This window comes from Canis lupus, chromosome 23 (genome assembly GCF_048164855.1).
Source record: "Canis lupus baileyi chromosome 23, mCanLup2.hap1, whole genome shotgun sequence".
Lineage (NCBI taxonomy): Eukaryota > Metazoa > Chordata > Mammalia > Carnivora > Canidae > Canis > Canis lupus.
Window position 1 is genome coordinate 23,452,182 of NC_132860.1, and position 144,179 is coordinate 23,596,360.

Genomic DNA, 144,179 nt, shown 5'->3' on the forward strand with positions numbered 1-144,179 from the left:
GGGAAGGGTTGATTGTTTTTAAAACTTTGAGCTATTTCCCTAAGATTATCTTCATTAGGTAAAATGGGGAAATTAGGAAATTTGAAAATAAATTTGAAAAAAAGATTTGACTATATATTCTGGAAAAGGATATTATAGTACTGTTATATACTCCAAAATTTATCTGGATGTTTACAATAGATAATTGGAATAAGCTTAGACTTACCAGTAGATGCTTTATGCAGAATTCTGTTATATTATACGAACACCAAGGTTAATTAGAGAAACTTGCAAACATTAAATTATAGGGACCCGCCTGCCAGTCTCCTGATGTCTCTTTTCCTCAAGAATAATGAGCTACCACAGTCAGAGGCTGCAGCCTTTCAACAAAACTAATGAGAACTTAAAAACGGATTTAAAATAATATCAAGTATTAATATGGAGGTGGGGTTAATATTGTCCCTGGATGCAGCTCTTTATCCCTAAAGATCAAGGAGTATAGTGTTCCTTACTTGCCAGTAAATACTCGGATCACACACTCTCTGATTTGCTTAGTCCTTACTCCATAGATGATAGGATTGAGAGCTGGTGGAAGGACCACATAGATATTGGCAACAAGAATGTGGATATAAGGGGATATTTTTCGGCCAAATCGGTGAGTAAGGAAGGAGAAGAGAGAGGGTGTATAGAAAACAAACATGACTGCAGCATGAGAGGTACAAGTGCTCAGTGTCTTGTGACGGGCCTCTTGTGATTTGAGGCGGAATACGGCACACAGAATGTAGCCATAGGAGATTCCAACCAGTACCAGGACAAGAACGAGGAAAGAAGCAACAAAGAGACCATAGATAGCATTGATTTGAATGCTGGCACAAGCCAACTTGGCAATGCCCATGTGCTCACAGTAGGTGTGGGCAATAATGTGGGCATTGCAGAAGGGTAGACGGTAGATTAGATAGATCATGGGCAATGTGAGCACAACTGTACTCAGGACAACACCCACTCCAATTCCTGACAGCACTCGGACTGTCAGGATGGTTGTGTAGTGGAGGGGGACGCAGATAGCAACATAGCGGTCAAAGGCCATAGCCAGCAGAACAGCAGACTCCATTCCTGTGAAGGTGTGTATCAGAAACATCTGGGCCACGCAAGCTCCAAAGCCAATTTCATGAGCATTAAACCAAAAGATACCCAACATTCGTGGTACTGAGGTTGTGGAGAGGGCCAGGTCTATGGCTGATAGAATGACAAGGAAGAAGAACATTGGATCCCGGAGGGTTCTTTCTGTCCATATGACTATCAAGATTGTGACATTGCCTATGAGAGCAATAAAGTAAATACAACAGAAGGGCAATGAAATCCAGGCATGGGCAGTTGCAAGCCCTGGAATGCCTAAAAGAAAAAATGTGGGTGGATGAAACATGGTTGTATTTTGATGGGTCATTCTGGATTTGGCTGGAATAGGAGGAGATATGTATGGTCTGTTCCTAGAAGAAGAAGAAAAAAAAAAAAGCACAAGAAAACTCTCAAATTGTTAGTTTTTGTTTTCTTGCAGTGCAAGAGAAGGCAGTGATATTGTTTCTTACCCATTTTCTTAAACTGAATTTACCAAAAGGAAGATCCCTAATACTGGACACAATTAAATTCAAGGGATGTATCATTTATGATGATTACTAGCATAGTCAATGCTTAAAGATAATATGACATCTTATGCAGTTCTGAAGCAAAATATTTTATATTCTGGTACTTTATTTCATGAGTAAAGAATGGTATCTGGCTTAATACAAAATGTAATGACTTCCCAGATTGAGGATGTTGAGGACAAACAACAAATAAAAGCAAAGACAAAAATGTGTAGATACACACTTTATGTAAGTGGCCACACTTACATAAACAGATAAAAAAAAAGCTATACATATATAATGATACCTTACATGTCAAATGCCTTCAGTATGTTTTATTTAATACAACTTTTTACATGCATTCAAATATATAAAGTCACCATCCAAACCAACAGGTATTTCTCACTAAAGCATCCAGTAAACATTTGTAGATAAACACCATTAAACAAAGCTTAAATGGAGACAAGCACAGGCATTCGACAAGAACAACTTAGACCCCAGACATTTCTTACTAGAACAATGTGAATCCCTTTGTTGCTTAGATCATAGTAAATAAAGCATGAGGTAACAAAGATAACTTGAGCATAAGGCAACAAAGGTTTTGCCCTATTCTATACAAGGGGAACATCCAAGAGAAATAAGAGTCAGGTAAGTTGAAATAAAGGTGTTTGAGGGAAGAACTGATCATGGACATACCTCTCCCAGGTCAGGAATAATTAATACAGTTTTAACTTTACCCTGAGCAAATATCCAGGGGATTTTTACCCTATTCTGATAATATACGCTTAACAGAGAAAATCAGATGAAACCAGGAAAGAGGTGGGTGGATATTTGGGGGAAGCAGTAAGGCATGGGGTGGGGGGAAATAAAAGAGGGAAGAAACATGGGAGGCTAGATGGAAAATAGGAAAGAGTAAATGGAAGAAAGAGTAATAAAAATTTCAGTCCTTCTTTAAATTTACGGTAACTGGAGAAAATAAAAACCCCAAATTATGATAAATCTATCTTCTTGAAGATCCTTAGGAATACTGACAAACTGGCTAACTGAGGTCTTCTGACAGTAGTAAGAAGATGCTGAAGTCCCTCTTCCAAGACTCTTTGTTCCCTGCTGCCTCCTTTGGTGTTTGCTGTTTGAGCTTACTTTCAGCCACAGTCCTATTCTAACTTGGATTTTTCTCCTGCAAGAAGGGCCCTTATCTTTACTATCCTGCAGTTGTCAGAGAGAATAAGAATTACAAAGTAATTTGTAAACATGTCTCCATGTTTCCTATTACTGAGTACTGAGTGAATAATGTAGTAGAGGTCGTCATCCAAGACCTCACTCTTGGTCAGTAGCCTATAGAGCAGAGCCCTGGTAGATGCACAATATTCCTTTATAAAAATTAATTAAAATCTCCTCCTTACCTATGAGCAAAGAGATTCTGGCTAAGGCTCACTTAGATTCCTTGGTGAACATATAACCTATCGCCAGCAGGAATGAAAACTACAGTTCCTATTATGCCTATCAAATAGAGTTTGAACCTTCCTGCCTTTCGTCTCCTAAGGGACAGCTCTGAAAATAAACCCAAATCATTATCACCTTATGGCCATGGCTTTTAGAACCATGATCTCAAAGTCTCCTTGGTAAGGGCTGACATTATTCTCCAGGAAGCAGACTAAAGAGAAACACACAAAAAGACAGAGATACTATCAAAATATATACACATATACGTACACAAAATATACACACAATAAATACTGAGTATATTCAAGTGATTGTAAATTTGCAAGTAGTGTTTTTAAACATTACTCTTCTCTAAAATCAGGGCAAGATATTTCTGATGTCTATGCTTCCCCTTCAAACATGCTTATATTTGTGTAGAAAAAGAAAGTTCCTGATTTCCCAAGTTATTGAATTGTTAATATTATTCTTAAGAAGTTGTCTTGCTTTATTTACTGTTACTTCTATCTACACATGCAGGGGTCTTAGAAGGTCTAAGGTCTTAAAGTAGTTTCTGTCTCATAACATTTAAAATGCATCCTATCTCCAAATTATGATCACCCATCTACTTTACCACACCCTGTTTCTCTTTGCTGTTTCATATATAAACATGTTTCTGTGAATAAAATTCCCTCATTCTGTTTTCATAATAGCTGGACTATACTTGTTCTTTTCCTCCCATCCCTTCCTTCTGGTCTTCTTCCTTCCTTTCCCCTTCCTTCTTTCCTTTCTTTTTTTGGATTATAGCCACTGTAATGGTGTGAAGTCATCTCATTGTGATTTTTTTAAAATTTTTTATTGGTGTTCAATTTACTAACATACAGAATAACCCCCAGTGCCCGTCACCCATTCACTCCCACCCCCCGCCCTCCTCCCCTTCCACCACCCCTAGTTCGTTTCCCAGAGTTAGCAGTCTTTACGTTCTGTCTCCCTTTCTGATATTTCCCACACATTTCTTCTCCCTTCCCTTATATTCCCTTTCACTATTATTTATATTCCCCAAATGAATGAGAACATATAATGCTCATTGTGATTTTAATCAGAGATATTGAGCATCTTTTTTACATGTTAATTGGCCACTTGTAGATCTACTTGTAGAGAGGACTAATATAAGCAGGTACCTTAACAATATCATGTCTTCCAATCTGTGACCTGGGACATCTTCCTATTTATTGGTGTCTTTTTAAATTTCTCTCAGCAAAGTTTTCCAGATTTTAGTATGCAAACCTCTCACTTACTTGATTAAGTTTATTCCTAAATATTTTATTCTCCAAACTGTTACCACCATCTACTTTACCACACTATTTGGGTATTTTATTTTTCCATAAACTGCATTATATTCTAATTTCCTTTTTGGTATGTTATTTTTTAGTGTTTAAAAATGCAGTTGGGGGCACCAGGGTGGCTCAGTGGATGAGCATCTGCCTTTGACTCAGGTCTTGATCCTGGGTCCTGGGATCTTGCTTCTCCCTCTGCCTATGTCTCTGCCTCTCTGTGGTCTCTCATGAATAAATAAATAAAAATCCTTAAAAAAATGCAACTAAAATTTGATGGTGAGTTTGTATCCTGAATTTTTTGCTGAATTTGTTTGTTATTTCTAACTTTTTTTGGTGAAATGTTCAAGGTTTTTGCATAAAGTTCATGTCATGTGAGAACAGATACTTTTACACTTTCCTTTCCAATTTGGATGTCTTAATTCCTTTTCCAATTTTTTAAAAGTAGACTCTATGCAGGGCTTGAATTTACTACCCTAATTACTGTAGTTTAACTGAGCATTTTTAGATGATTCTATTTTATAACATATCAATGTACTTCTTTTCTTTTCTTTTCTTTTCTTTTTTTAACTTTTTCTGTTTTTAACTCTTTTTAGTTATTGCCCTAGACTTTGTAATTATACATTTACAACCAGTCCAAGTCTACTTTCAAATAACACATATACCACTTCACTATGCAAGCACCTTATAATAACAAGTAACCCTTAATACCTCTCTCCGTGCCTTGTATCACTGCTGGCATTCATTTGTTTACACATGTATATGGGTATGTATTTATCTAACAGGTGATACTTTGCTCAAAATAATTATCACAACTATGTGTAAATATAGTTGTCCCACAGTCGTTGGACATTGCTTGCATGTTTTCTTTCTTTTTCGTTCTTTCTTTCTTTCTTTCTTTCTTTCTTTTCTTTCTTTCTTCCTTTCTTTCTTCCTTCTTTCTTTCTTTCTTCTTTCATTTTGTCTCATTTCTTTTTGGTTCTTTCCCTTTTTTTGTTCTCATTCTTTCTGGTTTTGGATGTTTCTATTGAGGTATTCTCATGATTAGAGATTCTTTATTTAGCTTTGTCTAGTCTACTAATAATTGTTTTTCTTCATTCTCCTACTATTTTGAACTTTAGCATTTATTTTTGGTTCTTTCTTAGGATTTTCCATCTGTCTGCTTTCATGGCCCATTGTTCTTACATGTTGTGTGTTTTGTCCAATAGAGCCTCTAGTATATTAATAATAGTTTTTAAAATTCATGGTCTTGATAATTCCAACATCTCTGCCATACCTAAGTTTGGTTCTGACTTTGCTCTTTCTCTACAAACTGTGTTTTTTGACTTTTAGTATGTCTTGTAATTTCTTCTGATAGCAGGACTTGATGTCTTCAGTTAGAAAACTGCCATAAAGGGATGCCTGGATAGCTCAATAGTTGGGAGTCTGCCTTAGGCTCAGGGCGGGACTCCAGGTTAGGGGACTGAGTCCCACATTGGGCTCCCTATGAGAAGCCTACTTCTCCATCTTTCTGTATCCTGCCTCTCTCTGTGTGTATCTCATAAATAAATAAATAAATAAAATAAAATAACTAAATAAATAAATCTTTCAAAAGAAAGAAAGAAAGAAAAAGAAAACGCCTTTAGTAATGTGATAGTCGGATGTAGGGAGAGGGGAGATATCTGCTGATACATGATTAGGTCTCAGTTTTTTAGTAAACCTTTGCATCTCAATACTAAAATTTCTGTGTTATACTTAGTTTCTCCCTCATTCTCCTTAGGAAGAACCAGGTGTCTAGGCTGGACTGAAGATGGCTATTTTCCTTTTCCCACCTGGAAGGCGAGAACCAGCTAGAATATTGTGTTTCCCTTTGTCCAAGCAAGTTTAACCCTGATAAAATCCTAGCATGTTAGGGTTTGGTTAACTAGTTTTTCTTAAAGGCAGACCTTGTTAAGAACAGAATGCTCTAGTATATTCAAAATGGTTTGCTTTCCCCTCCCCCTGCTGGAAGCATGAGAGAATTTTTCTTTTGTGACACTGTGAGGACCTGCTGAGCTCCTGAAGTAGAACTCACAAAAGAGTAGGGACCCATCAATGACTGGCTTCCCCTGGAGTTATCTCTCAGGCTTGCCTATACTAAGTCTCCAGCCATTAGTCAATTATAGTTTATATTTTCTTATCCTGGCTGCTTCCCATGGAGATTCTGCTCTGGTGTATTAGGATTTTTCTGTCTTAACTTACTGGATTCTTTAATGTTGGGGGCAACAGTTTGCCCTGTAACCTTGCTTCTCTTATGGGTCTAATAAGAATTGCTGACTTTCCAATTAATTCAGCTTTTTACTTGTTAGGTCAAAGTGTGAACTTCAGCTTCTTACATATCAGACTGGAAAACTGAAGCCTGGACCCAGTTGTTTTTTGTTTGTTTGTTTGTTTGTTGGTTGGTTGGTTGGTTGGTTGGTTTTGTTTTGTTTTTTTAATTTTTTTTTATTGGAAAAACATTTTTATTGGAGTTCAATTTGCCAACATATAGCATAACACCCAGTGCTCATCCCACCAAGTGCCCCCCTCAGTGCCCATCACCCAGTCACCCCAAACCCCCACCCACCTCCCCTTCCACTACCCCTTGTTCATTTCCCAGAGTTAGGTGTCAGTGAGGGTGACAAAACATGAGAGACACCTAACTCTGGACCCAATTGTTTTAATCCACTCTACGACTCTTTGGTTTGACTGGGGATTTTAAAACAGTTACATTTAAAATAACTATTTATAATGAAGGATTTACTATTATCATTTTATTGTTTTCTGTATTTCTTATAACTTTTTTTGTCCCTTGTTTCTTCTCTTACTGCCTTCTTTTGTGTTTACTTAATTTATAATGACACTTTTTGATTCCTTGACATTTCCTTTTGTGTATATTTGACAAATATTTTCTTTGTGATTGCCAGAGGGATTACATGTAACATCCTAAAGTTATAATAATGTATTTTAAACTGATTACAACTAAACTTCGATCACATACAAAAATTCTACTCCTCCTTTTAGATCTCTACTGGCTACATTTTATTTTATTAATGTTACAAGGTACATCCTTATATATTGTGTACCCATTAACTTAGATTTATAATTATGTTTGTGCTTTTGGCTTTTATATCCTGTAAAAGAATAAAAGTGGAGTTTTGAACTAAAATTGTGATATATATATATTTTTTTAGATTTTGTATATTCATTTATTCATGAGAGACACACAGAGAGAGGCAGGGACATAGGTAGAGGGAGAAACAGGCTCCCTGTGGGGAATCTGATACAGAACTCTATCCCAGGACCCAGGGATCATGCCCTGAGCAGAAGACAGACGCTCAACCACTGAGCTACCCAGGCACCCTGATACTGGTTTTTATATCTCTATCTGTTTTATCTTTACTGAAGAACTTTCTATTTTTTGTTTGGTTGGAGTTATTCTCTAGCTTTCTTAAATTTCAAGAAAGGACTCCCTTTAGCACTCCTTGTAGGGTAAGGAATAATGAACTCTCTCAGCTTTTGTGTATCTGGGAATGTCCTAATTTTCTCCTCATTTTTAAGGGCAATTTTGCTAGATAAGGAATTCTTGATTACTTTTTCTAATAATTTAAATATACCATCTCCCTCTCTTTTTATTTATTTATTTATTCATAGAGACACAGAGAGAGACAGAGTGAGGCAGAGACACAGGCAGAGGGAGAAGCAGGCACCACACAGAGAGCCTAACGTGGGACTCCATCCCGGGTCTCCAGGATCACGCCCTGGGCTGCAGGTGGCGCTAAACCGCTGCGCCACCGGGGCTGCCCTCTCCCTCTCTTTTGAACTGCAAGGTATATGTTCCAAGTTGACATTGGAATGAAGATGATGTATGAAAGGAATAAGGGATGTGTTCTGTATCTTTTCAGTTCCCTTCAGGTCCTATTAAGTGGTTTATAAGTTATATCAAAATACTAAAAGATGACTACATCTGCAACTATAAACCTAAGACAGTGTACAGGTATACTACTATCCCTAAAATTAGGAAGATAACAGAAATTTTATGAAGAGTAAAAATACTCCACCTCTCCCAACAATTGCACGAGGACCTGTTTGTGTCAGATGTAATTTCTGCTTATCCTCTGAGATTAATGTGTTAAAACTGCTAAATATAGAAACTAGATGTTTAGGTTCCTTTTTGGTTCTGAATCAGTTTCTTTATGAGCTAATTAAGCTTGTGAAACAAGAGAAGGATGGAAAGAAACAGATAGTCTGGGTGATCTAAGGAAAACTTTTAAGGATATGGGATTTTCTTTACATCTTTTTACTTTCCAAATGTCTTAGATTCAAGAAAGAAGATATAATTTTTTGAAGTAGAGGGAATACATATTTTTCACTCTCTTAAGATGAAAGGAAGAAAAAGATAGATTCCAGGAAACAAAGATTTTTTAAGGATATCATAGACCATATTTCATATTGTATGAACCTATTGAAAGAACAAAAATAAGATTACCTTATGCTCTCCATACTCAACAACAGGTTTCATTGACAGGGACATGATATCACAAAGATTATACCATGTATTTGTTAAAAAAAATATGTTTTAGAAACCAGTGTGCATATTTTGAGTGTGTACACTTTCTATTTCTGCTCTTGCAGTGCTCTGTATTGTACCTGTAACTCCAACATGCACTTAGCACCTAAATGAGTGACAGCCCCTGCATTGGTCTAGATTATAACGTTTCCTGTTATGTGCTTACCCATGAATGTCTGGGGATACTTGTTTACCCATAGAATTTTATTTCACTTTTAATCTCTTGGTAACCTTTGAGTCCCAACTACACTAGATTTAATTCATTATATCATAATTCTACTCCTTAAAAAAAAAAGATTTTATTTATTTATTCATCAGAAACAGAGAGAGAGACAGAGACATAAGCAGAGGGAGAAGCAGGCTCCATGCAGGGAGCCTGATGTGGGACTCGATCCCAGGACTCCAGGATCAGCCCTGAGCTGAAGGTAGATGCTCACAATTGTACTTCTAATGAAAACTTGTTTATGCTTCTTTCCTTTTCCTTTGCTTATATGTGTGTGCATGTGAGTGTACATAGGTAGATATTCCATTATCTATTTCTATATCGAAATATCTATATTCAGATCCTATGGAACAAAGTCATATAATCATCACATTCCAGCATAAGTAGAAGGCTTTTCTTGACTCACTAAACTTAATTTGCTGTCATATCTGTATAACTCATCCTTATTTTTCCTTTGGGATAATTTTTTTGCCTTATAAATTACCTGTTTAAAATTAGAATGCAATTACTTGTTTAAAGCTAAATCATGAAAAAAGCCATATTTGTGTTCTTCAACTGTTTTTAACAATAATAAACCCAGATTCTAGTAAATGTAAAAGTCTAGAAAAAAAAGTGTTTTGGCATGATTTAGGAAAGCATATATAGAGGTAACAGTTTAAGGTCTTATTAGAACGTATGATATTGGGATCCCTGGGTGGCGCAGCGGTTTGGCGCCTGCCTTTGGCGCAGGCGTGCGATCCTGGGGACGCGCGATCGAATCCCACGTTGGGCTCCCTGTGCAGGGAGCCTGCTTCTCCCTCTCCCTCTGCCTCTCTCTCTCTCTCTCTGTGTGTGACTAACAAAAGTAAATAAATTAATTAATTAAAAAAAAGAACGTATGATATTTAAAAGGATTTGTTTGAGACATAAGGAAGGCAGATTCTCCTTCAAAACTGATGGCAGTACTATATACCTACTAAGTACTATCCTAATAGGAGATAGGAAAAGCAGAAAACTATTAACCAAGGGTTGCTCTACAGCTGAAGAATTTGTCTTGACTTAAAAAAGTAGTTCTTGGAGAGGCGGGGCAAGATGGGGGAGGAGTAGGGTCCCCAAGTCACCTGTCCCCACCAACTTACCTAGATAACTTTCAAATCATCCTGAAAGCCTATGAATTCGGTCTGAGATTTAAAGAGAGAACAGCTGGAATGCTACAGTGAGAAGAGTTCGGCTTCTATCAAGGTAGGAAGATGGAAAAAAGAAAGAAATAGATAAAAAAGCATCCAGGGGGGAGGGGCCACGAGGAGCCTGGCTAAGGCCACAGGGCGAGTGTCCCCAGGACAGGAGAGCCCATCCAAGAGAAACAAGAGCTTCACCAATCTTCCCAGACAGAGAGGCCCTTGCAGAAAGATGCGGCAGGATCCTAGGAGGCGGGGTGATGCTCCCAGGCACCCAGGGGCACGAACAGAGGAGGTGTGCCCCAGGGAGAGCGTGCCACACCCCTTGGCCGAGCTCCCTAAAGGGCTACAGCAGGCACAGGGCTGGACCGGGAGCAGCTAGAAGGCGGCTGCGTGGAGGTGGCTCTGCGGGTGAGGCTGCAGCGGGGGAGCGCGATTCCAGCCGTGCAGGCCCCAGAGCCCAGGGCGCAGGCCCCGGAACCCAGGGCGCTGGGGGACACCGCCCAGGATCCAGCACTCCCCCTGGGACAAGCGGGGGCCCGGAGGGCACCGGACAGCAAGGACACTCCTGCCCCCGTAGAGCTCTGAGCTGTGCAGATCGGTGCACCCCGTCCCCGGAGCGCCAGGCCCCTGCGGACTGAAAGCTGTGGTAGTTACTGCCAGAGCTGACTCTAGGGCTGGAGAGCTGGATGCCACCACTGTTGTTCCTCCTCCTGGTTTCACCTTGTACCTGGGACTGAGCAAGGGCCTCACAGGATAAACAGCTCCCACTGAGCCCTGCACCAGGCAGGGGGCTGGGCAGCTGTCCTAGGTGCACACACCTGAGAATCAGCACAGCAGACCCCTCCCACAGAAGACCAGCTAGAAGGACAGGGGAAAAGCAAGTTCTTGACCAAGCAGCACTGGAAAGTTCCAGGGGAAATCGAGGAATTTACAGTATATAGAATCAGAAGGTACTCCCCCTTGATTTTTGTTTTGTTTGTTCCCCACCCCGTTTTTTCTTTTTTTTTTTCTTTTTTCCTTTTTTTTCTCTTGTTTTCTCCTTTTTCCAGTACAACGTGTTTTTGGCCACTCTGCACTGAGCAAAATGACTAGAAGGAAAAACTCACCACAAAAGAAAGAATCAAAAACAGTCCTCCCTCCCACAGAGTTACAAAATTTGGATTACAATTTGGTGTCAGAAAGCCAATTCAGAAGCACTATTATAAAGCTACTGGTGGCTCTAGAAAAAAGCATAAAGGATTCAAGAGACTTCATGACTGCATAATTTAGATATAATAGGGCCGAAATTAAAAATCAATTAAATGAGATGCAATCCAAAACTGGAGGTCCTAACGACAAGGGGTAACGAGGTAGAAGAACGAGTAAGTGTTATAGAAGACAAGTTGATGGCAAGTTAGGAAACTGAGGAAAAAAGAGAAAAACGATTAAAAGATCATGAGGATTGGTTAAGGGAAATAAATGACAGCCTCAGAAGGAAAAATCTACGTTTAATTGGGGTTCCCCAGGGCGCCGAATGGGACAGGGGTCCATAAAGTGTATTTGAACCAATCAGAGCTGAGAACTTCCCTAACTTGGGAAGGGAAACAGGCATTCAAATCCAGGAGATAGAGAGATCCCCCCCTAAAATCAAGAAAAACTGCTCAACACCTCAACATTTAATAGTGAAACTTGCAAATTCCAAAGACAAAGAGAAGATCCTTAAAGCATCAAGAGACAAGAAATCTATAACCTTTATGAGAAGTATCAGAATAAAAGCAGACCTCTCCACAGACCTGGCAGTCCAGAAACAGTGGGCAAGATATATTCAGGGTCATAAATGAGAAGAACCTGCAGCCAAGAATACTTTATCCAGCAAGGCTCTAATTCATAATAGAAAAAAATAGAAGCCCACAGCAAATATCCTTCTCAATGGGGAAGCACTGGAGCCTTTCCCCTAAGATCAGGAGCAAGACAGGGATGTCCACTCTCACGACTGCTATTCAGTATAGTATTGGAAGTCCTAGCCTCAACAATCAGACAACAAAAAGACATTAAAGGCATTCAAATTGGCAAAGAAGAAGTCAAACTCTCCCTCTTTGCAGATGGCATGATACTGTACGTAGAAAACCCAAAAGACTCCACCCTAAGACTGCTAGAACTCATACAGCAATATGGCAGTGTGGCAGGATACAAAATCAATGCCCAGAAATTAGTGGCATTTCTATACACTAACAATGATACAGAAGAAAGAGAATTTAAGGAGTCAATCCCATTTACAATTGTACCCAAAAGCATAAGATATCTAGGAATACACCTAACCAAAGAGGTAAAGGATCTATACCCTAAAAACTATAGAACACTTCTTCTAAAAGAAATTGAGGAAGACACAAAGAGATGGAAAAATATTCCTTGCTCATGGATTGGAAGAATTAATACTGTGAAAAGGTCAATGTTACCCATGGCAATTTACACGTTTAATGCAATCCCTATCAAAATACCATGGACTTTCGTCAGAGAGTTGGAACAAATTATCTTAAGGTTTGTGTGGAATCAGAAAAGACCCCTAATAGCCAGGGGAATATTGAAAAAGAAAACTATAGCTGGGGGCATCACAATGCCAGGTTTCAGGTTATACTACAAAGCTGTGGTCATCAAGACAGTGTGGTACTGGCAGAAAAACAGACACATAGATCAATGGAACAGAATAGCGAATCCAGAAGTGGACCCTCAACTTTATGGTCAACTAATATTCAATAAAGGAGGAAAGACTATCCATTGGAAAAAAGTCTCTTCAATAAATGGTGCTGGGAAAATTGGACATCCACATGCAAAAGAATGAAACTAGACCATTCTCTTGCACCATACGAAAGATAAACTCAAAATGGATGAAAGATCTAAATGTGAGACAAGATTCCATCAAAATCCTAAAGGAGAACACAGGCAACACCCTTTTGGAACTTGGCCACAGCAACTTCTTGCAAGATACATCCATGAAGGCAAGAGAAACAAAAGCAAAAATGAATTATTGGGACTTCATCAAGATAAAAAGCTTCTGTCCACCAAAGGAAACAGTCAACAAAACTAAAAGACAACCTACAGAATGGGAGAAGATATTTGCAAATGACCTATCAGATAAAGGGCTAGTTTCCAAGATCTATAAAGAACTTATTAAACTCAACAGCAAAAGAAACAAAAAATCCAATCATGAAATTGGCAAACGACATGAACAGAAATCTCACAGAGGAAGACATAGTCATGGCCAACAAGCACATGAGAAAATGCTCTGCATCACTTGCCATCAGGGAAATACAAATCAAAACCACAATGAGATACCACCTCTCACCAGTGAGAATGGGGAAAATTAACAAGGCAGGAAACAGCAAATGTTGGAGAGGATGTGGAGAAAGGGAACCCTCTTACACTGTTTGTGGGAATGTGAACTGGTGCAGCCACTCTGGAAAACTGTGTGGAGGTTCCTCAAAGAGTTAAAAATAGACCTGCCCTACGACCCAGCAATTGCACTGCTGGGGATTTACCCCAAAGATACAGATGCAGTGAAACAGCAGGACACCTGCACCCCAATGTTTATAGCAGCAATGTCCACAATACCCAAACTGGAAGGAGTCTCGGTGTCCATCGAAAGATGAATGGATAAAGAAGATGTGGTTTATGTATACAATGGAATATTCCTCAGCCATTAGAAACGACAAATACCCACCATTTGCTTCAACATGGAGGAACCTGGAGGGTATTATGCTGAGTGAAATAAGTCAATCGGAAAAGGACAAATGTTATATGGTCTCATTCATTTGGGAATATAAAAATTAGTGAAAGGGAATAAAGGGAAAGAAGAGAAAATGAGTGGAAGTATTAGTGAGGGTGACAAAACATGAGAGACACCTAACTCCGGGAAATGAACAAGGGGTAGTGGAAGGGGAGGTGGGAGGGGGGTTGGGGTGACTGGGTGATGGGCACTGAGGGGGGCATTGGCGGGATGAGCACTGGGTGTTATGCTATATGTTGGCAAATTGAACTCCAATAAAAAAAAAAAAAATTTAAAGTCAGGTGCTTAACTGAGCCACCCAGGAGCCCTTATCTATCGAGATTTATGTTTCAGAGCTAGATTGACATTCTAGGGTTATGTTTACAGTTAATATTGCCATAGCTAATAACAAATCTCCATAAATTACAATGCACTAAAATATATGAATGATTTTCCTATTAATATAACATGAAAAAAACGATATGTAATTAGAAAATGTCCTAAAATGCTAGAAGCCTTATACACTAACTAGTATTTTGTAACTAAGATTAATGTTTTATTTTACAGAGAAATATGAAGATTTTTCAGATTATTGCAGTGGAAGTAGAATGGAAATTAAAATTTAATCCATACCTTTTAATTAGTTTAATATAAGAACTAGACTATGTCTACTAATGTGGCAGGACTGTGAAATAATCAGCAAGCAATAAAATAAATTTTAAAAATGCATAATTAGAAAGCAATAATAAATAATGTTTACTTTGTTTTGAATAATCTATGAACTATAATTGCTTTTTCTGTTTATTCAAGTCTGGCTCAAAACATAAATCATCTTAAGGCCAAGGAGGCTGCTGTTTTTGTCTTTTGATATTTTGTTTCTTTCAAAAATATTTGCAGAGGGGCAAGATTTCTACTTTACTCTGAAGTTGGAGGAAGCCCCTGCTGAACTCATGAATAGAAAACTTAATTTAAAACGTAATGGCATCATTTACCATATGAATTATTATAATTAAGCATGTTAAGTGGGCTATGGCTCTCATGTCTGTGTTCTGAATACTCAAATATGAATACTGAAGATATTGTTCTTCATTGAGCCAATAAAAGTATCATCAAAGGAAGCAAATGACTGAAAGGAACTATGGTCACTACAAATGTCAATGAAGCCAGAAATAGTCCTTTAAAAATCAGCTATGCGGGATCCCTGGGTGGCGCAGCGGTTTGGCGCCTGCCTTTGGCCCAGGGCACGATCCTGGAGACCCGGGATCGAATCCCACGTCGGGCTCCCGGTGCATGGAGCCTGCTTCTCCCTCTGCCTGTGTCTCTGCCTCTCTCTCTCTCTCTCTGTGTATGACTATCATAAATAAAATAAATAAATGAATAAATAAATAAATAAATAAATAAATAAATAAATAAAAATCAGCTATGCTGCCAGTGAATGCAGGAAGGGCAAAGCTTATGAGTCATTGACATAATCAAAGTAATACTTGAATGGGCTACTAATCAATTAAAAATACAAACTGAAATATTCCAGCGTTTTAATTCACATGGATATATTTAATTTAAAAGACCATATTTCATATGTAAAGAGATATGACATTTATATTTCCAAAAAAATGTTTTTCTACATTTTTAAAAAAGAAAATAAAAGTGATCTAAAATAAAATAATAAAAAAAAGTAGTTCTTTTCTTCATCCTTCTCAATTCCTGCTCATGCTCAACCACTTTATCCCAGGGCTTTTCTGCCATGGAGGTTTGACTGTCCTTTGGAACTGCAGGAAGAAGTATAAAGAAACCTACTTAGTCAGAAACTGATATCTCAAGCATCATGAGGTAAATTTAACAATCCAGTATATAAACTGTTATGCATGTTTGAGAATTTGGGTTTCTGGATCAAGAAATGAAGGAAATAATCTAACTCTGAAAAAAAATGACAATAAAAAGTAGTCAGTAGGGTTAATGTTAAGAAATACCATATCTTAACCAATGGATATCTGTTGGTTCAAAAGTACGTAATATATGCCATTCTTAAGTGAGACTTGATAGAAAGAAACAATAGGAAAAATGTGACATCATTGTTAAATTTTGTCAGATTAGTTACACATGCAGAGCAGCAAATGAAAGGATAAAGATACAGATTGAGATGATTTTACTTCAAAATCTGTGCCAAAGACTTCAATTTCATGTCCAGAAAGGGACAAAGACCATATATTTCTATTCCCCAAGAGAATGGCAGAGTGGATTGTAAGGGTCCTTTCAATAACTCCTTGATATTTTCACAAGGCCTCTGCTGATCACTTCCAGTTATGGAAAACTCATTGACCTGAGGGAAATACTGAATGAAAGCTCAAGAAAGAAATTCATTAACCTCACAGTAAACATTTGTTGAATTAAGTATCAGTCGGACTAAAGATGAAATCTTACTGCAAATGAAGAGATGAGGTGACATATAGACCCCAAAGATAATATGAGTATTATCTTCTAAACAGTCATTTAGTATGTTATTACTAAATTTAGTATTATGATCCTAGTGAATTTAAATACACCTACTTATGAATTTGAATTGTTTTTAGCAACAGATCATTAAGGATCTTCTTGAATCAGATTTCCATGTTTTCTGCATCTGGTTGTAATCATCTATCATAGCAACTTTATTTTTAAAAGTACTGATAAGCACAGGAAAAAAAGTCATGCCTCCTTTCAACACCTCTTCTGTCACCTTCTTATTGATGAGCATCCCAGGACTAGAGGACCTGCATATCTGGATTGGGATCCCCTTCTGCTCCATTTACATGGTGGCTGTGGTGGGGAACGAGACCATACTGGCCGTGGTGAGAGCAGAGTGAAGTCTCCATGAGCCTATGTTCTTCTTTCTCAGCATGCTCTCCATCACTGACCTGGTCTTCTCCTCATCCACGCTTCCCTGCATGCTCTGTGTCTTTTGGCTTGGAGCCCATGACATTGCCTTTGATGTTTTCCTGGCTCAAATGCTTTTTATTCACAGTTTTACTGCTATGGAATCGGGCTTTTTCCTGGCCATGGCCTTTGACTGTCATGTGGTTATTTGTCATCCACTGTGCCATACCACCATTCTCACCCATGCTCACATCACCATAATGGGCATTATTGTGGTGATTCGAGGTGTAGCCTTCTTTTCTCCACATCCCATCCTGCTCAAACAGCTGCCTTACTGCAGAACACGAATCATTGCCCACACTTACTATGAGTTCATGGCTATAGTGAAGCTGGTGTGTGTGGACATAGGGGCCACCAAGAGTTATAGCCTCAGTATGGCTTCTATCATTGGCTCATCTGATGCCATTCTCATTGCTATATCCTATGCCTTCATCCTCCGCTCTGTGTTCAGCCTGACATCCCGGGAAGCTGGCTTTAAGGCTTTGGGCACATGTGGGTCACATGTCTGTGTTATTCCTGTTCTATTCCACAGCTGGTTTTTCCATTTTCACTCACCATTTTGGGAAGAATGTGCCTGCACACATCCATATTTTCGTTGCAAACATATACCTTTTGGTGCCCCCTTTTCTCAACCCCATTGTGTATGGGGTAAGGGCCAAAAAGATGCGGGAATGTGTTCTTAGGACATTAAAGGTCAAAGTTGCTTGATTTTAGTTGGATTGGCAAAGTAAATGGAAATAAAATAGTTGATATAAGTAAAATAACTAGCTGCTCTTAATCCTGCAAGCTGAATTGCATTTACTGCCTGAAAGTTCTCTATTATTACTATATGTCTGTGAATTCCAAAAACTGTAATCCAACAAGTTATTTAGACTTATTCATTTATTAAATATTGAAGGACAAATTGTTAATCTTCTTCTAAGTGTGTTTTGGAGGATAATTACAAATAGTGAGTGAACAGCTGAAGAAGGAGAAAAAGATATATAGAGTAAACAAAATAAGATTTCTCTAGAGAACTAAATGATGGATGGTTTCCTATTCTTATTTATGGAACAGCTCAGGTACAACGGAAAGATGCTTCTGATGTTTCTCTTTGATAATATATATTTGTATGTAATGTTATAAAGAAAAAAAGCAATGAAAACTGATCTATCATCTATGTATTTATTTATCTATCTATCCAGTATCATCACTCATGTTTTTAGCATTAAGGTGGAATGTAACTAAAGGGCATTTACTGGTGGCTTTTTTATTATTGTGGTAAAATAACATAATAGGTATTATTTTAATCATTTTTAATTGTCCAGTCCAGTGGAATTAGTGCATTCACATTACTGTGCAATCATCACCACTATCCTTCTTCAGGGATTTTTTTTTAACTTCCCCATCTGAAATTCTACCCATTAACATTAACACCCCATTCCCCACATCCCATGGCAACTACCATTATATTTACTGTCTCTGTGAGTTTGGCTACTTTAGGTTCTTCATCTAAGTGGAATCATACAGTATTTGTCTTTTTGTCACTGGCTTATTTGACTCAGCATAAAATCTTCAAGATTTATTCGTGTAGAATGCATCAGAATTTCCTTCTTTTTTATGTTGAATAATATGTCTATATATATATATTATAGTGGACTATAGTTACATAGATAAAACAGATATAGATCTAGATATTGATTCCTATCTCTCATCTATCTATCTATCATCTATCTATCTTAGATTTTGTTTACCCATTTATCTGTGGATGGACATTTGGGTTGTTTCTACCTTTTGGCTATTGTGAATAATGCTACTGAATATAGTTGCATAAATATATGTTTGAGTTTCTGTTTTAATTTGAGTATATACCCAGAAGTGGAATTCCTGTATCGTATGATAATTCTGTGTTTTCATTCGTAAAGGATGACCATGCCTTCCTCCACAGGATCTACATCATTTTACATTCCCACTAGCAATGCACAAGGGCTCCAGTGTTTTAATATCCACACCAACAATTTTTCTTTTTTTCTATTTTTTAAAGGCATGAGTACCCTAATAAATTTGAAGTAATGTCTCATTGTGGGTTTGATTTGCAGTTCCTTAAAAATTAGTGATGTTGAACATCTTTTCATGTGTTTTTTTGCCACTTAAACACATTCTTTGGAAAAATCTTCATTCAAGGCATTTGCTCATTTTCTGATTCAGTCATTTTGTTGTTGTTGTCATTGCTGTTGTGTTTTAGTTCTTTATATATTCTGGCTATTAACTTCTTATCAGATACACGATTTGCAAATACCCTCTCCCATTCTGTGGGTTGCCTTTTCACTCTGTTGATAGTGTCTTTCAATACAAAAGAGTATTTTTTCTGCTCATTTTTTTAAATTAAAATTATGGTCAACATACAGTGTAATATCAGTTTCAGGTGTACAATATAGTGATTCAGTACTTACATATATCATTTGGAGCTCATCACAGCAAGTGTACTCCTTAACACCCATCACCTATTTTACCTATCACCCCACCCATCTCCCCTTTGGCAGTCACTAGTTTGTCCTCTGTATTTAAGTACAAAAGTTTTAATTTTGATAAAGTCCAGTTAATTTATTTTTACTTTTGTTGTCTATGTTTTGGTGTCATAGCCAAGAGGTTGTCAAATACAACGTCATAATGTTTTTCTCTTTTTTTCCTAGCAATTTGATAGTTTTACCTCTCCTATTTAGGACTTTGATCCATTTTTAGTAATTTTTTATATTCTAGGAGTCCAACATCATTCTATTGTATGTGGATCTATAGTTTTTTTATCACTGTTTGTTGAGAAAACAAACAAACAATTCTTTCCCCATTGAATGATCTTATAGAAATTATCTGACCCTATATGTGAGTTTATTTGGGAGCTCTCCTTTTTATTCTGTAGGTCATATGTCTATCTTTAGGCCATTATCATTTTGGTTTGATTACTTTAGCTTTGTAGTAAGTTATAAAATCAGGAAGTTTGAGACTTCAACTTTGTTCTTACTTTTCAAGATTTTTTTTCTTTTGGTTATTTTGGGTTCCTTAAGATTTTGTATGAATTTTACATTGGATTTTTCTGTTTCTGCAAAAATGTCATTGCAACTTTGGTAGAGATTGCATTGGATTTGTAGATCACTTTGGTAGTATTGACATATTAACAATATTATATCTACCAATCCATGGGTATGGAATAGTTTTCCATTTATTTGTGTCTTCGATGGTATCTTTCAACAATGTTTTCTAGTTTTTAATGTACAAGTAAATATCTGTCTCTCTCTTCAATTTATTCCTATTTTATTCTTTTTGATACTATTGTAAATGGAATTGTTTATATAATTTCCTTTTCAGATTGCTCAAATCTGCAATTTTTGATTTCTGCATGTTGATTTTGAATCCTGCAATTTTTCTAATTTCTTTATCAGTTCTAGTAGATGTGTGTGTGTGCATGTGTGTGTGTGTGTATGTATGATCTTTGTGGTTTTCTTCTTATAAGATCAAATCATCTACAAACAAAGCTAATATTATATCTTCCTTCCTAACTTGGATGCATTTTATTTCTTTTTCTTATCTATTTGTTTTGACTAGGACTTCTAGTACTAAGTTGAATACAAGGGACAGAAGAGAGGATTCTTGTCTTGTTCCTGATCATGGAGAAAAAAAAAATGTTCAGTATTTCATCATTGAGTACAATGTTAGCACAAGGGCTTTTCATATATGGCCTTTATTATGTTGGGTTCAAGGTTGTTGGTTGTTTTTTATTTTTTCTAAAAAAAATATTTCTAATATTTAAAAACAGTTAACAAGGAAATACTGTCATTATTTTAAATTGACCAATTACCAAAGCCATATAGTATTATGAAATGTATTTGTATTAGTCAGAATCTAACTAGGAAACTAAAAGCTCTTGAATATTGAAAGTTTACTCTACAAGGTATCTTTAATACTGATAATTATATAAATTATAGAACTTTTGAGAAGTGAATTATTTGAAAATAAAGTCTCCCAGAAATTAAGAACTATAGGTATTCATTGGGGTGTGTGGGTGGCTCAGTTGGTTAAACCTCCAATCTTGATCTCAGCTCAGGTCTTGATCTCAGGGTGATGAGTTCCAGCTCTGTGTTGGACTCCCATGCTAAGTGTGGGGCCTACTAAAAAAACATAAAAATTGAAAAAAAAAAAAAAAAGGACTATGGAAAGTCATACCAACTCTAGGTCAGTGAAACAGAGAGAGGAACCAGCAGCTCAATCATAGCTCAAAGATATGAGTCTCTTAGTGGAAGCTGAAACCATAGAAAGATCTGGAGCCCTGGAGCAGACAGATGCAGTTGAAGATAGTGAGAAATAGGGAGAAATAAAACTGGCTTTCTTTCCTTTTCCTTAATATTTTCTTGCCAGTGCCTCCACTGAACAAACCCAGCATAAATATAGGTGATTTGTGATCCTGGGAAATATAGCCTATAATGTTCATCATCACTCCTGAAATACAGAAATAGGAGAGTAGGATGAGGAAGGACATATCTATAAGGAAAACATACCCACTATTTGCATAATATCCCAACCAAAATGCAAATAATGGTTTTTTTTTTTTTTTGTATATGGGGATAATTAATATCCCACAATTGATCAAACAAGTAAAGTTCAGGGGGATTCACAAACAGCAACATGACCAGAAAATATCCTGGAGCTTCAGTTGTTTTTCAGAACTAAGTAAGATTCAAGTAAGTTACTTAAAAATATCTGGAGTCATGTGGGGATATTAATATGCATGCCCTAATTAATTCATAAACGTGTCTTTCTGGTATCCCCCACTCCTAGCTCTCATCATATAAATTGTAAGAAGGCATTAATTCACAGCACCTGTGTGTGCTTAAGCCCAAGAGGTGTGATGAGTCAAGTATCTCCAGATCTGGCATCCAGAGGCCATCTCCTATTGGTTTCTAAGCTAAAAGCGTAGGTGGTGAAGACACTAGTGACAAAGGATTGATTTCCTTCAAGAGACAAAATTATGCCTGGAGAGACTGGGAGAGATTGCTGAAATTGCTTACAATTAGATAGCATTCTCATGAGTGGTGATAGGCAAGTTATTCTTTACAAGCCTCTGGTCCCCCAGGATAAGAGGTATAATGGCTCTTGTAGTTATAGCCAATATTAAGCTGACCTTCAGGGTGAGCAATGAGACCATCTCATTGTAGAGGTAAGATAATTAGGTTATATCCTGCAAAATTGTAGTTGAGTTGGGATGGGAAAATTCAGTGCTTCTGTGAGAAGTGAATGATGGAGCCTAGCATGGCATCCTAGATCCAGTCTTAAGTAGTTATGGCTCTCTGGAAGGTGGTTAAACTTCTTGACAGAAAAGTAAGGTATATGAAGATGAACTCAATCTTTAAGCTGAGAGGTAAGCTTTGTTCAGAATTTTTGTTAATCTACTCCTAGGATTTAATCCTGAACTGCATTGGTCAAAATCTTTAAAAAAAAATCATACTTATTCTATTCAGAGTGAAAGGATACCTCATGCTATATAAGCTTACCATGTACCAATATTTGAACCAAAATAATGATTTATCAATTCAAAATTTAGTATTGTTAGGATACCTTTCCAAAATAATTTTTCACAAATTCTAAGGCATGCTTTTTGGCAAGCTGACATGTGGAAGCCAAGAGTTGCATTTAAAAGTTGGCTTCAGGAATCAGACCTGTAAACACAGGCAACAAACCATTGCTAGAGGGAAGGGCGGTGGGAGATGGACAAAATAAGTGAAGAGGAATGGGAGGTAGAGGCTTCCAGTGAGGGAATGAATAAATCGCAGGAATAAAAGGCACAGCATAGGGCATATAGGGAAAAAAAGTTTACTCTGGAAACAAAAGTCAGTATGAAGTGTGTTGTGTGATTGAAGAATGTATTATGCACCTTCTGGAAAAATTCGATGATCTTTTACAAGAAAAACACAAATATCTGGTAATTTGAATACTCATATTTTCCAGATTTGGTCATTTTCTCTATGTTCTTTGCTAAGAATTTTCTTATCATTCAATTGAACTGATTTTATAAAGATAAGTGTCCTTCATTTATTAGCTCGATGACTCACCTTTAAAAATATATCAGTTTGGTTCATACCTATCAATTCTGCCTTTTTAGCTAATTTCCCCAATTGTTATTTAGTATTTTCCAAGTCATCTTTCCTTTATACCTATAAGCCCTATCATTAGGAAGGACAGAAAGAAGAGGGTCTAAAATATCACAAATCACTGATCTCATTCATGACAGTGGTAGTTACACTTTTTTGCTTGTCTCAAATAGTAGAAAATTATATTTTTATACTCAGCAATAAATTTACTACTTCTGTAATACTATAATACTACTGAAATGCATCTGGCTAACTTAGCAACACTTTCTGAAAAAAGGCAAAGAGATTGATAGATGATAGATAGATAGATAGATAGATAGTAGATAGATGATAGATAAATGATAAATGCTTTTCTACTAGTATTTCTTACATGAAAAAGTATAGTCCCATATATTTGATGCATTTCAAGATTATACTACTGAAGAAATAGTTCAATAGCCAACATCTCTCCCACCCATAATGAAAAAATTGGTATTCATATATTTACAATTTTTGTGATTTTTTAAAAATTTGGACAGGGTCATGGAATATCTACTGTTAAATTACAACAGGACCAGTCTTCGCCCTACCACCTTCCTACTACTTGGCATTCCAGGATTGGAGGCTGTCCACACATGGATTTCTGTCCCTTTTTGCCTCGTCTACTTAGTATCACTGATGGGAAATATTGCTCTTCTATTAATTGTCAAGACAGACCACAAACTGCATGAACCTATGTACCTCTTTCTATGCATGTTGTCAGTAGCTGATTTGATGCTTACTTCTTCTACACTTCCCAAGATACTCAGCCTCTTCTGGTTCAATTACAGAGAGATCTACTTTGAAGCCTGCCTCCTTCAAATGTACCTCATTCATTCTTTGTCTACTATGGAATCTGGATTTATTTTGGCCATGGCTTTTGACCGCTACATAGCCATCTGTCACCCATTAAGACATTCCACTATCCTAACACCTGCAGTGATTGTAGGTTTGGGTTTGGGCATTGTTTTCAGAGGAGCTATACTCCTCAGTCCACACCCCTTTTTACTGCGGTGGCTTTCCTATTGCAGAACTAATGTCATCTCCCATACCTACTGTGAGTTTATGGCCCTAATAAAACTGGTTTGCACTGAGACCAAGATTCGTAGAGCCTACAGCCTAATTGTGGCATTCCTTACAGGGGGGTTGGATTTCATATTGATCATCTGTTCCTATGTCCTTATTCTTTTCACTGTCTTTAATCTCCCATCCAAAGCTGCCCGCCTCAAGACCTTAAGTACATGTGTCTCCCATGTATGGGTCATCTTAGTGTTTTATACACCAGCCTTCTTCTCTTTTCTCACTCATAGGTTTGGTCACCACATTGCTCCACATATTCATATTTTTGTAGCCAATATATATCTTCTTATTCCACCTATGATGAACCCTATTATTTATGGTGTGAAGACAAAAAGAATCAGGGAGAGATTTTTTAAATTCTTAACAATCAAATGTGTTTGAAAGCATATCGTGTTTCTTTTAAGATTGCCCTTTGTTTTCTTTCAAAAGTTTGACACTTTACTGAAGAATATCTTCTTTTCATTCTATTTCAAATTTGCTGAGCTTCTTGTATATGAGGATTAAAGTTTTTTCTTCAATTTTTGAAAATTTTCAGCCATTATTTCTTTAAATGTTATTTCTGTTTCTATTCTGATTCTAGGATTTCCTTTCTAAGTATGTTGGTATTTTTGTTAGTATCCTGCAGATCTTTGAGACTCTTTATTTCTCTGTACTATTTTTTTTTTTTTTTTTTGCTTCTTTAGCTGGATAGTCTCAATTGGCCTCTTTTTAAGTTTGCTTATTTGTTTTTTCCTATAAGTCTAAACATGCTTTCAAATACCTGTAGTGAATTTTACATTTTGTTTATTATACTTTTCCATTATATTTGGTTCTTTTAAAATAATTCCTATGTCTTTATATTCTCTATTTGGTGACACATAATTCTCAAACTTTCTTTTTCTTCTTTAGACTTGCTTTCTTTTAGTTCTTAGAACTTATTTATAATAGCTGATATCAAGCCTTTAATTAGCAACCAAGATTTTTATTTTGAGTGCTTGTTTTTGTTTGTTTGTTTGTTTTAAACCTTGTGCATGTGCTATGCACTCAGGTATGAGGCTTTCTAGATTCCTAGGAATATTTTGGAACTTTTCAAATCCTCCTATGGACATCTCATTCTGTTTTTTGTTTGTTTGTTTAAGTTTTATAGTCAGTTTTTTGTTAGCCCACTCAGTAAGTTTGCCTTAAGATACTCTAATGTTAAAGAATTGCCACTACAAATGCCTTTTTCTCAGAGGGTGATTTCTGAGTCATGTCAAATAAATAAATAGACAAACAAAGGAAACCAAGCCTTTTAATGGGGCATTTTAGTGAGCTTCCAGTTGTGTCAAATAGTGACAGTTTATTTTGGTGGTGAATTTTGGACTGCCATCCCAATTTTATTTCTTTCCTTGGATGCTTAAATGTTGGTTTTCAATGATATAGAATGTATTTGTAAGGACTTTTAATGCCTATGTCTATTAATTCTAGTATCTGTATCATTTCTGGGTCAGTTTCAATTGATTCATTGTTCTCACTCATTATGAACTTTGTTTTTCTACTTCTTTTCATGACTGATAAATTGGAACAGATACCAGGCATTATATATTTTACCATGTTGGATGCTAAAAATTTTTTTGTATTTCTGTTTTAAAGCTTCATTCTGAGACTTGATTAGATTGAAAAATTGGTCGATCTTGTCAACTGTTGTTATTAGGCTGCACTATGTGAAAGCAGAGCATCTAGTACTCATTTTGCCCCACTCTCTGGTCTCCCTATATCTTTCTATGTCTACTGTGATATTGTTATATAGAGACTATAGATATAGATTTCACAATAAATTATGAAAAATCCCAGTATGGCTTCTCAAAAAGGGTTGGCTTCAAGTATTGGCCCAATTTTTTGCGTGTGGTTCTTCCTCCAGTTTTGGGTAGACTGATTCACACATGTTTTGGGTAGAGTAGCTCAAACTAATCTGAACTAATTAGTTGCTGCACATTTTTTTTCATGTGGAAAGATGCCTATCCCCCCCATCTTTTACCCCAAACTCAGTGGAAAATCCTGACAGAGGCTTTCTGGCAGATACTACAGACACACAGTGGAGTGAAAAGAAGAGGAAGGGAAAATATTATTACTTGGTTTAGGGATGTAGGACCAGGGGCAACATGACACCAATGTCTGCCCTGTCTGTATTCTGAACCCACTGACAATTGAGGCATTTTAAAGCAAATACTTTGTTTTAAATATACCTTTATTAAAAGCAGAGCTGCTTTTGGAGGATATTGCTTTCATCTGCATGAACTTTGCCTCTATTTTTATTTGTAAGAAAATCTAGACATAATTACCCAATCATTCACAGTCAGGGCTTTATTGCTATCCATCTTTGCACAGGTGTTTACCCATATCAAATTTAGGGCACAGAAGAGCTAAGCAGAACTGGAGCCCCCTGAGGGCTGCTGGCTCTAGGGTATAAGGGAAGATTTCCCTTTTCAATGAGGGAAATTTTTTATTTTATTTTATTTTATTTTATTTTATTTTATTTTATTTTATTTTATTTTATTTTATTGTATTGTATTTTATTGTATTTTATTGTATTTTATTGTATTTTATTTATTTTATTTTAATTGGAGTTCAATATGCCAACATATAGACATGAGGAGAAGAAAATCTATGTACCATTTATTATCATGGCTGCAACTCCCATCATCATTAATCACTACTGCTTATTAATGTGATTCTATGTTATTCATTCTATTTAACACTACAGCTATATTAATTTATTCAAGCTTCATATAGACATTATGATATATGTACTACTAGGTCCATATTTTAAACTGTAGGAAATTTGAGCTTGTAAAGACTAAATTATTGAAAATGGTTGTACAGTCAGTAGATGGCAAAGCCAACCCTGAAACCAGGTCTTCTACAGCATAAGGTTCATCAGTTTTACCTAAAGATGCTCCTGCTGGCCTTAACAATAAAAGGAGGTTCGTCCATTGATAAATCTTAGCCACTTAGTTCCCCAGGTTTACAGAAGAAGATTAAAAACCTTACATTCAGAGTATTCTAGATTATTTAGTAATCAAGAGATACAGAAATATATGTATGCATATATTACTATCTATATATTAATGTATATATATCTCTATTTATTTAAATCTTTTTAAAAAAGAAGAAAAGGGATAGGATATAGAATTCCTGATATTTCACACATTTGTTTTATAATTTGACTATCTATGGAATAGATACTAGTATCAAATATCCTGATATTAATAAGAAATAGATATTAATATCAATATCTTGACATTAATAAGACTATGCTTTACTTGCAGTTTATGTATCAAGTAAGGGCCTTTTACATTACACTGAGAAAAAGGTCTTTGAGAAAGGAAACTCAGATCCTGGGATAAAATATGTTATATAGCATTATACATTTTTTCCTCTTTCATTCAAGTTGACATATTAAATCTCCCAATTATAAATGTGTTCTTTGAGACATCTTCAGTTACTTTTGTTTGAATTAGACAAATCATTTATCCTATAAGCTTTAGTGAAGATATCATAAGCAACATAAACATATGCAAAATTAGTGGTGCAGTTGACGGTCTAGGGAAGTCTGTAATAGCAGATTGGACAGAGAAGACTAATGACAGGAGAAGTAGTAGAAAGGGGGACAAAATGACTCATTGAATGGTCTATTTTGACTTATGTCTGGGGTAATAATTGCTCCTTCATGGTCATCAATGATTGTCAGTACTAATTTAAAAGATTCTTTCCAAAGCTATCAATTAATCACAATAGGGAATTTAATTACACTGCTTGACATTGTTACTTAGTTCTTCATGTCCATTTGGAAATGGAAATCTCAAGCTTACATTTGAAAGGCAATATTAGAAAAAAACAGCAACAATAATAAATATAAAATGACATTTTGTCAAATAGTAAATAGGGAATTCTATTTTATATATTACTAATTTTAATATCACAGAACCCCAGAAAAATAGATATCATCCTCCTTTTTAAGATAAGGAAATAACATCAACTAAGCTGATATAACTTGGGCAATATCTGGGAGAAATATGAAATTTTAGGGAATATCTGGATAAATATGATCATTTCAAGCTATCTCTGAGGCAGGTACTGCATGGGTAATACTTTATTGGCACGACACCAAAACATACTGACTTAGAACTCTACTGTTCAGAAATGTGGGGCTATAGAAAGTTGAATCAACCTAATGTTGTAAAGATTATTTTCCCTATACAATCTATACTGTTTAGTCCAACAAAAGTACAGTTAAACAATCACCATTATGACCCTAATACCCACAGACTCTTTAATTCTTAGTTCCTGAGGCTAGTCCTTTGGTGACCAAAACTCTTGAAGACTGTCATCTGTCTCCTCTAGAGGAACAAAGAGATATTCTCACTTGTGATCATTGACAGCCAACTCCATGAAGCATTAATTTTCCATAACCCTCCTGAAAACCCCATGAGTACCAGAACAAGAAGTAGGAGGCAGCCAGTTTGTCTTATAGCCATCTGAAAGCCCAGTACAACACAGTCAAAGACCAGCCAGATGAAGAAATAAGAGGAGTACCTAAGATAGGCATTTCTACTCAAGAGAAAAACCGAAGAGTAATTAAAAACATTAAACAGCTTATATGGCAAGTTTAGTGAGCAGCAAATGGACTCCAACCTAGGAAAGAAACAAGGTCAGAAAGGTCTTCTGCTGGGCCAGTCTTTATGTCAAAAGTTAAATTGTAGGGGCATCTAGAGGGTCTCCAAAATAGGCTAAGGTAAGTAAAAGAAAAGCACTTAGGGAATTTAAAATGGAGGCTATTTATCTAAAAGAACAGAATTATTTGAACATAATATTTTATGGACCTACTGGTGCAGCTGAACAAAATATTTTGAAGATGTAAAAAGAAATTTAAGACCAAAATTAATGACAAACCAAATAAACTCTAAAATAGTGCTCATTTAGCTGCCACTCTAGTGATGTGTCTGAGAGGTATGGCTGGATGCTTTGTTTGAACTTCATAAAGTGAGATTAATATAAAGATCAAGTAAAGCCAAAAATTAAGGTTTGGTTTTTAAAACTAAAAATCAGCATGTTATTAAATTGGTTTTATATGATATAGGTCATCTCACTTTATTCACAATTTCCATATGACAGTGACTGGATACTTTTTCTCATAATGCAATTGAAATATTTTTTTGAAAATTCAAACAACATTGAAAAGGCAAAAGGAAAACATTTGTCTAGAAGCGTAAACACAGGGATGCCTAGGTGGCATAACTGGTTAAGCATCTGACTCTTGGTTTTGGCTTGAGACATGATCTCAGGCTTGTGAGATCAAACCCCACTTCAGTCTCCTCACTCAGCAGAGAGTCTGTTTAAGTCTCTCCCTCTACCCTTCCCCCCCTAAAATACATAAATAGATCTTTAAAAAAAGTGTAAATCCAGTATAATGACAATAAAGACAATGGACATTTTGTTAGTATTCCTTTCATGGAACTCTGTGGTTTGCAGTCTACATAAATATTATAATTTTCCATAATGTGCACAGTATACATTTTTGCTCTAGAAATTACCTTTTATTTTCTACCACCATTCCCTATATAGTCTCAAAGTCTCTCTCAAGTTAGGTAGTGTGACCAAATTGTCAATCCTGTTATACCTTTTACCATTCTTATTTGTAGTTTAAAGAAATATTAGGAAAAAAAGAAATATGAAAATCAAGAGAATGTAGGTGGTTTTAAAAATTGCTGAAAATGGAATACATATTTTACATGATATTCTACACTTTCTGACTCTGAGTGACTTAAGAATAATGCCACTGTCAATATCTAATCCTTTCTGATTTCCACAAAATATTTGTTAGTATAGATATATTGGACCTTATTAAACTCATTCTCTGTTGTTAGGCATTCAATTTCTAAAGAAAAAATTCATTTATTAACTATCTAGTTATGTAAATTTTATTTTTTAGAAGACATTTAGTTTAGAAGCAAAATTGAGAGGAAGGTACAGAGAATTCCTATATACTCTCTGACCCCACATACACATAGCATACCCTACTATCAACATCCCTCATAAGGGGATGCATTTGTTACAGTCAGTTAACTTACATTGGCACTTGATTATTGCTCAAAGTCCACAGTTTGCATTAGGGTTAATCCTTGATATTGTACATTCTCTGTGTGGTGACAAACGTATCATGACATGTGGCGTGTATCCATTGTTATAGTATCATACAGAACAATTTCACTGCAATAAAAGCTTCTGTCCTCTCCATATTCTTCCTTCCCATCCCCCAGCTGCTAAAACTGTCTCCCTAGTTTTACATTTTCCAGAGTGTCATAGAATTGGGATCATATAATATGTAGCCTTGGCTTCTTTCATTTAATAATATGCACTTAAGGTTCCTCCATGTTTTTTTCATGGCTTGACTTGTTATTTATTTTTAGTGCTGAATAATATTCTACCTGAGTGTACCACAGACTTTTTTTTTTTTTTTTTTTGTATAACAGACTATTTATTCATTCACCTACTAAAGAAGATCTTGGTTACCTCCATGTTTTGGCAATTAAGAATAAAGTTGTTATAAACATTCATGTGCAGATTTTTGTGTGGGCTTAAGTTTTCAACTCCTTTGGGTAAATACTAAGGATAGCAATTGCTGACTCATATGGTAAGAGTATGTTTAGTTTTGTAAGAAACCACCAAACTTCTTCCAAAGTGAGTGTACAATTTTGCATTTCCACAAACTACAAATAAGAGTTCCTATTCTTCTACAACCTCATCAACATTTGGTATTGTCATTGTGTCTTGAATCTTCCCAATTACAGCAGGTATGTTACGCTATATCATTGCTGGTTGAATTTGCAATTCCCTAATAGATGATGTTGAGCATCTTTTCATATGCTCTTTGCCATCTATATAGCTTCTGGTGAGATGTCTGTTCAAATTGGGTTGATCATTTTCTTCTTGTTGAGTTTCAAGAATTCCTTATATATTTTGTGTAACAATCTTTTACCAGATATGTCTTTGCAAATATTTTCTCCCACTTTGTGACTAGTCATCTTATTCTCTTGACTGTCCTTCACATAACAAAAGTTTTAAATTTTAATTGGAGTCTAATAATCAATTATTATTTCATGTGTGGTGCCTTTGGTGTTGTAAAAACTGATCCCCCAATCCAAGGTCATCTGCATGTTCTCCTATGTTATCTTTCAAGAGTTTTCTAGTTTTGCATTTTACTTTTAAGTCTGATTCATTTAGAACTAATTTTTGTGAATGGTTGTAATATCTGTGTCTAGAATTACTTATGGCAGGAATTCAATTTACATTTAAGTTTATGTCACTAAATTTTGCTATGCTAACTACTATTGTACATAGTTTCTGCTTCTATTTATTTTATTATTTTATTTTTTAAAGATTTTATTCTTTTTTAAAATTTTTTATTGGAGTTCAATTTGCCAACATATAGCATAACACCCAGTGCTCATCCCACCAAGTGCCCCCCTCAGTGCCCATTACCCAGTCACCCCAACCCCCCACCCACCTCCCTTTCCACTACCCCTTGTTCGTTTCCCAGAGTTAGGTGTCTCATGTTTTGTCACCCTCACTGATATTTTCACTCATTTTATTCTTAAGTAACTTCTACACCCAACATGGGACCTGAACCCACAACCCCAACATCGATAGTCAGATACTCAACTGACTCAACTAGCCAGGCTCCCTTATTCCTTCTTTTAAAGTCATGTTTATTAAAATATAATTTATGAAGTGTAAATTCTATCCTTTTTAGTGGGTAGTTCTATGAGTTTTATTTATTTATTTTTTATAGTAGTCTCCATGCCCAATGTGGGGCTTCAGCTCATGACCCTGAGATCCAGAATCACATGCTCTACCAACTAAGCTAGCCAGTGCCCCTCTGCTTCTATTTGTGTGCGAATTCTGAATCATTATATTACTTGTTTTACTTATATTACTTGTATTATACTACATTTCAGTTCAAAGTTATATGCATATTGAATATTCTTTAATAAAATGAACCATTTTTTAAAAAATGTGTAGTCCATAAGAATTGCTGTCTTTTGAATTACTTGCAGATACCCTTTCACTAACTTTTCTGTTTGTTTGAATTGTTTTGTCTTCCTTGATCCATATTTCTTTGTACTTTGGGGAGTTTACCATTTTTGTGCAAGGTATTTTTTCTTCTAATCTCATTTTTTAAAAATTGTGATTGTGGTTTTTTTTGTAATGATTGTTAAAAATAATTTCTTAATAGTCAGGTAATTCTGTATTTTCATTTGATAATTCCTGCTTTAATTTTTTTATAACTAGCTAGCACGATAAGAAGATATGCATATATATATGTATAAAGAAGAGAGAATATAGATTATGATATATGAAATTAAATTCTATAATATAATGTAAGATATTGTATATACTAAACCATTTTGTTGTTTTTTATACATTTAAGTTTTCAGTATAATTTAGCTGAACCTTATTTTTCATATATATTTTGCATATAAGTAACCTGTTTTACTGGCACCAGTAGTTGCATAAAATGGATTTACCCTACAGATTTAGAAAACTATATTAGACATATGAAAAATTCCAATGTATATTGGGGTTTATCAATGGGGCTCTTTATATTTTATTATTGTTGGTAGCAGTGGTCTTATTTAAGTGAGCAAAGCCTATTTCAAGATAATAAGATATTTCTGTTTTCTTCTAAAAGCAATATTTTTTTATTTTTTTATTTTTAAGATTTTATTTATTTATTCATGAGAGACACACAAACACAGAGAGAGGCAGAGGCACAGGAAGAGGGAGAAGCAGGCTCCATCAAGGGACTCGATCCCAGGTCTCCAGGATCATGCCCTGGGCACTTGGTGGGATGAGCACTGGGTGTTATGCTATATGTTGGCAAATTGAACTCCAATAAAAAAATTTAAACCATTGAGCCACCCGGGCTGCCCTAAAAGCAATATTTTCTAATTCACTAATTGTACAAACTATATAAAGTTGATTTTTGGGGGGAAGAGGGTGTAATATAGGGTGGACATACACATTTCCTTGATATGCCTACCTAATAATCTAATATTCTTTGTTAGAAACTCCATTCTATCCACACATTGTTATAGATCATATGTGGGTTTCTTTTTTCCCAGTTTTTTCTTTGTTGAGGTACAATACAGATAACAAAAGATTTACCATCATAACCATTTTTAGGTGTACAGTTCAGTGGAATTAATACATTCACATTGTTTGCTGCTATCAACACCATCCATTCCATGCCTCTTCATTCTGTAAAACTGAAATTCTATGCCTATGAAATAGTAATTCTTCACTTCTTCCTTCACCCAGCTCCTAGCAACAAACAAATATATTTTCTCTTATGTTCTCTGTGCCTTTGGTTTCTTATTTAGTAAATCATTGCTAAATTCAATGTCATAAGGCTTTTTCCTGATATTTTCTCCTAAGAGTTTAGGTCTTTGATCTATTTTGAATTAACTTTCATTTATGGTGTTAAGTAAGAATACAACTTCATTCTTTTGCATGTAGATATCCAATATTCCCAGCACCATTTGTTGAAAAGACTGTCCTTTCTTCATTGAATAATGTTAGCACTATTCTGTGGTTGTGAACAAATGTGAAACATATACTTTAGGGTTGTGAACTAATAGTAAATATACATATGTATATACCTGCCTCCAGTTTCTGACTCAGGGCTCCTAAAACTGTTGTAAATTTCTAAGTGATTTGAGCATTAGGAACATCTTTTATTCTAATGAGATGACTCAGTGTGGGCTCCTGGATCGGCGCTGGTCACCAGAAAGACCAAACCATAATTAGAAGCTCGAAAGTTTCATCCCTAACCCCCTGCCATTACTCCAGATAGAGGAAAGGGGCTGGAAATGGACTTAGTCGTTGATCATGCCTAAATGACAAAGTCTACATAAAAATCCCAATTGTATTGGGTTGAGAGCTTCCGGGTTGGTGAAAACATCATCCACCTACCAGGAGGGTGATGCACTTCAACTGCACAGGGACAAAAGCTTTTATGCTCAGGACCTTCCTTGACCTTGTCTTATTATCTCTTCATCTAGCTGTTCATCTATATCCTTTATCATACCTTTTAATAAACTAGTAAACGTAGGTAAGTGTGTCTCTGACTTCTGTGACCCATACTAGCAAATTAATCAAAAGTGAGGAGGACAATATAGCAACCTCTGACTTAGAGCTGATAAATCAGAAGCACAGATGACAGCCTGGATTTGTGACTGGCATCCGAAGTGAGAGCACTGTTGTGAGACTGAGCCTTAACGTGTGGGATGTGATGCTATCTCTAGGTGGATAGTGTCAGAATTGAGTTATATATAGGACACCCAGATGGTGGTGCAGAATTGCTAGGTGGGGGAAACCACCCTCACATCTGGTATCAGAAGTGTTGTGAGTAAGGTAGTGGTGTAAGAGTAAATGAGAAATACAAGAGAAAGGACTGAGTTTTTCCTAACACAAAGGTTAAATCCCATTTGTTCATAGTGTATACTCCTTCTAATATGCTGTTGAAGTTAGTTTGCTGGTATATTAATAAGGATTTGTGCATCAGTGTTCATAATGAATATCATCTATAGTTTCCTTTTCTTTTATCTTCTGGAACACCACATATGACTTTGTTTTATCCTTATTCTGTTTCACTGATCTATTTTTCTATCCCTGAACTGATCCACACTGTCTTAATTATCTTAGCTTTTAATTGTTCTACTATCTTGTATTGAATGCCTTCTAGGAAACTCAAGGGGGGAAATCAAATCTTTTGCCTTTAGTGTGATGCTTATTCTAAGGTTACTTATTTATGTTTTGAATATATTTTCTTGGATAGAGGACATTTCATTGTATAGTCAATTTCTGGGCTATACTAAGACTTTTTATCTTTAGTAATGAATGGCTATTGAATTTCAATAAATGCTTTTTCTGCATATATTAATATAATCATATGTTTCCCTTTCTGTTATATGCATTAATATGAGATTATCAAATATTAAGTCAAACTTGCATTTCTTGACAATATTTTGATTATCATTAATGTTGAGAAGTCTTCTGTGAAGAATAATTTATATTTACATGTTTATTTGGGTAATCTGTCTTTTTATTCTATCTGCTTTTAAGATCTCTAGGAGTTCAGAACTCTTGACTTTTTTTATTTTTATTTTTTATTTATATTTTTTTAATAATAAATTTATTTTTTATTGGTGTTCAATTTGCCAACATACAGAATAACACCCAGTACTTCTTGACTTTTTTTAAGAAGTTATTTATATTGAGATACAGTTGATGTATGACATTGTATAAGTTTAAGTTGTACTGTTGTTAATTTGGCACATTTATATATTTATATATTACAGTGTTAATCATACTGCAATATGTTAGCATTAGCTAACATCTTTAATCATATCTTTTTTTAATATTTTTGTGTCTTAGTACCATTTTTTTTGAAGGTAGGAACACTTAAAATATAATCTCTTAGCTACTTTGAAGTTTATAATATAGCATCTTTGTCTATAATCATTATGCTATGCATTAGATCTCCAGACATATTACTGGTTGCAACTTTCCATTGACTTTTTGTTAATTTTTAGAAGCATCACTCAAATCAAATTTGATTATCAACTGACATCATGTGATAGAGTAATTGTGAGAATAATTGTGTACTCCCTCTGGTATCATTTATACTTCTCTGAAGGTAAAGAAACATGTGTTGCAGGGTTTGAGCCCCTGGGACTGCCCCAGTAGAGCTATAAAATCTGAAATTAGCCTTCCATATGGGAATAATTCAAATCTCTGAGTTCCTGGCTTTGACTCAATACAACACAATTAATCTGGAGGGATAGACAACTCATCTATGTTTACTCAAGCTTAAGAAGTGAGAGAGGCAGTTATGAGGAGATTGTAATATATTAGTATGAGGAAGACCTTTCTGGAGCTGAAGAACAAATACTCAAAACTACTTTGGACTCCTGAGACTCAACTGGGCCAAAAATAAACTGAGAGCATAAAAACAGGGTGGTCCCTCTGAAGATAAGTTAGAAACTTCTCTGGATTGCCTCGTAGTTGACAGGTACATCAGTGAAGCCCCATCATAAAGAACTACCCACTTAGAAGGTTAGATGAAGATGCTCTTGAAGTTTTCCTCAACCATCCTTTAGAAATTCTGGTTCACAAGTCAACTGGTACCAACTTTGGAAAAGGAAGTGTATCCAGGTATATTCTCTGGGCTTAGGAATAATTTAGTAAGAAATAACATACTAACCATTAGTTTCAGTGTGAATTGATTTCACAGTGAACATCTGGCATTAACAGATATTGTAATAGAAAGTTTAATATTATTTTATGGATTTTATATAAGCCATATTAGTCAATCTATAAACCACAGTTATAAAACAAAGAAATAAGAATTTATGTCTTTATTGTCTCTGTTTATGCTGTGAGGTTCATTTATGATAAAATTGGTGAAAACCTTTATCATGAGCTTTCCCTTTGTTTTTATTGCATATTGTACTGGAACAAAGGTGAAGTATTGTTTTTTTTTTTCTTTTATAAGATTTCATTTATTTATTCATGAGAGACACAGAGAGAGGCAGAGGGAGAGGCAGGCTTCCTGCGGGGAGTCCTATGTGGGACTCAATCCCAGGATCATGACCTGAGTCAAAGGCAGATGCTCAACCACTGAACCACACCCAGGCGCCCCAAGATGAAGTTTTGAAATGAAACTAGAGTGTGTTTTCCCTGATAATATGCTAATTGTGTGACTTTGGAGGAATAGTTAGCTTATGTAAAGTATAAGTTTCTTCTTTCAGGGGGATCCCTGGGTGGCTCGACGGTTTAGCTCCTGCCTTTGGCCCAGGGCGCGATCCTGGAGTCCCGGGATCGTGTCCCGCGTCAGGCTCCCTGTGTGGAGCCTGCTTCTCCCTCTGCCTGTGTCTCTGCCTCTCTCTCTCTATCTATCATGAATAAATAAATAAAATCTTTAAAAAAAAGTTTCTTCTTTCATAAATTGAGAGTAATATCAGCATCACTAGATTTTATACAAATCAGGAATTGGAGCACTAGAAATGACATTTGCATTTTGTGTGGTAACATGTTACGGTACAAGAAGGTAGCCACTGTTACTACTTTCAAATGTTGATGTTGTTTGATTGATTTAGAGCTCATCAGTCCTTCTTTCCCAAGTGTATTCTGATTTCTTTGGTGTGGTAAGAAGCTCGTGTACCTTAATTAGCACTTCAGTATAAATTTGATAAGGAGAAAGATTTAATAACTTAATGAATAATGTATAAAATTGTGGAATCACTATGTTGCCTACTTGAAACTAATAAAAAATTGTATATCAACTACACTTCAATAATACTAAAAAGAGGCTGTGTTCTTTAGCAAGTAACTTCCTCTCCCTGGGAATTGTTTTAAACAAAATTTAATGGTCATCCTTTTGGGGAAATTATATATGCATATTATATATGTATATTGTATATATAATTCAATATATGTGTAATATGAATTACCATGAAAACATGGACAATCTATCTAAGTCACATTTCCCCAGGAATCCTAGAAAATCCAGGAAACGTACTTTTTTGGGTATGTCAATGACTTTGTTGCTGCTTTTAAAGCTATTATACATTTAAGTGCTCAGATGCTGGTTCTTTTATTGCCAAAAACTCCTCAGGGCAGCAAATTTCAAAGGTATTGTCATTCAAAGCATTGTTAAGTTTGGAAAGCTTATTATTCCTTCAGGTCTTGCTTTCAAAAATCTCTATTTAGAATTGACCTCAGGCAAAACGTTTCCAAGACCATAATTATTTTGGAGAGGTACTTTTTACTGAGGACAATGTTATAGGTTCCCTCCATTGGCTTGTTAATGTGAGGAATCTGATTTATTTATCAAAACTTTGGTTCAGCCTGGTATCACAGACAGAAAGAGAATACTTAGCATTAGGCAGAGTACTGTAGAGCTCTAGCTAGTTCTTAGTGAGATTAATAACTTGCAGTGAGTAATGCAATACTTGTAATTTCAGAGAAGCTCATCAAGGAGGACTAAAAATTTGAATAAATTTGCACAGTTGTATTTTTTCACTAAGTAATTCTACCGTATATTTATCCGAGCGTATGTGCATTTGACTGCTCCAGGGACAAAGGAGGGAAAGAAAGCAAGAATATATCTTCAGGTAGCCAGAATCACCACCATGGTTGACTTTAACTCCACTACATTCACCAATCCTAGTACCTTCTTCCTGATGGGCATACCCGGTCTAGAAGACTTGCACATTTGGATATCCATCCCTTTTTGCTCAATGTATATTGTTGCTCTCCTAGGAAACATATTCATCCTTTTCATCATCAAAACTGAGACTGCCCTCCATGAACCCATGTTCTATTTTCTTTCCATGTTAGCCATCACAGACCTCACCTTGTCAACCTCCACTCTTCCCAAGATGTTGGGTATATTCTGGTTCAGTGATCATGAAATCAGCTTCCATGCCTGCCTCACTCAGATGTTTTTCATCCATGCTTTTTCTGGGGTGGAGTCAGGGCTTCTTGTGGCCATGGCACTTGACCGGTATGTGGCAATCTGCAACCCACTGAGACACTCATCCATTCTTACAAATTCTGTGGTGGCTCATGTTGGCATGGTGGCACTTCTACGTGGATTAGTACTAATGACACCACATCCCTTCCTGGTGAGGAGATGGCCATATTGCCAGTCCAATGTAGTTCCCCACACATACTGTGAGCACATGGCTGTGGTGAAATTGGCTTGTGCTGACATTTCCATCAATAGTCTTTATAGTTTGGCTGTCATCATCTTAATTGTTGGGACTGATGTGACATGTATCTCTCTGTCCTATGTACAAATACTTCGTACTGTATTTAATCTCCCTTCTAATGATGCCAGGTTGAAAACTCTCAGCACTTGTGGGTCTCATGTATGTGTCATCCTCACCTTCTACATCCCTGCTCTTTTCTCCTTCCTCACCCACCGTTTTAGTAAGCATATACCACTGCACACCCACACCCTGCTGGCCAACATGTACTTGTTGGTACCTCCTATGCTGAACCCTATCATCTATGGAGTAAGGACCAGACACATCCGAGAATGTGTTCTACAATTATTTATGACTAAAATCAACTGAGAATTCTGGGTCCTACTTTTCTACTTATTCTCATCTTCCTATAATTCTTTGGTACAAATTTTTTTTTGGATTCTATTCTAGCTTCAGTAAGACCAAGTATTAGAATCTTAATTCTTCCACTTACTCTTCTGTAAATGGAAGTTATAGTTAATATATAGAGAATGAATATGGAATGTAAAGTGAGTCATTCCCATTGCTAGTGCAAACATTGTGTATCTTTCAAACTTGTGGAACTTTCAATCAGAACTCTTATTCCTGAAATGAGCAAATAAAATAAAATGATGACTCATTTTGCATTATCTATCCACTCCTTATCTAGCAAGCATCTGTAATGTGCCTAGCATTTATATGGGCATAGAAAACATGACAGTAAACAAAAGAAGCAGAATTACTTCCCTTAGTGGAATTTATAACCAATAAAGAAAGGTGCTAAATGAAAGCAATTAATGTATACTCACTATAGCCTTTTCTAATACTGTTTAATATCATAAATTTTAGTCAGTTTTTTTAGTTGTATCCCACACTTTTTGATTGCTGATTTTCTATTTGTATTATTGGATACTAAAATAAGAATCTGAAATTCTCCAAATATAATAGTATGTTTGACTATATGTTCTTTCATTCCATCAGTTTCTCTTCATGTAATTTGAAGCTCTACACTTAAGTGCGTATGCACTTAGTATGGTTATGTCTTCTTGGAAGATTCTTTTTTCTTTATATAATACCCATCTTTATCTTTGACAATATTTCTTATTCTGATTTCTACTTTGTCTTATATTAATATAGTTGCTTCAGCCTCTTTTAAAAACTGTCTGCATGGAATATATTTCCCATCTTTTTAACTTACATATGTATTTATATTTAAAGTATGTTTGTGTACACAAATATAGTTTGGATTTTGTTCTTTTATTTTATTTCTATCTCTATCTTAAATTGGTGTGTTTAGACCATTTTCATTTAATGAAACTGGTGATATGGTTGATTTAAGTTTACCATTTTGATGTGTATTTCCTGTTTGTTATTCATCTTCATCCCCTTCCACCACTGCCTACTTTTGGATTTGAATAGTTTTAGTATTGAGTTTTAATTTATCTATTGGTTTCTGGCTATAATTATTATATTTTTTTTAGGGATTGCTCCAGAACACAGTTTTCCAGTTTGAGCACGATTACTATTTTCAGCCAGATAATACTTTGATGCGAAGGTTGTCCTGTGTACTGCAGGATGTTTAGCAGTTTTTATGGTCTGTGGCTGCTAGATACTAGTAACAACCAATAGGGCCTCTGGAAATTGTCAAATGTATTATTGAGAGCAAAAATAACTGAAAACTACCCATCTACAGATTGCAGTATACATACCTAACCTTTCACAATTGACTTCAAGTTAATATTTACCACTTCAAGTGAAATCTAAATGAACCCTACCGTTACAGGATCCTGTACTTCCTTACATGCTGCAGTTGTCATATATACTCCACATGTCTGAAAACCCCACAAGGGCTATTTAAAAGTTATTTTAAACAACTGAAGCAAATGTGTTTTATATTTAGCCAAATTATTATAAATTCTGTTGCTCTTCCTTTACTACTGGTCTAATTTTCTCACTTGTATAATTTCCTTTCAAATGGATCTCATTTTAGGTTTTCATTTTAAGAATGTCTGCTGCTGATGGATTCTCTCAGATTTCCCTCATCTAGCAAAGCCTTTATTTCATCTATATTCCTGAAAAATATTTTTTCTGTATATAGAATTCTGGGGTAACTGATTTTTTAGAAAGTAAATTTCAGCATTTTAAAAATACCTTTCTACTGTTTTCTGATGTTTCAGCTTCTTTTGAGGAATTACAGTCATTCAAATTATTATTCATCTATATATAATATGACATATATTTCTGACTCTGCAATAAATTTTCATTATCTTTGGTTTTTATCAATTCCATGTTTTTTTCTATATGTATGATTTTCATCAAATTTACTTGTTTTGGGAGTCTTAAAATCTGTAAATTTATGTCTTTAACAAGTTTGAAAATGATTTCCCATTGTTTCATTAAATATATTTCTCTGTCCAATATTTTTTTTCTTTTCCCTCTGGGTTCCCAGTGACATGAATATTAGAGATTTTTAAATGTGCTCCACATCCCTGATGCTCTGTTCATGATTTTATTTTTTTCTCTATTCTTCAGATTGAATCATTTTTTCCTAATCTGTTTTCAAGTTTATGCTTTCCTCATCTTCATTCTGCTATTGGGTTCATCTGATGAATTTCAGATGTTAAGACTTTTACTTGTAAAATCATGGCTTTGTTATTTTTTAATACTTTCTATTTTCTCTGCTGAGGCCCTCTCTTTTCCATATTTTAACAGTGTTTACTTTTAAGTCAGAATTTATAGTTGTAATGACTGCTTTAGAGTCTTTGTATAATAATTCTAACACTGAGTGATATTGAGATTGGGATCTGTGGATTATTCTTTCCCTTGATAGTCACATGTTTTCTGGTTTTTCATATGTTTAACAATTTTTGAAAAATTTTATTCTGGACATTTTGAATATGGATCTTTTAAAACTCTTTATAGGGAGTTGATTTTGTTTTCCTTCATTTTGTTTTGCTTTACCAGGAAATCAATTTGGTTATATTCAGGCTACAAGTCCACTTTGCCTCCTGTGGTGGTTCTAATAAGTGCCTTTTGTCTGTCCAATATTTGTGTTACTCATCCTGAGTTTTGGAGATGGTTTATACTGTAGTTCAGTTCTCAGTGCCTTCATGTGTTCTGTTGTGTCTGTCCTATGCATGTGCAGTTCAGGAGTAAGCTCATGGTTTGTGTCAGTTCATATACAGAATTTAAAGAGCTACTTATCCATTTCTCTTCTCTCCAGGATTCTTTTAATATTCTGCAGTTATAAAGGGACACCTCTCACATTTCCATGATCAAAAAGGCAGCATTTCTGAAAGAGTTGTAGCTGCATGTATCACCCTGCCGTCAAAACACATACTGCCCTTGGAGAAAGAAGAAAGGAAAGAGGGAAGGAAGAAAGGAAAAAAGGAAGAAAGGAAGAGAGGGAGGGAAGAAGGAAGAAAGGAAGGAAGAGGGAGAGAGACAAAGAGATAGAAAGAAAGAAGAAAGAGGGAAGATAATGGTAGGAATTTCACATACATTCTCCAGTATCAGCCTTATCTTTTTTCTTTCCTTTCCCCTCTCTTCCTTCTCTCCTCCCTCTTTCCCTCCCTCCCTTCCTTTCCTCTGTTCCTCCCTCCTCCTTTTTTTTTTTTGCTTTGCTTTTTTTTAAGATTTTATTTTATTTATTCATGAGAGACACACACACAGAGAGAGAGAGAGAGAGGCAGAGACACAGGCACAGGAAGAAGCAGGCTCCATGCAGGGAGCCCAATGTGGGACTCAATCCCGGGACTCCAGGATCACCACCTGAGCCAAAGACAGACACTTAACCGCTGAGCCACCCAGGCGTTCCTTTTCCTGCTTTCCTTATTTTTCTTTCCTTCCTTCCTTCCTTCCTTCCTTCCTTCCTTCCTTCCTTCCTTCCTTCTTACTGGCCAGAAAGGTAAACCTTTTCTTGGAGTTTCAGCTGATTGTAGTTTTCTATGAAAGGGATACAACTTTCAGTTGGGTCCAGTAGAAAAACAAAGAATAAATCAGGAGGATCCTCCTCTTTCTCTTCAGCCCACAGACACCTTGATCCTCTGACCAGAAAACAATGAGGTTTATTTTGTAATTTTGTTCCCTGTAAAACCTGCTATGTCTCTGTGGGATGCTTGTTTTCTAATCAGTGGAGGAAACAAATATAGAGAAAATGTTCTTGAGAACCTATATGCTATAAGCTACTTCTTCAAAATTTGACTTCAATTTTAACTTGATTGATTTGCTAACTTTATAGAATTCTATGGTAACTGTTTTATAATTTGTCCAGATTTTAGTTTTAATCTGTTGGAGAAGCTGGCTATGGTGGACTTGTTGCATTTTAGTAAAACTAGACTCTGTTTATAATATAAAGTTTTAAGTATAAATATAGTAGAACAATTGAAGAGAAATGCTGTGGAAAAAATAAAGGAGAATGAAGAGATGTTGTGTATGCAGTGGAAGATATATTTCTATTTAGTGTTGTCAGAAAAGTATCATTTAATAGATAGTACATGAGAAAGTATTTGGAGACAACAGATTTAACAAGACAAACTCTAAGAGTACTTTAAGGAGAAGAAATAGAAAAAAGCATTGCATTTTGCACTGTCCTTCAAATCTGAAAGAAATGAGAAAGCCAATATAGCTTCAGAGTAAGAAGGAAAATGTAAAGGAGAGAATAGTAGAAGAAATAGTTCAAGGATATCTCAACCCCACATGTAGAACACCCAGGTAATGCTAATGTATTTGGCTTATGTTATGAGTAAGAATGGCAGTCATTGGGGATATGTTTTAACAACCTTATTGATGTCTGACATATAGTAAATATAGTTAAAATATACAATTTAAGGTATGTTTTCATATGTATTCAACTGTGAAAGAATTGCCAAGATAATAAACATATCTTTTATTACTTTAAATTTCCTCATGTGCCTATGAAATACATACTTATTGTCTTCTCCTGAAGTCCATCCTGTTTTCCCAAATAATGACAGCTTGTGTCTATAGATTAGGTTGGGGCTTTTGTTTTTGTTTTAATTTTATATAGATGTAATTATACACTATGCCTCTTTTCTTCTGGTATATTCTTTTTTCACTAAACACATTATTTTAATATTTATCCTCATGTGATATATATCATCAGCTTATTCCCTTATAATGCTGAGGGTATAATATTATGTAGATAAGCCTGAGTTTGTCCATAAAGTCATTATTGATAAATATGTGAGTTGATTCCAGCTTTTGGGTATTGTGAATGAAGTAGCTCTGAGTATTTGTGTATAAAACTTTCTGTGAATATATGCCTACAATTTTCATAGGTAAAATTATTTAGCGGTAATAAGCAATTACAACAATGTTGCAGGATACAAGGTTAATATGCAAAAGTCAGTTACTTTCCAGACTTCCAGGGAAGATGGTGGAGTAGGAGGACCCTAAGCTCACTCATCCAAGATTCAACTAGAAAACACTCACATCAGTGTAAATAAGCCATAAAATGACCTGAAAACTGCCAGAAGAAACTCCACAACTACACGTAGAGAAGAGGTCTAGACACACCTCAGAGGGTAGACAGTGTAGAAATGAAATCAGAAACTAAACAGACTTGTGGGACTGTCCACAACAAGGGTAGATGCTGTAGGCCTGGAGGAGAGGAAAGCAGACAGTCACACCAGGGAGCCCACATGGGGAAGATGAATCACCATAAGAGTACCAGAACACCAGCTTCTTACAACTAGCAGGACTTAAACCATGAATTTTTTTTAAAAAAATCAGTGTGCTAAGTTCTGGGAGAGACTGGAGGATGAGAAGACACTGAGTCCTTGCCCTTAAAGAGACAGCATAACAAACAGCCCAAGGAGATACAGCATAGAAGCAACAGTTTGAAAGGTGCTTGGAGCATACAGGAGAGTTATTTACTAATCTCAGAATGTGTCCTAGAGGGACAGAAATCACTGGGGAAGTCCTCCAGGAACAGAGGAACTGCCAGAAGCCATTTCCCCTCTCAGGGTAAACACATGGTAACCTGTGGACTCCTTACCTAACTTGCTAGCACTGCTGTGTCCCCCCACTCCATGCTGTATTTCCACCCTCTGGACAGCCTCCTTCAATCTGGGTGGTATAGGTGCCCCACTGTATTGTACTTGAACAGATCTTCCTTTTCCAATACTCTCTTGGCAAGAGGCTATAGAAAGAGATACCACAGGACAGGCAGTGCATGCAGCCACTACAGTGTCAGCACCAGTCCAAAGTCAGTCCTGTTCTGGAAAGTGGGAAAGATAACCATACGCACTAGTTAGATAGAGATCCAGCAGTGGGCTGGAAGAAGACAACTGATCTGATTGCAAGCCCCACCCACCAAAAAAAGGTTCTCAGGGGACAACACAAGGAAAGCACCCTTCAGTTTTATGCAACTAGTCTGAGTCAACCAAGCCCAAGATATCCTAATACTGGCCCAGTAACACCACAGGAACCAAACACTGCCCACAAAAGGCCATTGCAGATGACTGGACTAAAGGAAAAAGTGGCTCAGCCACAAGAGCAGGGCATACACATCACACATAAAAGATACCCTTGAAGTGCCAGGTTCCAGTGAACAGAGGCACTGCATGGTAGGGCACTACAGGACCTCTTCATCATAAGGCAATTACTTTCAAGTGCAGGAGATACAACTGTCTTTCCTAACACAGAGAAACAGACACTGAGTTAAACAAAATGAAGAGACATAGAAATATATATCAAATGAAAGAACAGGACAAAATCACAGCAAGACACTTAAGCAAGATGTAGATAAGTAGTATACCTAATAGAAAATTAATTAATTAATTAATTTTATTTATTTATTTTTTAAATGTTTCCTTTATTTATTCATGAGAGACACAAAGAGAGAGGCAGAGACATGGGCAGAGAGAGACATAAGCAGAGTCCTGCAGGACTCAATCCCAGTATCTCAACCTGGGCCAAAGGCAGATGCTCAACCACTGAGCCACTCAGGTGCCCCTGATAAAGAATTTAAAGTCATAAAAAAAAAAAAAAAAAGAATTTAAAGTCATGATCATAAAGATACTGGACTTGAGAAAAGAATAGAGGACATCAGCAAAACCCTTAACAATGAGATAAAAAAAGAACCAATCAGAGATGAAGAATTCAAGAAGTGAAATTTAAAGCACACCAGATGGAGTAAACAAACTAAACAAAGCAAGAACAAATCAGTGACTTGGAGGACAGAGAAATGGAATTAATCAAGCTGAGCAGGTGAAAGGAAAAAAAATTGCAAAAGGAGAAAAGACTTAGGGAACTCAGAGGCACTATAAAGCATAATAATATTTACATTATATGAATTCTAGAAGGAGAAGAGGAAGAAAAAAGGAATTGGAAAATTTGTTTGAAGAAATAATAGCTGAACACATCCTGAATCTGGGGAAGGAAACAGAAATCCATATCCAGGAGGCACAGAGATCACCAAATAAAATCAACCCAAAAAGGTCCACACCAAGACACATAGCAATTAAAGATGGCAAAAAGTAGTGACAAAGAGACAATTTAAAAAGCAGCAAGAGAAAAGAAAGCAGTTATATATAAGGGAAACCCCATTAGGCTCTTAGCTAATTTTTCAGCAGAAATTTTGCAGTCCAGAGAGAGTGGCATAATATATTCAAAGTGCTGAAAAGAAAAAAAAAATCTATGGCCAAGAATACTCTATCTCGCAAAGGTTTCATGCAGAATAGAAGAAGGGATAATAGTTTCCCAGACAAACAAAAGTTAAAGGAATTCATGATGACTAAATGAGCCCTACAAGAAATGTTACAGGGGACTCTTTGAGTGGGAAAACTGTAAGTGAGAGTAAGGAAAGTAGAAAGCACAAAAGCAATAAAAATAAGTATATTCGTAAAAATCAGTCAATGTATTCACAGACTAAAAAGATATAAAGTATGACACTATATGCCTAAAATGTATGGAGGAGAGGAATAAGAATGGGTTGAAACTAGAGCTACCATCAACTTAATATAGACTGCTATATACAGAATATGGTATATACAAACCAAGTGGTACCAACAAATAAAAAACCAATAATAGATATACAAAAAATAAAGAGAAAGGAATCTAAACATATCACTAAAGAAAGCCAATTTATTGTGAGAGAAGACAACAAGGGAAGAAAGGAACAGAGAAGAACTAAAAAAAAAAAACAAAACAACAGGAAATATGTCAAATAAAAACATACCTATCAATAATTACTTTGAGTATAAATGAGCTAAACACTCCAATTAAAGGACATAAGGTGGTGGAATGGATAAAAAAAAAAAGTCCAAAACCCATCCATATGCTACCTATAAGGGACTCATTTCAGACCTGAAGACACATGCAGATTGAAAGTGAAAGGATAGAAAAGCATTTATCATTCAAATGAATATGAAAATAAAAGCCAGAGCAGCAATAACTTATCTCAGAAAAAAAAAAAAAGAGACTCTAAAACAAAGATTGTAACAAGATACAAAGAGGGACACTATGCAATTATTCATGGGACTATCCAACAAGGAGATATAATAATTGTAAATATTTAAGTACCCAATATAGGAGCATTCAAATACTTAAAGAAGTTAAAAACAAATATAAGGGATATAATTGATAGCAACACAATAATAATAGGGCACTTTAACATCCCATATACATCCATGGACAGATCATCTAAATAGAAAACCAACAAGGAAACAGTGGTTTTGAATGTCACACTGAACCAGATAGATTTAACAGATACATTCAAAATATCCTGTGCTAAAATAACAGAATACACATTCTTTTCAAGCACACATGGAATATTCTCCAGAATAGATTATATATTAGGCAACAGCACAAGCCTCAACAAATCTAAGAATATTGATCATACCATGCACCTTTTCTGAGCACAATGTTATGAAACTGGAATTCAACCACCAGAAAAAAATTTGGAAAGATCACAAATACATGGAGGTTAAACAACATGCTACTAAACAAAGAATGGGTGATTGAAGAAATCAAAGAGGAAATCAAAAAGTACATTGAAACAAACAAAAATGAAAACACAACTATCCAAAATCTTTGGGATTCAGCAAAAGCAGTTCTAAGAGGGATGTTTAGAGCAATACAGGCTTACATAAGAAGCAAGAAAAATCTTACATAAGCAATCTAACCTTACACCAGTAGGAGCTAGAAAAAGAAGAAAAAGTAAAACGCAAAGCCAGCAAAAGGATGGAAATGATAAAGATTAGAGTAGAAATAAGTAACATAGAAACTAAAAACAAAACAAAATAAAACAATAGAACAGGTCAATGAAACCAGGAGTTATTTCTTTGAGAAGATCAACAAAAGTTATAAATCTCTAGCCAGACTTATTTTTAAAAAGAGAGAGAAAAGAATCAAATAAACAAAATTACAAATTAAAGAGGTGAAATAACAACCAACATCATAGAATACAAATGATTGTAAAAGAATATTATGAAAAACTATATGCCAACCAATTAGACAACCAAGAAGAAATGGATAAATTCCTAGAAATATATTACCTACAAAAACTGAAGTAGGAAGAAATAGAAAATTTGAATAGACTGATTACCAGTAACAAGCTTGAATAATAAAAAAAAATTCCCAACAAATAAAAGTCCAGGACCAAATGGCTTCTCAGGAAAATTCTCCTAATCACTTACAGAATAATTAACACCTATTCTCAACTATTCCAAAAAATTCGAAGAACTTCCAAATTCAATCTATGAGGTTGATATCACCATGATACCAGAATCAGATAAAGACATCACAAGAAAGATAACTACAAGCTAATATCTCTGATGAACATAGATGCAAAAATTCTCAATAAAATATTAGCAAACTGAAAGTAACAACATTACAAAAATAAATCATCCATCATGATCCAGTGGGATTTATCCCCAGGATGCAAGAATAGTTCAATGTTCACAAATCAGTCAATGTGATATGTTACATCAATAAGAGAAAGGACAAAAACCATATGATCATTTCAGTAGATGCAGAAAAAGCTTTTGACGGAGTACAACATTCATTCACAATAAAAACCCTCAAAAAAGTAAGTTTGGAGGAAACTTACCTCAACATAATAAAGGCCTTATATGGAAAACCCATATCCAGCATTATACTCAATAAGAGACTTCCCCCTAATATCAAGAACAAGGCAAGGATGTCCACTATCACCACTTTCATTCAATATAGTACTGGAAGTCCTGGCCACAACAATCAGATAACATAAAAGAATGAAAGGCATCCAAATTGGTAATAAAGAACTCAACTTTTCGGGATCCCTGGGTGGCGCAGCGGTTTAGCGCCTGCCTTTGGCCCAGGGCACGATCCTGGAGACCCGGGATTGAATCCCACATCAGGCTCCCGGTGCATGGAGCCTGCTTCTCCCTCTGCCTGTGTCTCTGCCTCTCTCTCCTCTCTCTCTCTCTCTGTGACTATCATAAAAAAATAAAAATTAAAAAAAAATTTAAATATTAAAAAAAAAGAACTCAACTTTTCACTATTTGCAGATGACGTGATACTCTTAGAGGAAAATCTAAAGACTCCACACACACACACACACAAAATAATAACCTGCTAGAACTGATAAATGAATTCTAAAATTGTAGGTTAAAATATCAACGGACAGAAATCCATTGCATTTCTACACACCAAGAATGAAGCATCAGAAAGAGAAATTAAGAATGCAATCCCATTTATAATTCCACCAAAAACAATAAAATACGTAGAAATAAACATAATCAAGTAGGTGAAAATTCTATACTCTGAAAACCGTAAAACACCAATGAAAGAAATTGAAGATGATGCAAATAAATGGAAAATTAACTATGCTTATGATTGGAAGAACAAATATTCTTAAAATGTCCACAATACCCAAAGCAATCTACAGATTTTATGCAATCCCTATCAAAATACCAACATTTTTCAAAGAACCAGAACAAATAATTTTAAAATTTATGTGGAACTACAAAAGACCCTCAATAGCCAAGACAATCCTGTAAAAGAAAAATACAGCTGGAGATATCATAATTCTAGATTTCATATTAAACTACAAACTGTAATACTCAAAACAGTGTGGAATTATCAGAAAAATAGACACATAGATCATCAGAAGCCCAGAAACAAACCAGTGATTAATTGGTCAATTAATCTTCAATATGGGAGGGAAAAATATATGATGGGGAAAAAATATTTTCAATAAATGGTGTTGGGAAAATTGGACAGCTACATGCAAAGGAATGAAACTGGATTACTTTATTACACCATAAACAAAAATGAATTCAAAATGCATTAAAGACCTAAACCATAAAATTCCTAGAAGAGAGCACAGGCAATAATTTCTCTGACATCAGCAATAGCAATGTTTTTATAAATTTGTCTCCTGAGCCAAAGAGGATAAAAGCAAAAATAAACCATTGGGACTATATCAAAATCAGAAGCAAAGGAAAACAATCAACAAAACTGAAAGACAACCTGCTGAATGGGAGAAGATATTTGCAAATGACATAGGTGACAAAGTATCTGTATCAAGAGTTTATAAAGAACTTATACAATTCAACACCCAAAAAACAAATAATCCAATTAAAAATGGGCAGAGGACATGAATAGACAATTTTCCAGAGAAGACATACAGATGGGCAACAGACACTTGGAAATATGTTCATCATGACTTGTAAAAGGAAAATGTACATCAAAACTATGATGAGATATCACCCCACACCTGTCAGAATGGCTAAAATCAACAACACAAGAAACAACAGGTATTGGTGGGGATGTAGAGAAAAAGGGACACTAGTACATTATTGGTGGGAATGCAAACTGTTGCGTTTGCCACAAACTGTGGCAACTATGGAAAACAGTATGGAGGTTCCTCAGAAAGTTAAAAATAGTACTAAAAATATCCAGTGGTAGCACTGCAAAGAATACAAAACACTAATCGAAAGAATATATTCATCTTTAGGTTTATTGCAGGATTATTTGCAATAGCCAAATTATGAAACCAGCCAAACTATCTATAGATGAATGGATAAAGATGCAGTATATATACAATCACATATCATTCAGCCATAAAAAATGAGATTTTGCTATTTGCTACACATGGATAGAGATAGAGAGTATAATGTTAAGTAAGTCAGAGAAAGACAAATACCACTCATATGTGGAATTTAAGAAATGAAACAAGCAAACAAAGGGTGGAAATGAGAAAGAGAAACAAACCAAGAAATACACTCATAACTGTAGAGAACAAATAGATGGTTACCAGAGGGGAAGTGGGTGGACTGATGGATAAAATAGGTGATGGGGATTAAGGAGTGCACTTATCATGATGAGCACTGAGTGATGTATAGAATTGTTGAATCACCAAATTTTTACACCTATAACTAATATAATACTATATGTTGACAATACTTGAATTAAAAATAAAACCTCTAAAAATGTCAATTACTTTCCTAAATACAAACAATGAAAAAGTGGAATTTAAAATTAAAAACATAATACAATTTACATTAGCAAGTAAAAAATGCTTAGGTATAAATTTTAAAACACGTGTACAATATCTATATGAGAAAAACTGTAAAACTCTGTAAAGAGAAGGATTAAAGAAATAAAAAGAGGAGTAGTACATGTTCACAGTAGGATGACAATATTGTCAAGATGTTAGATCTTCCCAACTTGATGTATAGATTTATTATAATCCCAGTCAAAATCTCAGGAAGTTACTTGTGAATATTGGAAAATTGATTACAGTTTATATGAAGAGGAAAAAGATGTCCAGAATAGCCAATGCAACATTGAAGGAAAAGAACGAAGTTGGAGAAGTTATACTACCTGACCTAAAGACTTAGTATAAATCTATATAATTAAGACAATGTGATACAGACAAGAGAATAAACAGATCAGTGGAACAGAATAGAGAGCTCAGGAATAGGTCCCTCAAAATAGAGTCAACACATATTAAAGTCATCATAATATTTTTGGACTTCATAATAGTGTGTTGTATGTCACTGAGACTTTAATTACTTTAATTACATTTCCTGATTATTAATGGCACTGAGATGTTTTATGCAGTGATTTTCAATCTGTATATATTTTTCATTTTATTTTTTTTTATTTTTATATTAAAAAAGTTTGTCCACTAATATTGAATGGTTAGTTTTTTTTAATCTAATTTTATTTTATTTTTTAAAAAGATTTATTTATTTGAGAGAGAGAGAGAGAGAGAGAGAGAGAGAGACTGAGAAAGAGGGTGCAAAAGCGGGGGGAGGGGGGGGCAGCAGAGGGAGAGGGAGAAGAAGACTTCCCGCTTAGCAGGGAGCCAGATGCAGGCCTCTATCCCAGGACCCTGGCATCATGACCTGAGCTGTAGACAGACACTTACTGGCTGAACCATCCAGGTGCCCATCTTTTTATCTAATTTTAAAACTACCTTGTGTATACTAAATGCAAGTGCACTATCATATAATTAATTTGCTAGATTTTCTTGAACTCTGCAACTTGTGTTTTTATTCTCTTAATTAAACTTTGGAAGAACAGAAGCTCTTAAATTTTTATGAAATGCAGCTCAATAATTTAAAAATATATCTGATTATTAATCTTTAATATAATGTCTCCTAGAAGATTTTTAATTTTAGGTTTTACGTTTAGATTTATGATCCATACTTATTTTTGCATAGGATGGAAGGTATAGATTGAGGGGCATACTTTTGCATATGATCACCCAATTGTTCCAAAATCTATCCATTCTATATTGAATTACCTTAGCATTTTGTTGAAAATCAATTAAGACTATATGTGTGGATCTATTTTAGGCTTCCTATACTAGTTTGTTGATTAATTTGCATTTCTTTATGCCACTACTTTATGCATACTGTCTTTATTAAATCCTCCAACTTTGTTAACATTTTTTCAAAGTTGTTTGGTTAGTTACTTTACATTTCCACATATATTTTTGAAACAGTTTTTCAATTTCTACAAGAGAAAGCCTGCTGGAAATTAAATTGGAATATGATTAAATCTAAATATCAACTTGGAGAGAATAGAAATATTCACAATACCGAGGCTTGGATACATGACAATTGTGTATATATCTCCTTTTATATATGTTCTCACCATTGTTTTTTGTTTTCTTTCTGCAAGTCTTACTTTTTAAAAAAATAAAATGTGTCCCTAAATATTCTATCTTGAGGCTATTGCAAATAATATTTTTATATATTTTTCTAACAGAATGTCATTAGAATAAGAAATTTAAATGTTTGTTTAGTAATCTGGTATCCTCTAAACCCACAGATTAGTTCTAGCAGCTTTTAGTATGTTATGTAAGATTTTTCTACATGGAAAAACCATATCAATAGTAAATTTCCTTCTAATATCAATGATTTTTATTTCCTTTTACTGACCTTACTACATTGGCTGGACAAAAGCAAGTAGACATTTTAAGAACAGAGAGGCTTGAATATTTTTGATAATAGAGAGAAAATAGTCTTTCTTCATTATGATGTAATCTACCAATTTCCAGAGGTTTTCCTTATCCTACTGGTGAGTTTCCTTCTCTTTCTCATTTTCTGAAATTTTTATCAGGAATTCATGATGGATTTTGTCAAATTTTTTTCTGCATTTATTAACATCGTATATAATTACCTTTGTTTGAAAATATGTTGAAAAGCATTAATTTATTTTTCAAATTAAAATTTCCCCTGCATTTATTAGGTAAGTGCTACTTGGCCATAATATAGGATTATGTTATTTATCATTAAACTCAATTTACATAATTCTTAATACTTTTTGCAACTGAGTTTATGAAGAAATTTGATAAATAATTTTGTTTTCATGAATGCTTTCCTCTGGTTTTGTAGAGTTGGCAACATAGAATGAGTTTAACTCTTTCAGAGACTCAGTTGAGTGATAAATAGCATGCAGACTGCCATAACCCTCTGAGTGAAATTAAGAAATATCACCTAGATAAAAGTAATATTGGCAGATAAATAGGTAATTGAAGAACAGATTCCAAATTATTGGTGCATCAATATTTTGAAAAACTGAAGGATTTTATGCCACCAGAATCTTTTTTTTAATCAAATCTGTACATAAATTTCACTGCTGGCATATTTACACACATTTGAGAATTTTGTTACATTCTTTACAAAGCCCCACAGTCTTCTTTCACCTTAAATGAGAAAAAGCAGTATGTAATCTATTGAAAAAAGTGCAAATTACATAAAGGCATGATGAAGTGTGAATTTAGGAGACACTAATAAAGACTGAAGTGATGCCAAAGTGGCCCTTACATGATTCCAGTTTGGGGCACCTTGAGAGATATACAGGTTGAAGGTCAGCCTAAAAGAATTTATTGATTTTTGAATACATTTGGGTCACTCTTTCTTTACAAATATTTTCACAACTCGGTTCCGAATTTGCTTTGTCCTGACCCCATAAATGACTGGGTTTAAACAAGGGGGAACAACCACGTACAGATTGGCCAAGAGGATGTGAATGTAGCGAGGAATATTTCTGCCAAATCGGTGTGTCATAAAAGAGAAAAATGCTGGTGTGTAGAAGGCTAGGATGACACAGACATGTGAACCACATGTACTAAGTGCTTTGAGTCTGGCATCCCTCGAAGGAAGACAGAAAACAGCTCGTAGGATCTGAACATAGGAAAGGGCAATAAGGATCAAGTCAAAAATCAGGGCAGCAATGGTAAATAAACCATAGATGATGTTGACCCTTATATTAGCACAGGCAAGACGGGCGATTCCCATGTGTTCACAGTAAGTGTGAGGAATAATGTAGTGTCCACAAAAGGGCAATCGTTTGAGAAGAGGGCAGAAGGGGATGACAAGGAGGACTGGCCTCCCCACTACAAAGGAGGCCATGATGGCTACCACTCTGTTGGTGAGAATAGTGGTGTATCTCAGTGGATAACAGATAGCAACAAAGCGGTCAATTGCCATGGCCAGCAGTACGACAGATTCCATACCAGTATAGGTATGGATAAAGAACATCTGAATGAGGCAGCCTTCAAATCTTATCTCCCTGAAGTTGAGCCAGAATATAGCTAGCATCTTGGGAATGGTAGAAGTGGAGAGGCCTAGGTCAATAAAGGAGAGGAGAGCCAGAAAATAGAACATGGGTTGATGAAGACTCTGATCAGTCTTAATCACAAACAGGATTGTGACATTCCCCACAAGTGCTATCAGATAAACAACAAAGAAAGGGAAAGCAATCCAGATATGGAAAGCTTCCAAACCAGGTATACCCAACAGAAGGAAGGCAGAGGGATATGAGGCACTGTCATTGACAGAAGACATCCTGCTGAGAACTCTTGGAAAATACTCTATGGTCTTCTTCAGTATTTCTGGGGAGACACAAGGGAATATATATGGTGATTATAAATATATAATGGTACACCAACTAGACACTTACAAATATAATGGGAAAGAATGTAAGGATAATTGACCTTTAAATTTAAATTATTGACTATTCCATGTAATATTCCATGGAGACTGTGAAAGTTAAAAATAGTCTTTTCTGGTGGTAGTGTGTTGTAGTGATCCATGATCATCTTTAGCTCATTCTTTTGTGAAAATCTCATCTGTATTTACTATTATCAACTGAAAACACTTCCAGTAACCAAAATTTGTATTACATTTTCAAATCAACTTGGTGACTTAGTTGAGTGGATATGTAAGAGAAAACTCTACAAAAATGTTATGGAAAAAAAGAATGAGGAATTGGAATGAGAAGAACTTTTGATATGATGATCAAGAAAATATCTACTTACAAGGCTTATTTGTCTATCATAGTGCCCTCTTTGTTAGGTGTTACCTTTCCCTTTACTTGCCTTAATAAGACTGTATTTAGATTTATATTTTCACAAAACTGTGCATTTAGGCTGTAAAGAACTTATTAGTAGTGTTTTCTACCTTTACTATCAAAAATTCACCACATAATACAAAAAGAGAGATAATTGTAGTACATGTAAAAAATATTCATTAAATTCAGAATCTAGATGTGATATTTTAAAAATAAGAAACTTTTAGCAAAGTAGGAGAAAAATAAAATGTGTTCAATTTAGTGAAAGGAATATGAAAAACCCATATAGTGAGTGGTGAAACACAGAAAGGTTTGTTTCTGGGGTTGAGAATAAAAGCAAGCATATCACTACCATCAATTATATTTAATATTTTACTGGAGGTTCCAACAAAGTCAATATATCAAGAAAAAGTAAATAAGAAGACATTAAAATTGGAATGAAGGAAGTAAACTTTCTTATTCATAAGTGATATGAACACTTACATAAAAATCAATAAATTTAGGGATGCCTGGGTGGCTCAGCGGTTGAGTGTCTTGCCTTTGGCTCAGGGTGTGGCCCCAGAGACCCAGGATCGAGTCCCACATTAGGCTCCCCTCAAGGAGCCTGCTTCTTCCTCAGCCTGTGTCTCTGACTCTCTGTGTCTCTCATAAATAAATAAATAAAAATTTTTAAAAATCAATAATTTAGAACTAATTATTTAGCTTACCAATTAATCAGATACAAGAATCAATACTTTTCTGTATACTTCCAGCATACAATTAGAAAGTAAAATTTTAAATTAAAATTTTGTGAAAATTCACATACCATTTATAATGTCATCAAAAGCATGGAATACTTAACAATAAGCACTTAAAATTTTAAAAGACATTTTAAAACATACAACATGTCCATGGTCTGGAAAACTGAAATATGATAAGATGTCAGTTCTTCCTAAGTTGATCAATAACTTTAAAACAGCTTCAATTAATACCAAGAAATTTAAGCTTTTTCTAAAATAATTATAAGAATATCCTAAATTCTTTGGAAAATAATAACAAGACAGAGGTACTTATAATAGACTTCAGACTTTAAGAAGTTCAAGGAAGTGTGCTAATTGCACAAAGATGGACAAATAGATAAATACAGCATAACAGAAAGAACAGAATAGACATATTTTCCATCATCAGGTAAATTTTATAAAGTGAGCAATGTAGTAATTCAGTGTAGATAGGAGAGTTGTTTCTACCAACAATAATGGTGCAACTAAATATACTTATGGAAAACAAAAAAGAATCTTGATTCTAGCTTCACAACAAAATCAAATATTAATTACATTTCTAAAATAGACATAGATGTTGAAATTAAAAAAAAGCAACTCAAATTCTAACATGTATGAAGTCAAAGGAAGGAGAATATCTTTGCAACCCAATGGAAAGTGATGGTTTCTTAGAACACAAAAAGCAATACCATAAAAATATAGCCTCTTAAATGCTATTAAATTTTAAAACTTACTCTTAAGAACATGAATTTAGAGGTCAAAGCCAGGGAGAAATCAGTCACAACCTCTTATTTCTGTAAAAGGATTTGTGTTAAGAGCATATGACAGTGCTTACAGCTAGCAAATAACGAACAAAAACTGAACTCCTAGGAGCCTTCTCAAGATGAGTGAATGTATGTGTCCACACAAAGACTTGTACAAGAATCTTCGTAGCATCAATAGTGAACAGACAAATAAATTTTGAAATACTTATACAATGAAATTCTACTCAGCAATAAAAATGAATTGACTATATGTGTGTTAATGTAGATGAATCTATATCATTATAGTGAAATATCAACTGCTACTAATTACTAAAGAGTACTAATTAAATAACTTCATTTATATGAAGATCTAGACCATACAAAGAAAATGGGAACTGCAGCACATGGCTGTCTCAGTCGGTAGAGCTTGTGACTCCTGATCTCATGGTTGTGAGTTCAAGCACCAACTTGGGTGTAGAGACTACTTAAAATTAAATATTTAACAAAAAATGGATACTGAAAATATCTATTTAGTGGTAGCCCAGAGTTTGAAAGGGGTCACAGACAGACTGGGAAGGAACACAAAAGGACTTTTTGAGATGATAGAAAAATTTATATCTTTATAGAGGTATAGGATTTATAGATACATACACTTTCCAAAACTGTACAGATATTTTTATATTTAAACAAAATGCAAATTTTACTTAAAAAAAATCAAATCCAAGGCTGGAGAAAATAGAATGTTTACAGTTGTTGACACTGAATACTGAGAACATTATGCATCTCTGCTTAGTTTGTAAATGTTTGAAATGCTCCATTGAAATGGTATAATATATAAATGTAGTTGAAATAAGTGTCATCTTTAATGTTTTATAAAGTACAGTATCATTTGCTTTAATAAAATATTCAGTTTGAGAGCTTATTTTAAACACAGAATTATTTACCCCCCTAAAAATTCCCAAAATTTAAAATATTTCAAAATCCCACTCAAGGAGCATACAAAAATTATTGTTTCAAATGGCATTTAGCTTTTATTCCTGATATTTTCCGTTTTATTCACACTCATCAGCTTTTAAGTCAAATGCTAACTGTGGTATTTTCTTTATGATTATGTGCAACAAGTTCACTAACCAAAATCACTCTGAATAATGACAAATTTGAGGGGGAAGTACACAACCACATAGTATGCTAGCAGTGTATCCTAGGATGTGTTTTACTCTTCTCTCTGAGCTTTCTTAAATTTAGCATTTGTTTTGCAGTTAGTAGGGTATTTTTATGTTCTATTGAAATTTCCCAAACATCCTCAACATCTTCAACCAAATTTCAAATTACTCCATTATTAAAATTCATAATTTATTTTAGGAATCCAGAGGCATAATCAACTGAGAATGTACCAATTGAGATGGTCTTTGAAATATATTTTTTCTCTAGTTCAGGTACATACATAGATAATTTAGATACATACATAGATATTATTCTCCTTTATTTGACTGACTTTATGCTACCAAAAGGTCAAGCAAAGAAAAAAATATTTACCAAACACCAATACTCAATGCTTTATAAATATTCTCACTCAAATTTCAAAATGTCTCTCTGAAGTAGCTGTTATCATATCAGATTTATAGGCAAACAAAGCTAAAGTGAAAAGAGTCCAAGGTGTTTGTCTTACATAACTCACAAACATTTGTTGTATGATTAGAAATTGAATTATGTGTCTGTCTCCCTATTGTTAAATTTACCCTGGGCAAATTTAATACCACTGCTAAGGTAAATATAGAAGTAGGGATTAATTATAAATTAAAAATAAAAACTTCTATTCAGAATTATAGAAATAATTTTATAATTATTAAATATTCATGTTTTTTTTCTTCCTGTCTCATTTCCTGTAGTGTTTAGCAGTCAGATCCTAAAATAAAAACAATATATGTGTTCTTCAAGTATAAGAAGAAAGAGGTTGACAGTTTAGACCACAAATTATATGATCTAGAATTGGTGGGGGTCTAGAGTGATCCCAGGGCCAGGTAGAGGTGAGATTAGAAGGAAAGAAAAGTCTGAGGATTTCAGTGGTTCTTAGCAACTAAAGCAATGGAAATATGTTGAGTTTTGGGGGAGTACACAAAGGAAAAGTTAGTGAATTTCAGGGAGCTATTTTTACCTAGGAAAAATTGTTGTAATTAAAACATAGAAGTTTTGTCAAGAATGACTTGACAAAGTCATTCTTTGTCAAGAATGACTTGACATTCTCTAGGACCATTTCATCTTCATTTGCTGTTGTGTTGATGATACCATCTGATAAGTACATCCCAGTTGAAACACAGGCATTACAGGCATGTAAAAGGAAATTTCAATGGTTTGAAGTTTAATTAAAGAGAATCATAAATGTGAGGTTCATGGTGAAAGATTCTCTGTTAACAAAGTCAGTCTTCTCCTTAGTATCTATGATTTTGCCACCATTAGGGATTAGTAACTTATTTCAATATTTTCATTACATTCATTTCAGCATAATTCAGGGTTAAAAATATTTGACACCAACAATACATCATTAGATTATTGAGACTAGGTAGGCTTAATGCCAAAATTTCTCCACAGAGTACTTCCGGCATTCACTGTCTATTTATAGACATTTGCCTGACAGATGAACCAGTGTGTCCCATGCCTACCCTTTCTCAAAAGTTGTAAAGGTGTGGATTTATTTGAAAGTCTCATGATTTACATTGTTTCAGACCCTGACCAGCAGATAGAGCCTCTTACTAGACTGTTTTTGCCAACTGATGTACGCTCAGTGTCAAATTCATCTTTCTGTCCCTATCAGAACCCATCTTTCTATTGTGACTAATTAAGAATCAGTTAGGTTGGTGTTCAGTGACGCTCTCTTTTAACCCAGGTAAACATAGCTTTATGTCTTCCTTCACTCTCTCACATACTAATAACCTTTAGAAAGTCATTCCTTGAGCTTTATTTTACTTATCTGTAGAGGTTGAGATAATCATTGTATAAACTTCAAATAGATCTAGTGCTAATACAATAAGAGGCTGTATATATGGTGCCTAACAAAATGTCTTGATGCTATGACCTTAGCACCATTAGGTAGAATAATTTGTCATTGTTATCCATAGATGTGATTCTTGATGTTAATATTTGATTTTCTAAAAACAACACAAAGTGAAAAAAAAAACACTATTAGCTTACTAATACTTTAAACATAGTCCATAGAAAGGACCGTGAGAACTGAGTCCTCACCATTCAAGCTAAATCAAAAATTAAAAACTTAATCTAATTAGATTAGGAGATATGTTTTAAAGCATCTTCATAATATTCCAGGCAAGCATTGCTCATTTAGTTAGGGGACAAATGGTAAGACTTTTAAGACTCCTCTATCGAATTCCATTAAACTTTCTTCCTGAGATAAATATGCAAATTACTTTAATTTCATTCTGAAACACAGAATACATAGGTTGGATTTGATTCAACTGGAACAAAACAGGACTCTATCTCAAATTCTTCGTTTTTTATCACTCAAACTGAAAAACACTCTCATCTTTACAAAATCTAAACACTGGTTAACTCACAGGTAGAATGAATTTTGCAGCTCAGAGCGCAAAGGTCATCATCCTCACTACCACTTTTGTTTCCATGGTTCTGGCCTCTGATCACTCACCCAGGCTAACATCTGTAGGGAAGTGCTCCTTCCTGTGTGCTCCTTCTCTGTGGGGTAGCTGAAAAAAAAAGGACTTCCATCTGTGATATATCTGTAAGTGGCACTACTTGATGCAACTTTCCAAAACTCTCCTCAGTGTTCACTATGCTGAGCTGCCCCGCCCATCTCAACTTTTTCATGGGAGACCTCCCATAAGTATGAAAATATAACTTGGGCGACGTTCTCAGGGAAAATGTTATGCCTTCTTCTGCAGTGTCAGTCTGGCCTTTCTGCCCAGAATTCCTCAAGAAGACTTTATGCAGAGGATGTAGCTCCCGTGGGAAGGACATCATTGGTAAATCCCTTCAGGGACTGAGTATCTGGGGAGCTTGAGTCAAGCTTTCTGAAGCATCTGGGTTCATACCTGCTTCCAGGGAACTGAGAATTCTTTTTGTATTTGTCTCTTAGGCATGCTAATTTTTATGTCGTTCATTTTCATGTCCATCTTTTATATCTATTAATTTTCTCTATTTTAATGATAGTATATTCATATTCAAAGTATATATATATACACTATATATGTCATCTTTCATTCTCATTTCTGAATATTCATGCTCACTGTGTTATATAATTCCATTTTAAGCTACATAATAATATGTTGACACCTACATGTTTTCTTAACCTTTGAGCACCTATTTCACAGTCTGTTTCTATATTAAATTATAGCAAAGCAGGTAAGGGAAGTGTGCTGAAACTAAATAACTCATTTAAAATCCTGTTACATAATAGTTGTAAAAATTACTTAACTTCTGGACCTCCACTTAACTCATTATAAAATGTGAACTACCCAAGAACCAAATGTAGTTCCTAGAACATTATAAAGGGTCAAGAAATATTAGATGCCATTATTAGTAGCCATATTACCTCTTGCTTCATAGAGTTCAATGATTCTTAAGTCATAAGAGATTGTGAAGTGCATCTTCCCATCAATACCTTATATAAAGAGTTCATTTTTCTTACTAATAGTATCTTATCTCTACTTACATGTAAAATTTACTTACTTGTTTTTGTCCATAGTCTTTTTTATATGCTCATGTTGTGTGTGTAGTTTACTCATCTGAGAAATGAGTTTCTATTTCAACTTTGAAAATAGTACTTACTCTAAAATAATGTTAATATGTAATATTATTATTGCTTCAGTTCCCTCAACTATAGGAAGGGAAAAAAATAGAAATTACTTATTGTAGTTGTAAGAGTTTAAAGAATTAACACAAAGTCTTGAAAGCAGTGGCTGGCTCATAATATATGTCTATTTTTGTTATTATTTTTAAATTTTTATCAACTTCATGGAATTTTTTCATGTAAATGCTATTTTATTTATCACAATTTCTGGCATTTGTGATATGTGGTTGAAACTATGCTTATATTAAGTATTTATTATTGTTTCTTTTGGCTGACACTTTCTAAGATGAATGAAAGACTTTATACATCTGCACATAGGATACCATCTTCCCCAAACATTGTACTGTGGCAATTTTGGGAGTAGAGAATAAGTTCCATTTTCTCATACTCAAGCCTCTTAACTCTTAACTCTGAAGTCCAAACTTCATAGTTTATATGTTAAAATTCTAGTTACTTTTTCTCTTATCTGCCTAGTTCTGACCTCATAAATTACAGGGTTGAGAGCAGGTGGGATGATGACATAAAAGTTGGCAAGAAGAATGTGGATGTATTGAGGAACATTTTGGCCAAATCGGTGGGTCATGAAGGAGAAAAATGCTGGAGTGTAGAAAGCCAACATTACATACACATGGGAGCTACAAGTGCTGAGTGCCTTCATTTGGACATCCCTGGAAGGGAGACAAAAGACAGCATGGAGGGTATAGACATAGGAGATGATAATGGCTATGATGTCAAACACCAAAATAGAGATAGCACATAAGCCATAGATGATGTTTACCTTTATGCTGGCACAGGACAGGCGGGCAATGCCCATGTGCTCACAGTAAGTGTGGGAGATGATTTGGTGTCCACAGAAAGGTAATCTTAAGATGAGCAGAACAAAGGGTATTGCTAGGGATAGCTAGGGATCTCAGAAGGATGATCAATGCTATAATGGATACCACATTGTTTGTCAACACCAGTGTGTACCGAAGAGGGTTAAAGATAGCCACGTAATGATCATAAGCGATGGCCACGAGCACAGCTGACTCCATACCAGTACATAAGTGGATGAAGAACATCTGAATGAGGCAGCCCTCAAAAGTGATTTCTCTCAAGTTGAACCAGAAAATGCCAACCATCTTGGGGATGGTGGATGTGGATAGGCCCATGTAAACAGAGGAGAGAATGGCCAAAAAGTAGAACATAGGATGATGGAGACTATGATCAGTCTGAATCACAAAAAGAATTGTAAGATTTCCCAATAAGGCTGTCAGTTATATAACACAAAATGGAAAACCAATCCACATATGCATGTCTTCCAGCCCTGGAATTCCCAGCAAGAGAAAGAAATTGGGATGGAATTGTGTGTCATTAGAAGGCACCATGCTTCTGTAGAACTTGTACAGCTGCATAGACTAGATGTCTCCCAATGTTATTGATTTCCTACACAATGATACAAAGTATGTTTGAGGTTTTCTAATATCCCTGACCATCATGACATAACTGTGTGATTTTTTTTGAAAACTGAAGTACATGCTATTATTATTTTATTTCAACCAAGTTTTCAGATTTATTAGATTTGTTTTCATTCATTTCTATAACATAATTAAACTTTCATCAAGGACCAATAGAATATCATGCAAAGGGCTAGATATTTGGTGTACAGATTATACATCGTTACTCTTCTTTAAAGCCGTTCTAGCTTAGGAATTAAAATAATAATAAAATGTATGGTTTCTCTGGGATTTTAATGAGTACATTTTCCTTTTTTATCCCAAGCAACACCATCTCATAGTCAATTGTTATAGCCTGTGGAAGTAAAATTTACACAAAAACCTTTAAATGTGTGAAACCTAATGGAAAAAGCAGCTAGGTCAATTCTTATACTTCTTTCTTCAGAAACATTACAATTAAGGAAGACTGTATTAAATGCAGGAAATCCAACTCATAGTGTTTATAATACATACAATTGAGATGACTTCACCATTAGATTTTATAGTTGATTGTTGAAAATAGCAGAAGAGATAACGATGAAACCATAAGAGCAATTTGGTCAAAGCAGCAGTAACAATCAAAGGTTGACTTTGCATTACCATGTAAAGAAATTAAATTTGAATATTTTATGTAGTGTGAACTTTTCCTTATGAAGCTGTGGTAGGAGATATTTTTAATACCTGTGTAGAAACATTCAAAACAATAATAACAAAATAGTGCCAAGCTGCATTAAAATAAATTTAGGGATCCCTGGGTGGCGCAGCGGTTTGGCGCCTGCCTTTGGCCCAGGGCGCGATCCTGGAGACCCGGGATCGAATCCCACGTCGGGCTCCGGGTGCATGGAGCCTGCTTCTCCCTCTGCCTGTGTCTCTGCCTCTCTCTGTCTCTCTCTCTGTGACTATCATAAATAAATAAAAAATAGAATAAAATAAAATAAATTTAGTATCTACGTGTCATTAGCATTGTTTCTATTTCACATCATAAAAAGGTGTGACTTGAATTTCTGACTGGCTTCAATAGCTGTTCATGGCCACACATCTTTTGCTATTTTTCCTACAGTTACATCCTCAGTCTGTTTGCATATATAGATACCCTATCTTTCAATTATTGAACTCCAAGTCGTACAGCCAGATCACACCTCACATTTTCCCCTCCCTCTTACAGATCTTTATTATCACCTCTGTTCCTGGTCATATCAAATTCTGTAGCCCGTGGTTCATTCTTTTTCTTCACAATTATGTATTTCCTGACAGTTTCACTTCTTCAACCCTCCAGATCAGATCCTTTCCCATCTCTCTGCACTTTTCTTTCTTTTGCTGCTATCTCTTCATTCAGTTGTGAAACCAACTGCCCCAAATTTAACCCTGACTTCTGCAACCACTTCCTTTCCAAGTGCTCTGGTTGCTGGAGCTAAACCTTGTTTTCAACACAGTGTCTAATGAAGTTTTTAATGTATTCACCTTTCTAGATCTTCACCAGCCTGTGTTAATAAACACAGCTTTGTGTCAACTTGTATACATTATTTAAGAATCCAGAAAGGGGGATGCCTGGGTGGCTCAGCAGTTGAACATCTGCCTTTGGTTCAGGGTGTGATCCCAGGTCTGGGGATCAAGTCCCATATCAGACTTCCTGGGAGGAGCCAGCTTCTCCCTCTGTCTCTCTACCTCTCTCTGTCTCTCACGAATTAAAAAAAAAAAAAAAATCCAGAATCCAGAAAGGTAGTAATTATTGACACACTTATAATGAAGAGGAGAGAAGGGCTCTGATGAATCACAAAACCACTTAGTAACCCACGCCAAAAACATCAGAATTAGGGTTTGGGATTCAAAGACCATACTAGTGACAATACGTCATGCTGCTTCCTAAGTACTTAACAAACTTAGTCCAAGGGCTATTTAAGAAATAATAATGTCATCGGAGTAGTATTTATAAATTTAAATTAGAGAGAGTTGATATGATAGAATTTTTCATACAGGAGAGGGAAAGTCTAGATATTAAAGGCGCATAGCTGAGATGGGCACACTAACAGAATTTTCTGGATTACATGACAACATGGTCACTTTTCACTATTTCCTTCATTATTTTTTCCTCCTTCTTTATGCCCACACTCTACTTCATTTCTCTGTGTCAGATTCCAACCATCTTTCAAAAATACCTGTTATATTTCATTACTGTTTAACATTATCATTTTTCTCATATTTTCTAGCAAATATTTACCTTACTGTATCCTAAGAAATTGAAAGAAGTGACTTCACAGATTTACGAGCACCTCATGTTTGGCTTCATTTTTGCCAGGTGGTTATATGTGTGACAATTGACTTGCTCTTCAAGGTTATCCCAAGTTAATGCAAGCAAGAAGTAATCAAAGCTCTGCATGAGTTCCTATAAATACACACTGAGAGAGGGTTTACACAGCAGTGATTTCTAATCCTGACTTTTCATAATAGCCTGTGGATTATTAGACACAAAAACAGATTCTAAGTTCTGACCCTGAAAATTCTGAGATATTAGGTATGGGACAGTACCTTATGATTTCTATAAATCTCCTCAAGTTAATCTGATTTAACTTATTCGACATTTGGAAACTGCTGAAGGATAAGATAATATAGATAAGCAATTATATATGAATTAGAATGTGTTTTAAAAATATAAGGGTGAATTTAATAAAACAGTGTGAATTACAATATCTTGTAGCCCTGATTTTACATGTCTTTTTCTCTCCTTTAAATCCTCAAAACAAAAGATGGGCACTGATTCCATTGTGTACTATGATATTCTCAGGTTTTGTAGTGCTCTATCCCTTCCTCAACTAGAGTTAATTGTGAGAGAACTTTGCTTTACTGAAGTTGTAACTTTCAAGCACTTTTTGAAAAGTATATATTAGGAGCTCTCAAAAGAATTATGTCAAAGAAGAATGACTAGTATGTGGTAAATATAATAATAATAATAATAACAATAACAACATTAGGTAGCTACTAAAGATTTTCTCGGGGTTTTACTGTGTTGATGTTCTCCTTTTAGAGGCGAATAGAGAAGAAAAAGATAAATAGAATTGATGCAGACAAGACATTTTCTGTCTTTTGGAGTTTCTAGAGGTTCAGAGATTCTTAGAACCCTACTTATTCATCAACTCTCATTCAGAAGACTTCCATGAATTTCGCAATTTTTTTTTTTTAATTTTATGATAGTCACAGAGAGAGAGAGAGAGGCAGAGACATAGGCAGAGGGAGAAGCAGGCTCTATGCACCGGGAGCCCGACGTGGGATTCGATCCCGGGTCTCCAGGATCGCGCCCTGGGCCAAAGGCAGGCGCCAAACCACTGTGCCACCCAGGGATCCCAAATTTCGCAATTATTATGCAAAACTATGGTTACCATGGAAAGGAATATTTTATTTTGTTGATCCTATTCATAGGAAGAATAGTAAGTTAGGTGGTCAGATCTTTTTCAGTTAACTGGATTATGACCGTTTTGGTGACAAGGAGAAAAAATAATAAATTTACATAGAAAAGACAGTGATTGGTAGCAATGATACATACTCAAGGGCAATAATTTGGAGTCAGAAATATAGAAAGGGCTTTATGGGATTGCAGTTTGGGCCCACGTAACCAAAACTGACTTTATGATTATGATATGTAATAATGGAAAAAGTTCAGGATTTGGAGCTAAAAAATTTTGTTTAAATCATAGCTCTGTTTCTTTCAAGCTATCAATATTCTGTAGCCCTATTTCTTTAAAAAATATAGTCTCCACATATTGTAATGAAATGATACATATCTTGCAAATTTAATTCATGAATTATAAACAAATATGATAACATATTAGGAAGCCAACATAAATTAGGAAATTTTAATAATATAATTGCTAGATTATTTGAGTCTTTGTACTTGGTGTATATTGTCATATTGTTACCTTTCAATAAGGAAAAATTTTAAAGCAGCTTATAGAAATGAAATTTAGACAGACTATTGCTTAATGATCCTGGTATATATGGATTTAGATATGTTTGGAAAATTTTGGAATTGGTTTTGTAAATGATGAGTCAAGCCTTTAAAAAAACTGTTTTTTTGTTTTTGTTTTTGTTTGTTTTTGTTTTTTTGTTTTGTTTTGTTTTTTGTAATAGCTTTGAAAATATAAGGATTCTAGATCTGGTATTTTTTTCTGCCAGTTATATGAAGGCATGAATTGTGAAATATTTATCTTGAGAACTGAATGGAGAACAGAGGGGTATACAAAGTTGGGTAAAGTTCAGCAAGATAGATATAAAATGGTGACAGCTAAGAGAAGGCAAGAGAGACAAGATTGAAGGTAAAGGTACAACCATAGGAAGCAAAGGAAAAAGTAAATTGAATGACAAAGACTTAAGAAAGAACACAGAAAGCAAGTCAAAAAGGTATTTGCATAAGCATTCACACACAGGCACATACCATTTATCCAAATATTTAAGAATGAGATTTATAAAGTCTTCATCATAGTACAAACCTGAGTTTGCATAAATTATTATCTTGTTACACTCTGGGCTCATTGATACGTTCTATATTCAGTGAGCTTTCCTTTTTTTCTCCATTTCCGAAATCTGTTTTATCTCTTCAATCTACATCTCAATGAAATGACCACAATAAAATGGCTTCTTTTTGCTACTTTGTTTGAAAACAAAAAATGTTCCTGTCTTAGTGGATCCTTCTTGAACCCAAGGCCAAATTCATCAGCATAGCTTCTAACTTTCTTGATGAGCTAGTTCACCCACCTGCCCCAGAATGTTTCCATTTCCATCTGCTCTGACTGAAATGGAAGACTTATACTATAAACACTGACCTTAAAATGGAGTGTCTCTGAAGAAAACAGAGTTGTCTAGAGGCACTGAGCTACATGCTTCATAAATATGAAGCAAAGCATCATTGGTAATGAAAGAAAGGAAGGAAGGAAAGGAAGGAAGGAAGGAGGAAGGAAGGAAGGAAGGAAGGAAGGAAGGAAGGAAGGAAGGGAAAAAGAGAAAGAAGAAAAAGAAAGAAAGAAAGAAAGAAAGAGAAAGAAAGAAAGAGAAAAAAGAGATAAAGAGGAAAGAAGAAAGAAAGAAAGAAAGAAAGAAAGAAAGAAAGAAAGAAAGAAAGAAGAAAGAAAAAGCAAAAGAAAGAAAGAAAGAAAGAGAAAGAAAAAGAAAGAAAGAAAGAGAAAGAAAGAAGAAAGAAAGAAAGAAAGAAAGAAAGAAGAAAGAAAGAAAGAAAGAAAGAAAGAAAGAAAGAAAGAAAGAAAAGAAAGAAAGAAAGAAAGAAAAGAAAGAAAGAAAAGAAAAAAAAGTCCTGATTCTGGATGCTATTTCCCAAGCTTGGGATAACTTGTGATAAATTGGCTTATCTCTAGGCATGGGAGGCTATAAGGAGGGCTTACATCCCATTCTTTCTCCTCAAGATTCCTCTAGTTCTAGATTCCTCTCATGGGCTCCATGTACAAGTCCAGGTCACAGAAAATCTGGGGTGATTTTATGTAAGGGATTGGCAAGTCATTCTGGCTCTTTTTTTCATTACCATATTGTTTACATTACTGTTATCTCATCAATTTCTCCAAAACTTACCTACCTCCTCACTTTCATTCCCATCCTAAACACAATTCAACCTTAAATACTATCATGAAAAAATTGAAGTCCAGCTAGTATCCGTCATTCTATGGAGTATTCATTAGAACTATGATGGGAGAGAAAATATAATAAATCAAAGACCAGTTGTTTTGAGCACAAATCTCTGCTTCTTGGTTCTTATTAATAGTAAAATATGACAGAGTTAATATACTGGTAAAAGGAGATCTAGGGGAAGAAGTGTGAGATATTGAAAATTGGTTCAATGGATGGACTTTGAGGCAGACTATGTGAGTTAGAATCCCATCTTCCCTACTTAATGGACATATGAGTTTGGGAAAGAAATTTAAACTCTTTGTCTCCATTTCCATCTCTATAATGAGCAGGATAATACCTAGTACAAAACATTATTGTGAAGAATTTAAAAAGTTAATACTTGTATAACACTTAAAGCATTTCCTGATATATAGTACATAATTTGTAATGGTTTGTTGATAATAATCTAAACTACTTAACTAATACTCAGTATTCCCAGGTTAGGATATTTTGTGGAAATTCATACTGATGGAGTTGCCATAGAGATGTGTCCTAGAGTCACTTTTGGGGTTTTAGGGAAGTTAATAAATATGATATCATCTTCCTTCCAAGATTTATTTCCAATAAAGTACAAAACATATGAGTAAAACAAATAGCTTTAGAACAACAGCATTATTACTGAGTAAAATCTCTGTAGTATTTCTTGGTTTAGTTGTGCATCCAAACTGGTCAATTGGGCTTCCTAACAATCTTTTCCCTTTCAAGCCCCTAAATTTAACCTACCTCAAAAGCTCAGGTTTTTGGTTGGAGGCGCAGAGGCTTGTCAGGAAAGTTATGTAATTCCTGAATTTTGGAAAGTGATACTGGGATCTGCAATGTCAGCACTGTCATGTGACAATTAAATCTCTGAGTTTCTAGAATTCTCTATTCAGTGTATTCACTTTTTTTGTTTATTCTTTTGTCAGTTATTTTCTTTGATACTTTCACCAGTATATTAAAATTGTGGATACTTCATAGAACATACCCTGTTTCTGTCTCCTAGGTATATAAGATAATTTCTGGATAACTGATTTTCTATCTGCTTTTTAAAAAGTGTATTTATAACACTTGTAGATTACAGAAAAATGAAAATATAGGACAAAGAGCTTTCATATAAACACATACATAATTTCCCCTACTAGTAACATTTATTATAATTGATAAAACAATATTAACTACAGTTCATATTTTATTAACATTCATATTCAGATTTCTATAGTCATACTTTATGTTCTTCTCTAATGGGATCCCACCCAGGACACCAAATTACATTTACTAGTTTTATCTAGTAGGTCTCTTAGTTTCTCTTGACTGTGACAGTTACTCCAGCTTTTCTTAGTTTTGACGGCTTCACAATTTTTAGAAGAACTAGTAAGGTTTTGGAGGTGCCTGGGTGGCTCAGCAATTGAGCCTCTGACTTTTGGTTTCCATTCGGGTTCATGATCCCATAGGTGGTGGGCTTCCCAGCTTAGCCTGGACCCCTGCTTGAAGATTCTTTCCCACTGCCCTTCCTATCGCTGGGACCCATGCGCATATGCATGTGCACACTCGTGCTCAAGTACATAAATTCCTTTCTTCTTTTTAAGATTTTATTTATTTATGAAAGACAGAAAGAGGCAGAGACATAGGCAGAGAGCAGACTCCCTGCAAGGAGCCTGATGCGAGACTCCCTGGGATCAGGAGAGGACCCAGTCCCAAGACCCTGGGATCAAGACCTGAGCCAAAGGCAAATGCTCAACCACTGAGCCACCTAGGCACCCCTCTTTTTTATAAAGAAGTACTCGTCAGGTTTTTGTAAAATATCCCTAAATTGAAATTAGGCTGATTATTTCCCCCATGATTAGACCAGAGTTATGTGACTGGGGAAGATCAATGAAGTAAAATACTATTTATGTTAAACCACGTCAAGGATACATACTATCAACACGGTTTATCACTGTTGATATTGAGCTTCATCACCTTGCTGAGGTCATGTTTGTCAGATTCTCTTTCTCTTCCATTTCCAAGTTTTCTCTTTAGAAGTAAGTTACAAAGTGTATGCCACAAATTAAACAGGGAATAGTTATGCTCCACCTCTTGAACATGAGGCATCCTCATATATTGCTTGGATTTTTTTTTTTTTGCATGAGAGATAATCTATTCCACCTTTTGTTTATATATTCGCTCATTTATTTTTATCAGTATGGCCTCAAATATTTATTTTGTACTTTATGTCGTAATCCAGTTCTACTTTATTTTGTCACATTGATCAGCTTTGGCTATTGGGAGCTCTTTCAGTTAGCTCCTGTGTCCCTTTGATTTATACCCATAAATGTGTGTTCTTTTTTGGTAGGGGAGGGTCACTTCCTTATTTACCGAGACCATAGGATGCTACAGTCATATCCATACATCACCTGTCCAATCTTAGAAAATCTTAGAATGTGGTATTTCTCCAAGGATTACTGATACTTTTAATTGGATAATAGTATTAGAAACAAAGTTTGGGGTGTTGGATGTATTTGCTCCTGGGATGTCATTGGTTTAGACCATCTCAGCTGGCAGTGAAATACATATGTGTATGCCAACCTGTTTGCATATACACGTATCTGTGAACACATAACATCTATTTATCTATCATCTTTCTATCATCTGTCATCTACCTAGAACTAAACATAGTGATGTCTCTAATCTGTTACATGAATTATTCTAATATCCTTTCATGTTTCTCTATAAACTCATAAACTACAAAAATGAGAAACATAGTCCTCACTACATGCCATACATTTAAAAAATTATTCAATATGCGTATGTAGATGCAGTAGAATTGTTAACCTATAACTCCTTGGGAAAAAAAATTATCCAGTAGAGTACAGTGCTTTATGTGTAGTTCTTTTTGCCTACTCCACTCATTTCCAGAGTTACTTAGGTTAACACGTTTTCTTCATCCACTTTAGTGAGGTTTTTTTTTTCCCTACATTTTGAATGCATAGTATTTCTCATACTGAGTATTTCATCATGGAATTCCCTGAACTTCTCGATGATTTTTTAAAATTTGCAGACATTAAGATCATCTTTTGGGATTATAATTCTAAGGGTTTTGCCAAATGTATTATCAAACATCCACAATTACAGTATCATATAGAATAGTTTCACCAACCTAAAAATTTCCATGTGCTTCACATATTCAACATCTCCTTGGTCCTTCTTCTCCTGGCAACCCTGGATATTTTTGCAGTCTGTATAATTTTGCTTTTCCTCGAATGTAATTTCACTAGAATCACAATGTGATTCTTCATAGTGTGAAGCCCTGTCAGATTGGTTTCATTGACTTCAGAATATGCATTTAAGATTTATCTGTGTCTTTTCATGGCTCAGCATCTTATTTCTTATTAATGCTGGATATATCCATTGTTTTAGTTATACTGTATATACCATAGTTTGGATATTCATTTACCTATTGAGGTCATTTTGGTTGCTTCCAGTTCTTTATGAATAAAGTTGCTGTAAGTATCCATGTGCAGGTTTATGCATGGACATAGTTTAGAAACCCACTGGGTAAATTCTTTAGAATGTAACTATTGGATCATATGGTAAGACTGTATTTAGCTTTGTAAGAAACTTCCAAATTTTTTTCTAAAATGACTGCCATTTTGCATTTCCACCAAAAATGAATGAAAATTTCTATTATTTTCTTTGCTTGCTCACCTACCTATGGTATTGCTTTATTTATTTATTTTTAACTTTAACCATTTTTAGACGTGTGAAGTGGAATCATATTTCATTTTTTAATTTGTAATTCCTTGATGGAAAAATATACTGAGCATTTTTTCATGTCTTTCTTTTCAGTCTGTATATTGTCTTTAGGAGGTGTCTGGACAAATTTTTAGCTCAATTTTTAATTGGGTATTATTTTTTAAAGTTACATGTTTTATTTTTTAAATCAAATTGAGGAAGTTCTTTATTCCTTGTTACCGTGTGTTGTTATAAATGTTTTTTTGTCATTTTTTTTTTAAAAATATTTTTCTTCAACTATTGATATGATTAATATGATTTTTCTTCTTTAGGTTGATGTTCTAGGTTACATTGTTTGTTTTTTAAACATGGAGTCAGTCTTATATACCAAGAATAAATACCATTTAGTCAATGTTGTATAGTTATTCTGTAAATTGTTAGTTTTAATTTACTAATATTTCATTGAGGATTTTTGCATCTGTTCATGAGATGTAATTTTGAGACATGGCCTATATATATATGTTTGGGGGTTTTTTGTTTTGTTTTGTTTTGTTTTTTGGACATCTTAACTGACTCTGGTGTTCAGGTGTGTCCAGCTTCATAAAATTACTGAGTATTTTTTGTGCTTCTGTGATCTGGAAGTGATTTTAGAGAATTGACATCATTTCTTTCCTTAATGTTTGGTAGAATTCATCAGTGAAACCCTCAGAACCTTATTTTTTTAAGATTATTATTTAGTGATACAATTTTTAAATAAATATATTTAGTATTCAGAACTATAAATTTTCTTCTGTGGGCTTTATATCATTTATAAATATTCAGTTGACCATTGAACAACATGAGTTTAAACTGTGTGGATCCACTTAAATACAGTGCAGTACTATGATAAGTTCTTTATTATAAGAATACAGTATATAATACATATAACTTACAAAATATGTATTATTTGACAGTTTATATTATCAGTTAAACTTCAAGTCAACAGTAGGCTATTAGTAGTTAAGTTTGGGGGGTGTCAAAAGTTGTAAGTGGATTTTTGACTGTGTGGGGGTGGGAGGAGAGTGCTCCAATTCTTGTGTTGTTTGGGATCAAGAATCCAACAACACAGCGGTTAGAGGTGCTGACCCTATATGTATGACTTAAAGATATTTTCAATGCTCTTGCTGCTAAACCCTGCTTAGCTTTTAGTTGTAGTGCATAGAATTTACATTAAAAAAAAAAGTTAGGAGATGGTTGGAGACAATGAACATTATCACTATAAAAAACATGCTTAGAACATGAATATAAGGTAGCCATTAACATTTTAATAGAGAACATCATTACTTACAGATTAGCATATGAGAATCTTATCAATCAGAACAAATGGAAATATGTAGGAACTTTCCCTTAAAAGGTAAAATGCTGAATTTAGTTTTTTTGATAACACCTGCTGTTAATCCTGTGTGACTTTGGAGGTAGGGGGTTCCATATTGGATGGAGATTTAAAATCAACTTATAAAAATAAATAATTTATAAATATAAAAATATCAATCTTTATTTTGTGTATTTTATTATTAAATATTATTAAATTTGAGGTGTCCTTAAAGTAAGACACAACATCCGAATTAGGGAAAACACTGGAAAGAATGCTGTTGATATTCTTTTGACAAAAGCTCAGAATGTACATCTTTCTGTCTCTGAGAGAAAAGAGCATTTAATGTGCTCAAAGTGCTCACAGGAAATAAACTCTTCAGGTTCTAAATATCATATTTAGATATCCCTTGTGTCACTTTCCATTAACTCCTTTCAGAAAGTGTTTACTGAAATCTCTAGTCCATGCCCCTTACTGAAAGAATCTTCCAGACTTCCAAACCCTGAAGATACATGTTCTGGTTCAGTCACTTTGCAGAGTTGTACTGTCATTTTTGTACCATCAGATGGTGAACATGCCATCAGGAAATTAGTTCCTGGCGTCCTGAGCTGTCACTTTTGTGTTCTATTTCATGATTTTTTTTTTATGTGCCCAGCAGTTTCTGCTGACAACAAATTCAGGAAGAATAATAAAAAGATCTTTGATGCCCAGGAGTCATGGAGGAAATATGTCCCTATAAGATTACACAAAATGCTTGTAAGAATAACTAGCAAATTCTTGAAAACGTAGGGTACTTTGAAAACTTATTTTCCACCTCAACTTGTGAGATTCATCTACTTTGCAAAGCATCAACTTCCAAAGGATGCATATATGTTGCAGTCTACAAAGAAAGAGGGCTTTGGAAAGGCAGAACTGATGCTATAGATAAAAGGTTGCCTAAATACACTTACCGCACACATAAACACATACATACACACTTTACAACATACCACACACTCTCCCAAGGAAACAATCTGATTAATCATGACTCAAAACCACTGTTAGAATTCCATACATTCAAGCTTCTCTTAAAAATAAGATTTTCATTCTTTAACACAAGTATTATTTTCAGGTATGTTAACTTCATGCTTCTCCTGAAAAGGAGGTGGTGGCACATAGTGCCTACAGGTTTTATGAATAATAAAAAAAAAAAAGGTTGCTAAAATGAAAGGTAAAAACTGGAGACTTTTTTTTTTTAACTGCACTATATATCCCAGTATTGTCTTCAGTTAAATCAGACACGTTTAAATTTTTAACTGAGAAATCTATGAAGATCTTTCTAATTTTACATTCAAATTTAGTTCTTTCTTTCAGAGAAAGCAAGACAATTGACATAAACTAATTGTGCTAGCTGGAATATTATCCTATTTTCAAACACAGAGAAATTGAGACTCACAAAATCTCCATGTTTAAAAGGGAAAGGGCTCTCAGTGGGATGTTTCCCCTACTGTAATGGAACCCTATATTCAGAAGAATAAGCACTCAACACCAATACAGAGAGGAAACATTAAGATTTAAAAACATAAATCATTCTCCAGAGTTTGTACCTTTAGTAGTTGTAAGATCTCTTGATATGAGGAACATTTAAAAAGATAATCAACCTAGCATTAGGGTCAAAATTAACTTCTTTCAGCTACATCCATACCCTCAAGAACTAAGAAAATAAGAGACTCTACTTTGAGGTGAAAGTATGGATTACACGCTCACGAATCTGCTTTGTCCTCACACCATAGATAATAGGATTGAGGGCAGGTGGGAAGACCACATAGAGATTGGCAACCAGGATGTGGACATAACGGGGAATTTTTTTGCCAAATCGGTGGGTGAGGAAGGAGAAGAGAGAAGGTGTATAGAAAACACACATGACCCCAACATGTGACCCACATGTGCTCAAAGCTTTGTGACGAGCATCTTGAGATGGGAGGCGGAAAACTGCTCGAAGGATGTAGGCATAAGAGATTCCAACTAGCGCCACATCCAAAATAAGAAAAGAGGCCACAAAGAGTCCATAAATGGCATTAACTCTAATGTTGGCACAGGCCAACTTGGCAATGCCCATGTGCTCACAGTAGGAATGGGCAATAATTCGTGTCTCACAGAAGGGCAGACGATGGGTTAGGTAGAGAATGGGCAACATGAGCAGGACAGGGCGCATTATAATACCCACCCCAATGCCTGCTAGCACTCGGGGTGTCAGGATGGTTGTGTAGAGGAGTGGTACACAGATAGCCACATAGCGGTCAAAAGCCATAGCCAGCAGAACGGCAGACTCCATTCCTGTAAAAGTGTGTATCAGGAACATCTGAGCCACACATGTTCCAAAACCAATTTCATGTGCATCAAACCAGAAGATACCCAACATTCGGGGCACTGAGGATGTGGAAAGGGCCAAATCTATGGCTGATAAGATGGCCAGAAAGTAGAACATAGGATCCCGCAGAGCACGATCAGACCAGATGATCAGCAAAATTGTAGCATTGCCCAACAGAGCCATTAAGTAAATGGAGCAAAAAGGCAGGGAGATCCAGCCATGGGAACCCTCAAGTCCTGGAATGCCTATAAGATAAAAGGTTTCTGGGTGGAAAGTGGAAGTATTTGTGTGGAACATCTTGCCACTGATGAGAAGAGAAACGGTTGACTATCTCTAGAAGGAAAAATAAGAGCTATAAATGCATATCTCAAAACTTTCCAGTAGAGTTAATTTTTATCTGTAGTTTTATTATTATAAAATCTAATACTAAAACTTGAGTTCAGAGTAATATGTAGGCAAAGACTGAGCCCCCTTCAAATGGAAGGAATATTAACTTTATGAAAGGTATCCCTCTCAAATTTTGGACGATAATATCTTATATCGATTTGCTGAAACTCCATATAAAACCTGGAATGAATTTTAAAAACATAAAAGGGCTTATATTTACACTGAGAAATCAATCTTCTTTGGAAACAAAATACACTTTACCTAAACACATCAACACAAAACCACAGAACAACTGAAAAAAACACTTGCACACAGAATATGACAACATAATAAGAATATAAGTGTATCTAGACCTATAGAATGATAGAAAAAACAGCAGGACTTCTTAAACCAGTTTGAACAGCATCAGTTATTAATCCAAAATGAAGAACTGTGCTTCATTAATGCATCCCTCCATATTTACTCATATGCTCCCATAGACATTCTGGGCTATATCTCAGATATAGTAAAGTTGCACAAAGATGAATAGACACATTGTACTGTACCTCAGATATGAAAAGAGCCACACAAAGATAGGAGGGCAATGCAGATGGAAATCACCTCCAAGAGAGAAATGCATCCCTTTCCTCTACTGTTCTCGTGGGAATTAATTTAATAAAGAATCCCAGTTTCTGTCAGTTGCCAAATTCTCAAAAATTCCTCAAGATACCCAACAATTCTCCCCACCCTTGTATGTGTGTGAGGGAGAGGTTTGGTTGAAGAATAGTGAAAAGGTGTATTCAAAGGAGAAGCTTTGAGAGAAGTAAAGATTTGTTTCCAATGACAATGATGGTGGTCAACACCAGGCTTAAGAAACCCGTGCTCCTGATTCACTACACTGTAGTTATGATTTCTTCTTCCCTCTCTCCTTCCTTCCCTCCCTTCCTTTCTTTCCTTCCTTGCCTTACTTCCTTCTTTCTTTCTCTCTTTCTTTCTTTCCTTCTTTCTTTCTTTAGGAAAAAAAACCAAGCAGAGATAAGATAGTACTATAGAAAAAAGAAGGAAAGGATAAAGAACTATAGGGCTAGAGGGAGTAAAAAAAGAAGTAAAAAGGAAAGAAAAACAGAAGGAAGATAGGGAGGAAGATCATCTCAGCTCTAATTGACTCCTGAGAAAAGTGACAAAGACCAAATTTGAAGAAATATGTTATTAATGACATTTTAAAAATAGAGGCTCTCCAGCTAGTTTTAAGTCCTGCAAGACTGTACATAATGTTGTTGTTCATCTGCAGGCTGCTTTTTTCTCTGCTTCCCTCTTCGTAATCAATTTTATAAACCTACACTTAACTCTGGGCCTCTGATGAGCATATTTTTAAATTATTATTATGAAAGATCATACCCTAATGCACAATTATCACTGAGAATTGAGCTCATTTATAGCACAAATTCAAGTTCTTTCTACAGAGGGTTATTTTAAAAATTTAAGTTGTCTCAGTATAATCTAGTAAGGACCTCTTTCAATCTGGTAATCTTTCTACAGTAATGAGATACAATATATCAGCTTAATAAATTCAGTGGTAGCCTGTTCCTTAACTATTAGACAAGACTCTGATCATTATTCATTTCCATCAGGCATTTAATAAGAAACTCACCTCCAGCAGGACTAGAGCTAGAGAGCTCTGGTATATCTACTAAGGGGAATAAGGCTTTATACTACCCATATTTAGGGTCCTTGGTGGCCTGAAAACAAACCCAACTCAAATTCCCTGCATGAATCAGAACTAATCACCTGAAAGTCTCCTGAGGAAGATCTCATTCTCTGCACCTGGGATAAAGGGACTGATGCAGACATCTCCCTCATTCCTCTCCACCTAACACATCTTGTCAATAGACAAGAAGTCAGAGACACAAAACTAATGCTACCAAATGTATTCATATGAAATATGAAATGGGGGTTCCTGGATGGCTCGGTCGGTTAAAGTTTGACTGGCTCAGGTCATGATCCTGGGGTCCTGGGACCTAGACCCGAGTTGGGGTCCCTACATTCCAGGGAGTCGGCCTCTCCCTCTCCCCCTGTCTCTCCCCCCACTCGTTGTTTATGCTCTCTCTCTGGCTTGCCCTCTCTTTCCCTCTCAAGTAAATAAATAAAAGCTTAAAAAAAGAGAGAGAAAGATGTAATGAATAGAATCTCCTACTGAAAAAAAAAAAAAAAAAAGAATCTCCTACTGTGTAAATTTTGCAACCTGATTTTTATTAGCTATTATAGAAATGCAGATTTAGAACATTAATGAACAATACATTTATCTCCCCTCCCCACACCCATTTCTTAGCAGTCTCTATAATTTATTAATATATCATAGTTATCAAATAAGACAAAATTTCTTGTTTCTTTTCTTTGTAGTGCTGGTCTTACTGGCTTTAACTAAAAGTCAATAAATTAATTTAACAGAAAAATAAAATAACATAAAATGTATTTGAAAAGACAAAATATGTGGAAGCCAAAGAAAGGATAGATGTTACCCTAATATTACAAGATACAAGTCAAAATGTATTTTTCAACATAATGAATAAAAGATAAAAGTGAAATGACATTACTTAGTCATAGAAAAATATAAAAACACCACTTACCAAAGTTTCTATTAGAATGGTGATGCAGTAGGAAAATCATTGACTTGGAGATGATATACCTATTATATATATATATATATATATATATATATATATATATATATATATATTAAGCCCTTATATTAATAACACATTAAAATAGTGTATTGGAATTACTATAAGTCTACAGAGAAATGACAACTGAATATAAAATTATAAGAGCAAAAACTTATTCTGGCACTTTAAAGGAAAATGAAAATAAGGATTTACCCCAAAGATTCAGATGCAATTAAACGCCGGGACACCTGCACCCCGATGTTTATAGCAGCAATGTCCACAATAGCCAAATGGTGGAAGGAGCCTCGGTGTCCATCGAAAGATCAATGGATAAAGAAGATGTGGTTTATGTATACAATGGAATATTACTCAGCCATTAGAAATGAGAAATACCTACTATTTGCTTCAACGTGGATGGAACTGGAGGGTATTATGCTGAGTGAAGTAAGTCAATCGGAGAAGGACAAACATTGTATGTTCTCATTCATTTGGGGAATATAAATAATAGTGAAAGGGAATATAAGGGAAGGGAGAAGAAATGGGTAGGAAATATCAGAAAGGGAGACAGAACATAAAGACTCCTAACTCTGGGAAATGAACTAGGGGTGGTGGAAGGGGAGGAGGGCAGAGGGGTGGGGGTGAATGGGTGATGGGCACTGAGGGGGGGCACTTGACGGGATGAGCATTTGGTGTTATTCTGTATGTTGGTAAATTGAACACCAATAAAAAATAAATTTAATAATTCCAAATTATTAAAAAATTTAAAAAAAGAAAATTTTTTCATCACTTTTACTTATCAGAAAAATGTGAATTCAAAGTACAGTGTGACACCCTGCAACCTCTCCAGTATGGCCGAAATTAAGACTGCTAATTCTAAGTATTCTTCATAATAAGGAGCTTCTATGGACCACTTTGGAAAATGGAAGTGTCTATGTATTCTAAATATTCCCTATGTACCAGCAATTACTACTAGGTAAATGTTCAAAGCAAATAAATGATTGTGTTCACCAAAATACATATACAAAAATATTCATAGGAGTGTATTCAGAATAGTGAAAAAAATCAAACAAGTCAAATTATTCAACAATAGTAGACTACATTATTGGGTTTATTCATTAAAGAAAATACTATCTATGAAGAAATAAAACAACACATAAATAAAACAATAAGAAGCAAACAAATGGAAAAAAAGAAACACAACTGAACTATTGTTATATGCAAAATGGATTAATCTAACAGAAATCTTTTTTTTTTTTTTTTCTAACAGAAATCTTGTAAAGATAAAACCAGACACGTCAAGTTGTGCTCTTAAGATTTTTACACTTGATTGTTTTTATGTGGAATTTTGGGGACAAGAAACAGGAACAAAAAAACAAAAAACAAAAACAAAACAAAAAACCAAGCATTCTATACGCATGGATTAAAAGATAAATATAAGGGGTTCCTGGGTGGTTCAGTCGGTTGAGCATCCAACTCTTGATTTAGGCTCAGGTCATGATTTCAGGGTGGTGAGATTAAGCCCCACATTGGGTTCTGTGCTGGGTGTGGAGTCTAGTTGAGATTCTCTCTCTCCCTCTGCCCCTCCCCCTGCTGTGCTCTCTCACTCTTCTCACAATAAGTAGATAACATCTTTAAAAATATATTTTAAAAACAAGAAAAAATAAGAAGGAATGAAATGAGTATTAAACATTTCTGTCAAGCACACTTAAAATTACTTAGTATAACAAGGCAAGTATCTCTGCTCAGAAGTTCCATCTCATATACATTAGGTGTTATTCCTTTTTAATCCTTTATCTTTGCAATAATATTTTCTTCACCCGGTCATAGATCTGCTTGGTCCTGACTCCATATATGACAGGGTTGAGCATTGGTGGCACTATGACATAGAGATTGGCCAGGAGTATGTGGATATAGCGGGGAACATTTCGGCCAAAGCGATGTGTCATAAAGGAAAAGAGGGCTGGTGTATAGAAGGCAAGAATTACACAAACATGAGAACCGCATGTGCTGAGGGATTTGAGTCGGGCTTCACGAGAAGGAAGACGGAAAACAGCTCGCAGTATCTGAACATAAGAAAGGACAATGCCTATGATGTCAAATACTAGATTACAAATTGCACATAAGCCATAAATAATATTGATCTTGATGCTGGCACAAGAGAGACGAGCAAGACCCATATGTTCACAATAGGTATGGGCAATGACACGATTCCCACAGAAGGGCAATCGCAAAATCAGAAACACAAATGGAATCACAGAAATAAATGCCCTCACTAACACACCAACACCAATCACAGAAACAACCCTGTTGGTGAGGATGGTGCTATATCGAAGTGGGTTGCAGATGGCCACGTAGCGGTCATAAGCCATTGCCAACAGGACAGCTGACTCCATACCAGTGAAGTTGTGGATAAAAAACATCTGAGTGAGACAAGCATCAAAGAGTATCTCCCTGAGACTAAACCAGAAGATTCCAAGCATCTTGGGGATGGTAGTTGTGGACAGACCCAAATCAATAGTAGCCAACATGGCTAGGAAGTAGAACATTGGTTGGTGTAGGCTGCTCTCAGCCTGGATGACAAACAGAATAGTGAGGTTTCCTAGAAGTGCAATCATGTACACAGCACAAAAGGGAAAGCCAATCCACATGTGGACTGTTTCCAGTCCTGGGATACCCAGCAACAAGAATGAAGAGGGATGAAACTGGGTGTCATTGGGAAGGGGCATCCTGCTTGGTAATGCAAATGTCCATATTCTTACAGATGTGTGTTCACCAATCTGCAGGACACTGGGTAAAACTCTGCAACGTTTTAAACCTAGAGAAAAACAAAAACATCATACAATTGTATACATTCTCTTCGTCAGTTAATTCACACAATCAGAAATACACAAGTAGAAATCCATATAGAGCAATATGAAGAAGTGAATTCTCAGCAAGAAGCCCTTGGAAGAAGTACGCAGTGGATTGCAATAAAACATTTTACATAATATATTCATCTTTGTTAGCACCTTTCTTTTCTTTAATTTATAGTGGTCTCACCACTGGTAACATGCTAAGATTTTGCCTTAATACCTATTTCATTAATTACCTTCTATCATCATCAATATAATTTACTTTCCATTTTTGGCATATATATGGGGATATGCCAGTATCTGTAAATAGTTATTTCTATTAGTTCCATTTGGTTATATGGTAACATATAGGTGTGACTTTATAAGGTGGTTAACTAACACAGAATCATTAAAATGTAGTCTAAACTATTAAAAACAAGTCGATGGGATTAAAATCAATCCATTTGTTAATATTCATTCATTATTATTACAAAATAAGAAGTAATTGTGGTTAAAACAGCAGTAATTGCCATTCATTAAGGTATTGCCTATTTCCAAGTTGCCAAACCTGTGCCATTATCAGCTCTAAGCTTTATAAACATATGTAGAGAAACATGGTTACCATATTTTTATATATGTATCTGAACCTAAAATAGTTCAAAACAATTGTCAAATGCTTGAAGTGCTTATAGTTACAGAAGTGCAGAGAGTAGAGAAGAAACAATTTAATCAAAATGGAAAGAGAATGGATAGTAAGGAAAAGTCATGCCTCAGTCATGTCAGACACACAGGTTTCCTTTGTCCACTCACAGTTACACAATCTCTTTTTAAACTCATATGCATTGGAATAAGAGATATCAGTGTCTTCATTATAAATTTTAATAGTTTAAGATACATGACAAATATCTTGAAGAAAAGACTAGATGGCATATTCTGAGTGAGCTGAATGGATCATTTTCAAAGTTACTCAAACGGTTCTTACATATTTTCATATACCTTATTTATTGCAATTGTTAGGGTATTTTCAAAGCATTTGATCATTCATTACATTTAATTGTTTTGTAGTGAAAAGTGTCTTTTTATCATTTTGTATCATTGGAGGATTCCAGAGGAGCAGTACTAAGGATGATCACAGTTTCAGTAAGACAATCAGGGTATTTACCAGACATGGTTATATGGAAAGCAAAGCCAAGAGTGCCATGCCCATGATAAATGAGTAATAGAAGGCATAGTACACTATGGGTAAAGAAAGCTGGAACTCTAGAAAGAAATGGTAGACATTTGAAAAGAAAGGAAGCAAAAAACAATAGATCTTATTTGTAGGAGACACTGTGAAATGACCATAAGAATAAAATCTTTCTTCTATTGTGTTCTGGGCAGATGATGGAATAATGAATACTCTAAAAAGGTGTGATGTGAACAACGCAAGTATAAAAAGTATGATTCAATTATGAGGGCTTAATTTTCTGTGATTTATCAATGCCAGTAAAGTGCCAATGGCAGATTATCTTATTAATTTTTTTGTATTCCTCAAGAACATCTCTGAAGCTCAGGAATGTACGCAGCAGTCTCAGAAAGCTATAAAAACCATGCTTTCCTTTTTTCATCATACCCATACATAATAGATTCTCAGTAAATAAGAAAAGTACTTTACTTTTAGGTACAGAGGTCATCATTAAAGGAAAAAAAGAAGTTCCATTTCTGTTTTGTTGTTGTTAATAGAGAGGTAGATAATATGTTCTTTGTTAAAAAATAAAATAGTGGAGAGAAATAAATTAGTGTTTCTTAACTCAGATAATTATATCTTACAATGAGGCCTCAGTAGCTAGTGAAGCAGAGAGGCAGTGTTATGAGTAGCCAAGTAGAAATAGTTGGGAGACAGAGAGAACAATGAGATTTGGTAGTTGTCTGTCTTATGTTATTACCAATTAGTGAACTGGCTAGATCGAAACTCGGATTAACTTTGTATGGTGATGGATACTAACCAGTCTTATTGAGGGGATCATTTAGCAATTATACATCATATTGTACACCTGAAACTAATATAATGTTCTATGTTAATTATATCTAAATTCTTTTTAAAAAATTAAAAAGAAAAAATCTGAAAAGCATCTTCTTCCCCTTTCATATATTAAAAAAACTAAAAAGTCCACAACGGATTCTACTTTTCCGATATCTTTAAAATCAGTACATTTGTCTCCATCTTAATGGGATCATTTTGGGAATTTATCACAACACAGTACTTTACAGTGCCTAAAAGTATGAGCTCCTCAGTCTGACCAATTGTGTCGAAACCCAGCTTCATAACTTATTCACTCTGTAATCAAAGGAAAGTAACAAGTACTTTTCATCTATAAAATAGAGGTAATAAAAATAAAAACCTTAAGTACGTTGTTAGTTTTAAACTGATAATTTCTTAAAACACTCTGAGCCATGTTCCAAAGATACTAGTTGTTTATCCTTCCTTAGATATCAGACAGACTGATTTTTCCAAAATGCACATTGAATGGAATCAGGCTAAAATCCAAATGCTTTCACCAGGACTAGATGGTTTTTCCTAACATGATCCTACTCCTTCTCTAAGCATCAGTCTTAATCTTTCCACCCAACTTATCCCACATCTCTTCTCTTCCTTTCCTATCCCCCTTTCATTCCCTTCAGCCGTCACTGTGAAGTAAGAATGCCCTGTGAGCTGGGATATGGGAAACTCACCACGCCGAGGACCAGGATGCAATCCTGTCTCTGTTTTATCTCAAACTGCTCAGTCTTTATGAGGATGCTGCTCTTTGCCGGGAGGGGGGGGGGGGCAGTTTTCAATAGAAAATCCCCTAGAGCCAATTTTGTAAAAAACATAAGGTCTTTGAGGATTCTAGTGTCTAATTCTGATTCAAAAAGAGAACCATTAGGGGTCCCTGATTTCTAAGGAAATAAAGGCAGAAGAGTGAGATTTAGGTCAGCAAAATGACAGAATAGGAAGACTCAGCACTCCCCCCAATACAAAAACACAGATTTAACAAGCATTAATGAATGAAAAGACCTTTATGAGAGGACCAGAATTTGGATGAGAGATTACAGGACCCTGGCCGGGCATACAAGAAAAGACAAACTGAAAAGGAAAAGAAGAAAAGTTTCACTTTACCCACATCCCCTTTTCCCCAACCTAGTACTGTTCTGTCCCAAGGGAAATTCCCTCAGCGCATGAGTTCTCTCATGGAAGAAAGAAAGGGCAAGCTGGCCCTGAGACGTGCGTGTTTGTGCGTGTGTGTGTATATGTAAATGTGTGTGTAGACACATATATGTATTCATACAAACATAGTCAGTTCTCATTATTTTCAATAGCTTTGTTCTATAAAGTCACCTTGAACACTGAATTAGACAATTTGGTGCCATTGCTCTTAAAGGAAATCCAGAGTAAGTTTCCCAAGCCTCTTGTCACAACATTTTTGTCAATCAATCAATACATAACCTTTTTTTATGTGTTTCTGTGAAAAGATAGCTCCTTTCATACATAGTTATTATCATAGTTTAATCATAGTTCTTGATTAATCATAGTTCATAGTTAATCACAGTTCATAATTAACTATAGTTCACAGTAAATCGTAGCTCATCATAGTTCATAATTAATTGTGCAGCCTTTACATGATCAAAAACCAAAAAAAAAAAAAAAAAAAAAAAACAGAAGCTCTGGAGTCCACTTGTGTTTCATTCACCAACATCTTTGTACAAGGGAGTCTCATCAGTGTTGAAACTTGTTTTCTACATAATCCTTTTCCGGAACACTTAATAAGCATTTTAAAAACTTTTCTAATTAGCAGAACCTGCCTAGACTCTAAGTTTAATATTGTATATGATTTGTTGCCTTTTGAAATGTGCTGGCCAGTCGGCATTAGCCTAGAAGAGCTTGATTTTTTTTTTCTGACTCTGGGTAACGTAAATGTAAATATCTTTGACTTTGCCACAATGTTGTCCACTATACTTTTTGTGGAGGCCGAGGAAATTAAGGCCATTCCACCTTAAATTCAGGTTAGCACAAGTACAGCCATCTCAGGCCCCTGTGAATAAGAGCTGAATTTTACATTACTTCAGTTACAGGGAAAAAACAGTTTACAGCTTAACGCCCTAGAAAGCCTCATATTAGAATAAGAACAGAGCTCAAGCCAGTGGCAGGAAGCCCCAAATTAGAATGAGAACAGAGCTCAATGCCAGTGGCAGAAAGTCCCATATCAGAATGAGAACAGAGCTTAATGCCCTTGAAAGTCCCATATCAAAAAAAAAAAAAAGAAAAAAAAAAAAAAGAAAGTCCCATATCAGAATGTAAACAGAATTTGAGAAATTCCTCCCCCCTTCTGGAGGTCCCTTAGACCAGCCCATAAAACTAAGCTGGAACCTACCTCGGGGTCCAAGTCCCTGCTCTGCTGTGTCAGGTACACTTGGACCCAAGCTCGAGCTTGTAAATAAACCCTCATGCGCTTGCATCGATGTGGGCTCCTTGGTGGTTTCTGGGATTCACAATCTTGGGCACAACACTTTTATTAGTTGTCATCTCATGAATCCATAAATTTAGCCTCTTTTTAATCTTTTCCATATTCCTATCACATGCTACCAATGTTACTTTAGTACTTTCCAGAGTGAGTTCATATACAGATAGATGAATTTCCCCTTCCTTTGAATGGTTATATCATATTTTTGATTCATTAACTTTGAACTCACAAGCAACAGTGCTACAACTCACACCTGAATGAAGTTTATCCAACATGGTTATTTTCTCCATAAAGAACAGTGCGACCTTCCTGCACTTAGGAACACTAGGAAAATATTATTGTATTCTGGTGCACTCCACAAATAAGTAACAAGGTATTTACTTATTCTAGTGCACTTTAGCACTAAACTGGAGCTCCATGTTAAACAGTGGAATCAACAAAAAGCACAAAAATAAGAAAAACCTGGCATTAAACTGAGTGTAAAAACAGTTGTTTATAGCTGAAATAAGAAGTCAGAACATCACTTTGTTCAGCCTCAGCTAAGAATGTGATTGTCAGGCAACTCAAATTTTTCTCAGCTCTTTGCATGTCTGCAAATGACAGCTAAAGTGCCATGAGAGGGGTGCCTGGGTGACTCAGTTGGTTAAGCATGTACTTTTGACTTTGGTCATCATCTCAGGGTCCTGGGATCAAGCCCCTCCTTGGGCTCCCTCCTCAATGGAGAGTCTGCTTTTTCCTCTCCCTTAGCCTCTCACCTCCCACTAGTGCATACTCTTTCTCTCTCTTTCAAATAAATTATTTTTAAGATATAAATAAATAAATAAATAAATAAATAAATAAATAAATAAATAAAAAATAGCCATGAGAATTTATTTGGGGTTACAAATAAATTTTACCGAGTAGACAAACTTATAAATATGGAATTTACATATAATAGGTCCCCACTATATATATGTAATTTATATGACTGTACCCAAAACATACATACATAAAGACATACATAAAGAATATAAGTAAATGTGGGCAGCTCAGGTGGCTCAGCGGTTTAGAGCCACCTTCAGCCCAGGGTGTGATCCTGGAGACCCAGGACTGAGTCCCAAGTCAGGCTCCCTGCATGGAGCCTGCTTCTCCCTCTGCCTGTGTCTTTGCCTCTCTCTCTCTGTCTCTCTCTCTCTCTCTGTGTTTCTCATGAATAAATAAATAAAATCTTTTTAAAAAAGAATATAAGTAAATGTAAAATAATGTGATAAAATTCCAATTTAAAAATTGGTGAGGTTGACACAAAAATAATTTAGAAACTGTTCAAAGCTCTCAAAGGATCCTGGAATACATGTAAAAGCACAATCAATCTAGATGGCTGAGAGGATTGCATGTTTAGAGTTGTCAAAATTTCATTAATGTTTAGATGCAATTCAACTTTCATCAAAAACCCATTTTGATTAATTTTGTATAATTAAATAAGTTTTCTGTGAAATTTATTCTGAAAAATTACAAAAGAATAAGGCACATGTCATAACATGCAATTTAAATTAGGATATAAAGTTTTAAAGTCTACTATGACTTGAATATTATAAATCATAGGAATATGAAAATCAAGGAATAAAATTAAACCAAATATCAAAATGACATTATGGTTGATGCTTGTTTTTTATTTATATTTTCCTATATTAAAAATAAAAAGGCACTATTTAAAGTGAAGGAAATAGACATTCATCTATCCTTTTTTCATACATACACATGATGTATTTAAGAACAAACAATTCTGAGACTCAAGCAATACTGCTGAAAGGCAGGCTCCAGAGACAGTCCAGAAAAACTCTCCTGCCCGCCTCCCCCCACCTTGGATTCCCCTCTTATTAAGATGTGAGCTCCAAAGACTTAGAATGAGTTCTGAACTCAAATTCAACTCCCAGTGGCCTCTTTTCTTGACATGTGGGGAGGCCATCCTCACTCTGTGCCCATGGGAGCCATAGAAATCAGGAGACATGTCTATAACTGAGCTCATTTAGAAACACTGTAAATCTTGAGAGAAGTAAAGGCTTCCTCAGACGAGGTGCTCATTCTCATCCTCACAGAAACCCTGGTACTTAAGGTAGTTTTTAGTCACACTCATTTGTATCATGAGCTAAGTGGACAATAGCCAAATAGGTTTCAGAACTCTAATCAGAGCGAACAGGCTCTAGGAAAGATATCTTGTTTAACATTTCTTAGAACACCTGAATCCATTTGGGTTTGTGACCCCTGAGTGGATTGCTTCTGTTTTACTATGTTTGGGTTGAGATTAGGCTACAACTTTTACTGAGAATAAATGTGTGCCTGAGGTTCTCCACTTAGTCTAGTAGATCAAAGGAAAGCTGATAAAGGAAAGGATGAGGATATAGATGTATCAGTCCTATATCTTGAGCAAATCTATGGTATTTGAGCAATGTTTCATGCTTCTCAAGTCGTCTTAAATGCATTATGCCATTTTATATTTATAAAACCTATGGAATGTTCATCTTCTATAATGTAAAGATTACAAACCTGTTAATTATACTTGGGTTCAAATTCCAGATTCTTGAATTCATAGCAGAATGGTTTTGGGGAACTTAAATTATGTTCTTAGGTGTTGGTTTTTTAAATCTGTGTTGTAAGTATAGTTATCTACCTAAAAACTCCCTTAAGCATTAAATAGGATAATGCCTACAATGTAAATACCATATGTACCTACTGTATGTCAACTCATGTTGATTTATTTTATTTTTGTAAAGAGAAGAATAGAGGCGTAGAATTTATCCAGAAGAAGACACTATAAGGTTTTTTTGTTTTCTATTTTATTCCTCCCCAAAAGCAGATATGAGTTTCTTTCCGTCCAATCCTTCTTTTTTTCCATGCTATGTAGTCAAGCAAGGAATCAAATGTTGGCAGATTTCGATTTTGTTGGAAAGTAATCACTGAGTATGTCTTGAAGATTTAATATTAGAATCAGGAAAACTATTAATGCACTTAGTGTTTGAGGATAGTGTGGACTATAATAAATTTATAGTGATTCTACTGGTTGTCTTAAATTTATATTGAAATTATTTACCAGAAAAATAATAATACTCAATTATCTTCTCCTTTTCTTTTTTTTTTTTTTCATTCTTTGGAACAAATATATAAAAATACACGGCCTCTGCTAAGTAAGAATCTGCAGTATAATAAAGGAGAAAAACATGATGAAACATAAAATACAATATGACAAGAGATAGAGGACAGGTAAGTACACGTATCATAGGAACACTTGAAGATGAATATCCATGATGGTTCAAAGTTTTAGAAAAATATTCTCATAGGAGCTGATATATGATCAGTCTTCAATGCTAACCATGTTACTAAGGGTCTGATTGTGTAAAGAAATGCCATGACAAACAAAGATATGGGGTTACCATCTTCATAAATTGAGTAGATGACCAGTTCTGTATATGCAAAGAGATATAGAAAAGGTATTTCCAGAGGTTAGAAAACTTGCTAACATTTGATAAGACATGGAAGATCACATTTTCTTTTTTTTTAATTTTTTTAAATTTTTATTTATTTATGATAGTCACAGAGAGAGAGAGAGAGAGAGAGGCAGAGACATAGGCAGAGGGAGAAGCAGGCTCCATGCACCAGGAGCCCAACGTGGGATTTGATCCCGGGTCTCCAGGATCGCGCCCTGGGCCAAAGGCAGGCGCCAAACCACTGCACCACCCAGGGATCCCAAGATCACATTTTCTTTGTGATTTCTTGGTCTGTATTTTTTCTGATAAATAATGATTGTAATTCTACATTATTTATTTACTTACTTTAAACTGTGTGGCTAACACATGAATATGTATAGAATAAATACATTGACACTGTTTAAAAAGTCAAGCCATATAGATATAGCTAAATTATACTCTCTATATTCTTTTCCATCCATACTACATTTTAGATCTCTTCTACATTGCCTATATATCCTTTTTAGGTTATTTCTTATGTTTGTAAAATTCTCATTATAAATGTGTGTATATGCCTGTCTATATATATGCTTAATTTTTGCATATGTATCAATATTAATGGAAGATTCAAATTTTTGCTTCATTTTTTTCATTGTAATGCTTTTCTCTGTCAGTTGACATAACTATACTTATTCTAAGCATTTCTGGGTGTTCTATAATATAAAGAAACCACAGGTTTTTAAGTTCAGTATTACTTTATTGACGGACATTTTGGATGCTTCAATATTAATTTTATTATAGGCACTTTTACAGCGAGAATTACTTCGTATACTTCCTGCTATATGTATATGTGAACATTATTCCCTAGGATGGCAAGTAGTTAAATTGCTCTTCCTAGATCTTTGTTTTCAATAAGAATAGTTACTATGCAATTTTCCTCTAAGAGTAGAGTCAATTTTCTCCAATCAGTTGGGTGTAAGAACCACTCTTTAATCCAACTCTCACTAATGCTTATTATCATCAATCTTAAAAATTTGTTGGTTAAAAATATAATAGTGTATGAATTGTATCATATTCATTTAATTTTTAATTTCCTAATTTTCAGTAAGAATAAGTTTATTTTGTGTGATTGAACATTTGCATTCACTGCAGTGTGAATATTTTCTCTACATAATCTGTCCAGATATTTTCTTTCATTTTTTTAAAGACTTACTTGTTTATTTCAAGAGAGAGAGAGAGACCGAGACAGAGAGCTGAGGGGAGAGGTCAGAGAGAGGGGGAGAGAATCTCTAGCAGACTCCCCACTGAGCATGGAGCCCCATCCAGGGCTCTATCTCATGACCCTGAAATCATGACACTAGCTGAAATCAAGAGTTGGACACTTAACTGCCTGAGCCACTCAGGTGCCCCCGTCCACATATTTTCTGTTGGTAAAATATGTATAAATTATGTAATGGCACAGGGCAAATAGAAGGAATAAAGGCAAAAGTGCAAGAGAAATATGAGAATGTTGATGGAACTACAAATATGGATAAAAAGATATGAAGTTTCATTGTAGGACAGAAGAAGTGAAAGTATGTGAAAATGCATTAATTTGATGTATATACATACACATAAACTTCATGGTAGGACAGGGTAAGATTGACAGAGCTATCTGGTTGCAAGTGTTAACCTCTCTGGGGTCAAGAGTTTAATTTTACCTCTGACAGGTCACCTATTGAAAGTGCAGGAAGGGTTAATTAAGAAAAGAAAGGCTTCAATTTGGACCAGTTCCCTTATGGACTATAGTTGGGGCCTTTCAACCAATATTCATAGTCAAATTAATGGTGATGGATTTCTTTACTGTTAAATACAGAACAATCCTCATCTTATATGCAAAAATGCAAACAGACTGTCACATCATTGGCAATTTTTATCACCACAGTTAAAAGTAAGTGCTTTAGAATCAGTAAATGGAGTAGAAGCAGGTCCATCACTTACCGGCTATTTAACTATATAGAAATTACCTAAATTCTTCTGATTTTAAAATGGAGATAAAATTTATGAGTTAATACGTGAAATGTTTTCAGGAAAACAACTGACTCACATCAAGCATTGTAAAATGTTTAACTATTACAGTTATTACATAATTCCCCAATAAGCTGGTTTCCCTAGATTTCTCTTCTGTCCCAATTCATCGTGTGCTTTAGACAGAAATGTTATGTAAATTTTCTATAGCTCTGTGATGCTGTATCCAGTTGATTTCACGTTCAAAAGATAATATTTATCTCTAGGGATCTTGAAGGCCAAGTAACCACAGTGAGCAGAAAATCTCTATGCATGAAACTTCAACAGAGAAAGAGGAAAATACGTGTCATCACTGTCACTCCATATTGATGCCCAGTCTGCTGTATATATTCCAATCTCGGCTTCAGTGAATACTCCCTTAAGGATTATTTTTTCTGATCACAACACTCCAAAATCTTCAACTGTCTGCAATAGTGATAGAGTAAAAGAAGTGTCTTTGGAATAGTGTCAATCGTGTTTCTAAGAAGAAAAGGGGAGGAAATCTGTTGATTATGGGATCAATATGACTTTCAAAATGTTCTAATAGTCTTAAGAAATGGTAAAAGTATAGTCAGCAAATCACAGTATGGGGTGGGGAGATGGATCATCCAATGCAGGAAGAAGTGTGCAGAGCAAAAGAAGGTCATGAGGGTAAGTTTGTGTGAAAACTGCCTTGAGAGGAAGCTGAATGGAGAGCAAGTCATAAAGTAGTATATATACATGAATACATGCAAGGGAGTGGAAATTCATGATAGAAGTAATAATCACATTGTTGCAATTCTTGTCTGGGAAGTCAAGAGTAAACACAAATGAGTCCCAAGCGATGCAATGAGCTGGAGCTGTTCATTTCCTGACACACTGCTATCAGCCCCACTCTTGCCATCATACTTAATGAGTTCCATGTTGATGTCAATAAACCTCCTTCTGGTACTTCCAAAGCAAGCAATGTATATTCCCAAATTTCAGTGTTCCATTCTCAAAACTATACCCTATAACGGCTTCTTGCCATGTCCCAGAACTAAGATAGATAAAATCTAAAAAAGAAAGATATATTTTCTATTCAAAACTTCCTGTCATCCCTCCTGCCTGTCTAATTTGTGTTAGAACCATTTCTAAGCCCTCCAAACCCATGACTCTTACACGTTTTTCCCATATGATTCTACATAAATGGTTACAAATACATGTATCTTAATGAGAGAAGTTAGTTGAAGGAGCCATTACATACAGTGTAGTTCAATGAGGTAAGCATACAGCTATTCCATGCGCATCTATGCTTCTGTTTATTTTATTGTTTGTCTTTATTTAAGTTCTAGTTAGTTAACATATGATAATACAGGTCTTATATGTAAGTACTGAATCACTAAATTATACACTTGAGGCTCTTACACATTTTTTAGCTTTCAGTTGATACTACTTTCTTCTCAGTGGATAGAAGATTATGGGTTTTCATTTTTCATACAGTTAGCTCCAGTTTTTGGTACCTACATATTTTCCCTCATTTGGCATCTACAGATCAACCACACTGCAAATTACAACTGTGAAACAATATCTGATGGTCAGATATGATGATGAAATCATGTATAAAAACTTATAGACATTGTAACTACTCCATGACATCCAATTCCCTGCATTTTGACTGACTTAACTCACCAAAAGTTTAAAAAATTATAAGCTATTATTTTTGTTTGTTGTAGAGAAAAGCTCCTAAAGAGAAAGCTGAAACTTCTGATGCTAGGTATGTCAGCATACAATAAGACTGATGTCCATCCATCAATCTTCATTCTCATTGGCATTCCTGGACTGGAGGCAGCCCACATCTGGATCTCCATCCCCTTTTGTGTGGTCTACCTTTTGGCCCTCCTGGGAAACTGTTCTCTTCTGTTTATCATCAAGACAGACTCCAGCCTCCATGAGCCAATGTACGTCTTCCTCTGCATGCTGGCTGTGGCTGATCTTATTGTGTGTACTACAGCTGTACCAAAACTCCTTAGCCTTTTCTGGTTCCATGATGGAGAAATTCGTATTGAAGCCTGCCTCACTCAAGTGTTCCTGATTCACTCTTGCTCCACCATGGAATCGGGCTTCTTCCTGGCCATGGCTTTTGACCGCTATATAGCCATTTGTAACCCATTAAGACATTCAGCTATTCTGACACAGGCTGTAATAGGGGGGATGGGTCTAGGTATAGTACTCCGTGGCATGGTACTTCTCAGTCCTCACCCCTTTCTGTTACGTTGGCTTCCCTACTGCAGAACCAATATTATTTCCCATACCTACTGTGAGTTCATGGCCCTCATTAAGATTGCCTGTGCTGAGACGAGAATCCGTAGAGCATACAGCCTCATTGTTGCCTTCCTTACTGGTGGGGTGGACTTCATATTGATTATTTGTTCTTATGTTCTCATACTCCACACAGTCTTCCACCTCCCATCCAAGGAGGCCCGACTCAAGACCTTGGGCACCTGTGGCTCCCATATCTGTGTCATCTTAGTGTCTTATACTCCAGCATTCTTCTCGTTCCTCACCCACAGGTTTGGGCATCATGTGGCTCCCCATGTCCACATATTTGTGGCCAACATCTATCTTCTGGTCCCACCCATGGTGAACCCTATTATCTATGGAGTAAGGACCAAGAGGATACGAGACAGGTTCCTTAAATTTTTCAGTTTTTCAAAGTCTGTGAACTAAGTCTTATGTGTATATATGAGTAATATATGAGCAAATGTTATATTATCTACCTTAGAATGTGTTATTTCTTCATGAAACTCCTCTTTTAATGGTCAGAGGGCTAGGATTTTTCTGTGGGAAGTAACTCACCTAAAGATATATTTTATGTTGGAACAATCATCACATTATATGACTCGTCACCAAAATGTTAAAATATTATTTCCTAAAAAACACAAAACAAACATAAAGACTATATAGAATCATCTGTGGCTAAAAACAAGAAATATTTAAAATTAACATGATATATAATCACATATCTTTGGTTTACCATTTAAGATTTACTACCAGATTTACAGGTTTCCTTCTTTTCCCCAGTCATTTTTTCTTAACTAAAGTCCTTTCTCAAGTACATAACTCATTACTTTTTTATTGATAATAGTTTGGTGCTAACTTTTGTGTTCTATGTTCATCTACTGTTTTCTTTATTTCTTCTTGCATGATGCTTTTCTAACTACACAGTTCCATTCTCCAATTATTACATTTCCTTAGCCTTTTGAAATCATTATTCTACAGTCTTCTAGAATCTACTCTTACTTTGAAGAAATCTGTTCTTGGCCAAGTTTTTTTATTTTGTAGGTAATCATCTTTTCTGTCTGACTGTCATTAAATCCTCTTGCTTTCTTTGGTGTTCTATAGTATCACACAGATAAACCTCAGAGGCATTATGCTAAGTGACAAAAGATTACATACTGTATGATTCTGTTTAAATGAACCTCTAAGAAAGGAAAACTAGTGTGGGGGTAGTATTCAGGCATTCATGTTTTAAAGTTCTGTAGGTGATTCTTTTTTTTTTTTTTCTGTAGGTGATTATTAAATGCAGCTAAGACTGAGCTGTAGCTGTATAAGCTGAGGCACAGAAACATTAGTTGACCATAGGAAAAATATTTCAGTCAAGTACCTCCCTTCAAGCTAAAATGTGAAGAGAAGCAACATTTATTAAGCACTTACTAGATTCTAAGATTTTTTTTTTTAGATTCTAAGATTTTTATTGTGGGTTTTAGATACATAATCACTTAACAGTCATGATATTTTTTAGAACTAATTATCATAAATACCCACATAATAAGTAACTCAACAAACTCATATTCAATGCGTTAATTTAAAGGAGCTAGGATATAAAGTCTGTCTAGCTCTAAAGCCATAATTTTCTTATAATCTTACAATGGTCCCATATACAGCTAAATCACTGAATGGACTCCCGTGAACACACTTCTCACCAGTAGGCTAGAAACATTTTGTTCCAATAGTTTTTTTTTTTTTTATAAAGTTGATTCAGACATATAAGCATTTACTTTCAGTAGAATGACATGTAACACTTAGATAATGTGTACATTCTCATAACAACCCCAGAGTCCTTTACATACATCAATGCATTAAATTTTCATGTGAAATAAAAAGGATTTGTAGAATTCATATCCTCATTTTACAAATAAGGAAATTGAGAAATAGAGAGATCAGTTGACTCTCTCATAGTCACAGAAATGATTAAAAATGGAGAATTAGTTAAAAATGGAGAATTTGAACCTAGGAACTTTGACACCAGGTTTATATTCTCAACCATTACTCCATATTTAGTTACATATTGATATATACAGTGATGTATCAATGTGACAAGTGCTATGATAAAAATAGAAAGTAGATACATAATTAACCAAGGCTAGGGAGTATAGAAAGTCAAAAATAGTTCCAGAAGATAGGACATACATCAGGAACATTAGGTAGGCAACTAATCGAAATTCCCTGTGGATTAGGTCAAGATAGGTAGGATAGAGTGTGGAGTGTGTGTGTTGGGAATTAGAGTGTTGCCCATTTCGAGTTAGCTAATTCTGCATTCAGTCATTTCACTTCCTAAAGATTATCCCATTTTCTCCAACTAACAATCAACCAATTTTATTATTAAAACGTTTCAACTTTCTAGAATGACAGTTTTCAAAATTTAGGATTGAAGCCTCTTAAAAATATGTATTGCTTAGGCCCACACTAAAATTATTAGATTCAAAATGTCTGTGGCACATTGCATAAATAAAATCCTATTTACTTTTCATCAATCATTCTATATATTTATAATTTATGATCCACACTCCATGCCACAGTTGTAAGAAGCTGAGAATAAACACATAGATGTCCTTGTACTCAGAAAATGTGGCATGATTTAAAATTCCTACCAAGATTTATAATTTTTACTTAGAATATAAAAGTTGGAAAGAATGTCACTCAAAACATTATGACAAAAAAAATACGTATGCTGGATAATCAAAGAACACAATTTTCTTGGATCTGTCAGAAAGTTCAAACCACAATGCAACCAAATGAATGAAAATGATTCATTGCAAACCAATGAATCCAAAATTCAAGGGAAGATAGGTAACTCCAAAAAATGATGGAACATGATCCTGTGCTTACTAGGGGCAGTCACCCAGTTTCTTTCCCCTAAGGAACAAAAGTTTTCATCTGAAGGAAGAACACAAGTGGAGACTCAGTGCTGCTGAGACAAAGGAACAGAAACAAACTCAATAACTGAAGATGAGGCAGGTTCCTTAGGGTCCTATAGCACTAGGGGAGGAACAGAATCACTGAGGAGGCTTCACTTTCAAGACTCAAGGACATAGTACATGGCTCAGGCAGGATGAACCAGCCCAATTGGTATTGTAATGTCCTCTGGCTCTTACCACCAGACCAGCAGGGTTTCAGTAACAGGTAACAGTGCTCTAGACCTGAGAGAGTGTGGAGAACCTGAGGAGAAGCCTTATTTGTACCACAGCAACAAAGGAAGATCTAACACTGAGAAAAATCCAACTCATCAGCCCACACCCTGAACAAAGATAAAGTTAAATGAATGTGAAGCATTCACATAGGACATTCAAAACAAAGCGTGAAGAAATGGATGACCTGAATAGTCCTTTACCTTTTTAAAAAAAATATTTTATTTGTTTATTCATAAGAGACACAGAAAGAAAGAGAAGGCAGAGATATAGGCAGAGGGAGAAGCAGGCTTCCCACAAGGAGCCCCATGCAGGATTTGATCCTGGGAATCCAGGATCAAGCCCTAAGCCAAAGGCAGACACTCAACCACTGAGCCACCCAGACATCCCTAAATAGTCCTTTACCTTTTTAAAAAAGTTCAATCTGTAGTTAGGAACCTTCTAACACAGAGGACTCCAGGCTCAGGTGACTGTATTGGTGAGTTTAGTCATTTAAATGCTAAATACCAATTCTCCACAAATTAGCCAAAACATATAAACAGACTGAAAACTAAGCAAATCATTTAAGATAAGATACAACTGAGACCATATCATTAAAGTCCATTTCATAAGTAGAATAAATAGACAGAGGATGAGATCAGTGTCACAACAGGATTCCAGGAAAAGCCACTTGTGCCTATAATTATACAGCATACTGATTGCTTCAAAGAGTTTCAAGTTCAGGATGTGATGTTAATTAATACAAATTCCCTCTACAAATTTACAACTATTTTTTCTGTTATAATAAGAATAAGTTGGATTTTTTTTCTTAAAGTGTATGCTATGGAATATTAGTGTAATAGGTTGGTCAAAGGAGCAATCTGAAGCCAATATTGTCTTAAGGTTTCAAATGAATATTTGTTAAATAAAAGATCTGAGAAATCCTGCAATAAAAATATAGCTAAAATTTTTGTTTTATTGACCAGGATTTACAAATATGTTTCCCCTGAATTCTTTCTATAAATAATGTCAGTAATAAAACCTAGAACTAGAGAACACTGAGTGATATCATATGGAACAAGAGTACACATGTACACATTTGGCTAATATTGGACTTGGGACATCACCAAAAATTCCTGCTTTCCATAAGAGGGAAACAACTCTAATAAACAACATGATATAGCTTCAAGGGGATCCCTGGATGTCCCAGAGGTTTAGTGCCTTCCTTCGGCCCAGGGTGTGATCCTGGAGTCCTGGGATAGAGTCCTACATCAGGCTCCCTGCATGGAGCCTGCTTCTCTCTCTGCCTATGTCTCTGCCTCTCTCTCTGTGTATCTCTCATGAATAAATAAATAGAATCTTAAAAAAATAAAATAAAAAAATAACATAGCTTCAAAACAAAAACAAAAATCCTATGAATTTGCCAGGATTGCCAAGTTTTTACAATTCTGCTCATGATAGAAAATCTCACCTTTTCTCACATGATTATCATATTTGTAGGATCACTTTCATGTCTAAGAATACTAACATGGTAGAGTCAAAATAACATTCTTTTTGAGAGGGAGTCCAGGCATATGGGAAGTGTTTCAGCATCTATTATTTTGGAACCAGTATAGTAAGGCTGATATGCTATTTTTGTTTAAATTAGGATATTAAGGGATCCCTGGGTGGCGCAGCAGTTTGGCGCCTGCCTTTGGCCCAGGGGGCGATCCTGGAGACGGGGGATCGAATCCCACATCGGGCTCCTGGTGCATGGAGCCTGCTTCTCCCTCTGCTTATGTCTCTGCCTCTCTCTCTCTCTCTCTCTCTCTCTCTCTGTGTGACTATTAAATAAGTAAAAAATAAATAAAAAATAAAAAAATAAATTAGGATATTAAGAAATTTATGGGGTTTTTTTTATTATTTTTGTGGTATTTTCTTTTTGGAGGGTTGGTTTTGCTTTAAAATGATACAAACTGTGGAATGTGATGTGTTCAGTCCTGATGGAAGTAGAACGAAGTGCTCATTTTCTTCCAAGTGGAGAATCTGAATTATTTCCAAACAATGGAAAATTATAAGACACTTTTATTCATGCATTGACATGGGCCTCACTTTTCATTTCTGGGTTTGAAAAAGAGGCTGACAGGCCTCTCCTGAGGCAGAACTGCATAACTTCCAAATGTTCTCTTTCCAATCTGAACAAAGAGAATTAGTGCTGTTCCCTTCTTTAATTTGATTCTTTACAAGAGTTATGTATTTTTCTTGGAAAAGACTTTCAGCACCTTTTCTCTAATCTGTTTTGTTCTGACACCGTAGATTACAGGGTTGAGGGCAGGTGGAATGACTACGTAGAAATTAGCCAAAAGGATGTGGATATAGCGTGGTATATTCTGGCCAAACCTGTGGGTCATAAATGAAAAAAATGCAGGAGTGTAGAAAGCCAGCATGACACATACATGAGAGCCACAGGTGCTGAGTGCTTTGAGCCGGGCATCGTGGGAAGGCAGTCGAAAGACAGCACGAAGAATCTGGACATAAGAAATGACAATAGCTATGATGTCAAACACCAGAATAGAGATGGCACATAAGCCATAGATGATGTTGATCCTGATGCTGGCACAAGACAGGCGGGCAATGCCCATGTGCTCACAGTAAGTGTGAGGAATAATTTGATGTCCACAAAATGGTAACCGTAGGATGAGTAGAACAAAGGGTATGGCAAAAGACAAAGGTCTCAGCAGGATTATCAATGCAATGACGACTACCACCCTGTTTGTCAGCACCAATGTGTACTGAAGAGGGTTACAGATGGCCACATAGCGATCATAGGCCATAGCCACAAGCACAGCTGACTCCATGCCAGTGTATAGGTGGATGAAGAACATCTGGATGAGGCATCCTTCAAAGGAGATTTCTCTCAGGTTGAACCAGAAGATGCCAAGCATCTTGGGGATGGTGGATGTTGACAGGCCCAGATCGATAGATGACAGAATGGCCAAGAAGTAGAACATGGGCTGGTGGAGGCTGCTCTCAGTGTCAATCACAGAAAGAATTATGATATTTCCAAGAACAGCTGTCAGGTACACAGCAAAGAAAGGGAAACCAATCCAGATATGTATATGTTCCAACCCAGGAATCCCCAGAAGGAAGAAAGAGTAGGGATGAAATAGGGTAGTATTAAGTGAGGTCATCTTTCTGGGATATTTTTTATAGTGAAATATATTATAGATAAGTATCTCTTATTCACTGAATAAGACTCATCCTTGCTTAGCACACAGAGAAAATGAAGAATTCAGTGAAACACTTATTCTATCTACCCATCACAGAGACTTGAAAATATATGAAATTGAGTGGCAAAGTGAAGCCACTTGTACTGCATCATAGCCATTCAATTAAATTGAATATTTTTATTCAACCAAGATTGACTAAGTATCTAGTATATATGTGCCAAGTTCTGTGCTAAGACTGATTGCAAAAGACGAGTTAGAGAAGGTTCCTTTTTTCGATGGAACTTAGTTTTAGTGGTTGAAACAGTTAAGCAACTCAATCATTTCAATTAACAAAATAATTGTAAAGATAAAGTTGTTTCCTTGCTACCTAGGTACATGAAATATTTTACCGAAAATCATTTTTATGGTATAGAAAAATTATTTGATTTATGACTATATACATTATGTACAAGATAGGAACATAAACATAATGAGAGTCATTATAATTCTGTATGTACCACATTTCTGAGCTGAACACATATAATGCACTCTTCAAAGAACCTGCAAGTGTGGTAAACCAGAAATTTCTAAGACAATTTTCGATCTATGTAGGCTTCTCACTGTTTAAGTCCCCAAAAACATTTTTCATGCCATAGTCATCTTGTGATCTCTCTTTTCTTGCTGGTGCCAGTATCAGAGAAGGTTTTATTAAAGAAGTTGTATTAAAGAAGTCATATAAAATGTCATTTCAGGATAATCTTCTTAATCCGGGTCTGCTTAAAATGGAACATACATATTCCTCTTCATTCCTGTTCTGATTATAGGTAAATAGAGCCTTGACCCTTAAGTGCTCTCCTGCTGATATCTGTCCAGAAAGAAACACAGATTGACAGGTGGGCACATAAATAATAATATTCAGGTTTATAAACTATCACAAAACTGTCAGGTAAAGTGAGTTAATTTATACACATCACTCCTGGAAATAATCATTCTCTAAGATGTTACAATAAATGCACCTTAATAACTCAAGTACATTGTATCAGAGCTCTTGCTTTCCCTTTTACATACTCTTGATAGATAGATAATAATAGATAGATGGTAAGTAGATAGATGATAGATAGATAGATAGATAGATAGATAGATAGATAGATAGATAGATAGATATCTGCACACACACAGAGAAGGTCTGGCATTTAAAAGTACTCAGTTCAAATAAGAATTACTAATTTTCAGAAAATTACCACCAACAGGAAAGTAGATCTAATCCATACCACTAGGAGGGTATTTCCTTATTAACATGAGAAGTTTGGAAGAACTTGGAGGGCTGAGGTAAAGTGTGTTATTGTGATATATCACCTTTGATGTACTTAACTCCCTTATAGACAGAACTGGGCCTTTCCATTGTTCTTCTGCTCAGTCTTCTGTGAGATTTCTAAGTCCTGTGCAAAGCAGGAATGAGCTATAAACTACATTAGCCAGACGAACTGTATTAGAATAGTATTTCTGGGGATGGAAGCATGTGTCTGTGTATGTCTGTGTGTTGGAAGGGTGCATTGCAGTTTGAGTCTTGGGCAAATTGCTTAAGAAATCCTAGAAAGAAGAGTTTGATCACAGGTACAGGAAGGAGACAGTTACAATAATTAGTCAAGCCAAGCAAATTACTAGATGGAGGATATAGAAGAGATTTCAAGAAAGAAATAAGAACTATATAGAAAACTATCCCTAATTTAAACAGGGATGACTAAATGCAAGGATTGGCTTTTAAACCCAGGGGATTTGGGAAGGGAATGAAGTAGAATCCTATAATCAGATTTATTTTTCTGTGTTTGAGGTTCAGCTAATTTAGAGTGTAGTATATGAGAAATGGCATAATGTTTAGAAGCACACACTAGGAATTAAAGCCAGAGTCTTTATGCCATGTGAATTTGGTTAAATTATTTCTCTTTTTTGGGTCTATGTTTCCTCACCTATGAAATGAGACTAAAATGCTTACATAGCAGAATTCATGCAAGTTTTGCATGACTCAAGATGGGCCATCAAAAAGTATAGTTGCGGGATCCCTGGGTGGCTCAGCGGTTTAGTGCCTGCCTTTGGCCCAGGACGCAATCCTGGAGTCCCGGGATCGAGTCCCGCATCAGGCTCCCAGTGTGGAGCCTGCTTCTCCCTCCTGTGTCTCTGCCTCTCTCTCTCTGTCTATCATAAATAAATAAATCTTTAAAAAAAAAAAAAAAAAAGAAATAGCTGTTTAAAAAAAAAAAAAACAAAAAACAAAAAGTATAGTTGCAATTACTCATGAATCTATTGATAAGAACACAATAAAGTAGAAAGCTACAGTGGAAGTGGTTCCAACTTATCTCAGGCCTTCAGATAATCCTTACATCAGGGGTCAGCAGACTAAATCCTGATCCTCACTTTATCTGCATACAAATATTTTGATAGGGTTTCTAACATTTACAATAAAGTATATCTGATTACCCTATCCATAATAGCATTACTACCCGGAGACCAAACCATTCTAAGAGGATTAGTACTACTTTTAGTTGGGAGAAAGTAGCAAGTGTTTTGGTGTATTTTACTAGGTTGTAATTAGTGAGAGATAATTTCTGAATAGCTTAAGGTAAGTTTCATTATTGTTCTCTCTCTGTGTCAAAAATGCACCCAGGATGAGGACATTTATCCAACCTTTAAACTAGATTAGGGGACGCCTAGTGGCTCAGCGGTTGAGCATCTGCCTGTGGCTCAGGGCATGATCAAGGAGTCCTAGGATCCAGTCCCACATCAGGCTCTCTGCATGGAGCCTACTTCTCCCTCTGCCTATGTCTCTGCCTCTCTCTGTCTGTCTCTCATGAATAAAAAAATGAATAATCTTTAAAATAAATAATAAACTAGGTTAGAAGGGATTGAAGGAGAGATAACAGTGAGCAAAGAGACAGAACACATGAAAAGAAAGAACCTTAATAGATTAGTAATTAGATAGGCTCCAGGTCAATGAAGAGCTCTATGCACAGAAAGAATGGCAGAGGCGTTAAAAGATTTAAGGTCTGTGTGCAGAGATGGTATAAGGATGTATTAGAAATGAAAGCAGTAGCTGCTCATGTGCACATGAGAGATTATGCCAACACATTCTTACAGTCAGTCCTCTCATCCCCTCCCTTTAGTCAGCAAGTTTTCCTACCGTCCCCTGCCCCCACGCATCCTATCATCATCTACCAATCTCCCTTGTGCTCACCAGGCCACAGATAAGAATCCATACTTCTAAGGCATTACTTGCCAGCCAGGGACTCCTGGAGAAGTTAGCAAATCTCCCTTAGCATCCTTCTGAGCTCCATTTGCTTTGGTGGGAAGATTTTTTTATACTGTTGCCACAGCCTCTAGAGTGAGAACTTTGTCTGTCTTGGAACTCCTTGGGGGATAGTGGGGGCTACAAAGCTCTGAGATCTGGATTAACTCCTTTTCTAGTGTTAAGTGAATTAGTAGAACAGAATCACCAGACACTGAGAGACCATATCCTGATTCTGGACCTTGACTCCCAAATCTAGAATTAATATATATCCAGGAGGATAATTATTATTATTTTGGTCTTGTAAAATATGTAAAAACCATAGATTGTGTGTCTTGTAAAATTTTTCAACATTTTTTCCAACAGGGTTCCTGGAATTGGTTTTAGGCTATTAGTTCTGAACTCCTCAAAGCAGGGGGGCGGGGGGGGGGGGGAGATGCCATTGGTCCAGGCCCCAAATATATATAAACTGATGATTGTATTAAATTTGTGAAAATCTTCTTAGTATTGTTAAAAAAGATCTGTTCAACCCATAAATCTGAAGTTTTATGTTTCTTTAATTTTGAAGTTACTTTTTCAAATATTTCACCTCTTCATTTATTATTTCCCTCCTTCTAAAATTCATTACATATGCTTTTGGCAATTCTACATAAATCTTTCAATATATTCCTTTTTTTTCATTTTCTTATATTCATTAGTGATAATTTCATAATTTCTTTATGACATATATAACTGTGTGTGTGTGTGTGTGTGTGTGCTGTTCAGTGATCTTACATGCAGAATTTTATATATATTGATTAGATCAACTCTATTAAAGTGTCTTTTTGTTCCAAATAGTCTTTATAGGAACTTAATTATGTGGAAGTTGCATTTGTTTCCTACTGCTGCCATAATAAATTATCACAAATTTAGTAGCTCAAAACAACACAAATTTATTATCTTATAATTCTGTAAGTTAGAAATTCAAAACATGTATCACTGGGCTAAAAATCCAGATGTCAGCAGGCGAGAATCCTTTTCAGGAAACTTTAGAGGTAAATCTTTTTTCTTGACTTCTAGAGGCTGCCCACATTCCTTGACTGCATGCCTCCTTCAGTCTTCAAGACTGGCAATGGCTGTTGTCAGTCCATTTGGGTTGCAATAACAGAACACCATAGATTGTGTGGCTTTTAGATGGCTGCCTTCTTGCTGTTTCTCCCCAGGGCCTTTCTTCATTAATCCCATCACAAGGGCCCCACCCTTGGGACCTAATCTGACCCTAATTACCTTCAAAGATCCATCTTCAAATACTATGATGTTGGAGGTTAAAGCTTCAATGTATGAATTTGGCAGGGGAGGGGGAGGGCATGAGCATTCAGTCCATAAGGGTGCCCTGAACTTGCAGGTGTGTCTGAGCCAGTGTCTTAACTAGTGCTGGCTGCACAATAGGAGAGACCCAGTATGAAGCAAAGGTGCTTGGCCCTTTGTTAAAAATACAGGGAAGAAAAGAGCTTTCATTTTTCTTCCATGGTTTCTCTTTTAATCAATGATGGTGTTTCCCATTTTCTCTTTTATCTTGCTCTCTTTTGGGCTTGGGGAAAACCTATGGGGTAGGTGCAGACATGCACAGGTGTACAGGGTTATTGTCCTGTGAATTGGCGAGTTGGCTACAGGTGTGGATAGGATTGGGGTCAGGAGCTCTGAGCAGGACTAAGGTAGCAAGTAGCCAAGTAAGCATCTTGGGAATATATGGAGGGTAATAGCGGGTGAGAATGTATGAGTCAGGCTTCAAACCCCAGCACCTGCCCCATTTTCATGTCAGATTCCAATCGCAGAACATAAATGTGAAGATAAGATGGTTTAAAAAATTCAAGACAACATTAAAGCCCAAGTATGGCAGAGATTAAACGTCAAGTGTAGGGCCCCCTTTTGAAGGAGGGTTCTAAGTGCTGCAGTGATCACACACTCATGAAGAGCCTAATGGTATTAACTAAGCCTCTACTAGCCTAACTTTTGAGATATATTGGTTAGTAACTGGGCAAAAAAGAAAGCAAAAGGACTGTACCTGCACCAATCAAGTTTTTATTTTTCATAGAATAAGGATTGACTTGAAATACCCAAGACACAGTATTAGAATCTGCTTAAAATTATTGATTTACAAGATTTACAGGGTTCCACTACCAAATTTTATGTTAATTTTGCCTTTTGGTTGTAACTCAAAATGTAAGCACAATGTTAAATATCCATAAAAAGAATTGAAAGAGTACATGATTACATTTGAGGTTAACTCTGAGTGAGAAGTAGGCTGGTGCCATAAAAGAGAGGGAACAACTGAAAAATAAATGGGAAACCGAATTCTCAGGTTAAATTGTCTGACCGACAATTAACGTATCTCAGCAAATTGTTAGAGCTACAAGTAGAATAGCAGTGATCTGGCTTGAAAGCCCTGCTCTTGAACACATAATTATACTGTCCCCCAAAATGATGATGTGGGAAGGTGAGAGAATGACCTGTATCAGTCATCCTAAGCTCTAACACAGAGCAAGGAACTAAAAGGTTAATGGAGACTTGCAAAGTGACCAAGTGATCAAGAAACCTTACTTTTTCATGCCTTCATTTCCTTAAAAGTCATGGCTTTCTATTCCTGTCTCAGGACCAGATTAGAAACTAGTATCTTCAGAGACCTTGTGTTTTTCACAAAACTGGTTCCATGAGATTTTCTTTTTAAATATTTTCATCTGTTTATATATTTTATTTTTTTTTTGTTTTTTTTGTTTTTTTTGTTTTTTTTGTTTGTTTTGTTTTTTTTGTTTATATATTTTAGAGAGAGTATGTGAGCAGGGAAGGAGTGAGGAGAGGCAGAAGGAGAGATAGAATCCCAGGCAGACTCCCTGCTGAGCGTTGAGCCCCATGGGGGGGGGGGTTCAATCCCAAGACCCTGAGATCATACCCTGAGCCCAAACCAAGAGTTGGACATTTAACAGATTGAGCCACTTAGATGCCCCCTAGGGGATTTTCTATTGAAAGCTTCCCCCTGGCAAAGAGCAGCATCCTCATAAAGACTGAACAGGTTGAGACAAAAAAGAGACAGTATTGCATCCTTGTACTCAGTGTGGTGAGTCTTTCCCATCTCCCAGCTCACATGGCATCCTCATGTCACAGTGATGGCTGAGGGGAAAAAGAGAAATAGGAAGAGACATGAAGTAAGTTTCAGAGAAAGAAGGCTAAGACTGATGCTTAGAGAAGGAGATCATATTAGGAAAAACCTCCTAAAAAGTTTTAGTGAAAGAATTTGGATTTTAGCCTAAATCCATTCAATGTGCATTTTAGAAAAATCAGTCTGTCGGATATCTAAAGAATGATGGACAACTAGTATCTTTGGAACATGGTTCAGTGTTTTAAGAGAATTATCTAAAATTAAGGGTTTCATTCTTAAAGGTTTATTTACACTTATTATTTCTGTTTTCTAGGTGAAGAAACTGAGGTATATCAATGTGACAGTTCTTGTGCAAGCATGCACAGCTACTAAGTAATACTTTCTTTACTTTCTTTCAACTCTAGAGTAAGTCATGAAGCCAGGTTTCAGCACAATTAACCTGACTGCAGAGCTCGTGCTCTCAGGCACTGGCAAGTGCTGTGACTTAATCAACCCAAGAAATGATGATTGGTACTGATTTTCATGCTATTTTTTTTTTATTTTACTTATGATAGTCACAGAGAGAGAGAGAGAGAGAGAGAGGCGGAGACACAGGCAGAGGGAGAAGCAGGCTCCATGCACTGGGAGCCCGATGTGGGATTCGATCCCGGGTCTCCAGGATCACGCCCAGGGCCAAAGGCAGGCGCTTAACCGCTGCGCCCAGGGATCCCTCATGCTATTTTTAGAAATAGAATCAAGAGTGTTTTTTGTTTTTGTTTTTGTTTTTGTTTTAACAGGTGGAGAAAGAAAATGGATGTTGCTCCTAATTCTGAGTGGACCCACTGGTTACATGGTAATGACATTTATCAAAATTAAACAACAGGGAAAGTAAGATGAAGTTAAAGCTAGAGTTTGGTAGAGGCAGGGCTGGGAATTCAATTTTAAAAATGTTTTATTTGTAATATTTGGCAAAAGAAAAGTGAAAGCAATTGCCAGAAGGAATTTAATTTTGAGAATCTGAATTTGATAAAATACCGAGGGTTGGGAATTATTATTTCGAGTTCTTCATTATAAAGATAGTTATTAAAGCAATGTATGTGAATGAGATTGTTCCTAGAGATCAAACTGGATGAGAAATAACAGTAGCTAAAGGTGATGGTTAAGGTTCACCAACAGTTAATGAATGGTCAGCAGAAAAAGTGTCTAAAGGAAGATGAAAAAAAAAATAAAGGAAAATGAGAAGATGAAACTAGAGAGGTGGAAAAAAAATCAGAAATGTTCAATATCACAGCATTTATCTTTCTGCAGCTTACAATAATGAAGTTACAGTCTACATTTTCACCTACAGATATCAGGATATAAGACCATGTTGACATTTACAAGGAAGCATTTGATCTTGCTATTAAGAAGAGGTATGTACATGTGATCAGAATGTCATAATTTTGAGAAATCCTACTCTGTATTAATTTTAAGAATAGACTGCATGATTATATTAAAATATTGATATAGATTTTCTTTCACTGATTGTAGGATAGTTCTGTGAATTTATTTATAGAAATTTGTTTTTCTTGCATATGCTTATTTATAAACACTGCATCAGATTATATAGAGCATTTTTTTATTACACATGATTGCACAGGCCTCAATTTTAAAATGTCTCAGAACAGTTTCTGACACATAAAAAAAAAACATTCTGTAGTATTTATTTAACCAAAGAGTAATGCATACGTTATCATGAAACTATTAACAAGAAAATTAGAGAATGAATTAGTCTGATCCAGGAATTCTTTATAGCCATTAATTATTTAGTCTTAACCATTAATCTTTATTTATTAATACCAATCATTTTAAAATTATTAATCATTTAAATATTAACTTAATATAATAGACTCTGGACATTTGGCAAGTGGTTTACATTTTATTTTTATATTTTAAAGATTTTATTTATTTATTCATGAGAGAGACACAGAGAGAGAGAGGCAGAGACACAGGCAGAGGGAGAAGCAGGCTCCATGCAGGGAGCCCGACACGGGACTCAATCCTGGGACTCCAGGATCACACCTTGGGCTGAAGGTGGTGCTAAACCGCTGAGCTACTGGGGCTACCCAATGGTTTACATTTTAAATTAGATACAGAGATGTAAGGATGAGTGACACCTGTAATCATGCTGTAATACAGATTGGTATTAGATTTTGTAGGAACACAGAAGAGATCATGTCACCAACACCTTGTGTATGGATCTGGATTATGTCTTGAAGGATGCTTTTCAAAAATTGTTTTGTTTGAACTTTTCTCCATGAGAAGCTTAGACAGAACACTGATATTTTTTTATCAATTCAAACAGAAGGGAGTCAAGGAGAAAATATCGGGGTATTCCTATGGTAACATCAAATGGATAAAATATCTTGGGGAAGGAGTAAAAGTTCAAGATGGCTTAAGCATAATCTTGTACGTATCTTGGATTGAGAATATAAGAACCAAGATGACTAGACTAGTAACCTTTCCTTCAACACATCCATTTCATTGTAACTTTGCTCCATTTAAACTTTTGTAGAAGAAGAAGAAGAAGAAGAAGAAGATCTTGTCAACAGGGTTAGACTATCCTTACTATTCTGTCTCACTTTTATATATTTTTATATATTCACATTGCCCTTGGGGTTTTACAAAATTTATTCTTTAATAGTTATTTAAGAAAAACTACTTAATGTCCATAGGAGCATAAAGATAACTGCAGAGAAATCAGATCTTGTTCCTTTCTCCATATTTCCTATTTCTACTCTTGGTTTCTGTGTTCTTTGTCTATATTTTTCTTCTACTTGGTTTTTTCCTACCACTTTCTGGATACTTACCTAATATTATCTAATACTGTGTCATATAGAATATAATTGAATGACCGGGGAGACTAATTTCCCTTATTTTATTTGCAATCACAGAATATAGTACCATTCTGTCTCTCTTAGAAAAGCCAGAGATAGCTTATTGTTACCCTTTGCAATCAGATCTACAACTAGTGCCTTAAGTAAATTTCCCATCAACTGAGAAACTGTTGCATTATGAATACTGCAAAAAAAGGAAGAGTTTGCTGATTTCTTTTGCTGATTTCCACAGAAAAACTTACCTCTGGGTACTGAATCCTACTTTTACTCCTCTTATCCATTATCAATCATACCTTTTAAAAATACTCCTAATTTCACTGTACTAACATAACTTTGTGGAAATAGCCTCTGTTCCTATTGAAACCGCCAGAGGATCTCTTGCTCTTGGCTTTGCTTCTTCTTGTTTCCCATCCATATTCTTTTTTTTTTCACTTGTTTTTATTGAAGTTCGATTTGCCAACATTAAGCATAACACCCAGTGCTCATTCCATCAAATGCCCTCTTCAGTGCCTGTCACCCATTACCCCAACACCCCCGCCCTGCCCACCTCCCCTATCACAACCCTTTGTTTGTTTCCCAGAGATAGGAGTCTCTCATGGTTTGTCTCCCTCTCTAATTTTTCTCCCATCCATATTTAACTGCTTATTCCATACCTCGCTTATCACATTCTTCTGGGTATTTGCCCCTCTATATCAATGTCTAGATAATACACTGATTTTCATGCTGAAAATGAGGTCACCATTAGCATTGCCACCAAGGAATCTTCAAATGATCAGAAGAGAGGCTTCCCTCAATCCCCTCCCCCCAAAGGTTTTATTTATTTATTTAAGAGAGAGAGACTGGGTGAGTGAAAGAGAGAGAGAGCACAGGTCCATGGGGGAGAAGGGGAAGAAAGAGAGGAAAAAGCGGACTCCCTGCTGAGCAGGGAGCCCATGGGGTGGAGCGGGGCGGGGAAGGGGGTGACTCCATCCCAGGACTCCAGGATCATGACTTGAGCTGAAAGCAGACACTAACCGACTGAGCCACCCAGGTACTCCAGAAGACATACTTTTTACTATAAAATAATTGCACACATGAATGAGTATATATTTTGGAAATAACCTATCAAATGCTATACAAGCTACATGAAGACATATAATAAGGGTTTAGGGAACTTCAAAAATGATTGAACTATCATGTGTCTAATTATCCACTATTCCTAATTGTTTTCTCTCACTAGTTCTTTTATTAACATTTTGACCTGTGTCTTCAACTCTAAAGTCACAATTCCCTTAGCTAAAAATGAGAAATACTAACAAGTTTTATTCAGATAGGTGTTGTGATTTTTAAAAAGATTGTAATTTGTGTTTGTACATGTGTGGAGTATTGTGTGTGTGTGTGTGTCTGTGTGTATGTGGTTGTAGTACCTACAGATGCATAGGTAAAACACATCTTTTCCTTTATTTCCATTTGCTAATTTTCTTCCTAACTTAATTTCCCAGACCTTTCATTGAAAGCATTTTAAACTTCTGATAAGCTACTTACTCTTTGATCATTAGATAAGTTATATGTAAAATAAATAAAATTAATGTTCTTCTTGAAGGGCTTTTTTATTTAAATATTGGAGATGATTTTTGCATAGAATCTGACAAAAAGCCTTGTAAATAATAGGCAGCACCACAATAACTGGTATTTGATGTTGCTGTTTTCACTATTATTCCCAATTATATTTTGTAATAATAATTACTAAATACTAAAAGAAGGACCAATTTAACTAATTAAAATATTTTTAATATTTTGGTATATATTTTGTTGAATCTAGGTGTTTATTGTATAGTTATTATTCATTCTGTGTTTTAATCCCAGAGTGTTCTTAATCGACTGGAGTCGATTTCCATCACTATATTTAGAAGCTAGCAGAATACTAAATTGGTCAAAATTGAAGGGGGTGTCTGTTGGTGATGATGGTGATAATGAGAAGAAGTAGCTAATTAAGTGTCTTCTATTATCTTTAGGTCTCTAGCAGTATAGAAACTATCTGGTGACTTGTAGATTGGGTCAGCATGCATTTCTGAAGATTTATTACCAAATAGAATGTTCCCTCCCAATAACACCCAATTCCACCTCTTTTCCTTCTTGTTGCTGGGGATCCCAGAAATGGAAACACTGCATCTCTGGATCGGCTTTCCCTTTTGTGCTGTGTACACAATTGCACTCATTGGGAACTTCACTATTCTGTTTGTCATCCAGGCTGAGAGCAGCCTACACCAGCCTATGTTCTATTTCCTGGCCATGTTGGCTACTATTGATTTGGGTCTGTCCACAGCTACCATCCCCAAGATGCTTGGAATCTTCTGGTTCAACCTCAGAGAGATCATCTTTGGAGCTTGCCTCGTGCAAATGTTTTTCATTCACAGCTTCACACTTATGGAGTCAGCTGTCCTGTTGGCAATGGCTTATGACCGCTACGTGGCCATCTGCAACCCACTTCGATATAGCACCATCCTCACCAACAGGGTTGTTTCTGTGATTGGTGTTGGTGTGTTAGTGAGGGCATTTATTTTTGTGATTCCTTTTGTATTTCTGATTTTGCGATTGCCCTTCTGTGGGAATCGTGTCATTGCCCATACCTATTGTGAACACATGGGTCTTGCTCGTCTCTCTTGTGCCAGCATCAAGATCAATATTATTTATGGCTTATGTGCAATTTGTAATCTAGTATTTGACATCATAGGCATTGCCCTTTCTTATGTTCAGATACTGCGAGCTGTTTTCCGTCTTCCTTCTCGTGAAGCCCGACTCAAATCCCTCAGCACGTGCGGTTCTCATGTTTGTGTAATTCTTGCCTTCTATACACCGGCCCTCTTTTCCTTTATGACACATCGCTTTGGCCATAATGTTCCCCGCTATATCCACATACTCCTGGCTAATCTTTATGTTGTAGTGCCACCAATGCTCAACCCTGTCATATATGGAGTCAGGACCAAGCAGATCTATGACCGGGTGAAGAAACTATTATTACAGAAACCATGAAAGGAAAAAGAATGACACCTAATACATGTGTAGTTCAATATGACATTGTATGAAACTTAAATCAGAGACATACCTTTTCATAAAAATTCTGTTAAAATATGTATCTATGTTGGCTCTATTCTTTCAGTATTGAAATGCATTTAATTTCCATCTGCTGTTAAGGCCACTTCCCAATATACATTGCTACATCTTCATCCCATAAAAATTCATTTAGTAGGTCATGTCTCTTTATTCATTTCAATATCTGATATTTATTTGTCAAAGTTTTTTTTTTAAGATTTTATTTATTTACTCATGAGAGACACAGAGAGAGAGGCAGAGACACTGGCAGAGGGAGAAACAGGCTCCATGCAGGGAGAGCACCACGGGACTCGATCCCGGTTCTCCAGGATCACGTGCCCTATGTCAAAGTTTTGAATGCATCCATTTTCACTAGATTAGTTGATGTTTCATGGATCTTCTTTCTTCTCCGAATATAATCATTTTCTGACTGTATTTTCACAACTGCAGGCAGCTGGGGATAAAATAGTCACTATTCCACTTTCTCTGACTTTATGGAATTTATGGAGTTTAAATTTAGTCATCAAACTGAACTTATAAACATTCATCATTTTTCTTTCAGCCTCTTAATATCTCGATAACTAGATTTGTCTCTATTTACAAATATCAAAGAATTTATACTCAAAACAGTCTGACAATTTTTATATTTTAAATACGCTACAAATTTTATGCACATTTAACATAATTATTTTTTCTATTAATTAAATCTCGTATTTACTATCTTTTACTTCAACCTGAGACACAGATCTTACACAACAAAGATTTTCCTCTTTAGAATTTTCTAACCATGGCTGTTAAATCTCATATACTTTGCTTTGATTTTATTCATAATTTTACGGTTACTTTTGCCATTGTCCCACAGATGCCCATGCAAATTATCAAATTTTAATATAAACAAGCAGTCTTTCTACTTTCTATTCATAAAGGATCTTTAAAAAATGCAGTCCTTTTTCTACTTTCTGAAATATACTATTGTTGGTTTAATTCTCTCTTATAAACTCTAAAACTTATACACATGAAGTTATTGTTTCAGAAAGTCAATATTCATTTAAATGTTTCCAAATATTTACTATTTCTTTGTTATCCATTCCTTCTTGCATCTTTACTACTTCATCTGTAAAGATTTCACTCATGCCTGAAGAATAAACTTAAATATTTCCTCATTACAACTTTTATGGTAGTGAGTTTCCTTTTCTTTGCCTAAAAATAACTTTGTTTCATCTTAGTTTTAAAGTTATTTACAGGATTCAGAGTTATAAATTAACAGTGGATCTCTCAGCTTTATAGAAATATGATTGACAAATAAAAATTGTAGTTTGTACAATGTGATTTTTTAAATATATATATATATATATATATATATATATATATATATATATATAAATGATTACACCATCAAGTTATTTAACAAATCCATCACCTCACATAGTTAACTACCTTTCATATTTTGTGGTGAGAAAACTTAAGGTTTACTCTAGCAAATTTTAAGAATACAATACAGTATTATTAACTATAGTTGACATGCTGTACGTTAGATCCCCAGCACCTATTCATCTTATAATTGAAAGATTGTACCCTTTATCAAGTGTCCTCTCTTTCCCCCCCCTCCCTAACCACCATTTACTCTCTGGTTCTGTGAGATTACTTTTTTAGATTCCATATAAAAATGAGACCATATAGTATTTGTCTCTGTGTCTGGCTATTGCACTTTGCATAATGTCCTCTAGGAAAAGATTACCTTCTTTTCAAGACTGAGAGTAGTAATCCATTGTTTTACCTATATCACATTTCTCTATCCATTCATTTATTGATGGATGCTTAGACACTCTCCTTATCTGGGCTACCACAACTAACAATCCAGTGAATACAGGAGTGTGCATCTGTCTTTGAGCTACTGATTTTATTTTATTTTTTTAACAATTTCAAATTTTATTTATTGTTTTGTGTATTTTTTTTTACTGGAGTTCGATTTGCCAATGTATAGCATATCACCCAGTGCTCATCCTGTCACATGCCCCCTTCAGTGCCCATCACCCAGTCACCCGATCCCCCTGCCCACCTCCCCTTCCACTACCCCTTGTTCTTTCCCAGAGTTAGGAATCTCTCAGTTCTGTCACCCTCACTGATATTTCACACTCATTTTCTCTCTTTCCCCTCTAATCCCTTTCACTATTTTTATATTCCCCGAATCAGTGAGACCATATAATGTTTGTCTTTCTCTGATTGACTACTTCACTCAGCATAATACCCTCCAGTTCCATCTACGTCGAAGCAAATGGTGGGTATTCCTTGCTTCTAATGGCTGAGAATATTTTGTTGTATACATAGACCACAGCTTCTTTATCCATTCATCTTTTGATGGACACTGAGGCTCCTTCCACACGTTGGCTATCGCGGACATTGCTGCTATAAACACTGGAGTGCAGGTGTCCTGCCATTTCACTGCATCTGTATCTTTGGGGTAAATCCCCAGCAGTGCAATTGCTGGGTCGTAGGGCAGGTCTATTTTTAACTCTTTGAGGAACCTCCACACAGTTTTCCAGAGTGGCTGCACCAGTTCACATTCCCACCAACAGTGTAAGAGGGTTTCTCCACATCCTCTCCAATATTTGCTGTTTCCTGTCTTGTTAAATTTCCCCATTCTCACTGGTGTGAGGTGGTATCTTTTTGCGGTTTTGATTTGTATTTCCCTGATGGCCAGTGATGCGGAGCGTTTTCTCATGTGCTTGTTGGCCATGTCTATGTCTTCCTCTGTGAGATTTCTTTTCATGTCTTTTGCCCATTTCATGATTGGATTGTTGGTTTCTTTGCTGTTGAGTTGAATAAGTTCTTTGTAGATCTTGGAAATTAGCCCTTTATCTGATAGGTCATTTGCAAATATCTTCTCCCATTCTGTAGGTTGTCTTTTAGTTTTGTTGACTGTATCCTTTGCTGTGTAAAAGCTTCTTATCTTGATGAAGTCCCAATAGTTCATTTTTGCTTTTGTTTCCCTTGCCTTCATAGATGTATCTTGCAAGAAGTTGCTGTGGCCAAAATCAAAAAGGTGGTGCCTGTGTTATCTTCTAGGATTTCGATGGATTCTTGTCTCATATTTAAATCTTTCATCCATTTTGAGTTAATATTTGTCTATGGTGTAAGGGAATGGTCCAGTTTCATTCCTCTGCATGTGGCTTTCCAATTTTCCCAGCACCATTTATGGAAAAGACAGTCCTTTCTCCAGTGGATAGTCCTTCATGCTTTGTCGAATATTAGTACACCATAGAGTTGAGGGCCTATTTCAGGATTCTCTCTTCTGTTCCATTGATCTATGTGTCTGTTTTTGTGCCAGTACCACACTGTCTTGATGATCACAGCTTTGTAGTACAACTTGACATCCAGCATTGTGATGCCCCTGGCTCTGGTTTTCTTTTTCAATATTCCCGTGGCTACTCAGGGTCTTTTCTGATTCCACACAAATCTTAAGATTATTTGTTCGAACTGTCTGAAGAAAGTCCATGGTATTTTGATAGAAATTTCATTGAAAGTGTAAACTGTCCTGGATAGCATACATATTTTTACAATATTAATTCTTCCAAACCACAGCATGGAATATTTTTCCATCTCTTTGTGTCTTCCTCAGTTTGTTTTAGAAGTGTTCTGTAGTTTTTAGGGTATAGATCCTTTACCTCCTTGGTTAGGTTTATTCCTAGGTATCTTAAGCGTTTGGGTGCAATTGCAAATGGGATTGACTCCTTAATTTCTCTTTCTTCAGTCTCATTGTTAGTGTATAGAAATGCCACTGGTTTTGGGGCATTGATTTTTGTATCCTGCCACACTGCCGAATTGCTGTATGAGTTCTAGCAATCTTGGGGTGGAGGCTTTTGGGTTTTCTATGTATAGTATCATGTCATCTGCAAAGAGGAAGAGTTCTACTTCTTCTTTACCAATTTGAATACCTTTGATTTCTTTTTGTTGCCTGATTGCTGAGGCTAGGACTTCCAGTACTATGTTGAATAGCAGTGGTGAGAGTGGACTTCCCTGTCATGTGCCTGATCTTAAGGAAAGGCTCCCAGTGTTTCCCCATTGAGAAGGATATTTGCTGTGGGCTTTTTGTAGAAGGCTTTTAAGATGCTAAGGAATGTTCCCTCTATCCCTACACTCTGAAGAGTTTTGATCAGGAATGGATGCTGTATTTTGTCAAATGCTTTCTCTGCATCTAATGAGAGGATCATATGGTTCTTGGTTTTTCTCTTGTTGATGTGATCTACCACATTGATTGCTTTACGAGTGTTGAACCAGCCTTGTGTCCCGGGGATAAATTCCACTTGGTCATGGTGAATAATATTCTGAATGTATTGTTGGATACTATGGCTAGTATCTTGGTGAGAATTTTTGCATCCATGTTCATCAGGGATATTGGTCTGTAATTCTCCTTTTTGGTGGGGTCTTTGTCTGGTTTTGGAATTAAGGTGATGCTGGCCTCATAGAATGAGTTTGGAAGTACTCTATCTCTTTCTATCTTTTGGAACAGCTTTAGTAGAATAGGTATGGTTTCTTCTTTAAACATTTGATAGAATTCCCCTGGGAAGCCATCTGGCCCTGGACTCTTGTGTCTTGGGAGGTTTTTGATGACTGCTTCCATTTCCTCCCTGGTTCTTGGCCTGTTCAGGGTTTCTATTTCTTCCTGTTCCAGTTTTGGTAGTCTGTGGTTTTCCAGAAATGCGTCCGTTTCTTCTAGATGGCCTAATTTATTGGTGTATAGCTGCTCATAATATGTTTTTAAAATCGTTTGTATTTCCTTGGTATGGTGGTGATCTATCCTTTTTCTTTCATGATTTTATTAATTTGAGTCTTTCCTCTTTTGTTTTTAATAAGGTTGGCTAATGGTTTGTCTATGTTTTTAATTCTTTAAGAGAACCAACTCCTGGTTTTGTTGATCTGTTCTACAGTTCTTCTGGTCTCTATTTCATTGAGTTCTGCTTGAATCTTTATTAACTCTTGTCTTCTGCTTGTTTTGGGTTTGATTTGTTGTTTTGTCTCCAGTTCCTTTAGGTGCAAGTTTAGCTTGTGTCTTTGAGTTTTTTCCAATTTTTTGATGGATGCTTGTATTGTGATGTATTTCCTCTCAGGGCTGCTTTTGCTGTATCCCAAAGATTTTGAACTGTTGTATCTTCATTCTCCTTATTTTCCATGAATCTTTTTAATTCTTCTCTAATTTCCTGGTTGACCCTTTCATCTTTTAGCATGATGGTCTTTCACTTCCACGAGTTTGAATTTCTTCTAAATTTCTTCTTGTTATTGAGTTCAAGTTTCAAAGCATTATGGTCTGAAAATATGCAGAGGACAATCCCAATCTTTTGGCATCTGTTGAGACCAGATTTGTGACCCAGTATGTGGTCTATTCTGGAGAAAGTTCCATGTGCACTTGAGAATGTGTATTCAGTTTTGTTAGGATGCAAAGTTCTATATGTATCTGTGAAATCCATCTGGTCCAGTGTATCATTTAAGCTCTTGTTTCTTTGGAGATGTGCTTAGAACATCTGTCGATTGTAGAAAGCGCTATATTGAAGTCACCAAGTATAAGTGTAGTATTATCTAAGTATGTCTTTCCTTTGGTTATTAATTGATTGATATCAATTGGCTGCTCCCACATCAGGGGCATAAGTATTCATGATTGTCTGGCCATCTTGTTGGATATACCCCCCCAAGCATGATATAGTGCTCCTCCTCATCTTACTACAGTCTTTGGGATAAACTTTAATTTATCTGATATGAGGTTTGGTACCCCAGCTTTCTTTTGAGGACCATTTGAATGGTAAATAGTTCTCTAACCTTTCATTTTCAGCCTGTAGATGTCCTTCGGTCTCAAATGAGTCTCTTGTAGACAGCAAACCAATAGGTCTTGTTTTTTTATCCAGTCTGAAACCCTGCATCTTTTGATGGGATCATTTAGCCCATTCATGTTCAGAGTTACTATTGAAAAATATGCATTTAGTGTCATTGCAGTACCTATTCAGTCCCTGATTTTGTGGATTATTTCTTTGGGCTTCCTCTTTCTTTTACAGAGTCCCCCTTAATATTTCTTGCAGATCTGGTGTGGTGGTCACATATTCTTTCAGTTTCTTCCTATCTTGGAAGCTCTTGATCTCTCCTATTCTGAATGAGAGCCTTGCTAGATAAAGTATTCTGGGCTGCAGGTTCTTCTCATTTAGGACCCTGAATATATCCTGCCAGCCCTTTCTTGCCTGCCTGGTCTCTGTGGAGAGGTCTGCTGTTAACCTAGTACTTTTCCCCATATAAGTTATGGTTCTCCTGTCTCTTGTTGCTTTAAGGGTTTTTTTCTTTATCTTTGGAATTTGCAACTTTCACTATTAAATGTCTAGGTGTTGAACAGTTTTTATTGATTTTGGGGGGGACCTCTCTATCTCCTGGATCTGAATGTGTTTCCCTCCCCAAATTAGGGAGATTGTCTGCTATGATTTGTTAATATGCTTTCTAGCCCTGTATCCCTCTTGGCGCTCTCTGAAACCCCAATTATATGGAGAGTTTTCCTTTTGAAGCTATTGTTTATTTCCCTTAACTTTTCCTCATGATCTTTTGTTTTTCTCTTTTTTCCTCAGCTTCCTTCCTTACTATCAACTTGTCTTCTATGTTACTCACTCTTCTTTTACCTCATTAACCCTCATCATTAAGATCTCCAGTTTGGATCGCATCTCATTTAATTTATTTTTAATTTTGCCCTATTAGATCTAAATTTTGCAGTCACGAAGTCTCTTGATTCCTTTATGCTTTTTTCTGGAGCCACCAGTAGCTTTATAATTGTGCTTCTGAATTGGCTTTCTGACATCAAATTGTAATCCAAATTCTGTAACTCTGTGGCAGAGTACTGTTTCTGATTCTTCTGTGGTGAGTTCTTCTTTCTAGTCATTTTGCTCAGTGCAGAGTGGCTGTATGAGTGGGCTGAGTCAAGAATATCAACCATGACCTAAGTAAATTTCACCATAGATGATTCTGACTAGGTCAGAGACCAGAAATTGAAAACAAAGGTCAGAATGAAATAAAACAAAAGGACCACTGAAGTGAAAAACAAATTTTAAAACAAAGTAGTAAAAAATAAAAAGCCAAGAATCCCAGAGAAGAAGAGGAAAAAAAAAAAAAAAAAAGGAGAAGAAAAAAAGGTGGGGGGGGACTGAGAATTGGTGGTGGTGACGAAGTTGTAGTGGAGGGAGAATTTACTCTACCTGAGGGGTTCTAGAGGATGGTCCTCTTGTTTCTGAGTATATTAAGTTCTGCAGGTTATAACATACTCAGTCCCAAATTTACATAAACGAGAAATACTTGTAGAAGACTCCAACATTGACCACCAACATAAGTGAAATAAAAGATGGAGGGTAGAATGGGAATGAAGCATCTCACAGAATGAACCCACACGGTGTACCACTTGGTTCTGGGTGCATACTGGTCATGTTTTAGAAGGTATGAACTTCTGCCATTGTAAAACAAAATGAGGCAGAGAAAACAAAACACACATACACACACAAACACACACACACACACACGCACACACACACACGCATATCCTGTATATCTCCCAAAATTGAGTATGTTGAAGGGAATCTTAGAAGTGGAAAATATATCTAGGACCTGTAATTGTAGAAATATGAAAATCTAAAAGGAAGCATCTTAAAAATGAAGAGGTGTTAAAATATTATAGTTAAGGTGAGAAAAGAGAAAAAAAATGGAAATTTGCAGTCTGATATAAAAACGTGTTTTACTGAAAAAAGGAAGAAAAAAATAGGAAGTGTACCGTCTGGTTCTATATACTGTAAATCCCTCAACTTCCCCTGGAACTTTGCAGTGCTGCTTCGTCAATAACTTGCTTTTCCCCTGACCTTCCAGCCGGTCTTCTGGGGGAGGGGCCTGCTGTGCTGATTCTCAGGTGTGTGCACCTGGGGGAGCTGCCCCACCCCCTGCCAGGTGTAGGGCTCAGTGGGAGCTGTTTACCCCTGGAGGCCTCTGTTCCTTGGCGACCCAGCCCCTCCAGGCACTGAGTGAAACAAGGAGGAACAACAACACTGGTGGCAGGCAGCTGTCCAGCTCTAGAGTCAGTTCCCCCAGTAAGCACCCACAGTGTCCCAGTCCACACTGGCCTGGATGCTCCCGGGGGTGGGGGGCATTGACCTGCACAGCTTGGGTGAGCCCGGGGACAGGAGCATCCTCCCTGTCCTGTGCTCTCCCCACCTCCACCTGTCCCGGGGGAGCACAGGATCCTGAGCTGTGACCTCTGTGCCCTGGGATCCGGGCCTGTGCTGCTGAAATTGCGCTCCGGGGACCACGGCTCCCGAAGGCAGCAGGGTGCAGCCCCCTTCGCCCAGAGCCCCCGCCTGACCAACCAGCTTCTCCCCAGGCCCCATCGGGCATGAGATCCAGCCCTTTACCCGCTGGGCCCGCGGTGTGGCTCGCTCTCCCCTGGGACGCACTTCCTCTGTTAGTGACCCCGGGACCCTGGGGGCTCCACTGCCCCTCCTGTGGTTCTGCCCGAGTTCCCTGAGAGCACCTTTCCATCCAGAAAGAATCTGGCGCAGACTTTTTTTTTTAAGATTTTATTTATTTATTTATTTATTTGTTTGTTTGTTTATTTATTTATTTATTTATTTATTTATTTATTTATTTATTCATGACAGACACAGACACACAGAGAGGCAGAGACACAGGCCGAGGGAGAAGCAGGCCCCATGCAGGGAGCCTGACGTGGGACTCGATCCGGGGTGTCCAGGATCATGCCCCGGGCTGCAGGCGGCGCCAAACTGCTGAGCCAGCGGCACTGCCCTGGTGCAGATTTTTTAAAGTTCCTGCTTCTCCAGGGCTGGGCTTTCCTCTCCCGGAGGCTGTCGCTGCCCGGCCTTAACCCCGCTCCTCGCAGGGGCCCCTCCTCCAGTGGATTCTTTTTTATTTTTTCCACCTTCCTACCTTGTTAGAAGCGAAAACCCTTCTCTCTGTAGCGTTCCAGCTGTTCTCTCTTTAAACCTCAGGTCGAATTCGTAGGCGTTCAGGATGGTTTAAAAGTTACCTAGGTAAGTTGGTGGGGACAGGTGACTTGGGAATCCTACTCCTCCATCTTCTCAGCTCCCTGATTTTATTTCCTTCAGATATTTACCAAGAAGTGCAGTTGCAGGATTATATAGTAGTTCTATTTTTCTTTTTTTGAAGAAAGTTCTTACTTTTCTCTATAATGCTTGTACTGAAGCTATCCTAGTAAAGAGATTAAGTCTAAGTATGTGGAGTCAGAGTGTTTGTGTTCCACACTAGCCTCTGCCAATTCCTAACTCTATGTCTTTGGGCAACCTACTTCACCTGTCCAAGCTCTTCAAGAAAGGGAATTTACACTCTCTTCTACCTCTCAGATTTACTTTGGGTATTACAAGTGCATGTGACAAATGCATGTCAAAACATGGATAAATATAATAAGGAGTCAGTAAACAGTAGTTGTGATCATTATAATTACAAAACCACACCCGTGTGCTTTTGTCTCTGCTTCCTGTTCATAATATCACAAATGCAACACTTTTTACACATCTCACATAGACAGATGCAGAAATCTAAAATGGTGTGTCAGAGATTCACCCAATAATTGTGTGCTTTACCTCTCTGTTTCACCTATGATGTTTTATTCATTTCTTGTAGTCAGAAAAGTCAGTATATTTCACTTTTAAATATAAAAGTCTACTACATTTTATCATACACAACCTTCTGATATCTTTGCATTTTTATATTACTGCAAAATATTTTAAACTCAGAGGAAACAGTAAATATATGAAAGTTTATATATCTTCCAGCCAACATAAAAGTAAATAAAAATTATATGCAAAATGGGATCATTTCTGGACCCACCGCTCTCCCTTATTTTCAAAGTATAACCACTATTTTAAACTTGATATGAATGATTGACATGCATGCTTAATTCTTTAAAAAATAAGAGATGTATGCGTATACATACAGTATTGTGGGGTTTTTTGAGAAATTTTTATAAAGAAAATCATAATGAATCTATTTTTGTAACATCATTTTCACACAATATTTCTGTTTTGGGATATATTCATATTGATATTTTCCTTGTATTTATCCTTTCACTGTATAAATATAAAAAGTTTAACCATTATCCTCATATTTCATTTTTAGGTTGTTTTCAATTTTTTTAAAGCAATATAAACCTCTCATCATTCAGGCTACAATTCTAAGATATGTTCGGTCCGTCAGAGATGCTACTGCAATATTGTTGCCCACAATGGTAACCAATACAGCAATTTTATTGCAGTTTTTATATTTCCTATCATAGTGTCTCACTTTATTACTGTGTTTCCTGGGGTGAACTTCCAGGGCTATGCTCCAAGTCCTTGTCCAGGGCTATGCTTCCAGAGGAACCCAAACTAAGATATGGGCATTAGAAGGGTTACATGACATTACTGTATTAATAGAGGAGAATTGTTCAATGAAAGGAAATGTGGATCTAATTCTCTCTCAAGTTTGTGGCTGTGTGTGTGTGTGTGTGTGTGTGTCTGTCTGTCTGTCTCTCTCTTATTGAAGTGCTAATTGTTCTACAATCATTTAATTAATAGTCCATCGTTTTCCCCACTGACAGACTACATAGAAGTGCTATGTATGTATACAGTATTTTATATGAAGTAAGTGGTTAAAATTAAGTATCAATACGTGGAAGGTAAAATTTTATTCCTATTTTCATTTCTGAAAATGTATTTTCTTCTCTCTCATAAGTGATAATTTAGCTGTGATTGACTTCTGAAATTGCCATTTTTTTCAGAATAGTAAAATAGTATTTAGCTCTTAACTCACTTTTTCTTTTTTAAAATATTTTATTTAAATTCAATTTGCCAACATATAGTATAAAGTTCTCATCTCATCAAAGTGCCCTCCTTAGTTCTCCTCACCCATTTACCCCATTCCCCCACCCACCTCCTCTTCTGCAACCCTTAGTTTCCCAGAGTTAATAGTCTCTCATGATTTATCTTCCTCTCTAATTTTTCCCCACTCAATTTCCTTCTCTTCCCTTATAGTCCCTTTCACTATTTCTTATATTCCACATATGAGTAAAACCACAGGATAACTGTCTTTCTCCGATTGACTTATTTCATTAAGCGTAATACCCTCCAGTTCCATCCATCTCCATGTGTATGGTAGATATTCATCCTTTCTGTTGGCTGAGTAATAAAGAACTTTAAATCTGGCCAGCTTCTTTCCTTTTTTGGTTTTGGAATCTTCTTGTTTTTAAGTCCTTTTATTTCTCTTTATCTTTGATTAAGTGAAATTTTAATGCATGCGGTGTGATATAATTTTATAGCATAGGCTAGTAACTATTTCAAGTAAATTTTAATGCAAATATAATTATTTTTATAATTAGAAAATTCTCATCAATAATATCTTTTTTTTAAGATTTTATTTATTTATTCATGAGAGACACAGAAAGAGAGGCAGAGACATAGGCAGAGGGAGAAGCAGGCTCCATGCAGGGAGCCTGATGTGGGACTCGATCCCAGGTCTCCAGGATTAGGCCCTGGGCTGAAGGCGGCTCTAAACCGCTGAGCTACATGGGCTGCCCCCATATCTTTAATATAGCTCCTTCACCCTATTTTCCAATTTCTTCTTTTAAAAATTCTTCAAAAACTACTTATTTTTCACTTATGCTCAAATGATGTAAATATTCAACAACCTTTCATTGTTTTACTCTTTTTTACTATATTTTTAGTGAATTATTCAGTATTATTTGGAAATTTTTTGTAGCTATTTCTTAGGTTCCCACTTTATTGTATTTGTATTCAACAATTGTAAAGTTTGACTACAATAATTCTTACATGATTTTATATTTTTTAGTTGGTTGTTTCTTTTTACTCAGTTATTATAGTATCTGTTTAAAATTTTTAATCTTTTGTTTTTGAAGGTGATAGATATAAACATTTGAATAGTTCTTCATTTTCCTTTTAGTTTATTTCACTCAGAAAAGTGTTTTTTGTATATTTATTATGTTGTACTGGGCACAATAGTTTTTCCCTTTTTAAAAATTTATTTATTTATTTGAGAAAGAGAGAGAGTGGGGGGAGGTTTAGAGGGAGAGAATCTTCAAGCAGACTCATTGCTAAGCACAGAGCCCCACATGAGGCTTGACCCCACAAGCGATCAGATCATGACCTGAACTGAAAGCAGGAGTCCGACACTTAGCCAACTAAGCCACCCAGGCTCCCCAAGTTCTTACCTTTTTAATCACTGAGTAATATTCCCTTATATATATATATCAGTAAATATACCCTGATGTGTTTATCCATTGTCCAGTGAAAGTGTATTTGGATTGTTTCCCCTTTGGCAGTATTGGGAATAAAGTTGCCATGAACATTTAAATGCTGGCTTTTTCTGTGGATAAATGCTTCCATTTCTCTCGGTGTAATGACCAGAAGTAGAATTTTTAGGCCACAGGATAGATGTGACCAAATGTATATTTAACATTATAATACTTTTTACCCTCACCATCAACTTAAGAGGTTCCTGGTTGCTCTCTATTTATAATGTACTACATCATACTATCAATCTAGTGAGGCAGGGAAAGGCATTGCATTAGGAATTAATATTTATTTGCCTTATGATTAAAGTTTCTAAGCATGTTTTACTGTTTATTGGATATTACATTTCTTTCTTTGTGAGTATATATGCAAATTTTTACCCACTCTTTTATGTTTTTTTAAATTCTTGATAATTAAATCATAGAAGATCCTTATATAGTCCAGTTATATATATTGTAAATATTTTTTCCCTGTCTGTGGTTCCCTTTAAATTTTTTGATAATTTTTAATAGAATAAAAGTGTTTAAGAAATCTTTTCCTTTTTCAACATCTCAAATATATTATTATTTCTTCTAGAGCACTTATCATTTGAATTTCAATAATTAGATTAAGAGCATGGATTTATCTCAAGAAATGTTCAGATTCTGCCTATAATTTGAAGTCAGAACAAATACAGTTGACCAATAGCTTTGATGTGGATTGCTAGAAAAAGAGAGGTCAAGGAAGAGTCCATGCTGTATTTTTCTTAGGACACTAGAAATTGAATAGTGATGGTCAGTAATGAAGATATGTTATGTGTATGTGTACAGGAGTGTTATGTGCATTTAGGAACTTTGGCAATAATAGACTTTTATTTATAAGTGAAGTTAAAAAGTGACTGGAAAAATATCAAGTGGAAAAATGATTAAACAGGAAATATTCAATTTTATTTTGTTTTAAATCTTCTTTCTTTACTCTTAATGGTCTTTTATGATAACAAAAATTATATATGTTCAACATTAAACATTTTATACAATTAAAAAATTTCCATAAAAATAAATCTCACAGTCTAGGGATAAATCATTTAAAATCTGGTCAATTTGTGAAATTCGATTTTCCTAATGTTTTACATACTACATATAATTTTATGGCTCGCAATTTTTTTCACTTGACACTAAATCATGAAGAGAGTCCAATGAAAGAAAGTAAGCTATCTGAAAATAAATCATTAAAGATTATATATATTATTCACGTTTAGCATAGCTATAAACAAAAGGAAAGAAGAAAGAAGAAAGAAAGAGAAAAAGAAAGAAAGAAAGAAAAGAAAGAAAGAAAGAAAGAAAGAAAGAAAGAAAGAAAGAAAGAAAAGAAAGAAAGAAGAAAGAGAAAGAAAGAAAGAAAGAAAGAAAGAAAGAAAGAAAGAAGAAAGAAAGAAAAGAAAGAAGAAAGAAAGAAAGAAAGAAAGAAAGAAAGAAAGAAAGAAAGAAAGAAAAAGAAGAAAAAGAAAGAAAGAGAAAGAAAGAAAGAAAGAAAGAAAGAAAGAAAGAAAGAAAGAGAAGAAAAAGAAAGAAAGAAAGAAAGGAAGGAAGAAAGAAAGAAAGAAAGAAAGAAAGAAAGAAAGAAAGAAAGAAAGAAAGAGAAAGAAGAAAGAAAGAAAGAGAAAGATCAAACGGTAGAATCACACTAGCTGGCTTGGGAACCAGGCTGCAGTTCTTACTAGCTGTGTGACCTTGGGCAATGTATTTCATGTCTGCATGTCTCACTTTCCTCACCTGTTAGAGTATAAAAATAACACCTGAGCCATAGGATTGCTGTGATAATGAAACCAAATAATATATGTAAAGTGTTCAAAACTGCCTGGTACACAGTGAGAGCTTTAGAAGCATTAGCTATTGTATGATTCTGAATAATTTATTTGTTTATTTATTATTAGTTCAACATTTAAGATCATACTGATTTCAAATACTACTGTTTTGATATCCATATTTAAATTTGTGGACACCTCCCCTTTGTCTTCAAAATGCATCATTGTACTTTGAGGATATTAGAGTGTCTACTTCAGTTTGAACTAAAAGTACAGTAGGAAAATTTTTCCAATTGAATTTGGGAATAATGTGAATGCAATAATGTTCTGTCCAGTACAAAAAAATCAAGACTTTCAGGCAATGAAAAGAATAATCACTTACCATATACTAGTCCTGCTGTGTGTCAAGTGCAGTGTTGACATTTTGGTCATATTATCTCTTTTCCTCCTAACATATATAATTTACCTCTATCTTATACATGAGAAAGCCCTTAGTGTCACAGAGCTAGTTATTCTAATTAAATATCAAATTATTTACCTTACAAAATAAGTGGTGCATGATCTGATGTAGGGTCACTACCAGTTTTGGTTCCTACTCCAATCTTTGTTTTAACTAACTGCTCTACTTTACATATGAATCTGCAAAAAATAAGATTTTAGCAAATCTTCCTGGACATCCTCATGTTTTCTCTTCTTGAAATACTTTTGTGTACTACACTAGGAAAGTAGTCATTGGAACTGCATGCTAATTATTACCTTATACCTGAACATGTATTCTCTGCCTGAATAGAAATAATTCCTTCCTATTCAGAGACTCAGTAGTATTTTGTAGATCTATATTTTCACCCCAAATATATTTCATTGCAGAGATTCTATGTTTTCTATGCAAACACACAAGCTACTTTTGTAGGCAAATTACTTTTATAGCCAAAGTGTACAAATAATATAATAAACAAGAAATTGTTCTGAAAAGAAGGAGAGAGAGAGAGATGTTTGATATGACCAAAGCATATCCCTCATTGGCTTCTGAATGAACAGTGCTTCCACAAACCATCTACAGAATACTTTTAGTGAGATCGTTATGTATCTGGTTTAAAGATATTGAATTTCTAGTATCTCTAAAAATTCATTTTACTTCTGTTCAGTGCCCTGGCCTCCTGCCATTACTTATACTTCTCTGTTTCTAATTTCTTCTGATGTTGTCCTTTGACCAATTTTTTTTTTCATGTGCTGGCCTCTGACCTGCTACACACTGGTTCTATGGCATGCTCATCACATTGGGGACTTAACTCCTTTCCTTCATTAACTAAAGTAATCCACTAATTCAATCAATAAAACCATTAAGTAAAAAGGTGTTTATACTTTGAGAGTAAATGAAATGAAGTACTAAAGTGAGAAGACAGGGGTCTGGGGGCAAAAGCTATAGTAGGACACAGCAAAGCAATCCAACAGAGAATTGGAGGAGAGAGGAAAAGAAAGAAAATGAATAACAGAAAAAAAGGAGGAGGAAGAAGAGGAAGAGAAGAAAAAGGAAAAGGAGAGAGAGATGGAGAAGGAAGAGGGAATTCCACTCATAGTGGAAATGGAAAAATGTCTTTTTTTTTTTTTTTTGGAAAAATGTCTTCTGTAACTCACCCCTCAGATCTCTGGGAACCATGAACATATTTATGTTCATCTTCATAAAAATAATATGGAACAGTTGCTCATGCACCTTGATATTTAGAGTTCATAGCTTCTGTTCTCACTGCCTGAATGGCTGATGCACAAAAAATGGCACCCTTCCAAGTAAGTGATGATGGCCTTACCTCATTTTCCCTTTCTAAGGCCTCTTCTAATTCCTCAGATGCATAGATGTTAACATTTAATTCCCTGGTTAAAAACTGGAGATGTTCAGCCATTATTTACTTCTGGCTAAATATTCTGAGCACCCTTTCATGAATCTGCTTGGTTCTGACTCCATAGATGACAGGGTTGAGCATTGGTGGAATCACTACATACAGATTGGCCAGAAGGATATGGATGTAGTGGGGAACATTTTGGCCAAAACGATGTGTCAAAAAAGAGAAGAGGGCTGGGGTGTAAAAAGCCAAAATTACACAGACATGGGAGCCACAGGTGCTGAGAGACTTGAGCCTGGCCTCATGGGAGGGGAAATGGAAAACGGCACAGAGAATTTGGACATAGGACAGAGAAATGGCCATGATGTCAAGCCCCAGGATTGCTATGGTCCCCAGACCATATATAATATTGATTCTGATACTTGCACAGGCCAGACGCGCAAGACCCATATGCTCACAGTATGTGTGGGAGATGACATGATGTTCACAAAAGGGCAGTCTCAAGATGAGGAATACAAAGGGGAGTACAATGAAAAAAGATCTCGCAACCACCCCAAAACCAATAAGAGATACTACTTTGTTAGTAAGGATTGTGTTATAACGAAGAGGGTTACAGATAGCTACATAACGGTCATAAGCCATGGCAAGAAGGACTCCTGATTCCATGCCAGTAAAAATGTGAATGAAAAACATCTGAGTAAGGCAGTCATCAAAAGTGATCTCCCTGAGGCCAAACCAGAATATGCCCAGCATCTTAGGGATAGTGGTTGTGGACAGTCCCAGGTCAATGGTAGCCAGTATTGCTAGAAAGTAAAACATGGGCTGGTGGAGGCTGTGCTCAGTCTGGATGATGAACAAGATGGTGAAGTTTCCTATGAGTGCAATCAGATACATGGCACAAAAGGGAAAGCCAATCCAGATGTGGACTGTTTCTAGTCCTGGGATTCCCACCAGCAAGAAGGAGGAAGGGTGGAGCTGAGTTTGATTGGAAAGAGACATCTTGCTTTGGATTTCATATGAATGTGTCATTGCAGATGTGTGCTGATCCATATTGGAAGGTACCAGTCAGTTATGATGATGTTTATGTTACTGCAAAAAAACAAAAACCAAAACAAAAGTGGATATCTTATCTGTTTATCCCATTATCAAAAATCTCATCAATAGTCTTGCTGCAAGAATAACTGAAAACCTCTATCCTAAAACTTTTTTTATCCTAAAATGTTTATAACTAGAATTTAGTTACTGAAAGCTGGATCAATTTTATTACTCAAAATATTTGTTTCATAAGGCATTTCACTTATTCTATTCAAGACCTTGTTTTATTGTATATGTTTATATATCTACTTATTTACATATATATGCATACATATACACACATACAGTGAGGAAATTAGTGAATTAATGAATGAATAAAGATAATACACACATATACATATGAATGCATATATGTAAACATACATACTCACTACCCTCTATATGAGTTTATTTCTGTCCCTTTTTCACATAGCTGTGATGTAAACCAGGATCATGATTTCTTAGTTGCTTACTAACCAATTTGAGTTTGTCCCATATGTGTTAATGACACTTAATGGTTGCTTGTGGATTAAATATCCTAACCAAAAACACACGTAACATTCACACACACAAAACTGTTTCTCCTTCGTGGTTGTATTTAAATTTCCAAAAGAGCTCTAGAGACTACTGAAAACCACATGCTAGGAGGAAATGTTTAAATTCATCATCTTTGAATGATGATCCTCAGAGGTTTTAATATATTGATATCCAAAGTGGGTTACAAGCAAACTAAGATGGTACATAGAATGTTAGTAACGTATTATTTACCTCATTCATGAATGTTAGTGACCAACTAGTGTCTTAAAAAGACTTACCAACTGGGCCACCTAGGTAACCCGATATTTTTTCAAGATTTTATTTATTTATTTGAGAGAGAGAGAGAGAGAGCACAAGCAGTGGGGAGAGGGAGAAGCATGCTCCCTGCTGAGCAGGGAACTCAATACGGGACTAGATCCCAGGACCATGAGATCATGGCCTGAGCCAAAGGCAGACATCCAACTGACTGAGCCACCCAGGTGCTCTAAGTGTTCCACTCTTGATTTCAGCTCAGGTCATGATCTCAGGGTCAAGAAATCATGCCCCATGTCAAGCTGCACTGGGCTTGGAGCCTGCTTAAGATTTTCTCCTTCTCCCTCTATCCTTCCCACCACTGCTTGTACTCTCCATCTCTCTCTCTCAAAAACAAACAAACAAACAAAGACAAAACATCAATCAACCTAAGTACTAAGGAGGATACCACATGGAGAAAATATAAATTACACTGGACTATGAGGAACAGTCTATATCTCATAATGACCAATTTATTTGGAACTAGTAAAATGTTGTAAATCTCAAGGGAGTCTTTCTGGTACTCCCACTATTATAGTGGAAAGCAGATAAAGCAAATATTCTCTCATCCAGTACTTGGTGATTTATAATTCTGTTATGTTAAAGGCAAAGTAAAAGTGACAGAATTTGTTGAAATGGATAAATGTTGGCCTTTACTTAAGCCAAAAATACCCAACCAAATAGAGGAGAGTGCCCATATCAATGGAAAGATCTCATTTAAATGCTTAAGTGCAGGGGTGCCCGGGTGGTGCAGTTAGTTAAGCATCCAACTCTTGGTTTCAGCTTAGGCCCTAATGTCAGAATTGTTTTTTATTTTTTTAAGATTTTATTTATTTACTCATGATACACAGAGAGAGACAGAGATATAGGCAGAGGGAGAAGCAGGTTCCATGCAGGGAGCCCGATGTGGAACTCCATCCTGGATCCCTGGGATCATGCCCTGAGCCAAAGGCAGATGCTCAACCACTGAGCCACCCAGGTGTCCCAACTGATGTCAGAGTTGTGAGATTGAGCTCCACATTGGGGTCCATGCTCAGGGCAGAGTCTGCTTGATATTCTCTCCCCCTCTGCCCCTCCCGCTTGTGCTCTCTCTTTCTCTCAAATAAATAAATCTTTAAATAAATTAATAAGTGCTTAAGTGCAAAAGCCTTGGGTAGTCTGAGAAATGTTTTAATCCAGAAATACAGTGAGAAAGGGGAAGGCAGGAAAATACTAGAAAGTAGGTATTATATAGTGGTTTCACTATATATAAAGTGGTTTCAGTTGAGCCTCTTCATTTTAACACATTTTTGAGCATGTCCCATGGCTTCAGAATGTGTCCTTCCTGTCAAGAACATGGAGTGTTAAGACAGGAGGCTAGGGCTAGGGTGATAAATATCACTACAATGGCATTTATATTACAATATATAACTGTTAGTGAAGTAAAAGTTGTACACCTTAAATTTATTTACACACTGTTGATATCAAACTTATTTAATAAAAAACGACGGGTTGCTAGAGAACTAAGAAATAATCATTTTTGGGCAGCAAAAAGTTACAGATGTGACAACAAAATCTTTTTGTCAGATAAGTCTTTGGTTAAATCTCAAATATCATCTTTATTTAACTTAATAAATGTGTATACAAGGCTGTAAGATGTGAACAATGAGCTATTCTTATGTTTATACATACATAAAAGTTGTGCTGACAGTTTGCTTACATTTTGCATATGGTAAAATCAATACAAGTAGTGGTTACAAAAATTATTGTGAAGGGATTGGTTTTTCTCCTGGCTGTTAAGGAAAATCTAAATTATTCTAATAATAATAAATATATTTGTAAAAATTGATCTTCCATCTCTCATAGGTATATTCTAGAGTGGCTGACAATAACGTTTTAAAAACTAAGAGGAAAGCAATACAAAAAGCCTCAGATGTTGATTGAGGTAGTCAGAAAAAGAGAAGAAATAAAATTTCCTGAAAATTCAGAGCGTGAGGAAGAAATACTGATAGGATAATCTCTCCTTTATATACCTATTTTCTTTGGAATTATCATTTTACAAAATTATGTGAAATTATATTTACCTGTTGTGTTAGTCTAATGTATAGGCAGCCCTTTAATGTTAAAGAAACCCTCTCTTACTTATATCTGTATATATAAAACCTAGTATTGAGCCTGGCATATCAGTTAAGAGAATGTTAAATATATATTTTAAGGGAGCTCTTTAAATTGAAGTATAATAAACATGCAGTGTTATATTAGCTTCATGTGTACAATACAGTGATTCAACAATTCTATACATTACTTAGTGCTCATCACAGCAATTTCACCCCTCCTTCTATTTCACCCATTTATCCCTCTCATCTTCCCTTTGGCAACCACCAGTTTGTTTGCTGTATTTAAGTCTTTTTGTCTTGTTCTCTTTTTGTTATTTTGTTTCTTAAATTCCACATCTGAGTGAGATAATATGGTATTTGCCTTTCTCAGTCTTATTTCTTTCACTAAGCATTATATTCTCTAGCTCCATCCATGTCATTGTATATGGCAAAGATCTAATTTTTTTCTTGTCTGAGTAATATTCCATATGTAATATATATATACACCCACTCACCACATCTTTTTATCCATTCATCTATTGCAGGACACTTGGGTTGCTTCCCTATCTTGGCTATTATAAATAATGCTGCAATAAACATAGAGTACGTATATCTTTTCAAATTAGTGTTTTTACTTTCTTTGGGTAAATATCCAGTGTGGAATTATTGGATCATATAGTAATACTATTTTTTTGAGGAACCTCTGTACTATTTTTCACAGTGGCTCCATCAACTTGTGTTCCCACCAGTAGGGCATGAAGGTTCTTTTTTCCGCACATACTTGCTGACACTTGTTATTTCCTGTCTTTTTGATTTGAGCTGTTCTGAAAAGTATAAGATGGTATCTCATTGTGATTTTGTTTGCATTTCCCTGATGATTAGTGATATTGAGAGTCTATGAGCCATTTGTATGTCTTCTTTGGGAAAATGTCTATTCAGATCCTCAGGCCATTTTCAATTGGATTATTTGTTTTTTTGCTGCTGAGTTGTATAAGTTCTTTATATATTTTGGATATTAACCCCTTCTCAGATATACCATTTGCAAATATCTTTTTCCATTACACAGTGAAAGAAACCATCAATGAAACAACAAAGCAACCTACTGAATTGGAAAATATATGTGGTATTCTCTTTTTAGTAGTGAACTTAAAGTTGTAAAGAGACATCTTTGTGTTCTGTTATTTAAATAGGTAATAAAATGTAAGTACTCTGTAAGATTTATTTCATAAAAATATAATGAAATATAGCTTAAATCATATAGGATATTTCCTAAAAAGAGTCTTAAGTCTTGAATGATGGAGATATTCAGTGAACTGAACCCAAGGGTTTCTGTCTATCATAGGAAGTTTAGCTTCTAAAGTAGGGAAATCTTTGTGGTTTCAAAAAATGGTCACTGTTGCTTAAGGGAACAAACTTACAAGGAGCAGTAATTAAGCCCTAAAGATCTAATGCAGTGTAGTGAATATAGACAACAATACTGTATAAATATCAAATTTGCTAAGAGACTAGGACTTCATTTTTTCAACCAGTAGAAAAGATAATTATGTAATATGATAAACGTGTTAATTATCTCCATAATGACAATCATATGACACTATATAAATGTGACAAATTAACATGTTGTACCTAAATATATATGATGCTACATATAAGATATATTCCAATTTTAAAAAATGGTCTATCTTTCTGACACAAACTGTATGCCCATCAAAGGAATTACAACCTAAAAATCTTGAACCCTAGGAGATGGTGCCATATGCCAATGTTATACAAGGAAATACATTAACAAAACCTTGTGACTTCTACAGATATGCCATGTTTTTTTCCTAGTGTCCACACGTGCTACGAACTGTTTATACAACACATACTCTTACTGAGCATGAGGTCAAGTCTTAATCTGCACTGCACAAAGCAGTGCTCAGAAACACAGTGGACTCTTTCCACTGTTACTTTCTATATGTCTTTTACTTGTGATTACCCTATCCTTGAAGTGTGAGAGAACACATGTAGGGTTTGTTTGGTTTTCCTGCACCTTATCCTGATAGGAAACAATGGACAAATCTTTCTAGATTAAGACATCTGATCTTATAATGATTGAAAAGATAAAAATGCAAACGAGAGTTAGTGATATTTTTGTTATTATGTATACATATAGAACTTCCTTTGTGCCATACACCTAATCTCAGCCCCTCTGTTCTCCTCAGCTTTATGACACTATTATCTTTTCTCCTTTCTTCCCCTCTGCTCTGGCTACCATCCTGCCTATGGGCTGGGGAAGGGTGTAGCCCACTCACCAAACTGTGCACCATAAGCCATTCTGAGCCTGTCTTGATCTCTCTATTTTCATATGTACCCAAATAAGAAATGGAGTTATATCCTTCATGTGATGCTCCCCAAAGGATAGCCTCCAACGGAAACTCTCTAGGGCCTTATCTGTGAAGGACAGGAGGGCCTTGAGGTCCCTGTTTTGAGCCAGGTCCTACACTAGGTAGAAAATCCACTAGGGAGTTCTGCTCTTCTCTATGGATAAAGATGCCAAGTATCCAGAATCAGTGATGTGCACCTGAGCCTGTGAACCAAATATAGTCACTGCCTGGAAGATTGGCCATCACCACCATGATACTTCTAACACCCTAGAAATCAGTTCTAATGTGATAAAGCTCAAGCAGAATGGATTCTAATTGCAAGCTCATCCGCTTACTGACTGTGTGATATTGAACAAGCTATTTATTCTCATTAAGATCTAATATTCTTTAAAAACATGACTTTCTTTATTTATTCATGAGGGACACAGAAAGAGAAGCAGAGACATAGGCAGAGGGAGAAGCAGGCTCCCTGTGGGGAGCCTGATGCAGGACTCAATCCCAGGACCCCATGATCAGGATCTGAGCCAAAGGCAGGTGCTCAACCAATGAACCACCCAGGTGCCTCTCTAATATTCTTTTTATATGGAAAAGAGGAAATAAAATAGTATCTTTTTCATATGTTTTATGTGAAGTAACATGTAGTTTGCCTGATAGGATGTCTTTTACACAATAAGTATTTAAAGAATGTTAATAACAACTAGAAAATTCCACTAACTTTGGGGTGCTCCCTATTCACTTTATTACAAATAAATTCCCTCATGTTTCTTCACAGAGCCAAAACAGACTCAAGCTCCCACATGCATCTCAAGGTCCCAGCACGTCATTCCCTATTGCCTTTCATTTAGCGTTCACTTTCTTACACTTCTCACGAGGGCCTTCCTAATCTCCAGTATCCAACAAATGTATCATAAGTCATTGCATTGTTTGTTTCTTTGGTGTTGAGTTTAAGAAGTTCTTTATAGATCTTGGAAACTAGCCCTTTATCTGATATGTCATTTGCAAATATCTTCTCCCATTCTGTAGGTTGTCTTTGAGTTTTGTTGACTGTATTCTTTGCTGTGCAAAAGCTTCTTATCTCATTCATTTGGGGAATATAAATAATAGTGAAAGGGAATATAAGGGAAGGGGGAAGAAATGTGTGGGAAATATCAGAAAGGGAGACAGAACGTAAAGACTGCTAACTCTGGGAAACGAACTAGGGGTGGTGGAAGGGGAGGAGGGCGGGGGGTGGGAGTGAATGGGTGACGGGCACTGGGGGTTATTCTGTATGTTAGTAAATTGAACACCAATAAAAAATAAATTAAAAAAAAATAAGTCATTGCAGACTTCTCCAAAGTGTTTGCATTTAACAATTCTTGTGATGAAATATCTTGAACATGGGAAGTCATTTAAGTAAACTGTGCACTTGGGCTTCAGCACAAATAAGACATGGATTAAAATGGAGGCATGTTCTGTACTGTCTCATTTCCTCAGCAGGTAGAAATACTACTGTCCCAACTTTAGTGTTTATTGTTAGCATATTTTTTATAACTTTCTTACACACGCAAAAGTTTGTAAACAAGTGGGAATCATTCCGTGGCATTTACAAGGTCTTTGTTAATATTCTCTAGATGCCATATTCCAGTAAAATATTGTTCCAACTGGCAAAGCAATCTAAAGAAAATCTGATTCATCCTCTTAATTATCTTATGCAAGAGTTGACAAGCATTTTTTTTTTTTTTTTATGATAGTCAAAGACAGAGAGAGAGAGGCAGAGACACAGGCAGAGGGAGAAGCAGGCTCCATGCAGGGAGCCCGACGTGGGATTCGATCCCGGGTCTCCAGGATCGCGCCCTGGGCCAAAGGCAGGCGCCAAACGCTGCGCCACCCAGGGATCCCGACAAGCATTTTTAAGAAAAGTGACCACAGATGCCAAACTTTCTTTTTAGATTCCTTTTTTTTACCCTGCTCTGATAATTCCTTGACAACAGCAAGACCTCTCTGATCCCTTCAAACGCAACACTAATTTCATACATGTGATACTGCTGTTTCAGTTATTCCAAAATAGTGTTTACCAAATTATGTGTTCACCACCAGAAGAACCAGAAATTTTCAAATCCTATGATTCTTTTTCCTTTTTATTTTTTATTTTTTTATTTTTATTTTTTTTAATTTTTTTTTATTTATGATAGTCACACAGAGAGAGAGAGAGGCAGAGACAAAGGCAGAGGGAGAAGCAGGCTCCATGCACCGGGAGCCCGACGTGGGACTCGATCCCGGGTCTCCAGGATCGTGCCCTGGGCCAAAGGCAGGCGCTAAACCGCTGCGCCACTCAGGGATCCCTCCTTTTTATTTTTAAGTAGACTTTTAAAAATGTTTGATCTCAGAAAAATTGAAAGGTAGTACAGAGTTCCTATGCAACCTTCACTGTTTCCCCTGTTATTAACAATGTACCCTAGTACATTTTTTGTTATTTAAATTCAATTAGCCAACATATAGTACATCATTAGTTTCAGATGTAGAGTTCAGTACTCATCAATTGCATATAACACTCAGTGTTCATCACATCAAGTCTCCTCCTTGATGCCCATCATCCAGTTACTGCATCTCTCCACCTCCCTTCTAGCAACTCTCAGTTTGTTTTCTATTGTTAAGAGTCCCTTGTGGTTTGTCTCCCTCTCCGACTTCTTCCCCCCATTCAGCTTTTCCTCCCTTGCCCTATGATTCTCTACACTGCTTCTTATAGTTTACATATGAATGAAACCATATAATTGTCTTTCTCTGATTGATTTACTGCGCTCAGGATAATACCCTCCAGTTCTATCCATGTAGAGTACATTTTTTTAAAAAATGAAGAGAGAGGGTGTGTAGAAAACAAACATGACTGTAGCATGGGAGCTACAATTGCTCAGTGTCTTGTGATGGGCATTTGTAATTTGAGGTGGAATATAACCCAGAGGATGTAGCCATAGGAGATTCCCAGCAGTACCAGGATGAGGACAAGGAAAAAAGTGGCTAAGAGACCACAGATAGCATTGATTTGAAAATTGGCATAAGCCAACTTGGCAATGCTCATGTGCTCACTGTTTTCTGGGCAATATTGTGGGCATCACAAAGGGCAGACACTGGATTAGGTAGACTGGGGACAGTGTGAGCATAACTGCACTCAGTGCAATAAACTATCACGATGATTGTGTAGTGGAGTGGTGCACAGAAGGCCACTGAATGGTCAAAAGTCATTGCAGAAGTCCTGAAGACACCATTCCTGTGTATGAGAAACATCTGGGCCCCAGAGACCCCAAAGCCAATCTCTTGAGTGTTCAACCAAAAGATATGTGGTGCCAAGGATGTGGAGAAAGCCAAATATAGAACCAGAAATAATATAGGGGTCACAAGGATTCTGTCTGCCTGTATCACTATTTAAATTGTTACATTCAAATAAGAACTAAAATCTAAATACAACAGAAGAGCAAGGAAATCCAGGCGTTGGTAGTCTCAAGCCCTGGCATGCCTAAAAGAAAAAGTGAGAATGATGGGTTGATGAGGAATTCTGAATTTGGCTGGAATATGAGGAGATCCAATTCATTCCTAGAAAGAAAAAAAAATGTTGGCAAATTGAACACCAATAAAAAATAAAATTATTACTAAAAAAAAGAAAAAAAAACATAATGCTTTCAGGTGATTAGTTCATACTTAGTAGAGTACAAGAGAAGGCAGTGATATTGTTTCTTATCTGTATTGGCCTATCGGAGAGAGAAAAGGGAAAGTTCCTGACACTGGACACAGCTTGAATCGATCTAAGGAACAAAAGTTTTATGACAAGTAATTGCAGAGCCAATGCCAAGGAATAATAGAACATCCTCTGTAGTTCTGAACCAAAATAATCTATATTCTGCTACTTTTTTATTAGCAAAGATTAGTGTCTGGATTAATATAAAATGTAAGGACTTCCCAAATTGAGCATGTTAAGGACAAACCTAAACAAACCATTAAGGCAGAGAAAGACAGATGTGGGTCTCTGAACAGAGCTGCACTAACATAAAGAACCATTATATGCCAACGGACTTAAGTGTGTTTCATTTGATACTAATTTTCACATGACTTCAAATTCAGAAATTCATCTCTAAAATCAATAGATATCCTCATGAAATTATTAAACAAATACTTGTAGATAAATACCATTAAACAAATGTTAAACTGAACTAGGCACAAGAGGATTTGGCCCATAATAAATAATCTGAGAGCCAAAATACTTGTGATTACAGCAATGTGCATCCCTTTGTTACTGGGATGATGGAAGAACACAAGGTAACAAGGAAGACTTCAGGTTTTTCCCTGTATACCAGGAGGATATACAAGAAAGACAATGATTGGAGTTGGTGAAAGTAGGAAGTTTGAGGGAAGTACTGACTGTGGACATAGCTCACCCAAGGACATTCTTTGTCCTTACCCCAGCAATATACATAGGACAGTGTCCCTAGTTTCTGATAATTCTTTTTCTAACAGAAAATCAGAAATAGAGAAAAGACAGGAAAACTGGAGAGTGGAAAAAAGTTCTATTTTTAACTTTTTGAGGAAACTTCATACTATTTTCCAGAGTGGCTGCACCAGTTTACATTCCCACCCACAGTGTGTTACATTCCCACCCCCTTTTTCTGCATCCTCACCAATACCTGTTGTTTCCTAGGTTGTTAATTTTAGCCATCCTGACTGTTGTGAGGTGACACCTCATGATGATTTTGATCTGTATTTCCTTATGATAAGTGGTGTTGAGCATCTTTTCATGGGTCTGTTAGCCATCTGGATATCTTCTTTGGAAAAAAATGTGTGTTCATGTCTTCTACCCATTTCTTAACCAGATTATTTGTCTTTTGGGTATTGAGTTTGTTAGGTTCTTTATAGATTTTGGATACTAACCCTTTATCAGACATGTTATTCACAAATATCTTCTCCCATTCCAAAGGTTCCCTCTTAATTTTGTTGATTGTTTCCTTCACTGTGCAAAAGCTTTCCATCTTGATGAAGTCCCAATACTACCTTTTTGCTTTTGTTTCCCTTGCCTCCAGAGACATGTCAGTATGAAGTTACTTTGGCTGAAGTCAAAGAGGTTACTTCCTATATTGTCCTCTAGGATTTAGGTCGTTTTCTGACTTACATCCAGGTCTTTCATCCGTTTTGACTTTATTTTTGTGTATGGTATAAAGAAGTGGTCCAGTTTCATTCTTCTGTATCTCACTGTCCAATTTTTTCAACAACATTTGGTGAAGAGACTGTCCTTTTTTCCACTGGATATTCTTTCCTACTTTGTTGAAGATTAGTAGACCATACAGTTTTGGGTCCATTTCTGGGTTCTCTGTTCTGTTCCATTGAAATATATGTCTGTTTTTGTGACAATACCACACTGTCTTGATGACTACAGCTTTGTAACATAGCTTGAAGTTTGGAATTATGATGCCTCCAGCTTTTCTTTTCTTTTTCAATGCACAGTCTTGCTGATAAACGATTACATGTCTCCTTCAGGAAGACCAGTGTATAAGTGGCTGCTCAGTAAGATCCTTCTTCAGGGGGAGATAGCCTCCATTTCAGTGGGCTCCAGGTTTCAGAGTTGTGTCAAGATTGAATTCAGGAAACACAGCAGAAATTCCTGACATCGTTCCAGACCTGCAGAAAGTAGCCCAAAAGGAACTTCTCCTGGCTTACCAGATTTTCCTTAGGAATATATTTCCCACAGCCTTCTTGAGGAGAGTGTTTTCTAGGGCCTCTCAGGCAGAGTTATAGGCTGGTTGAGCAGGCATGTAAAATAAATCCACTCTAACATTCTGTGTTCCTGGAAGTCTTTGGGAACTTTCCTTTATGGTTTTCTTCAGGGTAATTCTGGCATTTCATTTTACTGAAGACCATCTTTGAGTATAAGTTTCATTCTACTGTCCAACAGTTAGAATGATTCCCAAATGCATTGAGTCCAGAATCTCTACTTAAGGTCCTCTTATTACAATTCAGCCTCATGCTGTCATAAATTTTACTACTCAGATCCAGTACTTAGAATTTAGTATCACACATGTTCCCCAGATTTCTATTGTATAAAGTGGCAAAATCTTTCAATTCTTTTGGTTAATATATTTTACCCCCTGCAGGCATTTGTGTCCAATCATAGATTTAGAATTGTAATTTCTCACACACTGGACACTATCCATATATGATTATTGAACATCTAAATGTGGCAAATTCAACTGAAGGAATGTATTTTAATATTTATTTATTTCAATTAAAGTTTAAAGTCTGAAGCAGTATAAAATATTTTTCAGTTTGGCATGTTTTGTTTTGTTTTGTATTTTACTTTAGCCATTGAAAATTTAGTGTACAAAATAAGATGTGTTTTATGTGTTAAATACTAGATTAAGAAGATTTACTTTTATTATTTAAATGATATTAAATATTTAATTGATATGTATATTGATTTTATGCTTAAATAAATTTTGGATAATATTAAGTTAGATTAAATATGCTATTGAATTAATTATAATTTTTTTAGCTTTCATAACATGATTAATAGAAAATCTTAATTATATGGATGACCCACATTTTATTCCTATTAGATACCACTTTTCTCAGAAACCGTGCAGAGGGGTGGCAATTTTTCATGGCATAGATCACCAATCTATTTTAAGCCAACTACCTCAGGGAAAGATATTACATTTTCTTTGTATCTACCTCATACAAGAGAAGAAAAGCTGCTTCTAATGGTAAAGGGGGTTTGGCAGAACTCAGAATTTCCTTCATTGAAGTCTACTCACACAATGCTGTTCCAATTTTTAGAATTCTGTTTCTATCTAATAAATGTCCTAGCAGAAGATTGAGAGATTGTTTTATTTTGTTTTTTGTTTTGTTTTTTAGTGTAGTCAAAAATGCTCTGTTTTCTTGCCTGGGCCTTGAGTTGGATATTTAAAGTTCATTGTTTCCTTTATCCACATTCTCCAACTTCTTTATCAAAGAAAGAACAAATCTATACTTTTTTTTTATTCTTACTAAAATATTTGGCAGAAATACTTGGACACTGAAAGCCTTGTGTTCTTTAAGTGCTTGGTTATAGAGGTTAGTAAGAGTACACTGCATCCTGCATACCATCAATGTCTCCTTTGCCAATAGCAGCAGAGGCCCTACTGTCTCTAAGGCTAATTAGGCAAGAAACTAATTCTAAATTCCATTCTTAAGAATTTGTTACCCAGGAAGCACTTTTAGTACCTATACTTAGTGCCAGTTAGGGTTCAGAACTACAATGAGTATTAAGGAATAAATAATTTATTACAGGAATTAGATATGATTGTGGGAGGAGCTAGGGGGAAAAAGATCTAAAAACAATTTACCAGCCAGATTAGGCCTACATGAATGAGTTAATGTTTGCAGAAGATGAGGTACCCTCAGCTTCTGGGGTGGGAACACAAAGGGAGTGAGTGTAGAAATTTAAGGAAGGTGATTTGTTATCCCTGGCTACTGCTTCTGTGTTTTCAGTAAAATATCTAGTGGCAGATTTGCGATCCCTGTTGATGAGTAGGTCGGTAGCCATGGAGAGCTTTGTGTAGAGCTGAAGGACATGGGGAGAAAGTAGAATCCTCTAGTATCACTGTTTCTCTGGTTGGACTGTCACTACCTGTAAACAATATTGAACTACAGAAAATAGTAGCTGGTGTTTCACATTTGCTCCCACAGCTTATGCCTTTCTGATGTGACCAACTCTAAACTGGAAACTTAATAGGGAAGAGAATTCTGGAAACAAAGTGTTAGCAAGGTAGTCATAGTGCAGTCACGCCAAACACATTTTATCATCTGTGTTTGTCCAAGTGAGGAGCAGAATTAAGTCTCAGCTAATATTTTAAGGAATTAAAGACACATTATTTAATCAATGAATAATAAATAAACTGAGGAACAAGTGAACTCAAAAAATTCCATCAGGGTAATTTTAACTATGGCAAAATGACAGTATGTTATTTTATTTTCCTACAAATTAGTTTGAACAACAAAGGGAGAGTGAAAAAAGCATAGGAGGATTAATCAGCTCTAAAAATTATTAAAATATATTATAATTCTGTAGTGATGAAAACATTGTGATACAGGTTCACGAACAAACAGACAAACCAATGATATAAATAAAAAGCAGACTCTTGCACAAGGTGAAATTTAATATGAGGAAGAATAAATGCAAATCAGTTCTGAAGTGATGAATTGTTAAGTCAATTATGTTATTCAACAGGTTGGAAATAGATACAGAAAAGTATTTCATTTTCTTAGATTTCACCTCCAAATAAATTGCAGTTAGATTGGAATTAGAAGTAAAACCTAACACACACACACACACATCCAAATAACAACATAGATGTTGGGATGTTGATATATAATACAGCTATGCAGAAGCCCTAAGTTTGAAAGTGATAAAATGCTGTGTTATAGGTATTATAATAAGTATTTATTTCATTTAAAACTTTAATC

At 35.8% G+C, this 144,179-nt stretch overlaps 10 protein-coding genes and 3 pseudogenes across 16 annotated transcripts; 5 read left to right on the top strand and 8 right to left on the bottom strand.

Moving 5' to 3' along the window:
• Positions 1–487: 487 nt before the first annotated feature.
• Positions 488–1,423, bottom strand: LOC140615523 (olfactory receptor 52J3-like). The gene has a single exon (XM_072795387.1). The coding sequence runs from the start codon at positions 1,421–1,423 to the stop codon at positions 488–490; it is 936 nt and encodes a 311-aa protein (XP_072651488.1).
• A 14,224-nt stretch (positions 1,424–15,647) lies between these two features.
• On the bottom strand, positions 15,648–66,045 carry LOC140615526 (olfactory receptor 52E4-like). 6 transcript variants are annotated; one of them, XR_012016076.1, is made up of 4 exons: positions 65,821–66,045; positions 60,967–61,024; positions 56,291–56,443; positions 15,648–15,815 (listed from the first exon to the last, which is right to left on the bottom strand). XR_012016076.1 is itself a non-coding variant. In XM_072795391.1 (4 exons), exon 4 carries the CDS (start codon positions 55,300–55,302, stop codon positions 54,364–54,366), a length of 939 nt encoding a protein of 312 aa, XP_072651492.1. In that variant the 5' UTR covers positions 55,303–55,349; positions 56,291–56,443; positions 60,967–61,024; positions 65,826–66,045; the 3' UTR covers positions 53,910–54,363. The 6 variants fall into 6 exon arrangements, 3 of the variants coding, with proteins under 3 accessions (XP_072651492.1, XP_072651490.1, XP_072651493.1); XM_072795391.1 differs by lacking the exon at positions 15,648–15,815 and adding an exon at positions 53,910–55,349 and having other exon boundaries at positions 65,826–66,045; XM_072795389.1 differs by lacking the exon at positions 15,648–15,815 and adding an exon at positions 53,910–55,349.
• LOC140615288 (olfactory receptor 52D1-like) lies at positions 16,734–17,667 on the top strand (annotated as a pseudogene).
• LOC140615289 (olfactory receptor 52D1-like) lies at positions 23,601–24,557 on the top strand. Its single transcript, XM_072795204.1, has one exon. The coding sequence runs from the start codon at positions 23,601–23,603 to the stop codon at positions 24,555–24,557; it is 957 nt and encodes a 318-aa protein (XP_072651305.1).
• On the top strand, positions 38,393–48,483 carry LOC140615524 (olfactory receptor 52E2-like). The gene is made up of 2 exons (XM_072795388.1): positions 38,393–39,305; positions 48,482–48,483. Coding segments are annotated over exons 1-2 (915 nt in total).
• On the bottom strand, positions 62,341–63,494 carry LOC140615525 (olfactory receptor 52E1-like; annotated as a pseudogene).
• Positions 66,046–76,021: 9,976 nt separating the features above from the next.
• LOC140615527 (olfactory receptor 52J3-like) lies at positions 76,022–76,957 on the bottom strand. The gene has a single exon (XM_072795393.1). It carries the CDS (start codon positions 76,955–76,957, stop codon positions 76,022–76,024), a length of 936 nt encoding a protein of 311 aa, XP_072651494.1.
• Positions 76,958–81,479: 4,522 nt separating this feature from the next.
• Positions 81,480–87,063, bottom strand: LOC140615528 (olfactory receptor 52E2). Of its 2 annotated transcripts, XM_072795395.1 has the most exons (2): positions 87,043–87,063; positions 81,480–82,391 (listed from the first exon to the last, which is right to left on the bottom strand). In XM_072795395.1, the coding sequence occupies exons 1-2, from the start codon at positions 87,061–87,063 to the stop codon at positions 81,480–81,482; spliced, it is 933 nt and encodes a 310-aa protein (XP_072651496.1). The 2 variants fall into 2 exon arrangements, with proteins under 2 accessions (XP_072651496.1, XP_072651495.1); XM_072795394.1 differs by lacking the exon at positions 87,043–87,063 and having other exon boundaries at positions 81,480–82,415.
• A 7,134-nt stretch (positions 87,064–94,197) lies between these two features.
• On the top strand, positions 94,198–95,175 carry LOC140615529 (olfactory receptor 52D1-like). The gene has a single exon (XM_072795396.1). It carries the CDS (start codon positions 94,216–94,218, stop codon positions 95,173–95,175), a length of 960 nt encoding a protein of 319 aa, XP_072651497.1. The 5' UTR covers positions 94,198–94,215.
• A 4,948-nt stretch (positions 95,176–100,123) lies between these two features.
• Positions 100,124–101,065, bottom strand: LOC140615290 (olfactory receptor 52E1-like). Its single transcript, XM_072795205.1, has one exon. It carries the CDS (start codon positions 101,063–101,065, stop codon positions 100,124–100,126), a length of 942 nt encoding a protein of 313 aa, XP_072651306.1.
• Positions 101,066–112,427: 11,362 nt separating this feature from the next.
• Positions 112,428–113,366, top strand: LOC140615530 (olfactory receptor 52E2-like). Its single transcript, XM_072795398.1, has one exon. It carries the CDS (start codon positions 112,428–112,430, stop codon positions 113,364–113,366), a length of 939 nt encoding a protein of 312 aa, XP_072651499.1.
• Positions 113,367–129,436: 16,070 nt separating this feature from the next.
• LOC140615531 (olfactory receptor 52E2-like) lies at positions 129,437–130,378 on the bottom strand. Its single transcript, XM_072795399.1, has one exon. It carries the CDS (start codon positions 130,370–130,372, stop codon positions 129,437–129,439), a length of 936 nt encoding a protein of 311 aa, XP_072651500.1. The 5' UTR covers positions 130,373–130,378.
• An 8,160-nt stretch (positions 130,379–138,538) lies between these two features.
• Positions 138,539–143,259, bottom strand: LOC140615291 (olfactory receptor 52J3-like; annotated as a pseudogene).
• Positions 143,260–144,179: the final 920 nt, after the last annotated feature.

Coding starts and splice junctions, on each gene's coding strand:
- LOC140615531 (XM_072795399.1), bottom strand. CDS start 130,372: ATGTCTCTTTCCAATCAAACTCAGCTCCACCCTTCCTCCTTCTTGCTG.
- LOC140615524 (XM_072795388.1), top strand. CDS start 38,393: ATGGTTGACTTTAACTCCACTACATTCACCAATCCTAGTACCTTCTTC.
- LOC140615526 (XM_072795391.1), bottom strand. CDS start 55,302: ATGTCTTCTGTCAATGACAGTGCCTCATATCCCTCTGCCTTCCTTCTG.
- LOC140615529 (XM_072795396.1), top strand. CDS start 94,216: ATGCTAGGTATGTCAGCATACAATAAGACTGATGTCCATCCATCAATC.
- LOC140615528 (XM_072795394.1), bottom strand. CDS start 82,415: ATGCCCCTTCCCAATGACACCCAGTTTCATCCCTCTTCATTCTTGTTG.
- LOC140615530 (XM_072795398.1), top strand. CDS start 112,428: ATGTTCCCTCCCAATAACACCCAATTCCACCTCTTTTCCTTCTTGTTG.
- LOC140615290 (XM_072795205.1), bottom strand. CDS start 101,065: ATGACCTCACTTAATACTACCCTATTTCATCCCTACTCTTTCTTCCTT.
- LOC140615523 (XM_072795387.1), bottom strand. CDS start 1,423: ATGACCCATCAAAATACAACCATGTTTCATCCACCCACATTTTTTCTT.
- LOC140615527 (XM_072795393.1), bottom strand. CDS start 76,957: ATGTTCCACACAAATACTTCCACTTTCCACCCAGAAACCTTTTATCTT.
- LOC140615289 (XM_072795204.1), top strand. CDS start 23,601: ATGGAATATCTACTGTTAAATTACAACAGGACCAGTCTTCGCCCTACC.